Source organism: Lygodium microphyllum, chromosome 12, assembly GCF_053477565.2.
Source record: "Lygodium microphyllum isolate KBCC chromosome 12, Lygodium_microphyllum_v1.1.10, whole genome shotgun sequence".
Taxonomy (NCBI): domain Eukaryota; kingdom Viridiplantae; phylum Streptophyta; class Polypodiopsida; order Schizaeales; family Lygodiaceae; genus Lygodium; species Lygodium microphyllum.
The window spans coordinates 104,504,524-104,648,702 of NC_141146.1; the positions used below are offsets into that span (position 1 = coordinate 104,504,524).

The window sequence follows — 144,179 nt, forward strand, 5'->3', positions numbered from 1 at the left end:
CCCTCGGATCGATGATGTTATGGATAGACTGCAGGGGGCAGCAATATTCAGCCGTATAGATTTGAAAAGTGGGTATCATCAGATACACATTAGACCGGAGGATGTGCCTAAGACAGCTTTTAGGACATCTTTTGGGTTATATGAATTTCTTGTCATTCCTTTGGACTTACGAATCCTTCTGCCACTTTTAGTCGGATAATGGATCGCATCTTTCAGCCACATAAAGCATTTGTGGGTACTTTCTTTGATGACATGATTGTCTATTCAAAGAATAAGACGGAGCATAGAAAGCACTTGGATATTGTTTTCAATGAGCTACGTAAGCATAGGCTAGTTATCAATGATAAGAAGAGTGAATTCTTTTTGCATGAAATCCACTTCTTGGAACATATTGTATTGGCTAATGGTATTCGTATGGACCTTGCTAAGGTTGAAGCAATACGTTCATGGCCAGCTTTGAAGAATGTTCATGAGTTTCACAACTTCTTAGGTTTATGTTCTTACTATAGGAAGTATGTACGCGGGTTTGCTGAAATTGCATCTCCATTGCATGCTTTGCAAAAGAAAGATGTGCCATTTAGATGGACAGCAGTGGAAATTTTAGCATTTGAAAAGTTGAAGGAAAAGATAACTTCAGATCTTGTGCTTGTGTTGCCTGATCTAAGGAAGTCATTTGTGGTTTAGTGTGATGCATGTGGTAACAGCATTGGGGTTATCCTTATGCAAGATGGCCGAGTTGTGGCTTATGAGAGCCGAATTCTCCACGGTGCAGAGAGGAATTTACAGGTTTATGAGAAAGAGCTCTTGGTTGTAATTCATACATTGTCTCCATGGAAACATTATTTGTTGGGGGTTGATTTTACAGTGCAGACAGACCATCAGACTTTGAGGTACTTTCTGACGCAAACAAAGTTGTCAGAGAAGCATATGAGATGGGCAAATTTTCTCTCTATGTTTCATTTTTAGCTTTGCAATGGCCAAAGGCATGAGCATTTTATGCTAAGAGATGGATTTTTGTTGATGCATAGACAACTGTGTGTCACAAAGCAGTTGAGTCCTAGAGTGATCCTTGAAAGTCATGCCCCTCCGTATACAGGACACAGAGGTATTGATGCCACAATCAAGGCAGTGGAGCATTTCTTTTATTGGCCAGCTTTAAGGCATGATGTAGAGCAGTATGTTAGGGCATGCATCATATGTCAGAAGGTAAAGCATGATAGGCAAAAGTTGTCGGGCTTGTTGCAACCCTTGCCTATTTCAAATACGCCTTGGCAGAGCATTGCTATGGACTTTATCTTTGAGCTTCCTAGGACACCTACACGGAATGATGGGATATGGACTATTATTTGCAGGTTTAGCAAACAAGCCCATTTCATTTCGGTGAGGAAGAAGATAAAGGCCGATCATATGACACGATTATTTATACATCACATTTTCAAGTATCATGGTAAATACCTAAGTCGATCATCAGTGATCGAGACCCTCGGATGACCAGTCTATTCTGGAAGGGGTTGTTTGAGAATATGGGTACCACGCTGAAATTCTCATCCTCCTTCCATCCGCAGACAGATGATCAGTCTGAGGAAGCAAATTCCACAGTGTTGGATCTTTTGAGGTGCTATGTTTTAGACCACAAGACACAATGGGAGCAGTATTTGCCATTGGTTGAGTTTGCATACAATAATATGGTGCATAGTTCCACTAGCAAGGCTCCATTTGGGGTGGTTGAGGGTGGCAAGAAGGTTCCACCTATTTTGCACACTAAGGATAAGATCTTTGAGGCTGATCGCTTTGTGGAAAGCTTGGATGCAGCCTATGCAAAGATAAAGTATGCACTTCAGAGATCACAGGACAAGCAAAATCGGGCAACTAATCTCCATAGACGTGCTTTGCAGTTTGCAGAGAGCGATTATGTATTGCAATGTTTCGAAAAGGCAAGGCTGAAAAAGATAAAGAGAAGAGAGGTTGTATCCGAAGTTAAGCATGAGATACTATGGGCCCTTTCAAGTGTTGGAAAATGTCAGCGATGTTGCATATCGGCTGAAATTACCTCCACATTGGCGGATACACAATGCCTTTCATGTCAATTTATTGAGACATTTTCGTGGTGATGTACCAGCGGATGTATCTGCTGAAATTCAGCCAGAGGTTGAGGAACTAGATGAGATTTTGGTACCCGAGCAGATTTTGGCACATAAGGAAAGGAAGGTCGGAGGTGAAGTTTCCAGAAAATATTTGGTGAAGTTTCAAAATTATTCACCAATGGATGCAAAATGGATGGAAGAGGATGACTTGGCAGACCATCCTCAGTTGTTGCAACTTTATCTCGATGCCTTTCAGTTAGAGCCGAATTTGGATCAGGCTTACTCACGTTCAGCAGAGTGGCCGTCCAGAGCATTGCCTGATGCTCAAGGGGGAGGTAGCACTTCCACTCCACCGGTTTTGGACAGCTCTCGTATGTAGTGGATCTCGGATGTATTCAGCATGCATCCAAGATACTGTGCTGACAGTATGCCTGCCATGAGGTCACTACTCGGTGTACTAGTCACTGTGAGATACATGTATATGAGTATGGTTGTCACCGCGGCTCTGAGACTATACTTATGCATGAGTTTTTGAACCAGTTTGGCATGAGTTTTTTGACGAGTTTGGCATGAGTTTTTGGACCAGTTTGGCACGAGTTTTTTGACGAGTTTGGCATGAGTTTTTGCCTCAGTTTTGAGATCAATTTCTTATTAGTGTCAACTCAGTTTTTGATCAGTTTGAGAACCGTTTATGATTACTTTGGGATCAGTTTTGCATCAGCTTTTACATCAGTTTCTGATCAGGTTTTTTTTTAAACCATCAGCTTGTGATCAGTTTGAAGTCACATTTGCAGCCATTTGTGATCAGTTCTCATATCAGTCCATGATCAGTTTATGATCAGGTCATGCTCAGTTTTTAATAGTTTACAGCTGATTCCATGGACAGCCGCATGTAAACGAATGTCATTGACAATTCAGCCATAGTTTCGGCTCGGTTTATGCTTTACTATGGTTGTGTAGTCAGTACTGTTGAGAAACAAGAGTTTGGGATGCATCCGATGAGTTTCTGACAACAGTTCTGGACTATTGTTAAGCTTTATGCTATGTTTATGCTGGCTGGAAATTTTTAGCAAATGGTGGGCATATGGGATAGTTAGTCAACAGTGGCCAATGTTGTCTTGACTATGAGCCTTGTGAAAATTCCAGTGCAGTATTGTTTGCTTTGACACATTACAGTGCAATCGAGGACGATTGCAAGGATTTCAAGGAGGTAGTCTGTCACGAGGACGTGAAAATTTGATGCTTTGCTTATGTTTAATTGACATTTGATTAAAAGATTAATCAAATGTACAATTAAAAGATACACATGTGAGGTGCAAGCTACTTTCTCACAATTGAAGACCGAAGGACCCTGTGAAAAAGATAGGTGTCAAAGGCAAAAGTTGTAACAAGTTACACTTGTTAGATTCTACATGAATATTGGTGCCAGTTTGCCCCTAGGACTATTAATTGGCCATTAAGTGTCAGTGGTGGCACTAGGGACTAGGCATTAATTAATGGATCAGCAACTAATAATTGAAGATTAACAAAGGATTTCAGGAGGCAGCCCATCCTGAATTGATTTGGGGCAACATTTGGCCAGCCAAGGGTCAAATTGGAGAAGAAGTCTTGGGTGAAACAAGGGGCAAATGACCCAAAAGGCTTGTTGGACATTTATGACAGCAAGAGCAATTGGTTAGCAGGAGGAGATTGAAGAATCTCAAGTTGTACTCCTTCCAATTGAATGAAAGCTAAAGAAATACCGCAAGGGGCGCCAATTTTGGAGCCAACAGGGTGTCTACTGTCCAAGAATGCTATGGTAAAGTGTGTATTTCATTTTATGTGCATTTATTTATTGCTGTAATTAACTCTTAAATCAGGTTATCACCACCCATTCCAAGAAGGAAGGCTGGTTTCAAGAGCACTTTCACATCAGCTTGCATAGGATCCACAAACTTGGGATGTCCAAAGACACAGTCTTTTGGAAGCATCGACAGCCCAACCACTCGGATCCAAATGGTCAATAGTAGTGCCCAAATCTTCCATGCCACCAAACAAGTAAAGAACCGATGGCAAGGGGTTTCTATAGATGTCTAACAAAAGAAGCAGCAACCATCGGAAATCCTCTACTTGGAGAGACTTGGGTCTTGAGGGCAGCACCATGTTTAACTTCCTCCCATAAGCTGACTCGCTCTAATGACCTCAGCAGTTGGGTTTATCTAACTCATGGAAATTTCAGGAGCGCATTCTCTACTGTTCTTTTCATAATGATGACTAGCAATCTCCCCTCAACATTTTTGCCAGTATCATGGAGTTTCAACGTCATCACTCACCTTACATGCTCCAAGAGATGCACATTCCACAAAATTGTTAAGAAAGATGCTCAGCAGTTGATCCATACAGCTACTAAACAGAAATCATGTATTAATCATCTGTTAGGTATGTACTTGCCTCCAAGACAAAACCGTCATCAAGTCAAGACAAGCCAGACAAAATTTAATGCCGCATAGGCATCCAAGTCCAGCCTGCCATAATTTCCTACATTTGTAAGTAATAACTTCTAGACATCAGTTTGAATACTCACATTATATAAGTTGCACCTGTACAGCAATAAGGGAAGGTAAAGTAAGGCTAAGGCACCCCTCCTTTGCCATGAATCCAACTGGCATGCAATGTCTAACAATGACCACAACCAGCCCAGTTTTTGTAAAGCTGATAAGAAAATCCAATGTCTGCTCTACCACCCTGAACTTCCTTCATCATATTTGCAAAACTGGAACTTGGATCACCATCAGTTGATGCTCCAAAAGAGTTTTGAGACATTATCCTCAAGGTATGCTGCTGAAAGACCCTATTGTTTGTTGTAGTCCTGCAAAGTAAGCAGTTATCTTCAAGATAGGGGTAAATCTTAATGCCCTACACATAATTACATGCACAGAATTGGGGGTTCTTACATATATATACGAGAGAGAGAAACACGGAGAGAGAGAGAGAGAGAGAAAGAGTGTGTGTGTGTGTGTGTCTGTGAGGCAAATCCTTACGATGTGTACCTCAACGGCTTGCTGCAGATGCCAAAAGTAGTCTCCATGCTGTGTTGCCGATGGAGGTAAAAGATCAAATACATAGGTCACAGGTTTGGCTTCACCAACTTGCAGCTCACTATTTCTAATGTGTTTATACAAACCAAAGGTTGTCATATCAAATGGCACAGATTGTGTTAAAAAGAAAAAACAGTCCCGTGCAATGCGCTCCACCTACAAAAGCAACATTCCAGAGGCAGATAAACTGATTGCAGTTATGATTGGAAGAAGTCTTTGGTATGATATCATTATTTAGTAAATGGAACTGTCTTAATGTGTGCATCAGTAGAACATACAAAGTGCAAACATGCTACAGAATATATCAACACACCTGATACTTCGCATAATGATCACTGCACATAGTCACCAAGATGCTTATTTCTGCAACGTTCCTGGTAAGTAAAGAAAGAGACAAGGAAAGAAAGAAATGTAGCATACACTTTCCAGCAGCAAATTCTTCAATGTCCTCTCTTCTTATAGTCCAGAGAATACATGCTATCTCAGTCCAAGGAATAACTGATGAATTTTGCTGAAACAGGGAGCCTAATGTAATATCCCACACAATCTCCACACCCATTGATGACAGTTGTTCCAATCGTCCTTTCAGGTGAGGTTGCCCATTCAACAGTACTCTTTCTGTTGAGCTGATGGTAACAATGATTTTGTCAGGTTTGTAATGCATGCTTAGTTTTTCTGTGAAAGAAAAGTCACTTTCCTCACAAACAAGAATATAATCATGGTCAGAGCATGGTAAAAGTGTGAGGAAATCATCAGCTGAAGGAAAATGTTCTTCAAACTCAATGGGAACATCTTGTGTCGGAGCACAGTTATTAGTTCCCGCATGTCGGAATTCACATAACTCTCCATATCGGCAACCCTGCCAAGACAACATTTAGAGATTCAATAAATTCCATGAACTCGGTGCACGTATAGCCTGCCAAGCACACCAAGCAAATATTTGATTCCAAATGCACAGGAACCAGTGAATGAACATGCTCATACAAGCAGCAGCAGAGAATAGAACAATGAGTCAAAGACACTTGAAAATCAGTACATCAACTGGGACTATCATGCCACAGAAACAACATGGTCCAGAAAAGAAGAGAGGATAGGGCATTTACAGCAGGTGTCATAAAGTATTTGCAGAGAGAGCGCCTTGCCGTGAGATCATGAGCATACTCGCATTCTGACCCCTTTGTGCACACTCCTCTCTGAAAATATCTACAAAGTGTAGGAGCTTCTGAGTAGCAATCATCTTCCTCCTCTTCATCCTCATCATCCCAACTTTTTCCTTGCAGTAGATCGTTTTGGGCCTGAAGAATATAGCTATAAACAGCAACCCAAAATTTTCAAGTGGCACAGGATGCAACATTGGCAGATGCCTACCTGTCCAATCAGCCTTCGGAGATTAGATATATCATTTTGTGGGTGGAATACTTCGCATGCAACATACTCATCTCTCACACAAACCCCCCCATTGCTCTTAAGTTCATCCTCTTGCAAGATGACATTTCCCATGATATTGTCTTCATCCAGGCGAATATCACACGTATGTTCAAACTCATATGCACTGTAATATGATGGAGGACCTTGTAGATGCCCAAGGAAAACTGGCCTAAGAACGTGGAGTCTCTCCACTATTGTGGCACCTGTGGTCATGCAGAGAAAGAAAGTGCATACTCAAAATGTTGTGAATTATCAAAGAGCATACACATAAAGTGTGCAAGCCCCCAGACTTACTTATTTCTGCAGTAGCGTGCAATGCAGATGGAGACAGGAAATGTTGTGCACACCAGATTTCTTCTCCTTCTGTCCATGATTCATCAAAGTTGGGACTGATGGAGTGAGCAGCATACTTCAGCAATCTTTCCAAACGCTGTTTGTCCTGCAAAATCATGTAACCTTAGGGCAATCACACAAGACTGTCAGAATAGTGAATGGCAAAAAGAAAACTTTTTACCTTGAAGGTGCACTGCCAAAACTCAAATGCATACAAATTAGCCAGTAACACAGATACACGAGAGAAATTACTAGCTTCAGCGTGCCGAAATCCCTGCCTCTGATAGTACCTCTCCAACTGCATCTGAAACTGCACAATTCATATCACAGAGAAAATTGAGGTCAGGCATCTCTCTATGTGAAAGGGTTCACAACAATGACATAAAAATTGAAATAATGACCTGCGTTTCATGACCAAAAGGTTGCACAATAGGGAAAGGATTTGAATCCAACAAAGCAGCCAATACTGCAGTTTCTCTGAGCAGTCCTAGTTGACCACCCTTCACAACCAAGATTGCAGATGCCAGAGACAAAGGCAGGCTTGCAAGGAGCTTCCCATAAGAAGAGGGTGAAAATTTTCCTCTCTGAGATGATGGAATCACTGCTTCAATGCCTCTCAAAGTATTCAAAGCATTTTGCACTGTAAGCGGGTTTGGTGGATCCATTGCTTTGGAGAACAAGACTGTGTGATGCAAGCAAGACAGATCTTAGATGGCAGTGTTGGGAAAAGAGCAAACCTTGAGCCATTATAAGCTGTGCCAACCAATTATATTTCTTGAAGCACCACAGTGGCCATGCCTATGGCAGCTTGCCTCAGGTAGATGGAAGGACAGGCATAAATGTCATTGTGCCAAATCGTACACAGAGAATGAAGAAAGTATTACATGTAAGCTTTGCAACCAATATAAAACTGTATATTGCAAGACAGCCTGAGCAGTCCTAAAAATAAGAAAAATTTTACAACCTATACAAGAAAATTTCTTGCTTCTCCAACTAATGCTGGGCTTTGCTAAGGCCTTTGCTCAATGCAAAGCAATTACATAGAATGGTCATAGAGTTTACTTCTGGGCCTGCTGCCACTGCCACCTTCATAATGTCTCCCACATCCCTGCCTCCTGCTCGTCGCTTCCTGCACATCTGGCATCACCTTCTTCTTGGCTATTGCCTGCCTCCTGCCACTGCCACCCATGTGTCTGGTGGCTCCACATGCTCACTGCCTGCACCACTGGGCACAGCTCTGTGATTCGGTTCACTCTACCCTTCACATCAGCACGTCACACATAGCTAAGGCCATGCTGATGAGGCAGGGTATCTTCACAGTTTGTCTTACCTCCACAGATGCAGCGCAAGAGCTACTTGATAGCTCATCCGTGGTACCACAAATTTAGATGGTTCCTTGGTATAGTGGCTCCAGTCTCCAGCTTTGGTTTGTATCACAGGTACCCTCGTACCCGGTTACTCCCCTCTTCCCAAGCCTTGCAGTGGAGTATCACCACCCACTGGAGAATTTCAAGAGCCTTTTTCAGCACTGTGTTCCCTGCATCTTTTGCAAACGCGAAGATAGGGGCAAGCATACTGAAAGTACGTGCTGCAGTTGCCGATTTAAAGAAAATACACAGAGTTGGAGATTGTGGCTAGTTAACTCGTCAATTAGTTGAAAAATCATCATCACAAGAGAGCCATGAGTCTAGCCGCTGTCTTAGATGCCATGCTTTTGGACATCAAGCCACAGAGTGCACCTGATTTGAGAAGAACCCCACTCAGCAAGATACCACCTGCTAAATGGAGGCCCAGCCTACTGTGGATGACAGACAGATTCACTAGAGTCCAGCATCATTGCCATAAGGGCTATGGCAGCCCCTTAATAGCCCTAGCCAGGATTGGGATCTTTTGGACAGGCAACATCTCACTGGTGCAGTCCCCCTGCAACAACAGCGGGCCCCCCACATCAGGAGCATCACTATCCTCCCCTTCCCCTCAGCACTTGGTTAGCTCCCTCTTCCCAGGTCTTGAGATGGAGTATCACCAGCTAGTGGAGGATTTCAAGAGCCTTCTTTGGCACCATGCTTCTTGCATCTTCTGCAAATGCAAACATAGGGGCAGGGGTACTGAAGGTACATACTGCAGTTGCCAATGTAAAGAAAAAACCCAAAGAATTGGATATTGTGGCTGGTTTCCTCCTGTAGCCGACAAATAATTGCAGGTCTAAGCTTGGCCAATGTCTTAGATGCCATGCTTTCAGACATTGATCACGAAGTGCACTTGATTTGAGAGGCTGCTCAACAAGAGACCACCCACCAATACCCACCCTACTGTGGATGATGACGGATTCGCTAGAGTCCAATGTCATTGCCATAAGGGCCAAATAGCCCCTTAATAGCTCCAGCCAAGAGTGGAACCAGTATGCCCCCCTCATCAATAGCATCACCATCCTCTGCTTCCCCTTGGTACCCAGTTACTCCCTGCTTCTCAGGCCTTGTAACTTAGTATCGCCAGCTAGTGGAAAATTCACAAGTCTTTTTTGGCACCATGCTCCTTGCAACTTCCACAAATGCAACGATAGGACCAGTGGTACAAAAGCTACATGCCGCAGTTGCCAATGTAAAGGAAATACCTAAAGGGTTGTAGATTCTGGTTACTAACTCCTTGATTAGTCAACAAATCATTGATGGGACAGCCATGAGCCTAGCCAGCATTGCTGGCCCCAGAGGCTGCATTTATTGCTGTAGAGAACTGGCAGATTGCTGATGTCATCAGCTGTGCAATCGCAAAGCCCCATTGAGGTAGCAGGAGGCTGCATTTTGCTATTTCTGCAGCTGTCTGCATCATCTGCTTCATCTTCACCCTGGTGCCCTTAGTTTATGAGCTGCTACCATGGTGTTTTAGCTCCTATGCAGACTGCCCTGCTGCCATTGCCTCCCATCAGCCTGATCTAGACATCCAAATCTACGTTTGCAGCTGCTGATTGCTTCCAGAGGCTGCCTGCTGCCATTCGGGATCCATTCCAAGTACAAGACACTCATTAAATGATAGAACACAAGTTTAAAGTGGAAATAGTCATTTCATTACAAAATAAGATGAATACATGAGGGTGGCCCTCGCATGCGTTGTGCGCAACATGCGATACACCATACAACTAGAGTCTAAAGACTAGTACATACATGGATAATGGATCATAGTGGCATGTGGATACAATGACAATAGATACAAAAAAGAGAGAGACCTATGAATCTATAGACTATGATGAAGCATCACTATCATCATCATCATCATCAAAACGATTGTGCTCATCAAGAGTCTAAAGATGACTCATCGGCGTCAGATTATGAGACACTCTCATTTTTATCCTCACTGATGAGATTACCATCATCATCAAATGATGGCTCCCTAGGTGCCGGCTGTGTAGGCAAGTGGGGGATGCCATCATGAGACACGGAATGGGAGCTACTAGAGCCTCACCTTACATATGTTTGCAACCCACTCGAACCAACCCTCCTCGATGTCAGAGGGCGCCAAATGACCATGCCCCTGCTACCACCTATTCCAACTCCTCACCCACGAGGACGTTGACTACGAGTGTCACAAGTATCTGCTACTATAAGCTCTCTATAGAGCTCCGCAAAGATCGTCTCCTCCTTCTCATACATCTCCTGATGTACACTCGAAAGAGTGTCGCCCATTAACTTGAATGTATCAACATTTACCTACACAATGTACGTAAGATTGTAAATGCTAAAGTCTAATTGTAAAGTATAAACTTTAATGTTTAAAACAACAAATTTTAAATTTTATGCATAGTTGCACTCATATGTAGTACGAACTGGTTCGTACTATACGGTTCGTACCGTACCGTACGAATTCGTACAAAAAACAAGCAACTTCTTTTTTTTTTTTTGTGTGTGTGTGTGTGGGGGGGGGGGGGGGGGGCGTGGTGGTTGTTGGTGGTAGTTTGGGTTGTTGACTGTTGTTGTGGTGGTGGTGGTGGTGATTTTGTAGCCTTGATCGATCAACCAAGAAAGGGGGTGGAAGCTTGATTAGACTCCTCATACATGTTTTGTTATGATTTATCTTAGAGCCAAAGGCCATACATAAGGTATTCAAGCAGTTCCAAATGTTTCTAATTGATGTCCCGTCATTTTTCACAATATGTTAGTATCATCAATAAATAAATTCAGCACCATTTGAGAATCATCAAGTAGCTTAATCCTATTGATTTTACCTTTGCTCACAGCTCATTTTGCACCACCCAACCCACACGAATTAGTGAATGTACCATCGGTAGCTACTTTAGCCTTAGCAATGCCAAACAAAGCCATAACAAAATTCATAAATCTTTTACCAAAAACTTTGGTGGTTTGTTTGGTAACTGTTGGTCTCACAGGTCATTTTGGCCTCTTGTAGACATTAATAAAGCATCTCATATCATTTCATCTCTCTCTCTCTCTCTCTCTCTCTCTCTCTCTCAAGCATACATGCCTCTTATTTGTATGATCATTCATGTATGATGTATCCACTCCTATGTATGTACTTGTAAGTTGTAGCGTATGTTGCGCATGCAGCATATGCCATAGAGATTTTGGCGTGTTACCCTCAAGTATTCATCTTATATACTCCAATAGCATTGCTATTTAGACTTAAAACATCTGTTCTATCATCTATAGTTCAAGGTAATGAAGTTTTTTTTTTCGTACTAATATCGTACCGTACCTTATAAAATCTTAAGGTACCATTTAGTACCATATTTTATGGTACCGTACCGTACCGTACTTTTCGTACCTGACAACTATGATTTTATGGTTAAGTGTTTACTTGCTTTGGACTACCCATGCTCATCATAGCCCTTATCATGTGTAAATTAGTGCAGCAATAGACTAGCCACTCTAACTGTCATGTGCTAAGCTGATTGCGAATGTTCCTATGCATGAGAGAATAGGCACTCCAATTTCTCTCACATGCACCCAAAGAGCAATCCTCAGTAAGGACTCTCTTGGCTAAGGGCTACAAGGTGTCTTCAATGTGTACCCAAAATTTTGTCACCAAAATAGAGACTCCACAAGTGACTCTCTCCTCCGAAAAGTGGAAAAAGCAAAAGCCACATGCCCTCTCTAATCTGCATAGCATCCTAGCTCCTCCAACAATGCATTGTGGTCCTTCCCAAGGACCACATGAATCCAATAAGCAAGCTAGTTTGAATGTAGTTCTCTATCATCCATGACCACCGATGACTTGTAGGCCATTGATGTAGCAATGTAGCAAAACCATGGATGGGCTTATACATTCATACCCATCTCCTCTCTGCTATCTCTAAAACATGTGCACGCTATCTCTATAATCATCGTGCAACCACGTGCCTCCACCAATTCTACTCTAAAGAAGTAAACAAAAAGGCCCATGGTGGACCCCTTAAAAACACTCATATGTAACACCCTATAAAAAGGAGTCACGACAATGACAAGGGCACGAACTTTCTCCCAAAACTGCTCATTAAGGGGCAAGCACTACATGGCTTTGGTCTCCTCTATCTCATGCTCATCCCACTCATTCCATAGAGTAGATAACATTGTCAATGGACCATACCTCATAAAGACGCTCAAGCAACATGTAAGCAAACCGAGTCGAAGAACGCTTCTTCAATAAGAGTGTGCTATACTCACAATATATCGCAAGCCCCTTTATCTTTACCATGAAGAAGGTGACAACTGATATAGCTTTGTAGAACATCCTCTTCACCCACTTGAGCTTTCCAATGTCCTCCATAAGTAAGTCTGAACAATGACTTGCACATGGAGTCCATACAATCGTGGGAAACTTGGCCTCAAGCAAATGACCCATGCACCGACCATTCGATGCATTATTGATAACAACTTGTACCACATTCGAGGGGCCCACCTATAACCACAAATTACAAGTAACAATACTTGAAGATTAGAGAGAGAGAGAGAGCGAGAGAGAGAGAGAGAGTATATTAACGTCTCTAAAAGGCCAATGTGGCCTATGAGACCAAAGCAGTACATACAATGATGGTGTGTTTCTCATCTAGAACGAGAAAAAAGATGAAAAGATGAAAAGATGAAAAACATGCCTATAAGACTGAAAAGGAAATGAAATAGTGTCCCATAAAAGGGAAACATGTCAGTGATCTGAAAGTGAGAGTAGAGAAAGGAAAACTCTCCATCAATGATATGTCTGTTCTCTAGGGAGGTGTATCTCTGCATAGCTGAGGCGTCTTGGCATCTGTCTCCTGTGGCGCTCAATGATGGCTTTAATTTGTCTGTGGTGTGGATGTCTAGGCCTTCGTCCGGGTGGACGTGGGCGCCTAGACCGGCTAAGTGCCACTACTCTATCCAAAGGGACACCTACAGAAGATGAGGTCCAATGATGATGTACTCCTGTAGGCTGTGTGGCAGTAGTAGTGGTATTTGCCATACTCTGTCGTGTATCCATGAAAAAGTCAGTGACTGCTCCTGTCTATGTGAGCCGAGCTGTAGTGGTATCGAAAAAAAAACAGAGAGAGAGAGAGAGAGAGTTGAGTCTTTCAAGACTCGAGAGTGGAGAGATAGAGGTTTGGGGGGAAAAGAGAATCAAGATAGATATTAGAGAGAATAGCGAGATAGATAGTTATGCATAAATTATAATAAAAGAAAGTGAAACAAATTTAAAAGGCAATGTATACCTCAATGATAGCTTGCTGAATGTGGTGGTAGATGAATGCGCCCGTCATTTTCCTCCCCCTCTTGCCGATGCCTACGGCCCGCAAAAAGTACGTGCCAAGTGAACACGAGATAAGTATGTTGATCATACCTCATTTCTTACAATCGCTCCATCCCTCGATGAGAATGGAGCAACCATATTTTATCCATACAGCCCGAATAGGATCAAGAACTCTATCAATCCTCTTCTCTTCATCAATCTTTTTCATCCTCATGTCGTTATGTGTGACACTGGCCTATCCTTCACATATATCCACATTGGCAATGGCTTTTACCATCTACTTCCATTGCTCTTGCTTCAGGACATTGAATGCAAGACTGCATTCAATCACCATGCATGCAGTTTCAATGTTCGCAAGTCGTCGTTTTTCTTTAAGAAAGACAACCGATCCACGCACATCACCAGGAGAGCTTGAGAGAGACGAGATTATCTCTCCAGTGCCACATGAGCCTCCACTCTTTGTCTTTTGTTCGAGCCCAGATGCAGATGTGGAGTCCCCCACCGCCAATTGTCGGAGCTCGGATTTACCACTTTCTCCTCTTGTGGATCCCCCTCTCATCTTGGTGAGAATCTTATCCACGATGTTTTGAGAGATTCCCTTGCATGGAGCAACTTGCCCCTCCATCTTGGAAAGATGTTGGAGAAGCTAGGTTGCACTACTTGTATAGCGCTTCTTGCAATACTTGCACGTCCAATGGTGGGAGTTGGACTTCTTTGTGTCCCTCTCCACATGGATGGCGTGTAAATTGAAGGCCTCATGCTTCTCATGAGTCATGGTTCTGATGTCGAATGGAGAGGCCCAAGGGGGAGAGAGAGAGAGAGAGAGAGAGAGAGAGAGAGAGAGAGAAGGGGAGAGTGAGATGCTTGAATCTTGACTCTTGAAAGTTGAAAGAGAGGGAGAGGGTTGGAGTAAAGTTAAAAGGGCAAGAGTGAGAGAGAGGGGATGGGAGAGGCTTGAGCCTTGTGCCTTGATAGGGTGTGAAAAAGAGGACAAAGTGAGAGACCAGAGCTTCACGAATTACAAATCAATTCAACATTCAAGAGAGGGAGATGAGAATGGTAAATACTTGCTGAATTGGTGTGGAAGTATGGAGGAGTAGAGCACCTTTTGTAGATGAGAGAAGGGTCAAATAGTCAAACAGGTCTGCCAACTGGATGGAATCCAAGGGGGGCTAGGGGAGGAGTGCATAGCTAGAAAAGGGGGTGGGTTGAAGTATCCAAGGCTTCCCACCCCCTAAAGTGTTACACAGGATGACATGGACCCATGACACGTTGACTTGCTAGTATCAACAATCCATGTAGGACTTAGGGATCCTTCCACTGAATTCCATCCTAAAGGGACCTAGAAAATCTAGAGGCAAGCAACTACTACATCATTTGTGTCTATCTTTATGACAAATTACATAGTGTGCTCTGAGCGAAACAATTCACAAGAGACTCTAAAGAATCCCCAGTGGTGATAGACCATGGAAAAGAAGCTTGAGACACAAAACCTTAACTTTAGTGGATCGTCAAGGCCACAAGGTCAATGGGATAAAGTGGACTTTTAGAACCAAATTGAAAGCTAGTGGAACCTCGAGCAAGTACACACACACACACATACGTACTCACAATGAACAAGTGAACAGCAGCAAGAGAGAGAGGAGTGTTGAGCGGTCACATCCACTATGTGAGAATGAATATGAAAGTACAATCCCTAAGATACTAAGTACCACATCCACTAACGAGTGTCTACACAAGGGAAAAATCTTCTCCAGCTAGAAGGTAAAAAATGTTCGTGGATAAGAGAGCGTTTACACCAGAACTTAGAAGGAACATGAGAAGTGTAACGAAACCCCCTAGAGTAAATGATATGAACATATACAAGGAATAGGCAGATTAATCCCCAAATGGTATAAAGCCAAGAGCCTTGCAAAAGGCTTCAAACTTCTCTGTACAGAGAGCTTTCGTAAACACATTTCCCAGGTTGTCATATGTAGAGACATAAACCAAGTTAATCTCCCCAGCATTGAGCCTTTCTCTGACATAATGATAATGCACCTCAATGTGCTTAGTACGAGCATAAAAAATTGGATTCCTCGCAACTATCATGGCACTTTGACTATTAGTATAGATAGGAGTGGGTGATTGCTTGCTATCCCACACTAAGAACGACCAAAGGCGCCTGAGCCATATTGCAGATGTTGCCCCGTATTCAACTTCACAACTAGATGTGGCCATTGTAGGCTGCTCCTTGCTCAGCCAAGAAATACATGAATCACCAAGCATGAAACAATTGCCACTACTGGACACCCTCCAATCAAAACAACTAGCCTAATCATTGTCTGTGAATGCACACAAGCAAAGACTAGCGCCTTTAGGATAAAAAAGGCCCAATGTCTGAGTGCCTTTAAGATAACGAAAGACACGTTTAGCTACTTGCCAATGTGTAGTACTAGGGTTATGCATAAAGCGAGCTCACCGAGAGACCCCAAACTGAATATCCGGCCATGTATTACACAAATACAATAAACAGCCAACAGCTTGCTGATAAAGAGAATTATCAAAAGGGTTTCCTACATCCTCAAGTGTAAACCTATGGTGTCTCTCAAAAGGAGTAGAGGTAGGCTTGTAGTCTTGCATTTGAAAATGCTCAAGAAGCTGCCCAATGTACTTAGACTGCTGCAAAATAATACCCCCCTCAACTACAGTAAACCATATGCCAAGATAGTAGTGCAAGTGGCCAAGACCTCTCCCATCAAAAGCATGCTGCAATTCAGCTTTTAAGGCTAAAATAAGTATCTCATAAGGTTCAGTCAAGAGCATGGCATCCAGTTAAATCCAACCATTCCTTCTTTCCCCCCATGGGTACAAATGCTTTAAGGAAAACACAATCTTTTTTATTTAAAAAGGAAAGAAAAAAAATCAAAAAAATTCATCACCTTTACAGATCCCTGTAGGCCATTGGGCAGCCAACAAGCACTCTTTCTCTGATGCTTTGGTCTTCCAAAGGTGACCCCTTGGGCTTCTAAGTTAAGATAACCATTGCCTCTATAGTTTCAGTAGGTTCTTGGGCAGTCAATGTGCAATTCTAGACGGATGCCCTGACTATTTTGCAGTAGAGCAACTTGGGGTATTGTGGGTTCAGCTATACTTTGCAATCCCTCCCAGCTTTCAGTTTTGGGTCTAAGAGGGATGTTATGCTAAAAAGGTGCATTATTAACTTAAAACCTTAATTAACTCTTTAAAACAATCCCAAAACACAAAATTACCAAACTTTACTAGAGATTACCAAAGTGCCTATATCCCATAAGCCAAACCCAAACTTTGGAGGATCCACATCTATAAATAGAAAGCTTCCTAGCCACTTCAGTCCATCCTTGTTTTCCAAATCCTACTACAACTGCCACCATTTCCCACTATTGTATACAACCCTCCTTGGTAGATACTTCAATTCATGGTGCAGCCAAGCCTCCATCACATCCGATGATCACTCAACTCAGCCTAAACTTTACTAGAGATTACCAAAGTGCCTATATCCCATAAGCCAAACCCAAACTTTGGAGGATCCACATCTATAAATAGAAAGCTTCCTAGTCACTACAGCTCATCCTTGTTTTCCAAATCCTACTACAACGGACACCATTTCCCACTATTGTATACAACCCTCCTTGGTAGATACTTCAATTCATGGTGCAGCCAGCCCTCCATCACATCCGGGTGATCACTCAACTCAGCCTAACTGCTGCATTTGCTGCAAGCGCCTTCTTTGCTGCCTGTCTATGCATCCAGCCTGCAATTGCCAGGCCCAAAGGCTGCATTTAATGCTACACAAACCTGGCAGATTTCTGACATCACTATTGTGCAGTCGTATCCCCCGGTTCATTCAGGCAGCAAGAGGCTGCATTTTGCTGATTCTACAGCCGCCTGCATCGTCTGCTTCATCTTCAGCCTGCTTTCCCCAGTATGATGTATCAGAGCTGCTGCCCTGGCATTTCTGCTCCCGCGCATGCAGCCCTGCTGCTTCTACCTCCAATCAGCCAAATCCAAACATTCAAATCTGTGTTTGCAGCTGCTGATTGCTTCCAGAGGCTGCCTGCTGCAATTCAAGATTCGTTCTAGTAGGACGCACTCCATAGCTCATCTCTACCTTGGTCCATTCTCAGACATGGGAGTTCGAGGTCTTGTATTCACTCTTGCATAGTATGTTTACTGAATTGAGCATCGATTCATTCTTCATTATCTCTGAGTTACATTTCTCATCTGAGTTGTATTGTTATCAGTGATCGCTTTTGTGTTTTGTCATACACTTGTGTTTATCTTTTTGAGCTCTGGTATTTTTTTTACACCCCCTCTTGTTCATTTTCGACCTTCCAAACAAGAATCTGTTCCCCAAACCTTTCCCTATGAGCATACATCTAGCAACTTGGAATGTGAATAGCCTTCACTTCAATGGAGAACAAGATCCCTAGTAGATGCAAATTTATCATACGAACAATCCCCAAATGAATTGTTTCATCACGTTACAATTTTCTAGAGCTTTGGTAGGACAATCCGCTCAAAGTTCCATCATTGTCTTTGCCACTTTCATCCTCTTCAATGCCTTCATCATCGCCATCGTTGTCATCCTCTTCTAGCCATCACCAGCCCTCAGCTTGTCACCATCACATGCACAGCTGTGTTGTGCTTTTTCCATGCCATCGTCTCCATTCAGTTGCTTTCGCCAGGCCATAATTGCTGCGTTTGCTTTTTCCAGCCCCCTGAGTGGTTTGTTTTGCTTCCAACCTTCGGTCTTGCTGCTGCCAAGCTACCAAACACACCTTGTTGCAGTCAGACAGGCTCCACACTATTGCATTTGGACTCAGCTTCCCTCTCCGCATCTGGAACTGCTGCAATTTGGGCCTCCTCCTGTCCTCCTAGCTGTCTGCCACCTTGTTGATATTATCCAGCATCGATGAGCTTTGGTAGTTTCCTGCATTCCGAGTCCTTTGCAAAGGACACCACTCTCTGACACACTCTCAGCCCACTCCCACAAGAGAATTTGAGAATTGCTGTTGGACAGACCTCCACTCCTTGAGCATCCACTCTATCTCACTTAGGGAAGTTAAATATGGAGTATAGTAATACGATAAGTGCTCCAATTTCTTGGAAAATCACAAGTCAAAATGAGAACTGATAAGGCGTTCCGAAACAGACAGCATTAAATAAGACATTGATTGACACAACAAGCTCATCCTTCTTTTAGTATGCAGTGACCAGAATCTCACCCACAGGTTCATTGATTGCTTTTGATTCTGCACAGATGAGCATCAGAACTTGTTCTCGCAAGGAAAGAAGCTGAATAGCAGGCTTTTCAAATTGTGCAAGCTCATGATACATGGCCCTTGAAACCATACGGAACACTTCTCCATCACAAGTTCGGCCCGTCCTCCCTTTCCGCTGGTCTGCCTGATGTATTAACTTTGTGAGTGAGCATAGTCTAAATCTGGAATTCAGTTAATTTTCTAGGATAAGTTTTTTCTTGTAAAAACATCAAAGGACGTGGCTCATCAATACCTGAGACTTTGAGACTGATACTAATCGTGGCACACACTTCTTTGTCTCATTGTCCCAAAAGATCTCCAACGAGCAGCAGGAATCAACAACGTATGAAATACCAGGTATTGTGACGGATGATTCTGCCACATTTGTGGCAAGTATCACCTGAAAAGGTCCAAGAGATGGACATTATTATCACACAAGCATTCCAAAAGATAATCAAAATAGAAACCTGCATGGATTGAACCAGATATACTTTAAAGTTGAACAGGTCCTTCCCAATTGGAATGGAGCCATGACAGACACCTCAGCCGAAAGAATGAATGCACTAAATATAGCAGCCAAAAACAGAAGTAGCCTAACAGGACTTCACAAAGCTCTGTACAGTCAATAAACAGACGGAATCACAGCTTATTGTGGATATTGTCGGTACTATTGCTTTCTTACCTTCCTGACTGAGAGTGATACCTCCATAGCTTGTATAGATACATTCATATCAATGCTGCTGTGCAAGACAAAAATCTTAATATCAAGCCCACTTGTCTTCAGCAAAGACCATTGATGCTCAAGCGCTTTATAAGTTGGTAGAAATACAAGCACATTCTTGCTCAGATCTGCCTCATTTTGATGGAGATAAATGATCAGATCTGCTATCAAACATTGGATTTCACTTTTCAAATCATTGGCCTTGTCAAGTCTTTCAGCATATCCCAAATCTGTTGGTGTTCTTCCAAGTAGCTTCAGAACCTGTGTCAAATTAAAAAAATGCTAGAATCTGAAAAATAAGGTCTACTTGACTTTGCCCTATGCAGAAAACACGTTTCCAACTTACATCTTCTAAATAGTGCTCCTTAATTTTGAACTTCCTTGATTGCATGTCCCTGGATGTGTCCATGACAGGGATGACCTCAACCCTTTCCCCTCTGTCTAGATCCCTGAAGTACTCTTTATAAACCTCAACATCAAATGTCGCAGACATTAGCACCAACCTGCAGTTGCATGCATGGAAGAGTTTCTGCTGCAGCTTTCCAAGCAAGTCATTCGAAACTTTCAAGGAACAAATATGCCCAAACTCGACCATACATCCAAACTTCAACATAACATAAATGATTGAGGGATCTGTCTACAGTTTGCTAGAGTGTTAACATATCAACATATGCATTTGTTGACCTGAAGTGATGGTGTTACTGTGTGAATAAATCCGTAAGGACTTACCTATCCATCTTCACGTGTTGTAAACTATCACATGAGTGCATCAGAAATCTCAGACCGTTTCTTCCAACTCCAATTCTGAAGTCTGTTTCTTCCAACTCCAATGCTCGAGTCATGAAATGACAAAATGAAATATCCAAAAAAATCTAGCAAGCATCCCAAAAAAGAAATGAACTCATGCACATGTGTAATTTGTAAAGACTGGCTCAATGATGGTCATGCCACGGGCATTGTGGTTTTCTATGCTCCTGTCATAGCTCATGCATGAGAAAACTAATAGTATGCATGCCATTGATTCATGCGCTACTACACAGCTGTCTCGTGACAAATCACATAACATTGACTTTTTCAGTAAAATGTCATCATACTTTGATCTCACATGCATACAAGTCAAGATGATGGATCCCACAATAGAAACCTCTTCATACACATACATTATATTGTCTATGCACCACTACATAGAGGGTTGGGTTCCATCATGAGTAGGGCTAGGATTTCTTGTCCATGTATGACATGAAAAAAGCCATAAATGATGCATGATAAACAGTAATGCATCAATCATTTATCGCACTTTACAAATTGAAGGTTGTAAATCATACCTCACCTACCTCTTCAAGAACCAAGAAACTCTTTCAACCAAACCACCAAAAAAATTGGATGGTTCCAATTACCCTTTGTAGAAAATGAAGGATGAGGTTATCCTTCATACATACAATCCATAGGATTTCATCAACAAACTCATGCCTAGTTCCAAGCCCCTTCTTAATGATGGAGATTTGGTGGGTCATCAGCCTTGTCAAACTGGATACATGCTATAGCCAAATCACTCTTTTGCACAAATTGTACTAAGGTTGAGTTGTGGTCTATGAACTTTCCTCTTTTCAAGCACTTCTATACCTCCCCTACTTCTTTAAGAACTAACATTAGGCCATCTCATGGGCTACGCGTTGATGCCCTTTGATCCATGATATGGGCTCCCTAGGCATTTAAACTATCATTAAATGCAGTTGTTGCCCCTAGTGTCCTAGGCACTAAGTGATACTAAGTGACACTTGGATTAGGGTTTCCTATGACAATAAGCCATTAGGGTTTCGTTTTTTATTATTTAAAGACACTTCATGCCTCATTTGCATAAGTGTGGCATTATTCAATGTGATCACCTTGAGTGTTGTACTCTCTCTTAGTCATTAATACACTACTTCCCATTCGTGATGGAGTATTGTTGTGCATTGATTAATTATTTCGTTCTCATTTATTTTCCATTAAATTAATCACACAATTGTTCCATGCCTAGGCCAACAATGGTATCAAAGCAGCTTTTTTTCATCGCCCTCCCCATCGCTAGCAATCATTCACCACTAGCCATCGCCATTGAGCTCCTCCCGCTTAGTCGGTTTTCTTATGAGCCATTGCCACCACGCTGGCTCAAGCCTTCTTGGCAATTGCACTTTGTGTCACTATCATCACCTGTCTCAACCGTGCCAATAGCACATGCAATCTCTCTCTTGTCAATTGCACTTTGTGTCACTATCATCGCCTGTCTCAACCGTGCCAATAGCACACACAATCTCTCTTGCCAGGTCTGCTTGTATCACTCATAGCCCTTGTACCTCCATGGATTGAGTGCTTGCGCACCTTGGCCAGCAACACGCTGGTCTGATCAACACCAACCTACTGCAAATCTACTACAGCCTACTTGCTTGGATTCTGTCACTAGCTAAGAAGTGCTAGTTGCAAAACATCACCTGCAGGTCACTAACTTGGAATAGGTTCATTTGCTGCAATTTCCACAAGTTGCCTCGACCAGTCTCCGCCCCCAATCTGACATATCACCTGGAAGCCCTGAAGTCGCTGCCTTGTCAGCCATCACCTTGCATGCCCTTTCCCTCATGTGTTGTGTCTATTGCCCCCATCACGAGCTATTGCCAACTTGCCACCCTTCCATGACATGCTAGAATTCGACACAGCCCATCTTATCCCACTCGCTGACATGGGCACAATGACCACCTACCCATTGTTACATCAACACAGTAATCTTGCCGCCTTGGGCCCAGGTTATATTTTTTTAAAGAAAATTCCTTTACTTAATACACCACAAAAGCCCTTATTCACAAGCTTGGCCCATCTAAGCACAATTTGTGCAAAAATTGAGGGTTTTTCATAAAACCTTCCAATTTGACCCCAATTTGCATAAAAGTTTGAGGCTTCTCATCCTTACTCACCAACTCATCACCAAATTGGTGAAATTTGTCATCGTTCATCGACAAATTTGGGGCTTTCCAACAAATTGTCCAAATTTTGCTCAAAAATTTGGGGCTTTTCAAGAATTAGGGATTCTTCATCGACATTGAGGCTCAATTCATCACCATGGTGACATTCTGCACCATTTAGGTGAAATTTTCACAAAATTGTCAAATTGCTCTTCAATTCCCCAATACAATTTGGGGCTTATTGTAATTTGAGCTCAATTTCACCACAATTTCTTCAAAATTTTGGGGATTTTCTGAAATTCATCAAATTTCCCTGAAGTTGAAGCCTAATTCAGCTTGAGGAGGCACGACATCTAGTATTAATTGGGTGATAGTTTTATCCAATTTCTCTTAAATTTTTGGGTCAAAACTTGGGCCTTTTGTCTCAATTCATTTTCTTGGCCCTTGAGTCATATTATTTGGCTGCTAACCCTGTTTTTCCCCAACATTGAAGACAAATTTTATTATTTCAGCATATTGTTGGGCTAATTTTCAGTATATTCTGCTGCTGTCTGCATTATTGAAGTACTTTCAGCCATTAATCTCTGATTTCAGCATATTGCTGATTGCCACCTTAATTGGATAATATTTTATTTCTGGAAATAATTATTTTGCATATTTTTCTTTCCTCTCAACAAGAAAACAGCAATAAAATTTTTATTATTATTCAATTTCATTAAGGTGGATGGCATCTCTTCTTTTAGTGATTTATTATTATTTGGGCATTTATTCTCTCTTCACTTGGAAATTATTATTTTATTGCCGATCATTACTCATGGCCAACAATAATAATGTTTTATAGAACATGCTTGGCACTTGCGACAAGCTCGATGGAACCAATTACCTGTTGTGGACTTACATGATGTGATATGTTCTTGTCGCCAAGAATCTATGGCATATTGCGAATAGCACCAAGCAAAGGCCGGCTTCTCCAACACCAGCACAACCTCCTACCTCCACATTGCAAGGTGGCTCTCATGATGTTGAATCGTTTTCCTCCTCCACAACACCTCCCACTCAAGATCAAATTCAATGAGATGGCCATAATGCCCGAGCACATGACCTAATTGCTTTGTCCGTGAAGAGAGCCATCATTCCACACCTCAGATCATGCAAGACAACCAAGGATGCATGGCAAACTCTTACATCATTATATCAAGTGCACAATCAAGCACACGTTGCTTACCTACATAAGCAACTAGAAGAAGTTCGCATGGAAGGACATAACATGGATGCCTATCTCATCGGCCTCAAAGATCTTATTGAGCAATTATTAAATATTGATGAAGAAGTTCCCGATAATCAACTTGTTTCCATCACTCTTAATTGTCTATCAGAGTCATATCAAGGTTTTGCTACTACCTTGCAGTTGTTGGTAACTATGGGTAACCAAGTTACCTGCAGTTTTGACCAATTTGTGTCCCTTTTGTTGCAAGAAGAACAAAGCCAGCTCAACTGCAATGCTGCCATGGCGACCAAATAGGCCTTTTCCACCCACCATCATGGAAAACCCAAACTGAAGGTAAAAAACGAGGTTGTTGGTCAAAAATCAGCAAACTTTCATGCTGGTCATCCTTCTACATCCACCCCATTTCGATTGAAGACAATCTTCCATGCTTGTCCCATCCTCTTCCAATCCTTCCAAGGGTACATTCAACAAACCTAAGAGGTGCTCCAAAAGGCGCGTTGGCATCCAACGAAGGACCGCTTGCATACTAACTCTTTTCAACTGGAATTGTTGGCAGTCTCAAGATTACTTTCATGGGAAGACAAACATGAGCTCAGACCAAAATTTAACCGCATGGCCCGTTTGGGCGTGACGTCAGTTGCAGATGCCACCCTTGCCAGTCGTGATGTCTTCATATCGTTTCATGGGAAGACAAACATGAGCTGAGACCAAATTTTAACCGCATGGCCCATTTGGGCGTGACGTCCTACAGATGCCACCCTTGCCAGTCGTGATGTCTTCATATCGTTTCGTACTGCCTCTTAACTGACGTCACGCCCAAACAGGCCATGCAGTTAAATTTTGGTCTGAGCTCATGTTTGTCTGGCAGTACGAAACGATATGAAGACATCACGACTGGCAAGGGTGGCATCTGCAACTAACGTCACACCCAAACGGGCCATGCGGTTAAATTTTGGTCTGAGCTCATGTTTGTCTTCCCATGAAAGTAATCTCGAGACTACCAACAATTCCAGTTGAAAAGAGTTAGTATGCAAGCGGTCCTCCGCTGGATTTTGAAAATGTGGTGTGTGAGGTGCAAATACAATTTGTTCATTTTTAACATTTAATGATTGGAAATGAAAGTATGAAGATGATGGTGCACCATGCAATGAAGAAAAAGAAACACCAAATTCATTCTGATTTTGTGAAGTAGACTAAAAAGAAGGAAGGTTACAAGAAGAGCTACCTGGCTTTTTCTTATAATCCCCATAACATGTGTTAACATACAAGAATTGGTCCTCAAGAGGACCTTTTCCGTAGTCAACAGACTGGAGACTCTTTCTTCCACAGGATCTCTATTAGAATAATGCAAAGTAGAAGAGGTAAAAGAAGAAGAAACAAAAGACGAATCTAAAGTACCTTGTACCGGAGTGGAAGGAAGAGGATGAAAGAAAGAAACATACTCCGAGTCTTGTTCTCCAAGAGGGGGGCCCATCCCTGATGGATGTCTCGACGGCCCTGCAATATCATCAGATTTACGCGCAACATCTGAAGAGAGAAATTCATACATACCTTCATTGAGAAGCTTTTCTTGAAGGGCAATCCTTCGATCGAGTTCCTCAATCTTCTTTCGTCTATAAGCTATAATCAGTTTGTATTCTTCAAAGGTCAGCTTGCCTAGCTTTTCTTGCATATAATCAAAAGGGTCTTCCACCATGTCGAAACTTTGTGAAGCAAGCTGATTGGCCCACTCTCGCTCGGTTCTCGGCATAGTTGGTTTTGGAGACTGAATCCATGTTGTTGTATTCGAAGTCATTTAAACCTACTGTAGTTCTTACTTCTTGTGTAGAGCTTTTAGATCAAAGGCCTAGGTTTCTCAAAGAGTACTAGGCTTTGATACCATGTAAAGAAATGCCCTAACACATAAACATAAACAAAAACCGTACGACAAAGCACAGACTGATAAAAGAGCACAATCAGGGTTAGGGCAACTTAGAGACACAAAAAGTATGGGTTTATCATATTCGTAGCAAAGATGAAGTGCTTGACAAGTTCAAAAAATTCTAGGCATTGGTTGAAAATCAAACTGACAAGACACTCAAGTGTCTTCGCTCTAATAATGGTGGGGAATATGTATCCAAATGTAACGTGTCCGCCTATCGGCTGTCCAAGCACGTTTTAGCGGTTCATCGAGAAACGAATCTAAGCGTCGCCGCCCGACACTCCCATGGAATGTTCTGGGGTTTGTCGCCTAGGGTTTCCCGAGTCCGCCTCGCAACGAAACGTTCGCGGCTGAACCCACTAGGATCGACTTGAAATCTGGGTTCTTAGTTATCAAGGTCTCCTAACAGCATTCTAGAATCCTGCTTTACGCAGAGATACCCAAACTGAAGCAAATCCATACCACACTTGGTTCAAAGAGAATGGGAAACGAGAGGGATGCGCCGTTCAACCTCTCTACTCGTAGGGCATAGTTCCATTTCGGTCCCCTAAAACGGCATAAATCAGGCTTTAACTTAACAATACCTAAAGTCAACCTGGAGATAAATCCTTGTGAGAAGCCTCCCAGTTCTCTAGGACCACCCTGCCGTAGAATGGACCCGTCGGGGTGTTGTGCTAAGAAATGCACTTAGCCACTTAAACAACCCCAAAACATGCTTATTTTAGGCTTATTTTAGCCAAAACCCTAAAATAGGGAGCGGATCGAGAAAGTTAAGTGGAAGAGGATCTAGAACCCTAATTTTCTATAAATTGGCAGCCAGCCCTCCACTCTTTCACAATCTCGTTTTTGCAGGTTTCAAGTGTTACCAACTTGATGCCCACACCCCAGTCACGGAGGACATCTCAGCCCTCGCTGTCCATCATTGTTCCCTACAGTCTGGCGCCTGTTTCCAGCCCTCCACACGCTGATTGCTGCTGTTTCTGCCTAGCAACCGATTGTTGTTCATCTGCACTGCTGTCCTACAGCCTGCCACACCAGCAAACTGCTGCGTTTGCAAGCTCCAGCTGCCGCTCTGACAGTTTTCTCTCTCTTGTTTGCGCAATCGTTGCAGTATTTCTCTCCTACAGACTGTCCTACCTACGTTTCAGTCTCTCTCTCCTGCAGGCTGTCCTACCTGCATTTTCAGTCTTTCTCTCCTACAGGCTCCGTTTTTAGTCTTTCTCCTGCATGCTGTCCTGCCTGCGTTTTTCGTCTTTCTCTCTCTTGCAGGCTCCGTTTTTAGTCTTCCTCTCTCCTCACTGTTGTCTACATCAAATCCAGCTTCTCACTGCTGCGTTTGCTAGTATTCGACATCCGGAGGCTACCTTGCTACAATTCGGGATCCGTCGGAGTACGAGATACTCTCCAGCTCATTACCCCTGCCCTGATCCTAGAGATATAGGAGTTCGAGGTTCAGTATTCATTCACTGCATAGTGTGTTTGTTGCATGAGCATCATATTATTAGTAGTCATATCATTTCATTTATTCACTGCGTTCATTGTCTTTGAGTTACTCTAACCCTAACCCTGACTGTGTTCTTTTTATCAGTCTGTGCTTTGTCGTACGGTTTCTGTTTATGTTTCTCTGTTAGGGTATTTTTCTTTATATGGTGTCAGAGCTTGGTACTCTCTGAGAAACCTAGGCCTTTGATCTAAAAGCTCTTCGCAAGAAGCAAGAACAACAGTAGGTTCAAATGACTTCGAACACATCAACACCGATTCGGTCTCCAGATCAGCCTATGCCGAGAACCGAGCGAGTGGGCCGATCAGCTTGCTCCACAAAGTTCCAACATGGTGGGAGAAGCATCTGAGTACATGGAAGAAAAGATAGGCAAGCTAACCTCTGAGGAATATAAACTGATCATAGCCTATCAACAAAGGAAGATTGAGAAGCTCAACCAAAGGATTGTCCTTCAAGAAAAGCTTCTATATGAAGGTATGCATGGATTTCACTCTTCAAATGTTATGCGTTAAGTCTGATGATGTTACACGGCCGTTGAGACCTCCATCAGGGATGGACCCCCCTCTTGGAGAGCAAGATCCGGAGTATGTTCTATTTTTTCAAACTTTTTCGTCCTCTCCGGTGCAAGGTACTTTTGATTCGTCTTTTGAGCATTCTTCTTTTACCTCTTCTGTTTTGCAATATACTGATAGAGATCATGTGGAAGAAAGAGTCCACTCTGTTGACTACTGAAAAGGTCCTCTAAAGGACCAATTCTTATATGTTAACACACGTCGTGGGGATTATAAGTAAAAGCCAGGTAACTCTTCTTCTGTCCTTCCTTCTTTTCCGTCTACTTCACATAATCAAAATGAATTTGGTGTTCCTTTCACTTCATTACATGGTGTATCATCATCTTCACAGTTTCATTTTCAGTCTTTCAATGATAAAAATAAACAAAACGAATCTGCATCTCATACACCTCACTTTCAAAACCCACCCATCCTACCACATTCTTCTGTTGCTTCACCACTTCCATTTACACCATTTACATTTCCATTTCAGACACCTCATGTCGCACCGCACATCACTCAGGGCGGTTATGGAAACATAGGCATATCCTTTAGGACCTCATCCTTCCCTCAGCCGGGTGGTGTTCCACCTACCTCATACACTCTTTCGGGATCATTTCAGCCTGGATATCCCACTCAGTCTCTCCCAAGTGTGAATCAGTTGCCTCCACAGTTTGCCTCCATGGCATTGCCTAGTGGACCTTCTGGTCATAATGTTGTGTCCCAGCCTTACTTTGGACAAGGCTATTATGTCCCAATGCCTCCACCTACACCGGCACCTTATGGAAACATTCATGTTACAGTGCCTCCGTATCAATCGCACTCATTGGACACTCACAGCCTACTTCTACCTACCCACCTCTTCCCCCTCCTTCTTACTCTTATCAGACACTCGCACCTCCACCATCTTTCCCGCCATCATCTTACTCCACCCACCTGACACCTCATGGTTCTAGCTCATCTTCTACCAAGAATGCATTTAATGACAAGACTCGTTTTAACGGGTCAAACTTTATTACTTGGTTGAATTTGATGAGACATGTCCTTGATTCACAGAACTATGGGATCTAGTGTAGGGGTTGAAACCCCAACCCGAACCCACATTTGTTCCATACGAGGTCATCTGCTCATGGAAGGCTAGGAATGCCTCCACTATTGTCGAGCTGATACAGGGCTTATTGCCAGAGTTTCATTCTCAGCTTCAGCATTTTGACTTAGTGTCAGAGTAATGGGCACACTTGACTGACCACTATGCAACTCGAGATAGGACCCGTCGTACTAATCTTGACAATGAGCTTCAGCTTTTCAAAATCACTGACCGGGATGACTTGAAAGTCAAGTTGGCTAAGTATTGGCTTCTCCTCGCTGAATTCTCCACTACGGGGACTCCCAAGTGCTCTGACGATTAGGTCACATTGTTTCTAAATAAACTCCCTAAAAAATACTTCAATTTTGTGGAAGGAATAGTTTCAAAGCCTACCATGTCTACATTCTATGAATTTGAGTGTCAGTTGTTGCATTACGCACGGTTGTTCGATCAGTTTCATATGAATTCCTCTTCAGAGGGGGCTCTTCTTGCTCATTCTCAGAAAGGGCAACAAGGGAAGGGCAAACCAAACCAAACCTCCAGTGGGGATTCTCAAGGAAACTCCCAGTCACAACTCAAACCGGGTGGCAAAATGTACCTAAAAAGAATAGGTACTGTCAACATTGTCAAAAGGCTGGCCATTTTGACGACAAGTGTCGATCAAAGGCACGAGGCACAGCACCAAAACCTAAGTCTCAAACCCCTACCCCTCAGTCGGGCAACCCCCAACAAGGGAGGCACGGTGATGGCAAGGGGCAGTTTAAAGGTCAAACTCACACTGCCATCGCACAGTCATCTCAGTCGACCACGTTCTCAACTCCAGAGGACTTGTCTGACTGGTCTGCAGAGACCCATATCGTCTCCATAGAGACATCACATGCGAGTCTCATCCACATCTGTGAGTTGCCTTCCGACGAGGTTACTGCAGAAGCCCACACGTCACAGCCGAGCACTTCAGCTCCAGTTTGGATTATGGACAGTGGAGCTACACATCACATGACTCCTATAGATGACATTTCCCGTACTCGAGCCCTTGCAGCCAGGCTGGTCCGTGTAAGAAACAACTCCTCAGTCAAGATTCAGGCTCAAGGTTGCGTCAGTTTTACCACTGACAAAGGTCCGGATATGGCTTCGTTGGACAATGTATATCATGTCCCTCAACTTGGGATGAACTTGTTATCTGTTCAACAGCTTTGCCGGTTGGGGCGAGTAGTTTTCTTAACAGCAACCACAGTCGAGGTCCTTGACTCTCTGACCGGTTTAGTGGTTGCTCGCGGCGAGGCACAACCTAATGGCCTATACCACATGATACACTTTCTGACCGAGCCAACCACCGAAGGCTCTGTGTTTCATAGCTTCCAGGCCTTAGCCACATCTCGGGAGCCTACGCACAGTGAGCGTCTTTGGCATTTTCGCTTAAGGCATCTTGGTTATGACTCACTTTATGAGTTGTCACACCGTGAGCTGGTTGAGGGCCTTCTACGCCTGAAGCTAGCTCGAGATGTTTTGTAAAGCCTGTCAGCTCAAGAAGCAGCACCGTACCGCATTTCCTCAGCAGTCTACACATAGAGTTGAGGAGCCTATTAGATTGATTCACGTTGATCTTTGTGGGCCGACATCCACTGCTGCTTTGAACGGCACGCTGTACTTCTTTTTGATAGAAAAAATCATTCTCGATGCATGTGGGTGTACTTTCTCAACCATAAGTCAGATGCTTTCACATATTTTTCTGCTTGGGTGCTGCTGGTTCATAACCAGACTGGTCATCGTATTGGGTACATGAGGAGTGATAGCGGTGGTGAGTTTATCTCCCACAAGTTTTCGGAGTTTCTACAGAAGCATGGCATTTCTCGCCAGCTCACCTCTACCAACTCCCCCTCTCAGAATGGAGTCGTAGAGCGTAGGAACCGCACCATCATGGAAATGGCACGCTCTATGCTGTTCACAGCAGAGCTTCCTCAGCGCCTTTGGGTCGAGGCTGTTAACACTTCGATGTACATCCTCAACCGGTGCCCGACTGCAGCTCTTCCTCAGAAGACCCTGTATGAGGCATTTTTTGGCTCTTGGCCTGTTATTTCCCATGTCAGAGTCTTCAGGTGTCGTGTGTACACACACACGCCTGATGACAAGATAGGAAAGCTTACTCCCCGAGCTGATCTCCTTATTTTTGTGGGATATTCTTCTGAAGCGAAAGCCTATCATTTGTTCGATCCTCAAACAAACAAGGTGATCATTAGGCAGGATGACGTCTTTGATGAGAGAGATATTGTAAAGTCTTCTGCACCGAAATCCAATCCGCTTTCTTCTTCCACATCATTAGAGATCGTGCCTACTAAGCCTGATCTACTTCCCGCTCCTGACATTCCCGCAGTTTTTTCACCTCCCAGGTCCCCTTTGTGAGGCCCGTTACCTCGCTGGTACCAGGAGACCATGCGGGATTCAGGGATCCTACCACCGGATTCCATTCCAGAGGGACCTAGAAGATCTGCCCGGCTTGCTCCTCCGGCATTATTTGCATCGTTGTTTACAACTGATTACATAGCGCATTCTGGGCCGAATACCTGGCAGGAGACTCTTCAGCACCCTCAATGGCAAGAGGCCATGGAAAGGAAGCTAGAGAGTATTGACCGAAATGAAACTTGGACATTGGTGGATCGTCTGAGCCATAAGAAAGTCATTGGGACAAACTGGATTTTTTGGACAAAGCTAAAAGTTGATGGGACTTTAGACAAGTACAAGGCTTGCCTTGTAGTACAAGGATTTCGACAGAAGCACAGCATTGATTATGAAGAGACCTTTGCCCCTACTACATGGTTGACTTCCTTTCGGTTGCTACTCGCGCTCGCCACTCACCACGGCTGGCCAATACATCAGATGGATGTGAAGTGTCTTCCTGAACGGATACTTGGAGAAGAAAGTCTATGTGGAGAAGTCACCGGGCTTTCCCTCATAGAACCCTAGGGATACGGTATTCCACTTTTGCAGAAAGCTCTTTATAGGCTGAAGCAAGCGCCGCGGTCTTGAGTCCATAGAATGGATAAGTTCTTACAGACTCATGGATACCATTCTACCCCTTATGACCCGAACTTATATGTTCGTTCCACTCCAAAGGGGGTTAGCTATATCCTGCTATATGTTGATCACTTACTCATCACAGGTTCAGATTCTGCTGCCATAGTGGAAATTAAGGCTAAGCTCAAAGCTACATTTGAAATAACAGACCTTGGTTTGTTGTCTTATTTTTTGGGGATGGAGGTAGTTCGTTTTGGAGGATGTATTTTTGTGTCACAGCAGAAGTATGCACTTCAGCTTGTGAAACAGTACACTTCGGATCGGACATGCCAGTCGCTACACCTATTGATCCTACTGTCCACCTGTCGAAGGATACCCTAGGACAGCCCTTCGATGCACACACCTATCGTTCTATTGTAGAAAAACTTCTTTGGTTAATTCACACTAGGCCAGATTTAGCTTACTCAGTTAGCTTACTCAGTTAGCATACTCAGTCAGTATTTCACAGCACCTAGGATGTCACATTGGATTGCATGTCCTCATGTGTTGCGTTATTTGTGGTGTACTTTTTCTTATGGCTTGACATATAGTTCTGATTTATGTTTGCAGGGGTACACTAATTCTGATTGGACAGGAGATCCTGATACCCAACGTTCCCATGGCAGCTACCTCTTTAACTTGGGCACGGCTCCCTTTTCTTAGTCCAGCCGTAAGCAAGATATGGTGGCGGCTTCCACGGCCGAGGCCGAGTACCAGGCTCTCTTCGATGGCACCACCGAGGCCATCTATCCGAGGAGTTTACTGGCGGCGCTTCATTTTCCATGTGACTCTCCCATAGTTGTCTACTGTGACAACCAGAGTGCCATTGCCCTTGCAGGCAATCCGATCATCACACCACGGACATGGCATGTGGGAGTCCACTTACACTTTTCTAGAGAGCAGGTTGAGCTAGGCATTATTTGCCTAGAGTTTGTGCCTTAATCAGATAATTTTGCACCTATCTTGACCAAAGCGGTCAACCGGCCGGTTCCTTAGTACCTGCGACCCAGGATCGGCTTGGCTACACCTCCCCCTACTTCTTCAGCTTAATGGAGAGAGGGTGCTTCCCTCTTTCTTTCCCTTCCAGTTTGAGAGGGGGCGGCTCCTACTCTTGATCGTGACAGTGATGATGCTTACAGTTTTTTAGACATTACATTCACTTATTCTTTTGTATTGTATTATGGGCATTTGTAACTTCATCCGCACTATCAAGATGACCTAATTGTAAAAGGATACTTGGACAAGTGAACACTTCCCCTGCGAGGGCACTGTCCCAGTGGCACCGTTGCATAGCATGTTGCATGAGCATAACATCTTGCATCCCCCTTTGCATTACCCTATGCATTGGCATTCTGTTCATGTCAACATGCATATGTGCGCATTTATCCCTTTTCGGTCTTTTGGAGTGGTCGACCCTAGGATCCACCATATTCGTAGCATAACACATGGCAGTTCTCCTAAAGGCAGTTTCCCTACCCTTGCTTGCTTGCTTGCTTTGCTTGTCTTGCTAAGCCTATCGTTTTTTTTACCTCTCACATATTCAACACATGATTGACACATACACTCACTTTTATCATCGTTAGGCACTTACCCTCATCAATGTGAGGGATTGGCTTGCTAGTTTTGTGAATAACTTGGGTTTAAAACTCTCTTTATCTTTTTCTATCTGTCACTTAATGGTTGCTACCCCTATATTACTTATGTATTTTCAAAACTCTTTAAAAAAAAAAAACAAAACAAAACAAATAAGTCCATTGTTGATTCCATCCGCCTTTGTAGGCCTTGGTAGGCCCTTGGGCAGCCAACGAGCACCCTTGGTCCGATGCCCTGACCTCTCCGAGGTGATCACTTGGGCTTCCTTGGTAAGATATCCATCGCCTCTGTAGTCTTGGTAGGCCACTGGGCAGCCGACGTGCACCTTTTGTCCGATGCCCTGGCTACTTTGGGGTGTGACGCCTTGGGGTAAATCAAAATTTAGGCTGGCCTACTTTTCTTGCCCTATTTTGGACCTGAGAGGGGGTGTTGTGCTAAGAAATGCACTTAGCCACTTAAACAGCCCCAAAACATGCTTATTTTAGGCTTATTTTAGCCAAAACCCTAAAATGGGGAGCGGATTGAGAAAGTTAAGTGGGAGAGGACCTAGAACCCTAATTTTCTATAAATTGGCAGCCAGCCCTCCACTCTTTCACAATCTTGTTTTTGCAAGTTTCATGTGTTACCAGCTTGCTGCCCACACCCCGATCACGGAGGACATCTCAGCCCTCGCTGTCCATCACTGTTCCCTACAAACTGGCGCCTGTTTCCAGCCCTCCACACGCTGATTGCTGCTGTTTCTGCCTAGCAACTGACTGTTGTTCATCTGTACTATTGTCGTACAGCCTGCCACACCAGCAAACTGTTGCATTTGCAAGCTCCAACTGCCGCCCTGACAGTTTTCTCTCTCCTGTCTGCAGTCGCTGCGGTCTTTCTCTCTCCTGCAGATTGTCATGCCTGCGTTTTCAGTCTCTCTCTCTCCTGCGGGCTCCGCTTTTAGTCTTTCTCTCTCCTGCAAGCTCCATTTTTAGTCTTTCTCTCTCCTCACTGTTGTCTGCATCAGATCCAGCTTCTCACTGTTGCATTTGTTGGTGTTCGACATCCGGAGGCTGCCTTGCTGCGATTCGAGATCCGTTCGAAGTTCGACACTCTCTCCAGCTCATTACCCCTGCCCTGATCCTAGAGATACAAGAGTTCGAGATTCAGTATTCATTCACTCCATAGTCTATTTGCTGCATGAGCATCGTATTATTAGTGGTCATATCATTTCATTTATTCACTGTGTTCATTGTCTCTAAGTTACTCTAGCCCTAACCCTAATTGTGTTCTTTTTATCAGTCTTTGCTTTGTCGTATGGTTTCTATTTATGTTTCTGTGTTAGGGCATTTTTCTTTACACGGGGATTCCGTCCACCCGCTTCCCTTGATAGCTTTAGTTTTCTAATTAGGTCCTACCACATTTATGTGTAACATTTAAAATCAGCTTCATTAATTAAGCCTTTTAGGGCACAGGGTTTGTTCACGTAATTTACAACACTGACACAAAAACAAAACAAGCAATCCTTTTGACAAACAAGTTCCTTAACTTATCTTGAAGTTAATCTTTGTCTCCTGCCCATACAGGAGAATTATGTATCCCTTCTGTCCAACAAAAGTACCTGGTCCAAATCACATGGCACCAAAATTTCCATCCTTTATCTAGAATAGGATCTTCCAATGCCTCCAAACGTTGGGCTCACGGCAGTCTACAACTCCATTCCAGACTCGGCAAGGGGTGTCCAGAGCTCCACTAAACCCAAGTGACCTAGAAGCGAGACACACTTTCCGTGGTTGGCGTTTTCACCACTCGACCATCGGTCTATGAATTGAGGAGTGCCCTCTTGGGGTAATCCGCGGTGTAATCTTGGAGATGATCCACCCGTGCAAATATCCTTTCTTAAATAAATTAAGAATCGAGCATAATCAAGACAATCAGCCCTAATATCATCTTCTAGGAAAACATTCCTTTATTCCCATGGCAACTTGCCATTACAAACCCCTGCCATGCATTTTCCATCACACAAGCCTTGAAATATTTATCCAAATCACAATGCAACAATCACTTAATTGAAAGAAAAACATTTAGGGTGTTGTTCAATCAACCAACAAAACTAATTGTATTTTTCCCAAACAATACAAGAATAGACGCGATAATAATTCCATCGCATATTCGCTCTCCCCCTTAGGATCAAAGAGTGATTCTATGCAAATTTTTCTTAATACTTGTATGCACAATTCTTAATGTCATTCTTTTTACGATTATGCTATTCATAACCCTCGATCGATTGCTCTATCAAAACGGATAAGCCATACGTAACTAAGTGCAATTAACTTTCCTTAATACATGCACTTTGCAAACTCCATCTTTCAAATATGTGAGAAAAGGCTCATCCCTTCCCATGACCTATTCTCGTACATCATAGCATGGAGCCTAATGTATCTCATGCGAGAATCAAAGCAAGCATCTATCAATTTAGAAATACATTACTTACGACTAGAACCACAGTTGGATTGATAGTGATGCCTTCGCCCAAAGCTTCATTGTTGGTTGTAGGATTCCCATCCGTGCACGACATTCTTCGCTTGGAGGCCATTGTCCGCAAGTAGACTCAAGAGATTAAGAAGGTAAAATAGATTCGAGATGGGAGAGGGTAAGAGAAGATGGCTAAGTCCAGGATCGAGATAGAAGGAATTGTGCAGCCTCTCGGGATAACTCTTCTCTCTCTCTTTTTTTTCGTAATGGATGTTATACTTATAAAGTTCTAAACAACAAAAGAGTTACAAAAGTCATGGCAATGATGCAGAGGAAATTGCCATATGCCAGGGAAGTAGGTCCTCCCGAGGGAGTAAGTCAGAGTGCCGAATGAGATCTATCTGCCACTGCAAGAGACCTTTAAGCCTAGCAATATGTCCCTAAACATTAGAGGCTGAATCAAAAAGAAAAGCATTCCGAATGGTCCAATTGTGCCAACAGCCCCAGTATCGAAGAAAGTGAAACAAGATCTTCATATATGACTGTGCCGGTGTGGGATATTTGGGCCGCACAAAAACCCAATCAAAAGGGCTTTGCAAGAAACCAACCATTGCTCGCCAAACCGCTGACAAGAGTGTCCAGATTTTCTTAGCGAGAGGGTAAGAAATAAATCGATGACGGGCCGATTCCACACTGGTGGTGCAAAAGAAGTAATTTCCGTTAGAGATTCGACGCTTGGAAAGGGCTGAAACAAGAGGAAGACCACCAATCATCACCCTCCAAAGAAAAACCTTGCATTTGAAAGGTGTCTTGTTTAACCAGCCCTCCATCACTGTTACCTTCCACCATGACTGAGATTTATGCAATCCCCATTGTTGGGTATCTCACACGCCTTACTTACACCTACGCTCATATGGGAGTGTGCGGGTGATCACTAGGACACTGGGGCACTTTTTACTCTCGATAGGAGAGGTTTTTTCCCCCAGATTATGTGTACTATTTTGTATGTGCTTGTGGTGCACACTTACGGGCACTTACTGTGTTCGGGTGTGAACAGCCCCTTATAACTCTAAGGTATAAGGGTTATCATTTGTACTTTCAATACACACTCTATTGAGTACTATTGCATTGGGTGTCGTGCTCAACTCTGTCTCTCACTCTCACACTGTCTACTGCACTTCAGCTGCACCTCGATCCTCTCCCATCTGACATTTGGTATCAGAGCTGGTCAGCAGCTCTGTTCGGTTCCCGAGGACTTGCGTCAGCACTGACAGCTCGTCAGTACCTGTCTGGTACAGCACGTGCAGCCTGTACCTTCGTCAGCAGCCACGTCACTTGCAGCTCAGTCCTGCCCGTCAACAATCGTCCACATCTGCAGACGTCTTCAGTCCAGGCGCAGCCTTCTCTGCCCAGCGCGCTGGTTGCAGACGCCCCCAGCGCCACCTGCCCAGCGTGCCACCTGTCCTGCACAGCGTGCTATCTGTCCTGCACAGCGCGCCCTGCCCAAAGGCCACCTGTCCTGCACAACGTGCCGCCAGTTCTGCACAGCGCGCCATCTGCCCAGCACGCGCGCTGTTCGTCAACGCAGTCTTCGACAGTCCTGCCCGCCGTTTTTGACCACGTGAAGCCCGCCTGCCCATCGCGACTGGTCAGCCCGTCTGACGACCTGCTCCCGCCTGCCCGCCTGCCTTTGTCACGTCAGCAGCTCGCGACGTGCTGCACGCCCAGGTAAAATTTTCAAAATTATTGTCATTCCAGCCCAGAATAAAATTCTGGAAGCGGCGGTTCACACGCGGTTGGCACAGATTTACTGGAAAAGTAAATTTCATGCAAATTTCTGACTGAATGGTTAGAAATTTTGGGGCTTTTGTGTATTTGGAGGACAGATGCATTTAAACTGCTGATACAGTCACAGACCGACTGTTTTTGACAGAGATTTTGGCAAAATTTTGGGGCTTTTGATGTTTTAGTGCTGCTGAGCACTAATTGCACCTTGGGAAGCGTGCATCAGTGACAGTTTTTTTTGACAGAGTACCCTTTGCACATTAATTGCAGACTTGTGTTTGCTGCAATTTCTGGAAATTTGCAGATTTCCAGCCCGTACTGCATTGACATTGCTCTATTACCTTTTGGGAAATAATGGCAAATCAGGGAGGAGATGTATTCACCTATGTGTCCAAGGAAGACCGATTGGATGGGAACAATTATTCCCTTTGGTCTTTCATGATGAAGAATGTATTAGTAGCCAAAAATTTGTGGGATTATGTCAGTGGAGAGGAAGCACGACCGGGAGTTGTGGCTCCCGCTACTCCTCCTCCAGGAGGACGTGCAAGAGGGCAACCTCAGCCCCCTCCACCTCACCCCGCTCAGCCACTTCCCCCAAGAACTGCAGCTCAGAAAACTTGGGATACACGGGATGCACAGGCTATGTCGCTGATTGCATTGGCAGTTCAGCGTTCTATCATTCCTCATATTCGTTCAGCAGCTTCTTCACAAGAAGCTTGGTTGATATTGGAGCAGATGTTTGCAGGAAAGAATGAGACTCGCATCTCTTTCTTGAAGAAAGAGCTAGAGACTCTAAAGATGAATGAGGGTGATTCTATGCAGGATCATCTCAACAAAATTCAGGACTTGCGGGAGCAACTCATGAATGTGGATGAGTACTACTTAGATGCGCAGCTGATTTCTACGACATTGAATTCACTGCCTCCCTCTTACTTGGCTTTTCATACTGCCTTGAACCTCACTATGAGGATTTCGAAAGAGCCCATCACTTTCATTCAGCTTGTCAGTTTGCTTCTAGAGGAGGAACAAACTAGACGAAACAGTGGTGTGGATGGTATAGCCTCTGAGCAGGCTTTTATGTCAAGGCAAAAGGGTAAAAACAGCCAAGGGAAAAATGCTTCGCAGAGTTCTGGTAGTAGTAACACTTCACAGACAAGTCAGAAACAGGGGAGCACGCAAGCCAAGAAAGGAAAATGCCATTACTGCAAGAAGCCTGGCCACTACATCACTGAGTGTAGGAAGCGCATCGCCAAAGAGAAGAAGGAGTCAGGGATGTCTGTTTCTGCAGCTCCTTCCACTGCTAGTGAGTCCGCGTCCTTTGTTGCAGACAGGGACTATTGTTTTTACACTTGCAGTTATGATGTCTCTTGGGCTGATAGAGCATTTAGCTCTACAGAAGATGCTGACACTTGGTTCTTTGACAGTGGTGCTTCACGGCATATCACATCTCGTAGAGATTTGTTTGCTTCTCTTGGTGCACCTCCCGTTGGGAAGTCTGTTCAGTGTGCTAATAATGCATCATACCCTGTTCGTGGTATTGGGGAGATTCAGCTTACAGCCATTGATGGCTCTATTCTCCGCCTACAGGATGCTTTGTATGTGCCTGGCATTAAGAAGAATCTGCTTTCCATTTCTTCTATGGCACGTTGTGGTTTGCAGGTCACCTTTGATGATGACCGTTGCATGGTCCGTGACAAGGAACACATGACATTGGTCTTGACAGGTTCTCTGTGTCATGGGTTATATGAGTTGGATGCTCTTTCGGTAGATCAGTCTGCATATTTGACATCCACTCTTACTCCTGCTATGTTAGAGGCAGAGTTATGGCATGCTCGTTTGGGGCATGTAAACTATGGCAGCTTGATGCTATTACAGCGTACTCAGATGTTGGATGGATTACCTCTCTTGGAGAGACCTCCTGAGCATTTATGCGAGGGTTGCATTTTGGGGAAAATGCATCGTTTCTCTTTTCCCCGTGATGTTGCTTTTAGAGCAACAGCCAGATTGCAGCTTGTGCATTCGGATGTTTGTGGGCCCATGCAGACACAGTCATTGGGTGGTTGTTACTATTTTGTAACATTTATTGATGACTTTGCACGTTTGTGCTGGGTCTACTGCTTGAAAAAGAAGTCAGAAGTGTATGATGCATTTTTGGCTTTCAGTGCACTTGTGGAAACTCAGTCTGGTTGCAAGATTAAGACTCTCCGTTCGGACCGAGGGGGGGAATACATGTCCTCTATGCTGAATTCTTATTTGCAGCAGAAGGGCATTATCCATCAGTACACTACTGCATATACTCCACAGCAGAATGGGGTAGCAGAGAGGAAAAATCGGTCACTCATGGAGATGGCCAGATGTATGCTGAAGGCAAAGAGTTTGCCTCATAGTTTTTGGATGGAAGCCGTCATGTGCGCTTGCCACATTTTGAACAGATGCCCTACCAAGGCCTTGAAAACCGTCACACCTTTTGAGGCTTGGCACAGCCGCAAACCTTCTGTTGGCCACTTCCGTACTTTTGGGTGTCTTGCATATGCCCATATTCCACAGGTACTTCGAAAGAAGTTGGACAACAAGGCTGTAAAATGCATCTTTATGGGATATAGCAGCGAAAGCAAAGGCTACAAACTCTATGATCCCGTGACCAAGAAGGTTTTTGTCAGCAGGGATGTTGTATTTGATGAAAAATCAGAATTATCCTTGGCTGGTTTTGATACATATCAGGCTGCCCGTGATGTCTTTGAAGGGCTGCTGCCCATCACATTTGGTGACTCAGCTGGTACTTCAGCAAATGAACCTAATGTTCAGCCAGCTGCTCCTATGGAACATGCAGTAAATCAGCACATTGCTGAAACTGAAATTCAGCAGGAACTTGTACACAGTCAGGAAGCAAGACAGGTGCCTAGATGGTACACGCAGACTATGAGAGATAGTCATTTGGAAACACCCTTGGCTGGTCGTACTCGAAGGCAAACTCGACTGCATGATTCAGCACATTCCATGGAGTTGGTTATGGCAGCATGTACTCATGATAATGAGGAGCCTGAATGTTTTGAGGATGCACGACATAGTGTGCATTGGATGGCAGCCATGCAAGCTGAATTGGATTCTATTCATAAGAATCATACTTGGGATTTGGTGTCTTTGCCAGTTGGCAAGCGTGCCATTGGTACGAAATGGGTCTGCAAATTGAAAAGGAATGCAGATGGATCCATAGATAAGTACAAGGCACGGCTGGTAGCTAAAGGCTACGCACAGAAAAAGGGCATTGACTATGAGGAGACCTTTGCTCCTACCTCCCGTATGACGACCATTCGGTCTATGATTGCCTTGGCTGCACATTTTGGTTGGAAAGTGCATCAGCTGGATATAAAGACTGCATTCTTACATGGGGAACTTCAGGAAGAAGTGTATGTACAGCAGCCCATTGGTTTTGCAGTTGAAGGCTCAGAAAATTTAGTATGCAAGCTGAAAAAAGCTCTATATGGTTTGAAACAAGCTCCACGAGCTTGGTACGCAAAGATAGATGCCTTCTTGCTTAGTCAGGGGTTTGTAAACAGCCCATCTGAGTCTACCCTTTATGTACATAAAGAGAGGGGATCCATGCTGATTTTGTGTCTATATGTAGACGACCTTTTGCTCACTGGAACACGTGCTGATCAGATTTCAGCATTCAAAAATAATTTACAGCAAACTTTTGACATGTCTGACTTGGGTATTTTGCACTATTACTTGGGCATCCAGTTTGTACATGATGCTAGAGGCATTGGATTATGTCAGTCAAGGTACATTGGGCAACTTCTTGAGAAGTTTGGCTTACAGGATTGCAAGCCAGTTTGTACACCCATGGAACCTGGGCTCAAACTGTCATTACATGATGACAGTGATTTGTTTGATATCCATACTTATGCTCCAGCAGTGGGATGTCTCATCTATCTATGCCACACTCGGCCAGACATACAGTTTGCCGTTTCAGTTTTGAGCAGGTACATGCATCAGCCTCGTATGTCGCATTGGCAAGCTGTGAAGCGTGTGTTTCGTTACTTGCAGGGTACTAGAGCAAATGTCAGATGGGAGAGGATCGAGGTGCAGCTGAAGTGCAGTAGACAGTGTGAGAGTGAGAGACAGAGTTGAGCACGACACCCAATGCAATAGTACTCAATAGAGTGTGTACTGAAAGTACAAATGATAACCCTTATACCTTAGAGTTATAAGGGGCTGTTCACACCCGAACACAGTAAGTGCCCGTAAGTGTGCACCACAAGCACATACAAAATAGTACACATAATCTGGGGAAAAAAACCTCTCCTATCGAGAGTAAAAAGTGCCCCAGTGTCCTAGTGATCACCCGCACACTCCCATATGAGCGTAGGCGTAAGTAAGGCGTGTGAGATACCCAACACCCATACAGTATTAGCTTTAGTAACCAGCCATTGATGATCTTTAATCAGAAGATAATACATATGGTTAGCTGAAGCCTTTTCCAAATTCAGCCGGCCTACAAGGTCCCAGCCCTGCCAGGAACGATCCGAAGCAAGAGTAGGAAAGGGTTGTCTGCTCTGGAGCACCATCAAAAGTTATCCCCATAAATCACCGTATCCACGAGGGATCCTGAAAAGCCTCCTGGCTGTACGAAACGATATCAACACATTGCGACTGGCAAGTGTGGCATCTGCAACAGAAGTCAAGCCCAAACGTGCCATGCGGTTAAATTTTGGTATGAGCTCATGTTTGCCTTTCCAAGAAAGTAATCACGAGGCTGCCAACAATTCCAGTTGAAAAGAGTTAGTAGCTAAGCGGTCCTCCGCCAGATGCCACTAAGCCTTCTGGAGAACCAATTTCCAGGAACATACCAAATGAGCAAGCAAGGATGAAGAAGGACTAGAAAACCGAGAGTCTGCATTAAGAACATGCCACCAGAAGCTCTGAATTTGGGTATTACCATGCAGATGCCCGTGATCCTCAAGAAAATAACGGGCTATAAAGACCCACAGGTGATGATCCAAGCACATGGCACGAAAGAGAGACCAACAGAGTGCGAGCGTATGAGTTTCGGCATCCCCACCACCCATGCGTTTGAGAGTACATGCATGTAACCAAGAAATCCATGAAATGCCTGCATGCAAGGAGTCCTTCCATAACATGAAACGAATGTACTGAGTAAGAGCATTCAATGTAGTAGTAGTCCAAGGCAGCAATGGCAAAAAATATGTGAGCATTGGCAACATAATTGTCTGAGCCGCTTTGAGGCGAACATGGAAGGGCCAAGCCTGTGACTTCCAATACAGAAACTTAGCTGCCAGTTTCTGTGAAATCCACTCTAGTAGTTGCTTTGGCCGAACATCAACACCCAAAGGATACCCAAGATACCTGACAATGGAAACACGGGGAACAACCATTCCTTGCCAGTCCAATGACTGCAAATCTGACTCCGTGCAACTGAGAATGGCTGATTTCAAAGCATTGATATGAAGACCAGAAGCATGACCAAAGAGAGTCCAAACATCTAATGCTTTGCGAAGATTATCCTTGTCCGCACGCAAAATCATAAAGCTGTCATCAATCAAAGATTGACTAATGAAGTGCTGTCCAAAAGGAAGAGACAATCCAGCCAACTGAGTAGAAGCTGCCACTCTCTCTCTCTAGCTAAGAATCTACCACATGGCTTTTGGATGGAAGCAATTATGTGTGCTTGTCACGTTCTGAACAAGTGCCCTACCAAAGCATTGAAATATGTCACGCCTTTTGAGCCAAAAACCTTTAGTTGGTCACTTTCATACTTTTGGGCGTCTTGCATATGCTCATATTTCCAAAGTATTAAGAAAGAAGTTGGACAACAAGACTGTCAAGTGCATTTTTGTAGGATTTTTGTAGGGCACAACAGTGAGAGCAAGGGATACAAACTGTGTAATCCTCTTTCCAAGAAAGTCTTTCTCGATAGAGATGTGATTTTTTATGAAAAATCAGAATTATCTCTTGCTGATTTTTACACATATCAGGCTGCAAACAATGTGTTTGAAGGGCTGCCGCCCATTTCATTTGGTGATATAGTTGGACTTTCAATAAATGAACAAAATGTTCAGCCAGCTGCTCCATTAAGCAGTGCAAAAATTTAGCCTATGGCTAATCTGAATATTCAGCAAAACGTTGAATTTGAGGTTCATCAAGAGCATGTACATAATCAAGAGGCTAAGCAAATGCCTAGATGGTACTTGCACACTATAAAATATAGTCATTGGATGCTCCTATTGCTGGTCGTACTAGAAGACAAGCACACTTGCATGATCATGCTAATACAATGGAGTTTGTCATGGCAACACACACACACTTGATGATGAGGAACCTAATTGTTTTGAGGATACACAACAGAGTGTGCATTGGATGCTAGCAATGCAAGCTGAATTTGATTCTATCATGAAGAATCAAACATGGGATTTAGTGACATTGCCTATTGGAATGAACACCACTAGTAATAAATGGGTCTATAAGCTGAAAAGAAAAGCAGATGGATCCATTGATAAGTACAAAGCCAAGCTTGTAGCAAAAGGCTACACGCAAAATAAGGGCATTAATTATGAGGAGAGATTTGCTCCTACATCCCGTATGACCACCATTAGGTGTATGGTTACTTTGGTTGCCCATTATGGTTGGATTGTGCACCAGCTTGATATTAAAACTGCATTTTTACTTGGGGAACTTCAGGAAGAAGTGTATGTACAGTTGCCCATTGGTTTTACAATTGAAGGATCCGAACACTTGATATGCAAGCTGAAAAAGGCTTTATATTGTTTGAAGCAAGCTCCTTGAGCTTAGTATGCAAAAATTGATGCCTTTTAACTCAACCAAGGGTTCATTAGCAACCCATTAGAGTCTACTCTTTATGTATGCAAAAAGGGGGAATCCTTGCTGGTCATTTGTCTTTATGTTGATGATCTTTTGCTCAAAGGGACACATGTTGATTAGATTTCAGCATTCAATAAAAATTTGCAGCAAACTTTCGAAATATCAAATTTGGGACCTTTGCATTACTATTTGTTTTCAATTTATTCATGATGGTAGAGGCATTGGATTGTCACAGTCTAGATATATTGATAAACTCCTTAAGAGATTTGGCTTCCAAGATTGCAAGCTAATTAGCACATTGATTGAGACTAGACTCAAGATGTCTTTGCATTATCACAATGATTTTTTTAGCATTCATACATATGCTCCAACAATTGGATATCTCATTTATTTATGCAACACAAGGCCAAATATTCAGTTTGCAATTTCAGCCCTGAGCACACATACGCACAGCCTACACATGTCACATTGGAAAGCTATAAAACATATTTTTCGTTACTTGCAAGGTACTAGGACTCTTGGACTGCTTTATGCCAAGGGGGGACCACTGCAATTACATGCTTAGAGTGATTCAGATTGGGCTAGTGATTTTGATTCACGTCACTCTACAACTGAAAATTGTATCTTTCTTGGCTCATCTTGCATTTCTTGGCTTAGCAAGAAACAATCCACTATTGCCACATCATCTTGTGAAGTTGAATACAAGGCAGCTTTCACTACTACAGTTGAATGTGTATGGCTGAAACATTTGTTGGCTAATCTTGATGTATCTGTCTCACGGAGCCTACTCCTTTGTTTACTGATAGTCAAAGAGCCATTGCAATGGCACGGAACCCAGTGTTTCATGCGCGCACGAAACATATAGAGATCCACTATCACTTTGTTAGAGAGAGACTACATGCAGGAGATATCAACCTTGTCTATTGTCCTACCACTAGTAAATGTAGCAGACATCTTCACCAAAGCTCTTTCTCATGACAAATTTGAAGCATTCCGCAATGCTTTAAAATTGATTTCCTTTGGTGGATGATCCTCATATGCTAATCACTTCTCACTCCAAGGGGTTTTGTTGGGTTCACGCCTACATTCACAGAGGGGTGTCAGTGATCCACAATAGAACATGAGTACTTTTTACTCTCCTTACGAGAGGTTTTTCCCCCAGTTACATTATTCTCTATTTTGTGTGTTTATGTTACACAATTTGGTCACTTACCGTACTTTACACCTTTGGGGTAGGAATGCACCTTAACAACCCTAAGGTCTAAGGATTGTACTTTGTACTTTCACTTACACACTTAGGTATTGTATCATGTATCGAGCTACATCTTCACTCTCACTCTCTCTACTATCTACTGCGTGCTTTCAACTGAGAACTGCCATCTCCCTTCTCACATTTCTAAGGATTCTCATGTTCATTCACCATCTATTTTGCATCTCCTTCACAATGATATTTATAGTCCTATGTGGACCAATTCCATTGGTGGATTTCTATATTTTGTCACATTCATTGACAACAAATCCCAATTCACTTGGGTATATTGGCTGAAATCTAAGTCTGAAATCTTCTCTTGCTCAAGACTTTTATTGCCATGATGGAAAACCAAAGCGGCTTTCGCATTCAAACCCTTTGTACAAACAAGGAGGGTGACTATCTTTCCAAACAATTTTCAAAGTATCTTGCATCTTGAGGTATTCATCATCAATACATTGTTCCTTACTCCCCACAACAAAATGGAGTAGCAGAGCGAAAGAATATGTCACTCATGGAGACGGCAAGATGCATGTTGAAGAGTAAGAATTTGCCTAATTCTTTTTGGTTCGATGCTATTCTTTGTGCCGCTTATGTTTTAAACAAGTGTTTCATGAGAGCTTTATACACCATCACTTCTTATGAGGCATGGACTAGCTCCAAGACTTCTCTCTCATATGAGGATTTTTGGATCATTGATATATACTCATGTGCCTCGGCCCTTCTCAAAAAAGGCATAAGTTGGATGATAAGGTTGTTCGCTTTATATTTATTGGATATAGTGCTGAAAGTAAAAGGTACCATCTTTATCAACCCTCTACAAGCAAGGTTATTGTCAGCAGAGATGTTATCTTTGCTGAAAATACTTCTCACCCCTTGCTGGACTGTCAAAAACAGCCTAATATTGATGCTTTAGACATCTTTGACAACCTACTACAGCTTTTCTATAATCGTTCCATGGCTGATCCTTCTTCCCAGCTCTCATTCCCACCATCTATAGATACATGACAACAGCCTATTCAGCCTGATTTACAACCACAACAGCATCATGATACCGTGTCCAAAGAGCGGCCTCTATTCTTGATCACTTGGAGCATACAAGGGCTGAAATTGAGAAGCCTAAAAGAATCCCTCGCTGGCTACTAGTAGACACTCTTCAGCCTGCAATGAAGAACCTCTACGTTATAAAGATGCTTTTTCAGATAATCGTTGGGTGGAAGCAATGAAGGCAAAGATTTATTCCATCCAGCATGCAATAGGTACCAAATGGGTTTATAAAATTAAAAGAAAGTTAGATGGTTCTATTGACACGTACAAAGCCCGCCTTGTTGCCAAGGGCTATGTCCAACAACAAGGAATTGACTTTGAGGAGACTTTTGCCCCTACCTCTCGCATTACTACCATCGAGAGTACAATTGCCCTTGCTGACCGCTTTCACTGGGAGGTGCATCAACTAGACATCAAAACAGCGTTTCTCCATGGATATCTCACTAAAGAGGTATATGTTTCTCAACCTCCAAGATTTGTAGTTAAAGGCTCTGAGCACAAAGTCTATTGTCTCAAGAAGGTTTTGTATGGTTTGAAGCAAGCTCTATGGGCTTGGTATGCCCACATACATTCTCGTCTATTGCATCTTGGATTTTAGAATAGCCCTACCAAGGCTAATCTTTACATTTGACATCAAGGATCTGATTTTATTATTCTTGTGCTTTATGTTGATAGATGCTTGTCACGTGGACCAATGCTGGTCTAATTGCAGCATTTAAGGCTGATTTACAGAACATTTTCCACGATAGATCTTGGTCTACTTCATTATTATTTGGGTATCTAATTTGCCACCATTGAGGAGGCACCATTATGACACAATTCAAGTATATTCAACAGCTTTTTCAGCACTTCCAGTTTGAGGATTGCAAGCCCCTGTCTACTCTCTTGGAGCCTACTTATGGCATTGTTCAAGTATAGTGGACAGCTTCTTCAACGCTTTCAATTTTGAGGATTATAAGGCTGATTCTTCACTATCTTTGCATGGATATTTTGATAGTGATTGGGTTAGATGTTCAGATTCTCATGTCTCTCATAGTGGCAGCTGCTTCTTTTTTGGTACATCTCTTGTTTCTTGGTTCAACAAGAAACAAACTACTATTGATACTTCCAATTGTGAAGCTCAATACAGAGCAACGTTCACAGCTACACTATGTGAAGAAATGCTCTAAATGCAGAAAACACAAAACCAATCATACAACAAAGCACAAACTAATAACACAGAACATACTTAGGGTTAGGGTAACTTAGAGAGAGTGAACATAATGAATAATGAAGTAAATGACTACTGAATACACAATGCTCATACAATAAACACGATGCATTGAATACTGAACCACTAACTCTCGTATCTTTGGGATCAAGGCAAAGGTTATGAGTTGGAGAGTGTATCATACTCCAAATGGATCCCAAAGCGCAACAAGGCAACCTTCGTGTGTATCAAACAACAACAAACACAACCTTTGTGTGTGTCAAACAACAGCAAACACAACCAGAGGTTGGATCTGATGAAGACAAGTAGTGAGGAGAGAGAAAGACCAAAAATGCAAGTACCAGAGGAGAGAAAAACTAGGCAACAACTGAAAATAGTAGATGATTATGCAAGAAGTGTAGCTCACAGCTTAAGAAGAGAGAAACTCAACAACGCAAATTCTGGATGATAGATATGGTGTCTGATTGATGGTGATAAGTCCAACTGATAACGTCAACAACAAACGCAAGCTTCTAATAGTAGGCAACAACTCCAGGATACCAAGCGACAACTCCTAGATGCAGGTGATAGCTCCAGGATACAAGCAACATCTCATAGGTGGAGATGAAGGCTAGAATCAAGTGCCAAATGGAAGTAGATAACAATGGGAAGCTTTGACCATGAAATCCTCCACAAACAGGGTGTGGACAGCAAAGATACGGCTCCTACAACTTGCAAAATGAGGTTAGGAAGAGTGATAGCCTGCATGCCTATTTATAGAAAGTTTGGAGGACCCAAATTGGGGTTTTGCATGTGGGACATAGTAACTCTCTAGGATTGCATTTCTATTTAAAATAATAAGGTTTATTCATTAATTAAGTATATTTTGGGGTTGTTTAAGTCAAGCTAATGAATCTTTAGTTCAATACCCCACTCTCAAGCCTAAAACTGAGACATGAGAAATAAACCCTTGTTATTTATTTTCTTTTACCCCAAGGTGTCCCACCCCAAAGCAGCCAAGGCACCGAGTAAAGAATGCACCTCAACTACCCAATGATCTACCAAAACTACAAAGGCGATAGTTATCTTACCAAGGGAGTCCAAGTGATCACCCTAGAGAGGCCAGGGCATTGAACCAAGGGTGCTTATCAGCTACCCAAGGGCCTATCAAGTCCTACAAAGGCCTAAGGCCCTTTAATTTTAAAGGGCGTTGTTTTAGTTTATTACAAGATTTAGCATTAAGTGAGGGTTTCAAATCAGTGTTTGTTCCATCGAGTCACTAGGTCTCAAAGTACGAGAAATAAGGAAGGAGAATCCCGCTGCCTTCATAAAACAGGTAAAACAATCCCACATACGACTAGGATAAGTGTCTAGGGATTACCTAAGGGTGTGTGTGTGTGCCAATCATATGGAGAATATGTGAAGAGACAAGCAATATGACGTGTGAGCAAGCAAGTCAAGCAAAACCAGCAAGTAAACATAGGAAAAAACTCTCTCTAGAAATGGCCATATGCAATGCCACAAGTATCGTGGATCCAGATTTAACCAGTCCGACATACAGATGCATGTTTACATCAACAGAATGTCAATACAAGGCTAATGCAGAGAAATATGCAAGTTTTCATGCTCATGTAGAATGTGATACAACGATGCTACCTAGACAGTGCCCTCGCTAAAAATTTGTTCACTTGCCCAAGTGCTCTTTTACAATCATGCCATCTTGATAGTGCGGAGAAACTTACAAATGTTCATAATGTACAATACTAAATAAATAAATACCTAAGAAGAAAAAAAAAACTATAAGCATCATACTGCTTCCTCTCAAACTAAAAGGAGAAGTAAGAAAGAAGTGTCCTCTCTTCGTCAAGCCAAAAAAGTAGAAAAGGATATGCCCAAGCCGATCTGTAGTAGAAGGTACTATAAAACCGGCCTGTTGATTGCCTTGGTCAAAATATCTACAAAAATTGTTACTAAATGTCACAAACTCTAGGCAAATAGTACATAGCTCAACATACTCTCTAGTAAAGTGAAAGTGAACCGCCACGTGCCATATCCAAGGAGTGAGCATCGGATTGCCATAAGGGTAATGGCACTCTGGTTAACGCAACAGACAATTATAGACATCTCACAAGGAAACTTAAGTGCAACGAGTAAGTTGCTCGGATAGATGGCCTCGCTTGTACCATCAAAAGGAGCCTAATACTCTGCCTCAACCGTGAAAGCCGCCACCGTCTTCTGCTTACAACTGGCCCAAGAGATGGGTGCCATGTCCAAGGTGTAGAGGTAGACACCATAGGAACACCGGGTGTCAATATCTCCCGGCCCATTCAGAATCAATATACCCTTGCAAGCATAAACCATTACCATAAGTTATTCTATAAATATAGATACACCTTAAATATCTTAACACACGAAGATAAGCAATCCAATGAGACATTCTAGGTGCATTGAAATATTGACTAAGAAAATTAAATGAGTATGCAAAATTTGCATAGTATGAATCAACCAAAGGAGTTTCCCTACAACAAAACAATAGGTGTCAGCATCAAAAGGCTGACCCGAGGTATCCTTATACAAATGAACAATGGAAACAAGAGGCGTCACCACTCGCCGTGTCTGATCATCGCAATATTGTTCCACCAGCAATACAGTGTACTTGAGATAGAAAGATACTTTTCTTGGATCGAACAATCTCCATCCCTAAAAAATAAGACAATGAACCTAAGTCGCTCATCTTAAATTGTAGCACAAAGTTGTGCCTTGATTTCTGATATGGCCGTAGAATTTGAGTCAGTGAGGAGTATATCGTCAACGTACAACAAGATATAGCTAACCTCTACGCTAGTGGTGCGTACATATAGATTTGGATCATAGAGGATCGAATGGTATCCATGAGCCTATAAGAACTTGTCCATCCTATGGTAACAAGACCTTAGCGATTGCTTCAGCCCATAAAGAGCTTTCCACAAGTAAAATACTTTATCATTCCGATCAACAAAAGTAAAGCCAAGAGGCTGCTCCACATGGACTTCCTCCGCCAAATAATTTTCAAAAAAGCACTTTTGACGTCCATCTAATAGATCGGCCAACCATCGTGAGCAATGAGCGCAACCAACAAACGAAATGATATCAAGCAAGCAGTAAGTGCAAAGGTTTCGTCATAGTCAATGCCATGCCTTAGCTTGAAACCTTGCACTACAAGGCGAGCCTTGTATTTGTTCAAAGTACCATCAGTCTTTAGCTTGGTTCTAAAAATCCACTGTCTTTATGACCAACTTGTGACGAGGACAATCCACCAAGGTCCAAGTCCCATTTCGGTTGATACTATCCACTTCCTTCTCCATGGCCTTACACCACAGGCATCTTGAAGAACCTTCTACGAACTGTCCAATTCAAAATATGCAATGTAATCAACTGTAAACAACGATGCATATGAAGCCTAAGGAGCGAGCTGAGCTCACCTTCTAGGACCGTCCGAAGTGGAATCCAATGAAAGGATCCTCGAATCCCACATGGTTTGTTCATACTAGTAAGGTAATGGGTCTCGTAGAGTGACCCTAGGAGCTGAAGTATCTACAAGAAGGTTAAGAGCAAGCAATAGACCTAGCTCAGAAGGCACGATCTCATAGGATATAAGTGGAGGTAAGGACACAGAGTGCGGTGCAAAAGACTGTATGATGTCCCTCTCATCCAAGACAACATCCCTGCTGATGATCACCTTATTCATCAAAGGATCGAACATATGATAGGCTTTCGCTTCGAAAGAATAGTCCACAAAGCTCAAGAGATTTGCTCAGGTGTGAGCTTTCTTATCTTGTCATCTAGGGTGTGCGTATAAGCACGACTATTGAAGACTCTAAAGTGAGAAACAACAGGCCAACCAAAACATGCCTTTGAGTCTTTTTAGGAACCACCACAATTGGACACTGGTTTAAAAAAACAGCAAATTCACATTGCCACCGGTCAACCATCACAGTCGGTGAACTACTTAACTCTAGAGGGTTTGTCTGACTGGTTTACATAGGCCCACATTGTCTCCTTAGAGATATCGAATGCCAGTCTTGTTCACATCTGCAAGATGCCTCACGATTATGTAACTACTGTAGAGGCCCACATGTCACAACCAAGCACATCATCAATACATGTATGACTCGTGGATAGCAGAGCTACCATCATATAACTCCTATAGAGGACATTTTCACTTCTCGAGCCCTTGCAGCCGAGAGAGAGTGCATAGGAACAACTCCTCGGTTAAGATTCTGACCTAGGGTCGCAATTGTTTTTCCACTAACCAAGGTCCGGATTTAGCTTTGCTGAATGATATCTATTGTGTCCTCCAGCTTGGGGTGAACTTGTCCATTCAGTAGCTTTGCCAAGTGGGAAACCATTGCCCCTGCTAGGGGTTACTACCACCCTGCTAGAGGTTATGCGATTGGGGTGCAAGGATCTAATTCTTTGATTTTGGTTGTGTACCTCTTACCTTAGATTGATACTCATCATCATAATGGCCAATCTTTTGACAATGTTAATAATACCGATTCTTCTTAGACACGTTCTACCATCAAGGTTTGAGAGTTGATTGTGTGAATCCCGTGTGATTCACTAGCCTTGTTTTGATTTTGATTTGGATTGGAAGTTAGTTTATCCTTGCCTTATGGCCCCTTCTAAGAAGATACAACAAGAACCCCCTCTTTCGAAGACATGTTATAAAATTGATCGAACAACCGTACGTAACGCAACAGCTGACACTCAATCTCAAAATGTGAGCATCTAAGGCTGTAAAATCACCTGTTGCATTTTCTTGGCAACTTGTAAAGAAACAAGGTAACCTAATCATCAAAGAACTTAGGAGCCCCAGTGGTTGAAAACTCAGCAAGAAGACACTCATACTCAATCAACTTGACTTTCAAGTCATCCTTGTCTATGATTTTAAAATTTTGGAGCTCATGATCCAATTTGATGCAACGGGTCTCATCCCGAGTTACATAGTGGTTAGTCCATGTTGAGTTTGACTCACGCCTACGCTCACAGAGAAGTGTTAGTGATTCTCAATAGGACACTGGGGCACTTTTTACTCTCCTTACGAGAGCTTTTTTCCCCCAAATTTATTTTCTTTTATTTTATGTGTCTATGCTATAGAGTTTGGACACATATCATGTTTTATGCCCTTCGGGTGTGAACACCCTCTTACAACCCTAAGGTTTAAGGGTTGTACTTTATACTTGCACCTTACACTCTTAGATTATTGCATTGGATATCATGCTATCACACTCTGTTCACTATCAACTATACTTGCAAGCTGAGCTTGAACTTCGATCCTTGTGCATCCTCTCACCTCTCACATTTGGTATCAAAGCTACACTCTGCTTAGCTCAACTCCAAGCTGCCACCAACTAAGCCGCTAGGTTCTTGGCATTAAGCCCCAGCAACACCAATACCACCAGTCGTCAACTCCAGTTGTGTTGCCAGTCAGGGCAGTGCTTCCTATGCGTCAACTCCAATTGCGCCCTAGGTAGCGCCCTCACCAATCACCGACGCTCCCTGCCGGTTAGGTATATCTGCGCAGCGCCTTTGCCAGCGGCACTTCCGTCACTACACGTGCCACCCGACAACTCCCTGAGACTTGTCCCTGCAACCCTTTGCAACACACAGTCTACCTAACGATGCCAGCTCCTAGCGCGACCTAACAAGCAACACATTTACCTACAATGCCCCCTACCTATTGCGTTCGCTCCTCTAGTAGCACTCGCCTACTCCCTAGCTCTCATCGCCCGTCATTTCACAGGCAGTGCATCCACCTCTAGGTCCTAGTCTAGCCATCCTCAGTGCCAACCTTCAACACTTCCACCTCTGGCTCCCGGCCCTGGCCGTTTCTTGAAGAAAGAGCTTGAGCCTGTGAAGATCAATGAGGGTGATTCTATGCAGGATCATCTAAATAAAATTCAGGACTTGCGTAAGCAGCTTATGAATGTAGATGAGTACTACTCAAATTCATTGTTGATATCTACCACTTTGAATTCATTGCCGCCCTCATATTTACCCTTTCATATGGCCTTGAACCTCACTATGAGGATTTTCCCATAGCCACTTTCTTTCCTTCAATTGGTCAGTTTGCTCTTAGAAGAAGAGCAGATAAGAAAGAATAGTGGTATATAGCCTCTGAGCAAGCTTTTATGGCAAGGCAAAAGGGCAAGGGCAACCAAGCTAAAAATGCTCCACAGAGCTCTGGGACTTCAGGTACTTCACAAGGCAGCAAGAAACAAGGGGGCCATGCAAGCCAAGAAGGGCAAGTACCAGTATTACAAGAAGCCAGGACACTACATCACAGAATGTAGAAAGCACATAGCAAAGGAGAAGAAAAAGAGTCAAGGATGTCTGTTTCTGACGCACCTTCCACTGCTTACTGAGTCCGCATGCTTTGTTGCAGACACGGACTATTGTTTTTACACATGCAATTATGACTCTTCTTGGGTTGATAGAGCATTTAGCTCTACTAAGAATGGAAACACATTGTTGTTTGACAGTAGTGCTTCTAGGCACTGTTGAGAGACCCTTCACCCGCACCTTGCATTTTTGCGTTTCTACGTTTTGAGTTTAGGGTTTGCAGCCCCAAAAAGGAGCGCCATCCTAGACTGAAAATGCCTATTTATAGGCCACTCTCTCACCCATTCTTTACAGCTGATTCATTCAGTCCGTCACCTCTTCTCTCCAGCCTCTCTACTGCCCCTCACACCCCTTCAAGAGGACATTGCGGTTCGTGGTTCGTGGCTGTCTTCATCATCTTCCTTGTGCTATGGCACCCTTGTTCCCTTGTATCGCATTCCCTCCATGATTGAGAACTTCATCATTCCATTCATCAGAGTTTCTTCTCTCTTCTCTTCTCTTCTCCATGTTTGCTGAGTTCACTCTGTGTTCCTCCCCGCAAACCCTACTGTCTCGCTGGTATGTCATCTTTTGACATGGTATCAGAGCCGAAGATGCTCAGAGAGCTTCAAAGATCCTATGCATCATCAGAGAAGGCAAAGACAAGCTGCGGCTTTGGCATCTTCTTATGACTACCCCCATCTTATGCTACATTATTGGGAGATATCCTTCTCCTCTTCTCCCACCCTCCCTCCCTTTTACAGGTTGACACTCCACTGCTATGACTTCTCCACAGGCAGATGGATAGACCACTGGGTGCTCCTATTGTGGCATCACCAAACACACCACCGCTGCTTGCCGCCTTCAACCTTTGCTCCCTACCCCACCGGAGTATATGGGTCTTTCCCCAAGCACTCCTTGTATCACCTCTCCTTTCTAGGCCACAAAGATCGTTCTGCATTGGCTACCAGAGTACTATGCTCAAGGCAATAAGACGCATACGATGCACACTAAGTCCTTTCGAGCACATGGAGGATCGATTGATGCTACGACCTCTTGGAGATCGTCACAATACCAGCGGCAGTTTTCTCCCACCTATTTTCACGTACAGTGGCTCCCACGGCCCGCGGTTCTATAGTCCGCTCCATCGAGAGAGAGTAATTGTTTGATACCGTCTCCTCGTCAGTCCGCTCCTTCGAGAGACAATGATTGCTCGACTCCCTCTTCTTCGCCTTCCGGTCCACCCCTTTGAGAAGTAGCGATTGTTGCTCACTCATTGCTCAGTCTGAGCCCCACCCTTCACCCTCACCTACTCAGGTTTTCGAGAGGCCACCTCTGGGAATTCTTCACCACCCCGATACCTTCTTCGGCACACCCGACGGCACTTTCTTCAACATCAGATGATACAAAGTCTGTGATCCATGAGTTTTCGGATTCCCTATCTATCTTAGAGGGGGGTTCATCAAGGGATGATCTCTCTTCACTCTCCGAGAGGGCTCCTACTCCTACTTCTTCTTCACCTTCAAAGGGGACCCCTTTACCTCCAGCCTTAGAGGGGGCACCTACTCCTACATATAACCTGTGTAGCCTTATTGCTTAGAGAACTTCCCTCCACCTGATTTGTCAATTCTTCATGCACAAGCACAAGGTATCTCATTTTCCGGAGTCCTATAGACATAGTGACCAAATCTACTATCCATTTGTAATAAAGCGACAAAGGATAGGTTAGCTGCAACCCATCTCAATGTTTCACAACTAAGTACATTTGGCAAGTATTGCATGATTCCACAAAGTGTGCAATGTCCTTGTACATCCCGTGCCACTAATATATTTCTTTGATATTCTCAAATGTACCCCAAATACCTCTACGGCTAGCCCAAAGACTCTCATGAAACTCTTGCATTACTCACAACTGCGTAGCTCTATCACTGATGACTCACAATGGAGCCCATTTCTTCTTTTTTGCATACTTCCAAAGATATCCACCATCGAAGAACCCATATGCCTTTATTTTAATCCTTTTGTACTCCTCTTTTGACCACTCATATTTCTAGGCCTGTGTGCTGAGATACTGCCCTATTTTCAACCATTCACTTGTATATAAGTACTTCAAAAACAGCTCCATGGTTGAAACATAACACCTATAACGTTTTCTTCCTGCTGTCCAAGCTTTGTCAATTGCTGAATACACTTTATTTGCTACTCAATTCACTGTTACAGTAGCACTCCAAGTCAGTCTACTTATTGCACTTGCTGCATTTAATGCTGTCCTTGAGGCTTGTATTTATGACAGCTGCACTTGCATTTATGCCAGTTGTACCTGCAATTACAGTAGCTACCACTCCAGTTCTTACAGTAAGACATGCATTTTCAGTGGCAAAATCACCCTCCTCTTCATCTTTCATCATCCCCTCTTCATCCTCAAAATGTGCTCTTGATAACATGTCAGCAACTAAATTACTACTCCCTGCAATGTGCTGCAACTCAAGATTATGTGACTTTATGCAAGCAGTCCACCATAGCATGGCAATATCCGGATTTGTACAATTAGCAATCGTCCCAAACAACCATAAGCAATCCGTTTGTATAACCATAGGTGCACCAATAAAGCACTCTCGATCGCACTTGAGGGCTATTACAACCCCCCTAACTCTCTCTTGTGGGTACCTCCTTTTTTGCCTCCCATTCAGTACCTTCACACCAAATCTGATGGCATGCCTATTACCCTCTTCATCATCCTATCCAATCGCCCACCCAATGCTAATTGGGCTTGTGTCAACTGTAAAGATAGTAGATCTTTCTTTTCAGTAATCCGCCCTCCTCAAAGTTGATGCAGACTTCAATAACCTCTTCAACTTTTTCATAGCTTTAATGTGCTTCTTTTCCCAATGGAACTTCTGCCCTTTCCTTAATAGCTGATAGAGATCACCAGCCACGTGCAAAGTGAGGAATCCATATGAGATTAAAAAATGCATTCACCTAAAATCCTCCTGACCTCTAACACACTAGAGCAAGTATTTTGCAACCTATCAATGCCATCAATCTTTGCCAATGAGGTCTCCCTGCCATAGGGTCCACACATGTGACCTACAATCAACACCTCCTCAACCCCAAATACAGACTTTTGACCCAATGGAGTTAAATGTACTTCCTCTAACCAAGCCAAAATCTTTTCGCATACAACAATATACCTAGCAACAAACAACCTATAGCCATTTTCATCCTACTCCTCATTCTTTTCATCCACAGCACAACCCTTAACCGGCACATCATCAAGAAATGGCATAGTAAGATGCGATATGTAATCTCTCAAAAGTTAATTCATTGCATTCATCATGTGAGCTACAGAGTTTATCACCCCTGTGGGAGGATACACATCCAAACTAATTCCAATGGCGTCTTCATGGTACTGATATCTCTACTTTTCACTGTCGATTGAAACTGATCATAACCTAAGTACAAATCCCCCAATGAATGAATAGCCCTTCCAACAAATGCCTCTACAAACTCATCTACTACACACCCTACACCAACATTCCTTATTGTTACTTTGTTAATCAGCTTCATATCTTGAATAAACCACAATTGTTAATCTCAATTCGAGATGGCGGAAATATGAAGCAAAGAGCGGAAAAATGACAGAAAAAAAGTAAAGACGCAAAGGCGGCCCCTAAAGCTAAGCTAAGGCAAAAAGCGTAATTTTAAATGGAAAGCACCTCAAAAAACTCTAAAAAATCTTGTAAAAGAGCGCCAGGCTACCTCGTATGCCATTTGTAAAAGAATAGACGAGTGTAAGCTTAAGGCATGAGGCAAGAAGAGAGAAATAGGAAAAATGACCTTGCCACAATGGCAAATCATGTAAAAAGGGATGGGTGCCCGTGGGATTTTAGGGCTTGTATATGAAGTTCAAAAAGTGAATGGAAGCTCATTCTTTGGTGTGTGGCTAACAAGAGTCCTCTCTTCTTCTCTTCACCTTGCTTGTGTGTGTGCTCTTGAGAGAGGAAATGTGCGAGTGTAAGAGAGTGAGTGTGTGGAATTGAGGGATCGAGAGGGTGAAGCTCTTCACCATCTCCTCTTCTCTTCTTCTCCTCTTCTCTTCTCTTTTCTCGCACACGTGCTGCCATGGTGGATGGAGTTCAATGCAAGAGGCTTGAGGATGCTTGAGCTAGCATCTAAGACCGTGGAACTACCGGTGTGTGCGAGGGAGGAGGCAACTCATTTCGGCATCGAGGTAAGCTCATTACACTCGTAGGTTCGAAGGCGCATCAGCTAGGTGAGAGATAGCCATTAGAGCTCGCTTAAAACGCTTGAAACAATAAGCAGTCCGTGAGTCTTGGCGGTTGAGCGTGAGCTCCCTCTACAACAATGCACCATTTTTTTTAGGCACTGTAAACCAACGATTTGAATATGGAGTTGAGGATGGCTCCAAATTTTTTATCCTAAGCCCTACACCAACATTCCTTATTACACTATATTGACTAACTACATATCTCAAATGAACCGCAATGCATCATTTTTCTTAGGCACAGTAAACCAACGATTTGAATATGGAGGTGAGAACGGCTCCAAAATTTTCATACTGATCTTCTCACTTAATAACTCCATCAATTCCGACAAATAGGCTAAGGCACAGGAATTGACCTCAAATTCCACGGAACATGCAAGACTGTAAAAATCACCATTGAGGCCACAATACTTGGGTCAACACAACCAATTTCAGCAAGCTGAAATGCGAAAGCCTTCCCATGCTTTGATAACGTCTTCATAAAATAATCCCTTTCTATTGGCAAGAGAAGCCCATCACACCCAACCTTCAATTCTTCAATGTCTTTGCAATAAGCTTATACCCAACATCCCTTAGATCTCTCTAACTTGGATGTTTTGACACTATCTCATACATCCCATCACTACCAGGGGGTAAAGGCATAGTAACCAGCTTAACTTTATCAACTATCTTATACTTCATCTCCACAACCGCTTCAACCCATTCTTGTTGAAATTTACATTCTTGGTGAGCAAACTCTTTTATGACTTCAAACATATCCAAGGTGCATATTTGTAAGACATAATTTTCAACCATAGTTTTTGCATAAATTACTGCAGCAATTTCAGCCATAGCATTTGCAAAGATCAGCCCATCAAACATCCCTGAAATGCATTCATCTTCATCCAAAACATCATGTTTTATAAGCTCTTTTTCAGCTTTCCCTATATACATCCTTTTAACCCTACACATAGTCTCAACCCCCTTGAATCTTCCCCAACTGTTTCCTGTCCATACATGAAAATCAACAATAAAAACATTTTTTTCCTTCAACAAGAGGCAAGAATATCCCCCAAGTAACACTACCATAATCTCCCATTACAGCAATGCCTTCTAAAAACCCTTAAATTCCTCGGCATTTGATGGCACTAGGTAATCCCTAAGAGTTTCTCTATTTTGTACATGATTCACACACGTCAAGAACTGTGCTACTCTTCTACCATTTCTGCTCCTAACACAAGCATATGCTAAACCATCATCAAGTACTTTAGCCTCCATTCTCACAGCTATGATGTATGGTTATCCCAATATAACCAGATAATTGCATGTATCTTAAACAAAAGAGTGTTGGCCTCCTATATATCCCCAATAATCACCCACATGTTTGGGCATGCAGCATAAAGCTCTCCAAAGGAGTTATTTGCAGCCCACATTCTCCAGCCATGGTCTACATCAACTGGCCAACCACCATTCTCACATACACTACGTGTCATGACATTTATTTCGAACCCATAATCAAGTAATGCAATGCATAGGGTCTCTTACTCCCCCATTTTCACTAGTCTTTGTAATGGCTCCAGAGTCCAGCCCAATGTGTGTGTAAATAGTGGCCTCTAGGAACGAATCTGAAAGCCTCATCATCATCAAACTATAGCTACATAACAGCGCCATGAATAGTGTTATTACCAATAACATTTCAACCAGTATATCGACTTTTACACCCTCATTTTCAGTATATCGACTTTTACACCCTCATTTTTCTTCATTTTCAGCCTCAGCATGCTTTAAAACAGCAATGGATTCATCATCAAAATCCAATTGTATCCTTTGCAAATCCATCCCCTCTTCAACTTGCATCAGTGCTTGAGTGGTCTCTTCCAAAAACTGCCTCTTTTTCATAACAATAACTGTGATTTCATCATGAAATTTGCACTTGGCAATCCCTAACAGCTCACCAAGCATAAACTCCACCCTACAATTAAGGATCCACTCAAGCACTTTCTTGATATCAATTATAGTCTCTATGTACGACTGCAATTTATACCCAAGCTTCTCACCCTTTTTTCTTTTCTTCCTGTTTCTTACCCCGCACTACATCTTCTATTATATATTTACAAGTGACCTTCTCAGCTACCTTTTGCTATTCTGCTTTACCCCTATCATCCTCTTTGAGGTACCTGCCTCATTCTCATCTCTCTTCCTCTTTTCTTTCACAATTACATCGGTATTTTGAGCTTTTTCCAAGTATACATAGGCTGAAAAAGAGTCCACCGGAGCATCCCAACCTATCATACCCCATTTACTCTAACTAGTACCTATCAGATCAAGCCTAGAAAACCTTCCCTTTCTCTGCAAAATCAAGGCACGTGTCCAAGTTTCAACCTTAATGACATCCATACATTTGCCAGGAGATTTCTCAATTTGTAAACCATAGGTGGCAGCATCTACAGCTGCAAATGCATTTCTTGCTATCATTTTATCAAGAAGCTTCTACATGCTGCCTTTGCTCAAGAGGGAAACCTGTTTCTTTTGAATGGATCTTACCATCCTTCCAAAAGATTAAACCTATGGTCAATACATCACCATAGAAAGCACAAACACGTCTCTCATGCTAAGGACTGTTACACCATATACACCTATACACCTACACACAAACCCCTCTTGGGTAGGTCTCGAGGCTGCTGCCCTCCCTCTTTCTTCCACCTTTTCATCCAACTTTGTAACCTTCAACTGTAGGTCACGCATTCCCTTCACTATCTCATTCAAAGCATCTTCTTTCACTATTGGAACAACAAGTACAGACAGGTACAAGTGGTTTCCTTGCAGATTCTTCGCTAGAGGCAGCAACCATGGCCCCTACATGCAATCTCCATTTCATTCTTTCCCTCTTAGCAATCCTATTAGCAGCATTAACTACATGTGACCAATCTGTTTTCAACCCCGTCTCTATTGCCAATCCCCCTACCTTTCTTGCAAGGAAAAATCTACGGCCTTCAAAAACAATTCAGCCTTCTGACCTTCTAGAGCATGCTGCTTAACAGCATCCAACTCTACATACTTGCTCTCAAATTCTTGCATCAATGCAATAGTTGCAAGACCTTTGTTAGGTTTCTCTATCCAATCCATAAATGTCATGCATGTAACCAAACCAATATCTTCCAGAAAAGACTCCTCTCTCAAAGCCTTTTAAACTCTGCCCAATCTGAATCTTGCCTATACAAGGCTAAAATTTACTCTTAGATTTCTTGCCCAACAAGCCGCGACTCCATGTATACTATGAAATCCCAAAAAATCCATTTTTGATGCATACAACTACAAGTAAGCCGATACATTATACCCATTAAACTACAATGATTTATGCTCAACTACCTGCAAACCATTTATAGCCACAAACTCAAGCTTATTTGAGTCTTTCCACCATTGTTCTTGTTGGTACTGCTGTCGTAGTAGCAATAACACCTGCCTCATATCATCACTAGACCTTGTAAAAGAACTAGAACCCATTGCATCACCCATGCCAGCAATCCATCTAACAGCTTTCACATCCAGTTCACGGAAGATAAGCGACAAGCCGTAAATGACAGAGGTTCAAAAGAAATAGACAAGACAGGAGCAAGAGCAATAGACAGCAAAAAGACTCTATGTTTTATCAAGTAGAAGCTCTTACATTGCAACAAGACTCTTTGGATTTAAACACTCTATTCAAGGTGATGGCTTGAGCAATACTCTGACAAGACTATATGGCTTGCCCACTCTATGTATCTTGAGAAACCTCACTATAGCAAAAAAACTTTGTATTACAATGCCCCATAGATCACCCGGAAGCAATTTAGACTTCTAGGTATTAGCCCAATCCAAAGCTCTCTCTCAATTCCCTATCAAGTTCCAATTTACAGCAATCCCGATCTCTTACTTTCCACCTACAATAGTAGGTCTCCCAAACATGTAATCTGTATTCCTATTTAGAACTCCCGAGCGAGCCTTTCTAAGCTAAAGACACCCAAGATATTGTACTTTTACTTCAATCCTATCCGGTTGTCATGAGGGCATGCATTTTTTAAACCTCACTTAACATATGGATTAATTTTTAATCACATGATTGAGTAAATGTTGCACATCTGAGGTGCAACTTAGGTTAAAGTAAATATATAAGCCCGAGACCTGAAGAATTCATGCGATGTCAAAGGCAAAAGTTGATACAAGTTATACCGCACAGGTATTTGGTGATATCTAGTGCTAGTTGTTGGCCTAGGTCATTCATCTGGCCATAAGTGTCAATTGGTGACACTAGAGAAGTGGCGTTTAATGGTACCTAATGCCAATCTGATGGTCAAAGATGGCGTAGAGACACTCCGAAATGAAAGTTGCCTAGCCAATTTAATTATTGGCCAGTCAAATTATTTTTCAGGGCACCGATATAATTATTAGATTCAGTATTTAAAGACTGAAAATTAATATTTAATTATGGATAGTGCTGGAAAAACCATTTGGGAAGGCTCTCACTTGTCTAAAATGTCCATGCAAGATTGAAAAACGTCTTTCGAGGCTGGAGAGAGGCATTTTTAGTATATTTAGTCTAAAAGAGAGAGGGAGGAGATGTTGCTGGTCTGATTTACAACCATTGGAGGACCTTCTGAGGCACCCAAGGGCAGAAGAAGACCAATCAACAACAAGTGACAACATCTGCAAGCTGTTGAGACAGGGCAGCCACAGTAAATGACTGATTTTCTTCAATACTTTGCATCTACATGCTGTTATGGTAGGGCAACAGCTGCATTTGACTGATTTTCAGTCATTCTTCGAGACAAAACTCTGAATTTTCTCTCTCTACAGCTTTCCCTCTCATCTCCCAGCCATTTCACTACCTTGCTTCGAAGATCTCAGCATTTGGACCCTTGGAGGTTGAGAAATTTCAGATTTCTCTACTGTAAACCCTAATCTGCAACAGAAATTAGGGGTTAGCAACAGCCTTGAGAATCATGCCAAAAATTGAAAGCTCCAAGACTTGGATTCAACAAGGCTGAAGCTATTTTTAGCCTATTCAAGTGGAGGGACCATAAAATAATTGAATTTGGGGCATTTTCCATCTCCATCAAAGCGGGTGAAGGCCAATTGATTGCCCGAATCAAGGGGCAAATCAGATTAAAGACTTGCGGGTGATTTTGAACGGCAAGGGGAGTTGGAATACCGAAAGGGATTGGGAGAATCCCATTGTAAATCAACTTCTTCTTCAATAAAGCTAAAGAAATACCGAAAGGGACGCCAATTTTGGGGTCAATCGGGTGTGCATTGTCTAAGATCAATAGGTAAATTTGTATTTTTAGATTTGCATTAATTGTTTGCTGCTGTAATTAAGTTGTAATCAGGGATTTACCACCCATCCACAGAAGGAAGGCTGGTTTCACCAGTACACCAGAAGCTTGATTGTCAAATTGTGCAGGATCCTCTAAGTCATAAAGATCCCTCTTTTATAACAGTAAATTCAGTTCACCCCTGATCTTCATGCTTTAGATCCTCCTGATTTCCCATTTAGCCTTCCAAGACCCAAGCTTTTTGTTTGCTTTCCAATGGCCTTGCTGTTCATTGCATCAATGTCCCTAATTTGATCTCCCAGACCTGTCCAGATCTATCCCAAATTAGTGGACTGCATAACCTGTTCTAATTCAGCCCTGTTTAGTTGAAGGAGAAGCCTGCCCTTCCTCGCTTTGTAGCTTGTCTACCCTTTCTAGATCCTACTCCTCATCATGCAGTTCTTGCAAGTAGCCTGGCAGCTCTGATCTTGGGGTCAACATCCTTGGAGGTGCAGAATTTACGGGCTCCCACACAGCATTCCTCTTCTTCACGCTTCTTTTTTCCCTAAAGCCTTTGAGCTTTACCCCATGATTCTCTTGCTTTTTGCCTTAGGCACTCCCCCTTTTTACCATGGCATGGGCACTATCAGTTACTGTCCATCAAAGCTGTCATGAAAGAATGTCCTTCCGAATAGTCCATCCTTGATCCACATTATATATACGGATATGACGCTCCTATTAGTTGACCACAAAGGAAAGTAACTACGTGCATACTTCTTTGATAAAGCATTGTAAAGTGATGTCGTTTTGGGAGAATATAAGATTTTTATAGGGCACCTGAAATCCACCAACAAAAAGAGAGCCATCTGCAGAAAACTTTCCAACATAGACTCTACTACTCACCTCCCTAGTTGGATAGACTTGCATTTGTTTGAGCCATGGAGAGGTGCAAGTATGTGTCAAACTCCATAGAAAGATAGGTTCTTCCTGCCTCAATCAGGCCACCATGATTGTTGAGATCCGTAATGTTTTGGAAGGGAGGTTTTGAAAGATTGGATTTGATAAGATAGCAAATAACTTGCACCTCTTTGGCCTCCACTTAATCCACTAACTTCCAGCCCTGTTCATACTGAAGCTTGTCTTCAATCCTGATCTCCTACTTTTGACTTTGCTAGGCATTCATTGGACACTATCAATTACACAAGCTTGACATCCAGTCACATACACGGAATCTTTTGGCATCATCTTTGGATACAAGCACTTACAAGAATGGAAGAATGGCAAAACAAAAGGTTAACATGGCATTGACTAAGAGCATTGAAATCCTATGAAACGGTAATCCTCACGAGTTTTTCGTGAGTGTATGCACCGCACCACAACACCGGTAACACTTGACAGATAGGAGGAAAGTCAAGAGCTGTTAGTACTTGTTGTTTCTTTTGTTTATTTCCTAATAGATGAGCAATGAACCAGGTTTCTATATCATTTGGTCTCCTGGGTCATTTTGGCCTTCATTAGGCATTAGTATGTCTCTCTCCTGTCCCTCCCTCCCTTTCTCCCTTGCCACTCCCTCAAACTTTGTTACTACTATTAATGCTAGTCTGTATAATTGGATAAATGGAAGCAATACCATGAGAGGTCAGAGCTCTGTGGAATCATTCCACAAGAGGATGCAAAAAATAAATGGTAAGATCCTATGTATGGGGTACAAGGGAAACTTCATTGACTTATTTGAAGAGGTTTTTATTCCTGGTAGAATGCCATGGAAAGACAATTTCTCAACCCAATTTGTGTTCTCTAAAGCAATGTAGAAAACAAGTCTGGTTGTACATAACTCTACATCTCAGTAAGAATAAATTAAATGGAACTTTTCAAACTTGAAATATTTATACATCACTTTAAGCTGAACTAACACTTTATGAAAACGAAAATGCTTATTTTCAACGCATACTCAAGCTAGCAGAGTCTCATCACTAAAAATTACCTTATATTGGCATTTTTCTGCATGAACAGTTTGATACATGTAAGCGCCAAATCTGACTCAATGGACCTTTCATGGACTTCATCCAAAATTATCACTTTGAAACGAGAGAGAATCTTGACACCTTCGCATCTCAATTCCTCCAAAAGAACACCTGATGTTTCGAACACAATTTTGGACCTGTATAGCAAAGTATAATAAGCTTAAAGTAAAATAAACCTTCAAGTAACAAAAAAGCCAAACAGTTAAAGGTCAATAAACTCTGGAACTGTCCCATTTGCAAATGTAAGCACACTTTTGTTCTACTATATGACAAATACATCAACACAAAGGGCTGAAATTTTTTTTCTTTATAGGGCATGTTGGGTCTCTTATGCAGGACAACACTGTCTAATCAAGGCCGTTGCTTTTTCCGAATTTTTTATGAGGGCAACAGTTGAAGATTTTACCGTTCTGAACTTCTGTTATGATTGTTTGACGATCCATCACTCATTTTTGAATTTGATACTGTTGTGTCATTAAGGCACATACTGCCTATATGCATGTTATGTACATTGACAATCTTTCCGTTCTTTACAAGTCAACATAAAGAACAAAACTGGTGAAGCCTTTTCAAATATTAACAAAGGTTTACAAAGTTTAAGAAGTCAAGACAACTTCCATTACTTATGTGAACCACAACAGGCAATATTCAGTGTGCCTTAAATGGTGAATAACTCATGTCAATTGGTAGACTTATGTAGCGCATGTTTGGTATTAGGTGAATGTTTCAGGTGACTTATGAAGTTCTGTGATATAGCAAGAATTAAAGATGACTTTTGGCTTCACAATTTGAGGTATTTCCACCCCTCTTAATCAATTTGTGTATTTGTATTCACAAGTTCGGGACTTTTGAGAAACCACTTGGAGCAGCCTGAGAGAAGAAGCCTTAAAGAGTTAAAGCAGCCACAGAGGAGCAGGAAGAAGTTGCAACATGTCAGAAGTGGTGCAGCAATGGAAGCGTAAACATAAGCTGTAATAAACTGTTGAAACACAAGACAAAAGAGAAAGGGAGAGAGAACACAGTACAGATGAGAACTCAGATGTATGCTCGGGAAATGGAATCCATATACCAAGACATGAGACAGTATGGAAGCAATGTGAGTCACCGGCTGTGGAGGCACTAGCACATGCTCCCTCTCTCCAAAAACTGTCAGGTGATGAATGAATGTGGAGGAGGGAGTCTGAGAATATATAGGCCAAATCAATGCCAAAAATATGACTGGTCGGCCAGCATTCAATGCTGGCCAATTGGCTGCAAATAATGCCAAAACACAATAAATGATGGCAAATAAAATGCCTAAAATATCTATGTGCCCAGCCTGTTGTTGTACCACATGTACAGACTCAACCATGAACTGGCTAACACCCTCTCTCAGATCATGGGTGATCTGATACAATACAATATACAATGATAATGTTGCATCATAGTGCATACAACAATGTCCATCATAGTAGAACCATGGATACCCAAGTAGTGGGTGCGCAAGCCACCACTAAGGTGCCTCGGAGAGAACTTGATGTCGATGTCGATCATACCAGCTCCTGACGATAAAGAAGATCATAGCAGCTCTCAATGTCTGTCAACAATGCCTATGATATAGCACACGTGACCAACCTGTCACCAATGTCGCAGCACATAAATAACCATGGATTCCCCTTCTTTTGCCAGACTGCCAAAGTGTCCCCTCATGTGAGCTCCAAACAAAAGCCACCCGCTCTGTGTCACGTAACCAGCCCATCATGAACCTGGATGTCAATCCCAGCTCCAGGCTTTGTACCTGCCAGACTTCGGTCAATGCGTCAGGGATGTCACTCTCTGGATCCTGTGCATCTGTATAGAAATATAGACGAGGCACAGCTGCCCCATCTCAACACCCTCTCACACTCCCACTCTGGCACTGGAGAATCGTGAGGGATGACCTCATCACCACCACTAGAAAGCAACTGAGGAAGGGGCCACCAAGCCCTTCCCACAATCTGAAGAAGAGGATCCCTTCTGCGCCTTGGGCTTCGCCTTGGCCAAAGGATTTGAGTCGAAATCTGAGGCAAATGGTGACTCATCGAAGGAGTCCGCATCCCGCTTCGTCTTCTGCTTCTTTGTCTTCCTAGAAGCCACTAACTCTTTACAATCCTTTCGCAAGTGGCCCTTCTTGCCACAGTGATAACACTGGGCCTTCGACTTCTTCATCTTCAAACCCCTCTTGGAAGCTACAAGAGCCTCACCTGAACCTTCATAATGTGACGGAAGTTGCCCTGTAGTCGCAAAGTCGCCTCATGCTCAAGTAGCATCGAGGACATATGAAGAAAACTAATAGGAGTTGTAGATGTCTGCGCCCGTAAAGCATTCGCCACTCCATCAAACTCTCGAGGAAGCTTGTAGAGTATTGTACCAACAAGATGTGCCTCTGATAGGGCAAACTGCATAGTGCGAAGCTGGTCTTGGAGTTGGGTAACTTAAAGTAGGAATGATTGGATCGTATCTTTGGGCTCAAACTTCAGTTGCTGGAGCTAGCCATAGAGAGTAACGGCCCTCACGGTGGAAGAAGCCTCGTACATCAACAGCAACTTTGACCATACGTCTGAAGCTATCCTGTAGGAGGTGACCGCTGAGAGGACTTCTTTGGAAATACACCGAAGTGAGGCCGAATAAGCAAGGGCATCATCTGAATCCCATGTAAGCGCTGCCTCCTCATGGTTGTCTTCATCAAAATCAAATGAAACAAGAGAAGGCTATTGAGGACATGGCATAGCTCCACCAACCACCTATCATAACCGCTTCTGGATAAACCACGCCTTCATCACTGCACTCCACGTGTAATAATCAGATCCATGGAGCTTGTCATCAGTGGATGTGCATGGAGGAGCCATTTGCAGAGAAGTGAGAAGAGAAGTAGAGAAAAGAAGGTATTTGGAGAGGAGACACACCAAAACACGAGCACAGATTGCAAAAAGCAAGAGTTTACATATAGAATAACCCAAAATCTGATCAAAATAAGACAAAAGCTGCTGTAAAAAGTCAAGAAATCAATCAAAAACTGCCAAAACAGCAAAAACAGCCTGATAATGCAAGCGCCCAGCCAAGAGGAGATGCAGAGACACAAAACGCTAGCTGAAACAAACACACAGGCTGTACGGATGCTGACGTCAACAAAAAACGCGGGTAATGTCAGAGTGCAGCAATGCAGAAGCGTGGGAACAAGACTGAGAGAGAGAGTGAACACAGAGAGAAGAGAGAGAGAAAGAGACAGTGGACGATGAAGATCTGCTGTATAAGGTGTGCTGTATACAAAGATATGCAGATATATACACAGGCGCTAGCTGAAACAGACACGCAAGCTGTACGGATGCTGACGTCAACAAAAAACACGGGTAATGTCAGAGTGCAGCGATGCAGAAGCATGGGACCAAGACTGAGAGAGAGAGTGAACACAAAGAGAAGAGAGAGAGAAAGAGAGTGGAAGATGAAGATCTGCTATATAAGGTGTGCTGTATACAAAGATATGCAGATATATACACAGGCGCAGTGTGCGGGACTGCGTGTCTCCACCTCGATGATGCAACCTGCTGTCCACCTCGAAGTACGCTGCAGTCTGCACGAATCTCCAGCCTAAAATCTGCAAACAGAAGTGTCGAAGAATGTGCAGAACGTCGACTATAAATAGACAAAAAGAATGCGATCAAAAAGGCAGGTCGGCTGCAACAGTCCGACTGTACTACCACGTGGCTGGCCGACTGGTACAGTCCGACCAAACTGCCACATGGCGGCTGCTTGCACGGCCAGGGACTGATCATAGCTAACACCCCCTCTCAGAGCCTGGACGGGGCAAAAGCCTGAGGGATTGGGCATGTCTTCGAAGTAGAGCCTGGGGAAGCGCCTTCGTAAACAAATCTGCAAGATTGTCCTCCGTCTTGCAGTACTTCACAGCTATGGTCTCATCTAGAAGCTTCTCCTTGATGAAGTGGTACTGGATCTCTATGTGCTTTGTCCGGGCATGGAAAACAGGATTCTGTGCCAAGGCAATGCAACTCTCATTGTCGCATCGCAGAAAAGTAGGACGAGTCTAGGGGCAGCCAAGCTCCTCCAACAATCTCCGAAGCCACACAGCCTCACATGTGGTGGAAGACGCAGCCCGATACTCCGCCTCAGTAGACGAAAGGGCTACCGTGGGCTGCTTCTTGCTACTCCATGAGATAACACCTGCACCCAAGGTAAAACAGTAGCCTGTAGCCTGTAGTAGACCGCTTGTGGTCCACATCACCAGCCCAATCCAAGTCGCTCCAACTTGCAAGTACAAGATCTGAACCACCTGTGCCTCTTGGATAATGAATCCCTAAGTCAGAGGTCCCCCTCAAATACCGAAGTATCCTCTGAGCAGCTTGCCAATGCACCGTCTAAGGTTCACTCATGAACCCCGCCAAGAGACCTACAGCAAAACAAAGATCAACACGAGTGTTGAGGAGCCAAATCAATGATCCAATCAACTGACAGTAGCAGGAAGCATCCGCCAAGGGAGAATCTGAATGTGAAGTGGCCTTCCAACTCGGATCCATAGGAGTAGAAATGGTCCCCGACAATCCTCCATCGCAAAAGAAACCAAGAGCTCCTGTACATATCTCTGCTGAGAGATGAAAATCCCCCTTTGAGACTGATAAATCTCATGGCCCAAGAAGGAGTGGAGTAGACCCAAGTCCATCATCTCGAACGCCTGATGTAAAGCTGCCTTCGTCTCTTTGACCTTCTGAGCATGATCACCTGTGACAATCAAATCGTCAACATACAACACAAAAAGCACACAATCAGCCTCGGAAGTGTGTACATAAAGCTGCGGATCAGCCTTGGAACGCCGATATCCCAACTCTAACTGAAGGAACGAGTCAATCTTCTCGTTCCATGCACGCTGAGCCTGCTTAAGGCCATACAAGGCCTTCTTTAACCTGTAGACTTGCCCATCTGAAGATCCAAAGCTAGGAGGCTGCTCTACATAGATCTCCTCCTTCAAATCACCATTGAGGAAGGCCGACTTCACATCCAATTGGTAGACAAGCCATCTTCTATGGCCAGCCAAGGCAAGAATAGCTCGAATAGTCGCCATACGAGCAGTGGGGGCAAAAGTATCATGATAGTCAATTCCTAGGCGCTATGCAAAACCTTTAGCAACAAGGCGAGCCTTGTGCTTGTCCAAAGAACCATCACTAAGGTACTTGGTCTTGAAGACCCATTTGATGCCAATCACCTTCTTATGAGAGGGGCGAGGCACGAGGTACCAAGTGTCATTCCTCTCAATAGCCTCCAACTCGGCTTCCATAGCTTTCTTCCATGGTGCGGACTGTAAAGCCTCCTTCACAGAGGTGGGCTCTCGATCCTGCATAACACGGGTCATCAAACAATAGTTAGAGCAAACAAGCTCCGTAGAATGTGCCTGGTGCCTCCGTGACCGCCATGGACCATCCTGCGGTCCCCACTCCTCAGGGACCCCCTCGATCCCTGAATCTCAGAGTGTGTCACGGGACCCAACGAGGAGGAGGCGGGACCTCTCCTCGTCGCTCTCCATCAGCTGAAGACTCTGGGATATCCACCGGTAGTAACTCCTCAGGGGTGACCGGTGGAACAGTAGACTCTGTATCGGAAACAAAATCGGAATCAAAAGGCGCTGGCTCCAAAGGAACTGTCTCGGGAGCCCAGCTCTCCCCTAGATCTCCAAGAACGGGATGCTCCTCACCCGATGCTATGGCCGAAACCTCCACGAACCACACATCTCGATTGGTGTACACATCCCGCTTTATGGGATCATACAAGCGATAGCCTTGGGATTGAGAGCTGTAGCCAACGAACACCTATCTTCGAGAAGCCGCTTCAAATTTATCACGATGAGTCTTGGGAATGTGAACATAGGCATCACACCCAAAAACCCTAAAATAAGAAACATCGGGCTTAGTCCCAAAGTAAGCCTCAAAAGGTGTCATCCCATCAACGGCCGAACTGGGGGATCGGTTAAGGATATGGACTGCAGTAGCCACAGCCTTGGCCCATAGAAACTGACGTGTCTGTCGGTGCTCCATCATGGTGCGCGCCATCTCGATCACACTTCGGTTCTTCCGTTCAAGAATGCCATTTTCTTGAGGAGTGTTGGTGTTAGCAAACTCCTGGTGAATACCTTTATCTGCACAAAAACGAGCAAAGTGATTAGAAACAAATCCACCACCCTTGTCAGATCGCAAGGTCTTCAATCGCCGGCCCGATCGGTTCTCCTCAAAGAGAAGCCAATCCTTGAAGTGGGAAAAAGCCTCTGACTTCAACGCCAAGAAGTAGGCCCAAGTCATCCTGCTATAGTCATCTACGATCAACATGAAATAGAGCTCCCTTTCAAGGACTCGTTCCTCATAGGGCCACAAAGATCCGTAGATACAAGCTCCATCGGGGAAGTAGACCGCCGCGAAGCTTTGTTGGGAATCGCATCCCTATGCTGCTTCCCACGAATACAAGAGACGTATGGCTGCTGGCTCACCACTATGTCCGGCAACCCTCGAACAAGCTGTCCACGTGACGCCCTCCGAAGATGAGCATAGTTTAGGTGACCGAACCGAGCATGCCATAGCTCGGACTATGTCTGAGAGGTAAGAAGAAGAGTAGGGAGAGCGGTAGAAGACGTCAATTTGTAGATGCCGTTCTCCTCATATCCTGATGAGAGAACCTTCCTTGACCCACGATCAAGGACTCGTACCAAATCACTGTCAAACTCCACCAAAAGTCCAAGTGAACAAATCTTATCAACCAAAAGTAGATGATATCCTAGACCTGGCACATGCAAGACCTCTAAGGTATGAGTACCACCACGGCCATTTGGAATAAGTTGCATCTCACCTTGGCCTGCAATAGACACCGAAGAGCTATCTCCGATGAGAATCTGCCCACGCGGAGGTCGCAACTGGGCAACACCAACTGATGAAGGTGTCATGTGCCGGGAGGCACCACTGTCTACAATCCACTCTCGAGCCTGGGGAGCTGTCACCGCAGCATCAGAAGCCTTCGGTGTAGAGTCCTCAATGACTGCTAGATGTAGAAACGTAGCTGATGAGGGTGCAGCCACCGCTCCAGAATCCTTCGAGTCCTTGTTGGTGTCCTTATTGTCTTTGTCCGGGCAATCCTTCTTCCAATGGCCGGTCTTACCACAAATATGGCATGTGGATTCTTTGACTTCTTGTCCTCCTTCTTCTTCTTTTGGTCCTTCCCCTTCTTCTGAGAGGCTTGACCTGTCAAGGCTTCCGACTTGGAAGCATGCTCTCCCTTCAGTTGTTCCTCTTGGTCCAAGACCATAGAAACCAACTCTTCCCACCGAAGAGTAGACTCACACCCCGAAGCAATAAGGGCGGAGTAAAAAGTACCGAATCGTGGCGGCAACTGGGACAGAAGTGTAATCGCCATGTCTTCGGAGGAAATCGACTTCCCCGCATTCTGAACCTGCATCTGAAGCTGTCTAAGCTTGTTGATGTGCTCCCGCAACAAAGAAGACTTGTTCACGGACAAGATCCGCATCTGCACCTCCAAAGAAACCCTCTTCAGAAGGGTCATCTAGTTATACATCTGGTCAAGCTCCAACCATATCTCCCGAGCCACCGTCAAGTGCTCGATGTGGACTATCACGGCTGTAGTACAAGACAAAAAAAAAAAGAACAAATCCGGGCATTCAGTTTGTCCTAGTGAGACTAGGCCTTGGCCAACTCCGCACGAGTATCGGAAGAGAGTTTGGACACATCTCTCACCGAGGGCCGGTCGATCTCCTCCTGTACAAGCTCCGCCAAATCGTAAGACTCAAGGATAGCCAACATCATCACGCGCCAGATGCGGTAATTGTCGCCATCGAGCTTTTGATCTGAGGGAAGAGCCGGTAAGACAGGCACCTTCCGATCCATGATTGTCTGGAACTCCAAGTCAATCTCTGTAGACATCTTCACCTGTAATGCCTGCACAAACGCAAAAGCAGCCCCCTCTGACTGTGAAAACGCAGCCTGCTAGGGCTCTTTCTTCCACGCCCCGAACCTTCTTCACCCGCCAGAGGCGATGAAAAAGTAAAACCTGCACTTGAAAACTGAAAACATAGTCTTCCTCCTCTTCAAACAACAGCAAACAGCAGCAAATTCACCAACTGGACTCCTTTCCCGCGCGCCCACGCTCGCTTCAGCCTTGTTGCGATGCGCAGCCCTCCCGCTCGCCCTCGAACGCTGGAAACGCAGCCTTGTGTCGCAATGGAATCTCCTCTTCAGGTAGGTTCTTCACTCAATCAGCCCTTCTTCACTGCTCTGATACCATGTCAGAGTGCAATGATGCGGAAGCGTGGGACCAAGACTAAGAGAGAGAGTGAACACAGAGAGAAGAGAGAGAAAGAGACAGTGGAAGATGAAGATCCGCTGTATAAGGTGTGTTGTGTACAAAGATATGCAGATATATACACGAGCGCAGTGCGCGGGACTGCGTGTCTCCACCTCGATGATGCAACCTGCTGTCCACCTCGACGTACGCTGCAGTCTACACGAATCTCCAGCCTGAAATTTGCAAACAGAAGTGTCGAAGAATGTGCAAAACGTCGGCTATAAATAGCCAAAAAGAATGCAATCAAAAAGGCAAGTCGGCTGCATTAAATGGAGCCGACTCGTACAGTCCGACTGTACCGCCACGTGGCTGGCCGACTGGTACAGTCCGACCAGACTGCCACGTGGCGGCTGCCTGCACGGCCAGGGACTGATCATAGCTAACAGGTAAAACAAGGCATCTGGTTGGCGCAGCAGCCGCCTAATCAGCAAGGGTGAAAACAGTCCTGATACCATGTCAAAAGTGGTGCAACAATAAAAGCATAAACATAAGCTGTAATAAACTGCTGAAACACAAGACAAAAGACAAAGGGAAAGAAAGAACACAATACACATGAGAACTCAGATATATGCTCGCAAAATGGAATCCATATACCAAGACATGAGACCGTACAGAAGTAATGTGAGTCACCGGCTGTGGAGGCACTAGCACATGCTCCCTCTCTCCAAGAACTATCAGATGATGAATGAATGTGGAGGAGGGAGCCTGAGAATATATAGGCCAAATAAATGCCAAAAATATGACTGGTCGACTGCAAATAATGCCAAAACACAACAAATGCTGGCAAATAAAATGCCTAAAATATATATGTGCCCAGCCTGCTATACCACATGTACAAACTCAACCATGAGCTAACTAATTTGCTAACACAGCAGCCAAGAAATGTTGGCAACACGGCCAGAAAGAGCTACAGCAGGCAAAGGAATATGCATTTGTAAATTGTAAGGCAAGTTAAGCATGTACAAATGATGCAGCAACCCAAAGAGAGTAGCATCGGCAGCTGGACAGAGCTGCATCTCTGAGACAACTTGAGCTTGCCTATATCTTGTGGCAGTGTAAGAGGGCAGCAACATCACCAAATGAGACATATGAGGAGGTCCAGCTTCCAGGAAGATCTCAGCATTAAGGCAAGGGTGATTAAGATACTTTCTTCATGTTTAAGGCCCACATGGTTGTATGTCCATCTATATGTAGCACACAGACACTTTATGGTAGGAGTCACCAAGTAGAGGAGCCAGAGAGGCTACTTCACTAGCGACTTGTACACAGACTGATTTTCACGAGTTTGTCACTAGTTGAGGCTACTTTCATGCTTTATGCCAGATACGCCTAATACTAGTTTAGTGAATGGCGATGCTTCTCATATCTATGCATGATTACTCCAGTTCCACTGATGCAATATTGATGAATTTCTTGCCCACATTCCTAAGAATGCTTTCAGTTTTATAGAGGATGATATTCCATTTTTTATGTTTCTATAGAGCATGTTATGTTGCAGAGGCCTTTTCTTTTTTGCGGAAAAAGGTGTCTAATTATATTACTCAAAAGAAATTTACAATGAAGCACAAAAGCTAAACAGTCTAGCTGAAGCTGTCTGTAGATTAGAAACCACTCATATATACAAGCCTATAAACATGGTCTGGGGTTGGTAGGGGTTAGAAGCCATGGAGGAGGGATATAGCACCACCAAGACCAGCCATCCTGTAACATGAATACAGGCCATGGCCACCCCACACACATGCATGCAAATGAACTGCCGCCAAAGCTCCCAACAATGCCAAGAGCTAGCCTGCAGCTGCTCCTAGCAGCTTCAAAGGGAGTGGATGATGAACGACTAGAGCTCTGCCAGAGTAGCGCACACCAAGCGGCTCTCACTACTGAAGATTATATGGCAGCACACCTTCCAAATGTGCCACCCTATGAGGCTTCCAACAATCTCCCAAACCTCTAATCATGGCATCATAAGTTCCAATACCTAGTGGCTAGGAAAAGCCTCCAAGCCTAACATGGCACATAAGACTACCTAGATGATGATTGCATCATACACCTCTGCCTCATACCATAAGTTGTGGCCTTGCCTAATTGACTACCAATAGAAGGCCCCCCATGAGATGCACCCCAAGCTGGGTGCCACTCTAACACAATAGGTGGCAAGCTCCTCTCCACACCAACTGTGCGACCTCACATGAACATAGACAATACTGTAGAGTCTCCATGTGCTGCTATGGGCAGCACTTGCAAACTCCATCCTGCTGCAACTAGGCCCAATTACTAGGACCCACATGTGCTACAAGCCATAGGTAGTATGATACTCTTCTCAAGTGCCAACAATCCCAAAGGTAACACTTGAAGGTCTAATAGAAAGCATCCATGATGCTATGCTTTTCCCAATGCCTAATGCATAAGGAAGCCCAATCCATGTCAACCTACATCAATATATGCCTGCCAAATGGGATCTGAAAGAAACGAAACTCATTGACTTCTAAGCAATTGTTAAGGCCGATCAAAGCCACTCTCCTAGATCCCAATCCAACTTGTCCAAAGGCCTACCCTTCCGGATCCACAGGTGCCACTTCTAGATGTCTAACCGAGCTATATGTGGATCCAACTGCCATGTTTTCCCTTGGAAGTCTCTAACTCTAATCCTCCTCCAAAGGATGCTGAGGAAGTCAAGACCTTACTCTCCTCTATCTAGGGCTAATAGGAAACCCTGGACACCATTGACTTTGCTTGCCACTCGCACTAAGATACCCACTATCAAAAACTACGGTGCCTGTTAGCAATCATGTGTATCATGTATGGTCATCTCTTGCCGATGAACCTCAATCAGAGTTAGATGATGACATTAGGAGCTCTAATAGTATATTTATCTATTAGTTTATTTTTTTCAAACATTTTAGGTGGGGATTCTTCCTTGTCTTTCACTCCAAGTAGCCTATTATCCTCATTTCTAAGCATGCATTTATTCCCTAGGGTAGTATGCATTTTATCAACACAACTACCATGTCTTCCCTTGGAGGCCTATGACTACTACTCCTTTGAGGAATGTCAAGGAAATCAAGACCTTGCTCGCCTCTATCTAGGGTTAACTGGCCACCCTAAGCACCATTGAATTTGCCTATAACCCGCACTAGGATACCCACCAACAAAAAATGTAGTTTTTCAATCATGTGTATCGTGTATGGTCATCTCCTACCTACGAGCCTCAATCTAAGTCAAACAAGTCAATTAGGAGTTGTAACAATGCATTTGTCCATCAGCTTATTTGTTCCAAACATTCTACGTGGAGATACTTCTCTGCATTTCTTTCAAAGAAGCCTATTCCCCTCATTTCCGAACAGGCATTTATTGCCTAGGACAGGGTGCATTTTATCAACACAGACATCAATTCTTTACACATTGCATCTGGAATATTTTATGCATTTATCCTAATCCAACCAACCTAAAGTTGGCCATATTCAACATTTGCTGATATTTATAACCTGCCTTCCCCCTCCACTATTAGACATTAAGTTCATTCTTCAATTCGCGTGTGCCCTCCTCATCAAGACCAAGTACCTTAGCGATGGTTCTTTGGACACGCACAAGGCTCGCCTTGTTGCTAAAGGTTTTGCACAGCGCCCAGGGATTGATTATCATGACACTTTTGCCCCCACTACTCGTATGGCGACTATTCGAGCTGTTCTTGCCTTGGCTGGCCATAGGAGATGGCCTGTCTACCAGTTGGATGTGAAGTTGGCCTTCCTTAATGGTGATTTGAAGGAGGAGATCTATGTAGAGCAGCCTCCTGGATTTGGATCTTCAGATGGGAATGTCTACAGGTTAAAGAAGGCTTTGTATGGCCTCAAGCAGGCTCCACGTGCATGGAACGAGAAGATTGAATCGTTCCTTCAGTCACAGTTGAGATATCGGCGTTCCAAGGCCGATCCATAGCTTTATGTACACACTTCCGAGGCTGGTTGTGTGCTTTTTGTGTTGTATGTTGACAATTTGATTGTCACAAGGGATCATGCACAGAAGGTCAAAGAGACGAAGGCAGCTTTACATCAGGCGTTCGAGATGACGGACTTGGGTCTACTCCACTTTTTCTTGGGCCATGAGATTTATCAGTCTCAGAGGGGGATTTTCATCTCTCAGCAGAGATATGTACAGGAGCTCTTGGTTTCCTTTGCGATGGAGGATTGTCAGACCATTTCTACTCCTATGGATCCGAACTGGAAGGCCACACTTCACATTCAGATTCTCCCATGGCGGATGCTTCTGTGAGAGTGCGCAACGGAAGAACATGAACACAGAGGAGAGGAGAGAGAAAGCAGGGAATGAAGGAAGAAAGTCTGCACTGACTGAGATGAATGCTGAATACACTGAAATGGACAGAGCAGTCCCTGCACGCAGCCCAGGGCGTCAGTGAGGGCACCAGAACAGACTGAAATCAATGGCAGCACCAATGCCGGAGCGGGAGACGACGGAGACAGTGCTGAACCTGCAGAATACAATGCTGGGAATGACTGGGGGGCTGCTATATATAGCCCCAGGCCAGTAATCTGGCCGACCTGCCAAATCTGGCCGACCTGGCCAGATTTGGCCGACCAGCCAGATCTGGCCGATTTGGCCAGATCTGGCCAACCTACCCAGAAAACTGGGCCGACTGCACAAAAACAGCCCAGTATGGGCTGTCTCTCTCCCGAAGGCTGAAGGCTGACAAAAAACAGCCACTAATAGACTGACTGTCAGAAAACATAGGTAAAGTCCCCACGCCTCGAACAGGGACTGTAGAATTGTCACCTATGGTGACTGTACCCCCTCTGGAACGAAGATCCTGAAGCCAATCCTGGCGGAAGGTCATATGTGAAGATGCTCCACTGTCGACGAGCCAAGGCTTCTCCAGTGTGGTAGAAGCTAGGGCTGTATCCTCCTCAACAAAGACATGCACAAACGCAGATTCTGTTGTGGCTGGGGCCGCCTTCGAGTCCTTCTCCTTAGGCTTCAAATGGGGATACTTCTGCCAACACTTCTCCTTGGGATGAGTGCCCTTCCCACAATGGGGACATTTGGGCTTCTTCTCCTTCGCATCCTTCTTGTCCTCCTCCTTCTTGTTCTTGGCCTTCTCCTTCTTTTGTTTCTTCTTCTTGCCGCCACCTGTGCTGACCGTAAATGCCTTGGTGGAGCCACTGGCTCCCACCTCTTTGAGTCACTCGTCACGCTCCAAGACAAGCGGGGAAAGCTCCTCCCATAGGAGTGTCTCACGGGTCCTCGAGGTGATGAGGCTGGTATAGAAGACATCATAACGGGGTGATGGCAGCTGAGTCAACAGAATCATCACCATATCCTCAGACGATATCATACGACCAAGAGAGGCTAACTCGCCTCGCATATCCTCCATCTTCGTGATGTGCTCCTTCATGGAAGGAGAATCATCAAGACTGAGCATCCGCAACTTCTTCTCCAAGGAAATCTTGTGGGCAAACGTCTTGTGCTGGTACAAAGACGCAAGCTTCTTCCATACTTCCGCCGCGGTCTATAACCTGTGAACATGTACAAGAACGGAATCATGTAGACTCATAAAAAGAAAGGAACGGGCTCGAGAGTTGAGCCTATCCCATAAGGCTGCACGGTCCATAGAGGTGCCATCGGATGAATCCGCGGGGGGACGGTCGATGGGTGAAGAAACAAGCTCCCAAAGGTCAAATGTATAGGATGCAGGCCACCTTGGACGACCAGAGGAAGTAGTTGGAACCATCCAACTTATCTTCCTTCGGAAAGGAAGGGAGAATCGGCACCTGAATAGAGGGAATCAAGGAAGGCATCCGCACATCTGAAGCAGTATACCTTCGCGGTAGATGGAACCCTCTAAGATGCATGGACTGAAGAAGGACGAGTGCGAGGAGGTTCTTCCCGTTGTCGAACCTCGTGATAATCCCGCCTCCGCTCAGAGGAATGATGAGAAAGAAGTTCATCCTCTGAGTCATCAAAGCCTGAAAACTGGTAAGACATCTTCCAATCTGCAAACTACCAAAGAAAGTCGTGTCGATGTCAAAGTATGACCAGCAGTGTGGTCACCAACCACCAAGACGCAAGCTGAAAATGCCTACAAACACCTGGATCTACAAAACGCAAAGATAACTGATGACGATCACCAGAAAAGAGACCACCAGCACCAGGAAACAGCCAGGAAAGGAGTCGCCAGCAGGAAATGTGCCGCCTGGAGTGGTAGCGACCAGCAGAACAGCAAAACGCAGGCTGTAGATGAGTCGCCCAGCAAAAGGAGGCACAGCCTGGTGGAAAACGCAGGGTTGTTGTGTCGCTGGATGACGTGGCAGCCTCTGTAGTCAGCGTGTATAGAAAACGCAGGCTGAAAAGCCTCCAAAAGATGTCGTCTAGGCAGTTGCTGATCAGATGACAGCAGCATGAGGTATCTCTCTCCAGAGGGTATGTCCTCCGTGCTCTCAATCAGGCGATGATACCATGTGAGAGTGCACAATGGAAGAAGAACACGAACACAGAGGAGAGGAGAGAGAAAGCAGGGAATGAAGGAAGAAAGTCTGCACTGACTGAGATGAATGCTGAATACACTGAAATGGATAGAGCAGTCCCTGCACGCAGCCCGGAGCGTCAGTGAGGGCACCAGAACAGACTGAAAGCAATGGCAGCACCAATGCCGGAGCGGGAGACGACGGAGACAGTGCTGAACCTGCAGAATACAATGCTGGGAATGACTGGGGGGCTGCTATATATAGCCCCAGGCCAGTAATCTGGCCGACCTGGCCAGATTTGGCCGACCAGCCAGATCTGGCCGACTTTGGCCAGATCTGGCCGACCTGCCCAGAAAACTGGGCCGACTGCACAAAAACAGCCCAATATGGGCTGTGTGTCTCCCGAAGGCTAAAGACTGACAAAAAACAGCCACTAATAGACTAACAAAGCTCCTCTGTCTCCTGTCAGACTCTGACAGGAGCTCACAACCAGGAGATGACAGACTGAGAATGATAAAAGAGCAGGCTAACAGCTTCCCGCTACTGTCAATTGATTGGATCATTGATTTGGCTCCTCAACACTCGTGTTGATCTTTGTTTTGTTGTTGTTCTCTTGGCGGGGTTCGTGAGTGAACCTCAGACGGTGCATTGGCAAGCTGCCCAGAGGATACTTCAGTATTTGAGGGGAACATCTGACTTAGGGATTCATTATCCAGCAGGCACAGGTGGTTCAGATCTTGTACTTGCAGGTTGGAGCGACTCGGATTGGGCTGGTGATGTGGACCACATGCGGTCTACTACAGGTTATTGTTTTACCTTGGGTACAGGTGTTATCTCATGGAGTAGCAAGAAGCAGCCCACGGTAGCCCTTTCGTCTACTGAGGCGGAGTATTGGGTTGCGTCTTCCACCACATGTGAGGCTGTGTGGCTTCAGAGATTGTTGGAGGAGCTTGGCTGCCCCCAAACTCGTCCTACTTTGTTGCAATGCGACAATGAGAGTTGCATTGCCTTGGCACAAAATCCTGTTTTCCATGCCCGGACGAAGCACATAGAGATCCAGTACCACTACATCAAAGAGAAGCTTTTGGATGAGACCATCGCTGTGGAGTACTACAAGACGGAGGACAATCTTGCAGATTTGTTTACGAAGGCGCTTCCCCAAGCTCTACTTCAGAGACATGCCAGATCCCTCAGGCTTCTGGCCCGTCCAGGCTCTAAGAGGGGGTGTTAGCGATGTCTGTCAGATCCTGGCTGTACCAGTCGGACTGGTCAAACTGACCAGTCGGACGTATCAATCGGCTGCATTTAATGCAGCCGACTTGTCTATTCTGGGCGCATATTTCCTGGCTATTTATAGCCGATGTCCAGCACAGTCTCTCTCACTTCTGATCGCAAGTTTCAAGCTGGAGATTCGTACAGATTACATCTCTGTTTGCAAATTTCAGGCTGGAGATCGTGCAGACTGCAGCGGACTTCGAGGTGAACAGCAGGTTGCATCGTCGAGGTGGAGACACACAGTCCTGCGCACTGCGCCCGTGTACATATCTACATATCTTTGTATACAGCACACTTTATACAGCAGATCTTCATCTTCCGCTGTCTCTTTCTCTCTCTTCTCTCTGCGTTCTCTCTCTCCCTCAGTCTTGGTCCCACGCTTCCGCATCGCTACACTCTAACAAATGCACACCTGATTGGCCTCGAAATTGGCACCCCTTTAGTATTTCTTTAGTTTTATTGAAGAAGAAGCTGATTTACAATGGGATTTTCCCGATCCCCTTGCTATCCCAAGTGACCAACAAGTCTTCAGTCTGTTTTGCCCCTTGATTCGGGCAATTAGTTGGCCTTCACCCACTTCATAGATGATGGAAATGCCCCAAATTCAATGGCTGGCTAGTCCTCCACCTGAATTTAGCTGAAATTCACCTTCATCCCTAAGAAATCCAAGTATTGGAGCTTCCAATTTTTGGCACGCTTCCCAAGGCTTCTGCTAAACCCTAATTTTTGCTGTAAATTAGGATGTACAACAAAGAAATTTGCAATTTCTAAGCCTCCAAGGGTCCAAATACTGAGATCTTCAGAGCAAGGCTCTGAAATGGATGGGAGATGAGAGACAAAGCTGTACAGAGAGAAAATTCAGAGTTTTGTCGTGAAGAATGACTGAAAATCAGTCAAATGCGACTGCTGCCCTGCCATAACAGCATTAAATGCTGTCTCCTACAGCTAAGACATCTAAATCATCTATCACCTTGTACCTGGATGCATCGCCCAGTTGTGGAGGGTCTGAATTAAATGCCCTGTCACAACAGCATTAAATGTTGTTGCCTACAACTGAGACATCCAAATCAATTGTCACCTTGTACCTGATGCATCGCCCAACTATGAAGGGTCTGAATCTGCAATCGCCTCCTCAAAACTCACTCGTGAATGGCCACAATGGGGCTGAGGGCCATGCTAGGTTCCTGTCCTTGGACAAGATCCACAATCCTTGGAAATCCAAGACATACCACTCTAGATATGGATCCGTTTTTTAAGCACATTTAAGAGAATATCCAAGTGGCAAGACAACACCAAAAGAAAGAGGCTAACAAACATTCATGTAAGTTGATCTTCTGAGAGGGTTAATGGTGTTATCTCAAGAACCAAATGCAAGATTCGAAGCAGTTTGGGGAGTTTTCGCTCAAGCCAGCACATCGGAATAAAGGACCTTTTTGTCAAGAAACGGTAAATTTGCAAGGAGGAACAAAGAGTGTATGATAAACACTATGACAAAGAAAACTCAAAAGACACAAAAGAAGAATGATGGATGATGAAAAGTCAAAATATTATGAATAAACAATACTAATACAATGGAGAAGTAGGCTAAGGATAATAAAGGAGTGTCATTCTAACAGATTTCATATGCAACAAATTACTAAGCTTGATGTTGAATATAATGTCGTCAGTCCAACTAGTAATGATGGTAGCAAATCATAGTTACCAAGAACAGGAAATGAAAACGGAGGGAACGGCATACACACACACACACACACACACACACACACATACAAAGAGAAAGAGAGACACACACATACACACACAATCAACATGAATTAAAACACAGAAATGACTTTAGTAATTTGATCACAAAATAGTTGACCATTCATATAGCATGTATACATAATTATAAATTGACCTATTAATATCCTTTTTTGATATCAACCATAATTTGTGAAATTAGAGACATAATAATCAAATTTCAACAATAATTAAGATTCAAAACATTGTAATCAACAATGGATTGTCGCATTGTAATCAACAATGTTGCATAAGTTCAACAAGTGTGCATTGCAAAGCCACAAATATACACTAAACTTTAAAGTCTAAAGATTTAAGTTACAAAAGCTCCTAGTTCCAAGTCAATACTCTAAGTTCCAAGAGGCTAGCCACTAAGTGCTCTCATTCATGGAAGATGGCTCCGCTGCGCCTGAATGCTCATCTTGCTGAACAACATACTGGCCATCACCATCATCATCATCGTCGTCATCTTTTTCCCAACATATAAAAGAATCAATCTTTGCAACCGATGTACAACTAGCAAGCGAAGATTGGAGCTCACATAAACTAGGTCATTCGTCTTCATTGTACCAAGACGATTTCTCTTCTTTAAGTGAATCTAATTGAATGAGCTCCATAGTTGCTCTAAACCAAAAGAGCTAGTCGTTTGGCTAAGAACATTAATAGCCAAAATCTGCAATTCTAGAGCTTCTGCCTCATAGTCCTCCCACCATAAAGTAGCCTCAAAATCTGTCCTATCCTCTAGTGCATCCTTTGTACCAAACATCCCTAATGTCCGCCAATACACAGAGAGCTGATTTTTAATTTTGTGTTGCATTTCACAGCTAGGATAAAGCCTTGCAAGCAATGTGTTCCAAGCCTTGGTCACCTCAAGGTCTCTTTCTTGGATCTTCCCTTAAAACTCATGATCAAGCATATATGCTGCAGCATGCATAGAAGAGTCATACTCATTCCATTTGCTCATACATAACTCCTTGATCTGCTCATACCTGTCTGTATTTGGTTCCAAACTCTCCAACTTCTCAATCATGCGATCCATACCTTCATAGATCTTCCCAATGCATGGATCCATACCATCTACAAGCCTCAACATGTGCATGATAGATTCAACCATTTGGTCGGTGCAATTCACCTCATTCCAAAAATCTCTATCAAAGACATGCATTACATAACACAGTAGTAGCAGTGGCAGCCCCAGTCCAATTTTCATACTTAGCACTAGCAAATAGCTCCCTAATTGCACCTTTGCAATAGTGCACTTGACCAAGCATAAGAAAGTTATATGCAAATCGTGTTTCCAAGCATCTGAGAAGTTATTTGTCACTTCTCTTGCGAAACTCAGCATGGAAGTACTAATGATTACATATAAATGTGACAATCTTGTTGCCTTTCACAACAAGAGATGCAATCCATGGCAAGTCCCTAGTATCCTTCATCAAGTTATTCAAGCAATGCGCCATACATGGACTGAAGGTGATATGTGGATACATTGCCATTAAAATGTTTCCTACTGCCCTGTTTGTAGGTTCACCATCTGCCACAAACTGCACTATATTTTCTACCCCAACAACCTGCATTGCCTCGCACCACTCGAATGCCAATACATCAGCACTCTTTCCAATCTCTGAAGCATCATGACTACCAATGAAGTATACATCCCCACGAGAATATGCAACAACAGCATATATGGACTTATGGCGTATGTCACTCCATCCATCTCCTATCAATGTCACTCCATTTCTTGCCCATTCATTGCAAATATTTGTTGTTGCAATCTCTATGGCTGCTCCTTCTAAAGCAATGTACTCCTGTTAGTTTCTGATGAGGAGGCTTATATGTGGATCCATACACTGCAAACTCTATCACCATATTTAAAAAACAAGGTGACCTAGCTGATTTGAATGGAATATGGTCATGGTAGAAAAAGCGTGCCATCTATTTCCTTTTTTTCTTTGGTTCCCATGAAGTGTGCAATGAACTCTGTCTAACACCATGACCTACTCCCACTGATGGCCCACAAGAAGACTGCGTAGCCACCAAGCCTGGTAGTCTTCTGCATGAAGCACCATGCCCTACTGGCCTCAGAGTCCATGTTGTTGGATCCACTGCTATGTTTGGCATCCTCCCCCGGCATGTGAATTCCCCATAGAAGTGGCTATGCAGTCAAGTAACTCCTATCTTTTCTCAATTGATACATTGGTGCAAAAACACACCTCTTTCCCCTCCTCATATAGAAGATGGGCTCTCACTTTATCAACCCTACTAGTGCAAGCATAAGAGAAAAGTTTGCATTTCCAAGGGCGAGCCCCTCCACCTCTCAATGGCACCCTTGCATCTACCTCATCCCATCATGACCAAGTAGTGCTTCGACTTCATCCGACTGCTGACAAAGTACATGCTAAGGATCATGAAGATCCCATAGATGTCAATGCTGCCATCTATATAAAAGTGACAAATAATCAATAAAGTTCAATGAAATTTCAGAAATTTGCAGCCAAAAATTCAACATGCATTTGTTTGCTAAAAATGCCCAAACATTGGTGCTACTTCAGCATGCTTGCATTCCCTTGCTGAAAATTCCCCAAATTTTAGGGTATTTTCAGCTCCGAAATTTGGGGCAATGACTGATTCAAAATGCCCCAAATTTGGGGACATTGCAGCCAAATTTGGACCCCAATCCTTGTTGAGAAAGCCCTAAATTTTGGGCAACAAACTGATCCAAAATACCCCAAATTTGGGGGAGATTGCAGTCTGAATCATAGATGCTATAAAGTGGGGCAAACCCCTGCTGAGTCACCCCTAAATTGGGCCAAAGAATGATCTGAAACGCCCCAAATTTGAGGGCAATTTCAGATCCCTAATGCCCCAAATTTGGGGGCAATTCAGGCCTCAAGTGTAAACACTTTAAATTTGGGACAATCAAGAAATTTGGGATAATTGGAGCAATTTGGGGCAATCCTCCAATTTGTGACATTGGGAGCATTTTGGGGCAATCAATATGGGGGGACATTTCAGGTCCCAAATTGCTCCATATGCGTAAAATTTGTCCATAATGCCCCAACATTGATACAATTTATACAAATTTCTTAACATTTAAATAAAATTGAAAGTGGTGCACATAGTTAGTAGATACCTTGGAATTTAGAAAAGCTGAAATTGATTGTTGATGATGCACCAAGTCACGTGTGAACCTCCCCCCCCGCACCAGCTCGTGACAGCCCACAAGGCATGGCAATGAGATGAGAGAAAGCGAGTGCGCATGAGAGAGTCCAACAATCGACTTGCAACACACTGCACCTTCAACATTGACAAGTGGATAGACGATGGGCGGGAGATTGCAAGGGACAGACGATGGGCGGATGACAGGCAAGAGATCGCACACGAGAGATCGACGCACAAGGGAGATTGGGGCTAATGCGCAATGCCAAGGAAAAGGTACGTTTTAACCTTTTTATTTAAAGAAATATATGCCACGCTGGAATGGTTGTTCCAAACAGGGAACGGGATGGAATAGGCTGGAATGAGGCAAGGAATGGGCTAGAACGTTCCGCCAGCATTTCATAGGTTTAGTCCTCCCGGAATGCATTAATCCGTTCCTAAGTGCCGGAACAGGCATTCCCTATCTCTATGTACCAAAAATTCCAAAATATAGCAATCCCGAAGGGTTGGAATGTTATTGAGGTTGGAAAAACATGGTTAAACAACAATATTCATTCAGCAGCACTTTGATGATGGAGCACCACCAAGATATAGACAACCAACAATACGGATGCAAGAGTAACGATACGCAAGTTAGGAGGAAATCTTGGACATAGCAAGGTTGTACAACATGGAACCAGCTGAAAGTGCATACAACAAGGCTGTTGTTAGCAAACTAGATAATGCTGTCAGGCTGGAAATGGTATTGTCAGCACCACTGCAAACCATCAAGCAGCACATGACAATGGACTATGTGGGTTGGCACTAATGAGATTGGAAGACAAAATGTAGCAGCCTTTTGATGGCAAGGGTGATGGATGTTGGCAAGAAAAGTGAAGGATACAAGGGTTTTAGGATGGAATGGACGAAAAGAGTGGCCAGCCCATGGATCCCTCTATAGAACTTTTTGAGCCCATTGTTCTATCAAAACTCTCAAATCTTATCTTTTTTATCATTTGTCTAGAATTCTCTTCTGATTTGTAAGAGAGTTGGAAATTTTCCCATAATTTAAAAGCAAGTTTAGGCTAAAATTAGAGGTAGCTTAACACCCCCACTCATGCCTGCAACAGAATTCGAACATCAAAGATGAGAAGTAGGCTCTTCACTTGACCCAAATGGTCCCACCCTGAAGACACCAAGGCATCCAGCTATGGGTGTCATGGAGGACTACTTAAGGACCTACTTGTTGAGCTAAAATATGCATTACATACTGATTAGCCTCTTGAACAGCCCCCAAAAATTATTATTTAATATTAAAACCCTAGAATGGGGAGCGGTTCCAGAGAATTAAAACAGGGAGAGGTTCTAGACTATTGAGGACCCGAAACTTTCTATAAATAGGCATGCTGTGCTCCATTCAACCCAATCTTATTTTTGCAAGTTTCAAGAGATCATCAGCGGCTGCATTTGCTGGTTCTTTCTCTCCTCTCCCTATTAGACACTAATCCAACATCTCCTTTGCTGTGTTTGCTACTATCTCTTGACATCTTGGAGGCTGCCTTGCTACATTTCAGGATCCATTAGGAGCATGACACGCTGACACGCTCTCTAGCTCATTACCTTATCCTTGGTCCTCAAGACACAAGAGTTCCAGGTTCATTCCCTACACGGTTTGTTTGCTGCATGAGCATTGTATATTCAGTATTCATTCACTTTTTCATTCAGTCTGTTCATTCTCTCTGAGTTACCCTAACCCTAACTTTGTTCTATGTTGAGTTTACGCTTGTAATGCGCTTTCATTTGTGTTTCTACCTTAGGATATTTCTTTACATGGCATCAGAGTTGAGTACTTCAAAGAAACCTTGGCCTTGATCTAAAAGCTTGCAAAAGTCAGAATGACAAAAGGGAAGAAGACTTCAGACACATCTTCACCACATCATGATGCTCCCAAGCCTAGCACACCGAGATTCAAGCCAGAGTGGTTCACACAACTTGCTCCGCAAAGATCCAGCATAGCCGAAGAGTCATTGGACTACCATGGAGACCCTCGACCTTATGAGATTAGACGAGCCAAGTATGATCTTATCTTGATGCATCGTGCTCAACAACAGATTGAAAGTAAATCTGAGTTTTCCCCTTTAGATATGGTACACCAGTCTAATGATTTTGTAGGAAGGACGAAAGCTCCACAAAGGACTCGCCATCCTGACGTGGAAACTAACATGGAGTACAAACCTTTCATCTCTCTACCACCTTCATCTCCATCTCTACCTCTTTCATCTCTTCCATACACATCACTTTCATTCACTTCTATGTTAGGTATGCAAAACAACATTTCTCAATCTTTTGAATTTACTTCCTCTTTTCCGCAAGATATCAATGAGGCTCGAGATGAAGGAACTCTTCAAACCACACTTGTTCCATATGAGGTTGTCCGCTCATGGAAGGCTAGGAACGCCTCCACTAGTGTTGAGCTAATACATTTCTTACTGCATGAGTTTCATTCTTAGCTTCAACACTTTGACTTAGCATCCAAGCACTAGAAACACTTGACTGACCGCTATGCGGCTTAGGATAGGACCTATCGCATAAACTTGGACCATGAGCTTTAGAACTTCAAAATCACTACTAGGGATGACTTGAAGGTCAAGTTAGCTAAGTGTCAGTGACTACTCGTTGAATTCTCCACTATAGGGGCTCCCAAGTCCCTTAATGATCAGGTCACATTGTTCCTAAACAAGCTGCCAATTAAGTATTTCAACTTTGTGCAGCAAATAACCTCATAGCCCACTATACCCACATTTGATGAATTTGAGTGTTAGCTACTACGTTATGCTCGGTTGTTCAATCAATTTCATGGGGCATCTCTTGTAGAGGGGCTCTCGCTGCTTCTTTCCCGAAGGGGCAACAAGGGAAGGGCAAGAAAACTCAAAATTCCACTCATACACAAAATCAATCTAGTGAGACTCAAGGAAATACCCAAATATCTCTCGAGCCTAGGTGGCAGAATGTACCGAAGAGAAATCGGTATTGTCAATATTGTCAAAAGGCGTCAAAAGGCTAGCTATTTTTATGATAAGTGTTGATCAAAGGCTAGAGACACACAATCAAAACCAAAGTCCCAAATCCACGGCCCCTCAGTCAAGCAACCCCCGTAGGGGAAACAAGGTGGTGGCAAGCAATCTCAAGGGCAATGGAGAGGCCAAATTCATACTACCACCAATCAGCCATCATAGTCAACAACATTCTTGATGTCATAGGGCTTGTCTGACTAATTTGCAAAGACCCACGTCATCTCCATAGAGAGATTTGAGGATCCGAGTCTCATCCACATCTATACAAGGTGACTACAACGGCCCACTCGTCATAGTCGAGTACTTCAAATACTCCTTGGATTGTGGACAATGGAGCTACTTATCATATGACCCCCATAGAGGACATTTTCATCCCTCAAGCTCTTGTAGCTGGGAAAGTCCAAGTTGGGGACAACTCGATCAAGATTCGGGATCACGATAGCATCAGTTTTGCCACTAACCCAACTGCAGATCGCACCACGCTGGATGATGCATATTATGTCCCCCAAATTGGAGTGAACTTGTTATCCATTCTGCTAGTTGGGACAAGTGGTATTCTTTACAACGATCACAATCAAGGTCCTTGACTCTCAGACTAGTTTAATGATTGCTCGTAGTGAGACACAACCTAGTGGCCTGTACCAAATGACCTTGTTTCTTTCCAAGCCGACAGCCAAGGACTCTGAGTTCCATTGCTTCCAAGCTTTAGCCACCAGACAAGAGCCTACACACCCTCGGTGTCTCTAGCATTCTCACTTAGGGCATCTCGCCTATTATGAGCTATCATGCCGACAAATGGTGAAGGGCCTTCCACACCTGAAGCTATCACGTGATGTCTGTAAAGCTTGTCAAGTCGGGAAACAACACTATACCCCATTTCCACAACATTCCACCCATAGAGTTGAGGCTCCTCTAAGATTGATTCACGTTGACCTTTGTGGATTGAAACCCACTACCGCCTTGAATGGCACGCTTTATTTCTTTTTTATTGTAGACAATTTCTCTACATACATATGGGTGTACTTTCTTAAGCATAAATAAAATGCTTTCATATATTTTTCTTCTTGGATGCAACCAGTTCATGACTAGACTAGACATCATGTTCGTTGCATGAGGAGTGATAGCGGTGGCGAGTTTACCTCCCATAAGTTCTCCAAGTTTCTACAGGAGCATGGTATATCCCACCAACTCACCTGTACCAGCTTCCCCTCACAGAATGGGAGTCATAGAGTGTAGGAACTGGACAATCATTAACATGGCCCGCTATTCAATGCTACTAGCAAGAGAGCTTCCTGATCATCTACGCAGTTGTGCCTAAATGAACTCCCTATGAAGCATTCTTTGGCAATTGGCCTATGGTGTCCCACTTTAGAGTATTCAGATGTTGTGCCTACACATGCACTCCTAATGATCACATAGGAAAGTTCACTCCCCGAGTCGATCTCTTGATCTTCATAGATTACTTTTCCGAAGGGAAAGCCTATTGTTGATCCTCAAACGAACAAGGTGATCGGTAGGAAAGATGTAGTTTTTGACAAGAGGGATATAGTGCAATCTTCTGCACCGAACTCTGAGCAATCGACTCCTCATCCTACACCATCAGAGAGAGTGTCTATTGAACCAGGCCTTCTTCTTGCTCCTAACCCACCCATAGATTATTCAGCTCCCAAGCCCCCTCCACAAGACATGTTGCCTCACTAGTACCAATAAACCATGCAAGATTCGTGGATCCTTTCGGTGGATTATACTCTGAAGGGCTCTAAAAGAGCTACTTGACTTGCTTCTCACACCTCATTTATCAAGATGTGTGATGATGCAAAGAGAGTGGGGTTTGCAAGGAGAAACACAATGTGTACAACAAACACTAAGAGAGAAGAGAAACTCAAGAACACAAGAACACGGTGATGATATACTAAATTGTGCTATGAGAAGAAAAGTTAATATTGTGGAGCTAAAGCTCAAAAGATAACTACACTATCTTGTTTGACGACTCAGGTGGCAACACCTGTGGGAATCTCCACAATGAATGGAGCGAAACGTAATCCTCCGGGCGATGGGCTATCGAAGTAATCACTGAAAGGTGAAGGACTGGTATGGAGGGAGCGAACCGCAATCCTCTCGTGCCATCGGAGATGAGGAAAATGATCACGGCTATCAAGGGAACAAAGCGCAAACCTCGAATGCCAAGAAGATGCCATGGGCAGCAAACACAAATCCCAGAGTGTGTGGGAGCTATCAAACACAAGGAGAGCAGCCTAAGTGCTGACACCAAGCAATGGATGATGACGCCAAATGAATAGAGTGTCCCTAGGCAGCAAACGCAAATATCACGGGCTGAAGAAGATGACACTAGGAATGAGAAAGCTGACACCAAGATCAAGGAAGCTGACTTCAAGCAAAAGATGATGATGCCAAGCTAAAGAAGCCCTCCAAATTGCCAAACGCGTATATGAAGCCAAATGAGGAAGAGATGACGCCTATTGATGGAGATCCTCCTCAGACGCAAAATGCAACCAAATGTGGGAGAGAGAACGCCAAGTAGAGAGAAAGTGGAAGATGCCCACGAACTGCAATGTCCACCGATAGAGATATGGGCAACAGTGGTGTGGAGAGGAAAGAGTGTCGAAGTAACAAAAGAAGAGGAGTGAAGAATAAATGAAGAGATGGCCTATTTATAGGCCTCAACTGTCTAGGGTGGCACACCACTAAGTGGGCACCCACTAAAAAATGACTAAAATGAGAACACCATTCCTTTTTAGGGCTGTTAGTGAAAAACCTTAACTGAAGTGTAGAAAACGAAGAAGCGGTTTCTCAACACTCCCTGTCAAGCCCAAAAAGGGATGCAAAAAGAGGAGCCAAGAAAGATAGAAAGGTATAGAGGATCTTGAAGATCCAAGATTTCCGCCTAAAGGGTAACCTATAGTAAGCAATTGTAGATAGGATGGACTTTAAACCTAACTCCACTTCTGGAGAGAAGCCACTAGCTCTATAACTCAATACTGGAAGGAATTCAAAGGCCTCGTCATTAAGTCGCAGGACTGAACCTCCAAGGCCCCTATCGAGGCAGTACCTAAAGATCCTAGGTATCAATAGGAGAAATGACTACTTGAAGACAGTCATCCCCAAAGAGTAAATGGTGGGTGAAGAACGTTATGATGAGTATGTGCCCCCTCCGAGGATGAAGACACAAGGGTCTGAAATAGGAGCCCTCTATGAGGACAAAAAGAGTATAATCCCCCTCTACAAGAGAGAGGAAATCTAAAAACTCATGGATCATGGACTTCGAATTATCGGATAACGAAGGAAGTGCCACTCGTCTTGCCAAAGAATGTATCTGGGGTGTTGAAGATGTCAAAGAACTCCCAGAGGTGGCCTCTCGAACCTAAATAGTTGAGAGTGGGGAAAGGTGAGGCTCTGCTAAGCCAAGGGTGCAACAATTGGTGTCTCTCAATGGAGTGGACTGTAGAGCTAAAGTAATGGAAGGTGTCAAACAACCACTCTCTCTCGAAGGAGCGGATTGTCAAGAGGACAATAGCCAACAATCACTATCTCTCAGTGGAGCAAACTGCAGAACAAGCAACCTCCGTAGCACTGAGAAGCCCTCCAAATTGCCAAACGCAAATGCCAAGGTGATGCCACATGAGAAAGAGATGACGCCGATTGGTGGAGATGCTCCTAGGATGCAAAACACAAAATAAGAAACGATCACCGAATATGAGAGAGATGACACTACGTAGAAAGAAGGTGGAAGATGGCCATAAATTGCAATGTCCTCTGATAGGGGTGTGGGCAGCAATGGTGCGGAGAGGAAAGAGTGTTGGAGTGACAAAAGAAGAGGGGTGAAGAATGACTAAAGGGGTGAAGAATGAATGAAGAGGCAGCCTATTTATAGGCCTTATCTGTCTAGGGTGGCACACCACTAAGTGGGCGCCCACTGAAAAAATGACCAAAATGAGGACACCAACCCTTTTTGGGACTATCAGTGCAAAACCCCAACCAAGTATAGAAAATGGAGAAATGGTTTCTCATCATCATTTACACCACTATTTACAGCTGATTATATAGCACAATCTGAGCCATACACGTGGCAGGAGACTCTTCAACACATTTGCTGGTTTTCTCTCTCCTCTACCTATCCTTGACATTGACCCGGGCATCTACTTTGACGTGTTTACTGTTGTCCAACATCTTGGAAGCTGCCTTGCTGCATTTTGGAATCCACCAAGAGTAGGACACACTCTCCAACTCGTACCTGTACCTCGATCCTCAAGACACGAGTTCCAAATTCAATATGCATTCCTTGTACAATTTGTCTGCTACATGAGCATTGTATATTCAGTATTCATTCACTTTTTTCTTCAATGTGTTCATTGTCTCTGAGTTACCCTAATCCTAACTGTATTCTGTGTTGAGTTTATACTTTATCATACGCTTTTATTTGTGTTACTACGTTAGCGTGTTTCTTTATACTACTATGATTGAAGGATATCTTCTTTTAGATACTTCTTTTTTTGTTCTGTGTTTTAATGGATGGCTCATATATACATTTTTAAAGTTGTTATACTCCAACGGTGTTGGTGAAAATTTTGTGAGGTAAGAAAGAAATGTTGTAGAGTGACCATCAGCTTGTTTAGTATCTCTTTGAAGTAATATCCTCACAAGTCTTTGCTCAATGAGGTAAAAGGAGAAGCATGATAGACAATATATGGCTTTCACTTGGAAGGCTGCCCAAATGGGTTCTTCACCCTTTTAGATACCCAAAATATGAAAACACTATGCTAACACAAGGGGTGATACAAGATGAGTATAGATGCTAGCATAATAGCTACCACTGGAGCAGTTTTCTCAATCTTAAAGGGGAATTGTTCACTTGTAGTACACAAGTACAATCAAGAAAGGATGTCAATATCCAAGACAATAGAAGACAATTTGAAACATGAACTTTTCAAGAAAGGAAAACCACCCCCTCTCAAACCAATAAGTTAATGTGACAAACAAGGAATAATAGTTACCAAGAACCCGATAAAGAAATGAAAAGATATCGCAATTGGAAATCTGTAAAAAGAAACAACCTCTGGTATGCGCATCAAGTAGGTGCTCAAACCAACAACCTGCACTGCCTCGCACCACTCGAATGCCAATACATCTGCACTCTTTCCAATCTCTGAAGCATCATGACTACCAATAAAGTATACATCTCCATGAGAATATGCAACAATGCCATGTATGGACCTATGGCGTGTGTCACTCGATCCATCTGCTATCAATGTCACTCCGTTTCTTGCCCATTGATTGCGAATATTTGTTGTTGCAATCTCTATGGTTGCTTTCTCCTTCTGAAGCGATGTAGTCCTGATAGTTTCTAATGAAGGGGGCTTATATGTGGGTCCATAGTCTGCAATCTTTGTCACCATATTTAAAAAATAAGGTGACTTGGCTGATTTGAATGCAATATGGTCATGGTAAAAAAAGTGTGCCACTGTTGCATCCGTTTCCTCTTTTTTCTTTGGTTCCCATGAAGTGTGCAATGAACTCTGTCTAACGCCACGACCTGCTACCACTGATGGCCCACGAGAAGGCTGCGTAGCCACTAAACCTAGTGGTCTTCTACAGGAAGCACCATGCCCTACTGGCCTTGGAGTCCATGTTATTGGATCCACTGCTATATTTGGAGTCCTCCTGGCATGTGAATTCCCCATAGAAGTGGCTATGCGGTCAAGTAACTCCTGACTTTTCTCAATTGATACATTGGTGCAAAAATGCACCTCTTTCCCCTCCTCGTGTAGAAGATGGGCTCTCACTTTATCAGCCCCACTAGTGCGAGCATAACAACAAAGTTTGCATTTCCAAGGGCAAGCCCCTCCACCTCTCAATGGCACCCTACATCTACCTCATCCCACCATGACCAAGTAGTGCTTCAACTTCTTCCAGTTGTTGACGAAGTACCTGCTGAGGATGATGAAGATCCCATAGATGTCAATGCTGCCATCTATATAAAAGTGACAAATAATCAGTAAAGTTCAATAAAATTGCAAAAATTTGCAGCCAAAATTTCAACATGCATGTGTTAAATTTTTAGAAATGCTAAAAACGCCAGAACTTTGGTGCTACTTCAGCCTGCATTCCTTTTACTGAAAATGCCACAAATTTGGGGCATTCTAGCCTGCATTCCCTTGCTGAAAATGCCCAAAATTTGGAGTATTTTCAGCTCCCAAACTTGGGGCAATGACTGACTCAAAATGCCCCAAATTTGGGGCATTCCAGCCTGCATTCCCTTGCTGAAAATGCCCCAAAATTTGGCGCATTTTCAGCTCCCAAATTTGGAACAATGACTGATTTAAAATGCCCCAAATTTGGGGACATTGCAGCCAAATTTCAGTCCCTAATTCCAATCCTTGAGAAAGGCCCAAATTTTGGGGCAACTACCAACAATTGAAGTCCAATCCAAAATGCCCCAAATTTGGGGGAGAATCGAGATAATGATCCTCGAGACTTCACCTGATCGCGGGCAGGAGTCACGCCAGGCAAGAGAGGCAGGCCAGGTAGGCGGGAGAGGTAATGGTAAAGCTTTTGCATTTCAACCAAGTGAAATAGGCTGTGTGGATCCAAATATTGTGGTCCCTATGGTCATTTTCTATGTTTGAGTTTTGAGTTTTGCATTTAGGGTTTGAGTTTTGAGTTTTGCGTTTAGGATTTGAGTTTTGCCCTCTGTGTCTATATCTGTCTCTTTGTGTTTCTGTCGTGGTCATACACTCCGTGTGTCCTCAGTGCAAACCCTAGCAGTTTTCTTCACAGCAATTACCCTAGATTTATGTTTTGCTAATTCCTTCTATTGCCCAACTATACACACCCTTCTAGAGGCTACATTTAGAGTTTGGAGCTACCGCCTAACATTCTCTCCCCTCCCCAAGCTGTGCTTATTGTCTATGGCTGCCGCCCCGACTCTCTCTCCTCTATCTACTGCGTTTGCATCCTACAATTGTCACCAAGATTTTCTCTCCTCAAGTACCTACGTTTTTAGTCTTTCTCTCTCCTCAGTGCTTGTCTATATCAGATCCATCAACACTCAAAGACTACCTTGCTATATTTCAAGATCTGTTTGAAGTACAACACACTCTCCAACTCATAACCTCTGCCTTGATCCAAGAGATACGAGAGTTAGAGAGTCTCTATTCACTGCATAGTGTGTTTGCTACATGAGCATTGTATATTTAGTAGTCATTCACTTCATTATTCATTGTATTCACTATCTTTGAGTTACCCTAACCCTAATTGTGTTCAGTGTTTATCACTTTGCGCTTTGTTGTACGATTGATTTTGTGTTTTTTGTGTTTATAGCATTTCTTCACAATGTCTATCCCTCTTTGTTCCATGCCTATGTGAGTATCGCTTGTTTCATGTCTAGAGATAGATATGCCCATCGCTCAAGGGCGAGCACATCTATCTCTATGGTTGGGACATGAGTCTAATGTCCATCCCTCTATGTTTCATGTCTATGTGCGGGGGGTATTTCCTTGAGTTCAAGGTCTAAGGAAACTAAAGAATGAAGTATAATACCTAACTCAAGGTCCCACTCTAGAAACAAGCGAGGATTAAAACTTTGCATGTATTGCCATTATCACTTAAAAGCACACCTTTAAGCATCAAACACAACTAACAAACATGAACAAATAACCATCTAGGCAAATTTCAACAACCTTCAACTACAGAATGGTGAGTATTATATAAGTTATCTCAATCACTGCCAAAATATAATTCATAATTATAAAGGGTTCCTAGTAGTCATACTTACTTGGGTGACAAGACCTTCTTATGTCCAATATGGTATCCAACTTCCTCACCCACTAGGCAACCCCGTTCTTGGGCAACCACCTTGGAAATGGCAACAACTGCTAGCCTTCGTGGTTGAGTGCACAACAAGGGTATCAAACCCTCTTCCAAAAGCATTTGTGGAACTTGAGAGCTCTTTCCTACATTGATTTCAAATATTAAGTAACTAATCAAAACCACAAACAGATACAAATACCTACACCTAGCAAGCTTACATAGGCCAACACTCCATGCACACATCCGTGCACCAAGTGCTTGCTTGTTTGCTTGCTCTCACTCACCCACCTAACCATCCATTGACAATCACTCCTATGGCAACAACATCACAACAATAAATTCTTGAATATTAGGAGCATTCAAGTAATATACCTTATGATACAAGTGTTCTAAAGTACACAACCTAGACATTCTAGTCAAGTCATGCATTGGCTTTAGATTAAAAGCATGTGTGTGATTTCTTCAATAATAGAAAAAGTCTGCTAGTTGCTTATGTTTAAATGTTTGCAAGTGCTTGAGAGTACATACTCGAGGCATTCCTCTAGTCAGTCATGCATTGGCTTTAAATAAAAAGCATGTGTGTCGTTTCTTTGAAAGTAGAAATAGGTTCTCCTTGTTAATGTTTGCAGGTCTGTAGTTTGTCTATTTCACATCAAAGAGTGGAAAGTATATTTTAAATATCCAATCCAAGCTATAAGAAGTCTATTCCAAACATGGGATTGGATAGTTTGTGCTTCTTTCCAATGTGATTATCATGTCTGAACGATTGGATTCGCAAATGGCCCTCATTTGACATATATTATTGACATGTTTACCTTGTGAAATGTGGCATTGATAACACAATCAAGCAAAGCAATCGTATTAGAAAGTTGACTTAGGGTAAGCACTAAGAAAGCAAAATTTAAACCCTATAATGTATGGGTTGTGCAACTGTTTGTGGGAAAACCTCCCTTAATACAAAAACAAAAGCAAAGAGAAGGTCCAATTGCATGAAGCATGTCTAGCAAATTCTTTAAGGGCATGCCGTATGCCACATCCAAAATGCAGCTCTAGATCAAGAAGATGCAAAGTCATACCTCCCATTCATTGCATAGAAATGTGTGCACACAAGCATACCCACCACCCCATGCACACATGGGGGCACACACATACATAAAGTTCTATATCGCATCGTACTATATGCATATATGAGATGCTTATAGAGATGTAAAGTTTCAAGCTAGTAGTCCAACGTGGAGAATTCTCCCTGCTTTTTTTTGTTTGGTGAGGCACCAAAACACAAACTAAAGAAACAAAGCCTTAGTGCATAAAGCAGTTTTATTGCATACGATTTTGGGGCATGCCCTATATCAAGGAAGAAGCAACAAGCGGTGTCTCGCATTGGTTACACATGTAAGCACGATGCAACCAACTAAAGACAGCCGTGAGGGAAGAAGGGGCAAGGAGTGCCTCGCGTTGGAGACGTGCAGAAGCCCAAAAACAGGCGCGCGCACTCGCGTGCACACACACGTGTATGCATATATCGTTCCATCATCGTATGAAATTTCAAGGCAGCGGTAAGAAGTGGAAAATAATGCATCTCTCTCTCTCTCTCTCTCTCTCTCTCTCTCTCTCTCTGTGTCCTGTTTCACAAAGACGAAGAGAAGACAAAGGAAAGAACCTGAGCCAGTGTTGGCGACGATGAGGGTGACTCTGTTGAGCTGGATTTTGTCGATGATGCGGGCCTTCTGCTGTCGGATGGGCAAGCTCTCCGGGCACAACATCGAGTGACCCGCAGCAGCAGCAGCAGCACGAGGAGAATCCTGCTGCCTTGTTGTACTCATTGATGATGATGATGATGATGATGCCGGCGCAGCCTCTCCTGTCTCAAGAACACGAATGGTGGTTGGGTGGTGGCTTGCTTCCCCTTCAAGGACTTATGTACATGCATACAATAGTAAGAGGAAAGTAAAGCATCCAAGCCTGTCAATATTAAAAAATACACTTTCACACTTTCTAGGGGAATGTCACACTCTCTTGTCTCTGCCATTATTGTATTGCAACCCACAACGCTTCCATTTTCCTTTCCCTCTCTCACAACGCTTTGCATGTCACAAGGTTTTACTATTGATCATTTCAATCTATGTTGTTTGTTGAACATGAAGGCCTACATAGGTAAGGTTTTGTCTGTTTATAAGGCATAGCATTGGAGAGTCATGGAGACAGAAGGTCTTAAATCCTAGACTTGAAGAGTCCACGATTGTGGAAATGAAAACCAAGAACCAATGGACCTGGAGTCAAGGATTGAGAATATGAAGACCAAGAACCAATGGACCTGGAGTCAAGGATCGAGAATATGAAGGGTCATGATAATAAAAGCTGAGGGGTAGTGTCAAAGGAAGGCTAACTATCATGATAATGAAATATCACAAAAGACCTAATGCAAATGGGACTCTACAAATATTATCATTACAATGATTGAGTTTAAGATTTCTATAACAAAATGTTTAGATACAAACTTCTCATTATAGTAAAGTGAAATATACTTCTATGGATGAGTCTCCATAGAAATTATGTTTGTAACTTTGCCATGCAATGCCACTTTCTAAATGACCAAGAAGAGACTATAGAACCAAAGAATGGCAATGGTCTTGTCAATCAAATATATATAAAGGAAGTAAAGAGCTAAGAATATCTATCAAGATTATCTAGAAATAGAAACAAGAATAGATACTTAATACTATAAGTTTAAAAAAAGACAATCAACAAAAATATATTAAATGAAAAAGGAGGCGAAATGGAAGACAAAATAAAATGTATACATGTAAAATCATTAAAAGGTTGACACCATGCAAGGACAAAAATTGCAAAGTGGTTAGTTGAAAATTTGTGTAAAGAGAGAGTGTGAAAGAAGCATCACAGTAGTACTCAATAGTAGGTCTAAAGTATAGAAATGACATGAGGAGATTAAAGCAGTCCTAGAATCTCACACCTAACAAGTCAATCAAAAATTCAAAAAAGCAAAAAGAGACAATGGATTGAATTGATCCCAAAATCTCACACCTACCAAGTCAATTAAAAATTCGAAAAAGGAAGACGCGCACACGTGTGCGTGTTATGACATGAAACATACATAGAAAAGGAAAGCAAAAATTGTTCAAAGGAAACACACATAATTACAATAAGCTTTTATGCAATAATGAAATACATTAGAGTAAAAATGTGTAACCATGCTTCTATAAGAGGGGAGGTGGATGTTACCAACAAATTGAACAAGAAGAATTTTAATAAAAACTAACAATTCAACCTCATGTTGCAAGTCTCTATACTACCTCCTAGTTGTTATCCCCTTCACCTACCATACATAGGATTACCCTGTTTGTATCCATGTCAAGAAGAGAGAGTATATGCAATGGAGTTAGACTAGCCCTTGCATTCTTAAGAAAATACTTCCTTTGTGGGCTTGAAGGCAAAGTGGATATGATGGAAGTAAATGAAGAAAGAGGCAAAGGTTATCATGTGAGATCTTCTATTTATAAAGTGTGTGTAATTGCCACATAAGTGTGAATGGTGCTTACAAGCATGTGGCAACAAAGAGGATTGAAGTAGAAGAGGGTGAAGGTAGGTTCATCCTTAGATAAGAGGAGAGAGAAGACGGTGATAAGACTTGCACATAATCAATAATATAGACCCATCAAAATATATGCTCATGTTTCTTTAAGTATAGTACAACAACCTTCAAGGGTTTGGTAAGTCCAAACTAGACTTAGACTCATCAATTGGAGGGCTTGCTACACTTTATCTTGTGTATGGGTACTTGGCTTGCTACCAACATTGCTTGCACTGCTTCAAAATCTTGGGGGCTAAGTGCATCGTGCTTCATCGAGTCAATGGCATCCCCAAGAGCCAAGATTGTACCTAGTGTTGGCCTCATTACTATTGAGTTGAAGCAATTGCTACTGTTGTATACATTATGAATAGGACACCCACTATTGTTGTACATGGTATGACACCCACATGGAAGTTTATGAGTAGAAAGCCAAATCTGTCCCATATGAAAGTATCTAGATGTATAGCTTATGTGCATATTCTTGATGAGTCGCATAGTAAATGAAAGGTAGAGACCGAGTGGAAGCACACAAGCGAAAGTAAGAGCTATGGCTGATGGAGAGAGAGAGAGAGAGAGAGAGAGAGAGAGAGAGAGAGACATTGTATGTGGAAACTCCAATAGTCACAATGTGTGATCGGCCTTCCCTTATTCAAATGTCACTAAAAGAATAAAGAATGAAGCATTAGTGAAAGGCACCCGCCATATACAATGTATAGGTATGCGGGTATTGTCAGGGTAATGAATACATGGGCGGTTAGGTAGAGGCACCTTTACCCCCAACAACCTCCCACTTAAAGGCGAAGGTTTGCAACTAGATGGCCTAACCAGAGAGCCTTTTTGCAAGCCTTGTTGATAAACACAGATCTAGAGCTAGTTGGCTATGATAGACCCAAAACATAGAACTAATACATGATAGAGAGAAGAGATTGTAACTCAAGTGAATTAGGTTCCAAGATAGATTAGCTTGGACTCATAAACACAATCTTGAGTGACTCAAACTGAAAGTACCATTCCATTGAAATAAGAGCCAAGTACATGCTTATATAGCTTTTGGGTTATTCCACTCTCCTCATTGTGCTTATGGGATTTCGTCATCTCTTCCTAGAGCATACATCATATGTCTATCTTCCAGTCTCTTTTGGGCACACGTATCAAGCATCATTTGCTATTCTCAACATCTCCCCTCAAATCATGAGTTCCTACACCTGCTGGCATTTTCCCCCCCTACATGCAGACATGGACTAGGAGACTAGCTCAAGCTTGAAACTTTATATTTTTGGTAGGGTTTGTTACATCCACTATGGGAAGCAGATCCACTAAGGGAATTCAAGATCCACTATGGGAAAGATCCACTTTGGGAAAATATGATTAATGATGGAAAATTTTTGCAAAACACTTTGTTTGTAGCAGTGGAAAGTATCTTCTTCTTCGTGCTTCTTTGGTATCCTTTGGTTTTCTCAATCTTCTTGGTCTTTGTTGTTCTTGGTCTTATGCTCTTCATCTTTGACTTGACAAGCTCCCTTTGACATACATGACATAGATTTTGGGATACATGATTTGTGGGATTTATTTGGCTTGGGCTCATGGCTCTTTACATTGGTATTGATCCTTTCACTTTTGGCAACATTGCTTCTAAAGCCTTTTTCTCATAATCAGATAGTGGACCCAAAGGAAGTACTTCCTCCACACCCTTCAAGCCTAGGCACACCTTGGACGAGAAAAACAGAAGCTCAGTGATACTCGATTGGACAAAAGTACATTCTACAATGTCAAGCTCACCATTCAACCCTTTCAAGTAGGACTCTGCAAACATAGCTTTGGCATACGCCATGGATAAAGTGTAAGAACCTTTCCTTGCTTTTTCTTGAACAACCTCTATTTCACCATCTTGGGTGTGTTTTGTTAAGGCATCAAGCTCTTCATCTGTTAAACTGGCCTTAGGTGTCGCCTAGGAGAAGAGAGGGAGAATAGTAATCCCAGCATGGCCACCAACAACTGGTACATCAAAATCTTCAACAGGAAGTCCTTTAGTAGCATAGAAAGTGCAAGCCTGAACAACAACTAATGTGGTGACACCAAAGAGCTTCTTAGGATCATATGTATTGGCCTTTTTGAATACCTTGGCCACAATTGGAACAGTGGAGTTGACTGGATTACTGATCATGTTGACCACAGCCTTAGGGCAATGCTTCGAGATGGCTCTGCATAGGGACTTGAAAATGCATGCATTAATGTTGCATAAATCATCTCGAGACATTCCTGGCTTGCGAGGCACACAAACAGGAATAATGACCACATATGCTCCTTCCAATGCAGTTCCAAGGTGCTCTTCTCTTGCGTATTCCTTGACCTCGGCTCTGGTATTGACAAAGCTGACATCGGCAGCGATGCCCGGGGTGCCTGCAATATCGTAGAGGGAGAGGCTGGAAACTAGCGGGTTGACCTTCATGAGGAGGGCTAACGACTATTTTAGATTATGCAAGGCCACTCTTGTGCGCAGATCGGATGTTGTACACTCGCGTAGTGAATGCCGGAAGGTCCCCAAGAACAATAGAACTCTACTTTTTGCACAAAATTCAATGTAAAAAGCATGAACGACATGAACAAGAGACCAATTGGGTGCAATCTTCCCCCATGCCTTGTGTGAGCACTCCACAAAGCATGTATTTTATGTATTAATCATCTTTAAGCTCAAATAATAGCCCAAATTACAAAATAGCAAGCTTTTAGCTTTTGAGTTTGCTTTAACACAAAATAGGAATAAAGCTAATGGGCAGTGCCCAAAGAGTCTGGCATGCCCAATACAATGTCCAAGTACAAATAACATAATCGTGTGCCCATGCGCATACAAAATAATAATAAATATCCAATGCCTCAATAAATAGGCGTGACAAAATATAGGCGCCATGCCTAAGGTATGCGCCCATCAAAATATAATCAATAAATCGAATACTCGCTATCCTCCAATGCTTTCCTCCGCCACTGCTGCTATCTCTACACATCAACTAAAGCATTCACAATCGTTAGTAAAATAATACAATTAAACCGACAAAAGTGAATACCTAGCAGTCTTCAGCTACATAAATAAATCAAATGGTTAGAAATCAATCCTAACCTTAATTTATTACGAGTGCGCACTCTAAACTCATAAACGTTTATTAATTTAATATGCATTTTGCGGAATCACCCGCTATGGAATCACCCATGTACACACTAAATTAATGAAACGCCCGAAAAGGACAGGCGTCCCCATCAACTTCTCGCACAAAGAATCCACTTTTTGTATGAGCCCCGATCATCAAAGTTTACGGAATCCACCGTAAAACCTCACGGAATCCACCGTGAAATATGCCTCCTGGCATCATACCCCCGGGGTGGGATAGCAATTAACCTCAATTGCTATTAGCTCGATGTGGAGCTAATAGAGTGGGAAAAGCATTTAAGTCTCTAGCGTGCATCCATTGTGCTTCCTCTACAGGATGGTTCTTAAACTTGACTAAATATCTAGAATATCTTCGGCCAGTTCTAGTGGTCATAAAGTCAGTATCTATGATAGCTTCAGGTTCAAGTATTTCAGTTTGTTCCTCTAACAAAGGTGGGTTTTCATAAACAGGGTGTATAGGTAATTGGCCTCTAAAGGGTCTTAATAAACTAATGTGAAATGTGTTGTGAATTTTCCAGTGAGGTGGTAATTCTAACTTGAATGCATTGTCATTAATTTTATGAATGATCCTAAATGGTCCATAGAATCTAGGGGCTAGTTTAACAACTGGGTGTCTATCTACACTTTGTAGTCTACGTTTTTCTATTCTCAACCAAACATAATCATCAACTTTTAAATCCATTGCTTGTCTTTTCTTATTGGCTTGTTTGGTATATGATTGCTGGGCTTTGGCAATCATGCCTTTAACCTCATCAAAAATAGTATTATGCATACTAGCAATATCATCAGCACTCTGAATCTAGGGGCTAGTTTAACAACTGGGTGTCTATCTACACTTTGTAGTCTACGTTTTTCTATTCTCAACCAAACATAATCATCAACTTTTAAATCCATTGCTTGTCTTTTCTTATTGGCTTGTTTGGTATATGATTGCTGGGCTTTGGCAATCATGTCTTTAACCTCATCAAAAATAGTATTATGCATACTAGCAATATCATCAGCACTCTGAATTCTATTTGACAAAGATGCAATAGGTGTAGATAATCTATAACCATAAATCACTTCAAACGGTGCTTTCTTTGTAGATGTGTGTGGTGTATTGTTATATGCAAACTGCAATAAATGCAAATGTGTGTCCCATATCTGAGGTTTAGAAATAGTATAAGCACGTAAAAGATTTAGAATAGTGCTATTAGTGGCTTCTGTTTGTCCATTAGTTTCAGGATGAAATGCAGATGAGAAATCAATTTTTGTGCCAAGGTTAGCAAACAGAGTAATCCAAAAGTTGTACAAAATCTAGAATCACGATAAAAAATAATAACTTTTGGTAATCCATGGTTAGTGAAAACAATTTTAAAAAATAATTGTACTGCCTGTGATGCTGTTAAAGTCTTCTTACATGGAATGAAATATGCTTATTTACTAAACCTATCTACTACTGTCCAAATCATATCATGGTTAGATTTAGAGTTAGGTAAACCAGTAATAAAATCCATAGAAATTTGTTCCCATGGTCTTGATGGAATAGACAAAGGCATAAGTAATCCATACTGTTTACTATGATGTCTCTTAACTCTTTGACAAATCAAACATTTAGAAACAAAGTTAGATACATCAGTGTCCATATGCGGCCAATAAAAATCTTCAGTTAATGTACGTAAAGTAGATATGATACCTCTATGACCTTGATATAGGGGACAATGAATTTCATTCAAAACAAAAGATCTGAATGGAACTGTAACACACAATCTCTTTTCATAAAACATAAATCCATCATTATAAGATAGTGAATCAATAGGAATCAAGTTATTTTGAACTAATTTATTCCAATCAGTATGAAAAGTAATGTCTTGATGATAAGTATCTTTCATAGCAATCAAAGAATCAAAAGATATAACAGAAATATTATAAACGGCAGGTCTTCTACTTAATGCATCAGCCACTACATTTTCTTTACCGGGTTGATATTGAATGATAGGATGAAAACTCTGAATAAAGGCAGCCCATTTGATATGTCAGTCAGATATTTGGGGTTGGCTAAGTAAATGTCTAATACTTTGCTAATCGATCTTAATCATAAATTCTGAACCCATTAAGTAGTGTTTCCACTGTCTTAATGCTTGTACAACAGCTAATAATTCTTTGTCATATGTGGAATATTTCAGTTCAGAGGGTTTCAGCTTACAACTAGAATAGGCTATAGGATGATTGTCTTGCATAAGTACGGCTCCTATTCCTGATTCACTAGCATCAGTTACTACTAAAAGAATGGTCTATTAAAATCAGGCAACTGTAAGACAGGGACATGGGTTAATGCATGTTTCAATAAGTCAAAGGATTTCTGTTGATTATCGGACCAATGATAAACAATTCCTTTCTTCAGAAGTTTAGTCAGTGGTAAAGCAAGTAATGAAAAATTACGCACAAACTTCCTATAGGAACTAGCAAGACCAAGGAATGATCGTAATTCATGCATATTTTTAGGTACAGGCCAGTTCAATATTGCATCTATTTTCTTAGGGTCAACTTTAATTCCATCAGATGATACAATATGACCTAAATACTCAATTTCTGTTTGTAAAGAATTCACTCTTTTTAGGATTTGCATACAGTTGATTATCTTTCAATAACTGGAAAACATGCCCAAATGACATGGCCCCCAATTTTCATGCAGAGCTCATACTTTGGGAGAGACAGGAACATGCGAAGAAATAGTCAATGCACATACGATAGGTATTATTCTTTTTCTTGACTAACAGAACAGGTGCACCAAATGGAGAACTACTAGGTCTAATCAATTCTCTATTTAGTAATTCCTCAACTTGACTCTGAATTTCTTTTTGCTCTATCTGGTTATGCCTATATGGTGCTTTGCAAGGTGGTTGTGTACCAGGAATCAAATCTATCTTATGGTCTTCTGGACGTGAAGGAGGTAAACCAGGTGGTAGATCTTCGACAAAACAGTCTTTAAAATGTGCAAGAAATTCTTTATGCCTAGGATGCATATGATTTTCTTTAACTTGCAGTTCATTCACCCAAATGAGATAAGATTTACTACTCTTGCGTAATGCACGTTTAGCTTGAGTATGCGAAAGCAGTGGAAAAGCATTAGATGCATGCATACCATACAATGTAATATGTTTTCCTTGAAATTGAATATTAATTGAATGTGTGGAATAATCTATATCTGGGTTATGCTGATGACGCCAAGGCATACCTAAAATAATGTCACTCGACTGTAATGGAACAACTAGAAAATTTCTTCTTTCAGTGTATTGACCAATTTCAATCTCTAAGTCATGCACTTCCTGTGTACCATTATACCTAGTGCCTAAGAATGCTGCTTTGATGCGATAATGCGTAGGTACAGTCTGTAACTTCAATTCTTTTACTAGCTTTGCAGAAATAAAATCATGAGTACTACTGTCATCATGCAAAATAATCTTTTCCTTTCCATGCACTGAACATTTCATAGTCAATAAAGAATGTGGAGTTGGCATATACCTGGTAAAGTATCCAAAGGAGTAGTAGTGCCGTCCTCATCTTCCGTGAAATCAGGCATATCTTCATGTTCGTCTTCTTTCATTGCTCCAAGGTAGTTGATATGGACAGGTGGCTTCTTTGAATGGCAATTTGCTGCTAGATGTCCAGGCTGGTGGCATTTATAACATACTATAGGCTTGGCTTTGGTTACATTGTTTGCAATGGCAGAAAGTCTAGGTACATTAGGATTTGGCTGTGGAATAGGCTTAGGGTTTTGATTGAGATTGGATGGTAAAGCAGGTGGTTTTGCCCAATTTTTACGGAAAGATGATGAAATGAAACGACCTTGATTAAGTCTTCTAAAATTTGAGTTGAATTGCTTAGATCCATAGTTACCATTGGCTTGGAATTGCTGTGGACGTCTGTCTCTACCTCGCAGCTTGTCTTCAGTGTCGTGAGCTAATGAAATTGCGTCTTCAAGAGTAGCAGGCTTGAACATGTTAACTTCAGCGTAGTAATGCCCAAGGAGTCCAGACATATACTTGCGCTTGTGTGTCGCTTCAGGTACGTCTTCAAGTATGCATAACTGGAGTAATGCATTCCAAAAACGCTCTGTGTACTGAGGAATAGGCTCACGATCTCGTTGCTGAAGAATATCCCATTGCTTTATAGCTTTCTCATGAAATTGGGGAGGAAGGAAATTCTGCATAAAGTTCTTCTTGAAATTCTCCCAAGTAGTGGGACAATCTATACTCTTGCGTACCACAGTCCACCAAAGAGATGCTCTATCCACTAAATGATTAGTGACACACTTGATTTTATCTTTTTCTGCATAGGTTTCCTCATGAAAGTAGTCGTCAAACTGACTAATGAATGCAAGAACAGTTTTTCCCTCTCGAGTGCCATTGAAAGTATGGAATTTGAAATTTCTTTTACTTATCTTTGATTCCTTGCGGATGGTTTGAGCTTCGAGAGTTGCGTTGATGGAACGTCGGATAAGATCTTCAGATTGAGGTTCTTCTTTGTCGGTAGACGATCTCTGTAAATTAGCCAATTGAACTTGTAATGCTTGCCTAGCTCGTCGTTCTTTATCCAATTGCATCATGATTAAATCTAGCTTTTGCTCCATCGTAGGTTCAGGTAGGTCGCCTTCAGCCATTAAATCATCCATATGTGGTTCTGTCATCCTGCAAAACTCAAAAGACCTCTCACTCTCAAAATCAAGTTAGCGGGATGAGCGTAGCTCAAGTTTGGGAATATAAGGCTTATATATTTTTGGGTGTGGCTTTCACAATCTTCGAAAAATCTGTGTTTTATCCTTCTTCTATGCTGAAAATGCTTCAGCAAACCTGCGTATGCGTAGAGTACCTTCCAATGAACAACTTTGCAGTTCGGAGTTTCTGCGCAGGAACAACCCTTCTATGAGTTTTGAACAGAAGTCAGTTTTGACTTCAGCTGACTTGCCTGACTTGCAGAGTACCAGACTTATGTGACTTGTAGAGTTTGTAGACTTGCATAACTTGGTTGCTTTATGTAACTTGTAGAACTTCGACTTGAGAGACTTGCAGAATTTGATTGGTTGTCTGTGACTTGCAGGATTGAGAGAACTAAGGTGATTGGAGCTTAGGTGATTAAGCTTTAGGCTTAATCTTACTGAAAACGGCGATTCGTGGGGGGGGGGGGGGCATTTTTTCAGCCGGCGAAAAAATCGCGAGCATATTCTTGTACCTCACGATGAATTTGAGAATCTTAAAGCTTCTTTAAGCTTTAGCTAAGCTTCTTAAGCTTTTAAACTTATGATTAGAAGACTTATCTCTCTGGTTTTTGACGACTTGGAGAAGAAGAGATAGAAGTGGTCCTCTGCCTCTACAAGCTGGTCCTTCGCAGTCTGATGATAGAAACAGAGGTTCTTGACCGCCATGAGTCTACCTGTATCGACCGTTCGCGACGAAATTGACCGTAGAGCCCGATCGTTCCAGGAGCTCCGCCTTCGCACAAGATGGGTAGCGATTGGAAGCTCTTGATCTCAGCTTCGCTCTGATACCACTGGTGCGCAGATCGGATGTTGTACGCTCGCGTAGTGAATGCCGGAAGGTCCCCAAGAACAATAGAACTCTACTTTTTGCACAAAATTCAATGTAAAAAGCATGAACGACATGAACAAGAGACCAATTTTCCACACTACCGTCAGATTTGCATTTGATCTTATAGATCCATTTACAGCCAATGGTCTTTTTTCCTTCAGGCAAAGTTACCAAATCGCATGTCTTATTTTCAACCAAAGCATGCATTTCTGTATCCATGGCTGTGCACCAGTTCTCATCTTTCATAGCTTCAGCATATGTACCTGGTTCTTTAATCTCCATTACTTTTGTCATGTAAGCATAATGCTTTGTAGAGTAGCCACTGTATGTCAACCTGTCAACAGGGTATCTGACCCCATGTGATCGTCTAAGCTGTGGTGCACTACTCGATTCCCCTCTTTCATGAGGCGGAATATACCTGCTTTGCCTTGTGTTAGGCGTATAGACAGTCGGAATACCAAGTTCGCTGTCCAGAGTATCAGCAGACTCATAGCCAGAAGTCATTCTGCCAGGTGTCATCATACCAGATGCATCCTCAGTAGCTTTTTCTTTTCCTTTGCTGTCCAAGATATCATGTCTCCCCCTCACTGACATACTGGTGTCAGTGGATGGTGAGCTCCTCAATCTCCCTGTCCATGGGGATACTGTCTGACTGCTAGGTCCTGTCATAGCAGTGCTCTGCTACAAATCAACTATAGAGACATGAGTGGAAGGCATATCGAATGGCACTGCAACTGGTGAGACATACCAAGAGCCCATCTCATCAAAGATGACATCCCTGCTCACCAAAGTCTCCCTGGTAGAGGGGTCATAGCATTTATATATATGCCTTCTTCTCCTGCGAGTACCCAATGAAAACACACTTATGCGCTTTTGGATCCAGCTTTTTCCTTTTCTCATCTGGAATATGCACATAAGCAAGACAACCAAAGACTTTCATATGACCTATATCAGGCTTGTAGCCATACAGCCTCTCAAACAGTGTCATATCATGAATACCTGCTGTGGGAGTCCTGTTCAGAATGTATACAACTGTCATAACAGCCTCTGCCCAATAATAAAGTGGCATATGTTTTTCATTCATCATGGCTCTAACAGCCTCCATCAGAACCCTATTCTTTCTTTCAGCTACTCCGTTCTACTGCGGAGTGTAGCTGCAGGTTAGCTGCCTACGAATGCCATTTTCAGCCAAGAAATCAGCAAATTCATTTAATACATACTCCCCACCACTGTCAGATCTCAAGCAAAAGATGTAGAATTCAAATTCCTTCTCAACCTGTGCTTTGAACTGCTGAAAAACAGCAAAGACCTCATCTTTTGTTTTCAATATGGAAAGCTAGGTATAGCGACTGTAGTCGTCAATGAAAGATACATAATATCTAGAACCTCCCATAGAGGCATTATGAGCTGGCCCCCAAACATCAGAGTGCACTAACTGCAAAGGACGTGTACTCTGCCTTACATGCCTGACAAATGGCAATCGAGACTGCTTACCAAACTGGCCTGCCATCATGAACCACCAGAGGCACTTTGCCTTTATGCTCAATGCTATGTTGCGTGCCATCACCTGTGCATACATAGCCATGCTTTTCAGTCACCATATCAGTGAACCAATCACCGTGAGGGGTCATGTGATTCGATGACCCTGAGTTAATGTACCACACTGTATCATCAGATGATTTTTCAGCATCCTTATCTTTGACATATTGCATGGCAAACAGTCTATCACCAGAGTCATCTGCCTGACTGGACGTAGCATAGTGTCCATGCTGTTTACCCTTCTGATTCCCCTGCTTCTTCCAGCACTCCTTTGCAATATGCCTATACTTGCCACAATAATGACAATCCTTGTCTTTGTTTGGATTGTTTGACTGACGCTGCTGCTGCCATGAGCCTCTACCACGGGAGTTAGATCTCCCCCTGCCTCGAAAATTTCCACGACCTCTTGCATTTGATGACTACTGATTTTGAGTGCCATAGGATGCATTCTGCTGACCTCCTCTGCCAGATCCATAACCCTTGCCACGGCTGCCACAGTCGCGCTGATTCGAGTAAAAAACTGCATCCTTATTCTTTGAACCGCTTGACCCTGTAGCTAAGCCAAGCTTCACTTCTTCATGAATCAATAATGCAACCAGCTCATTAAAGTCAGGCATTTCAACCCGCACAGACACTGAAGTGTCAAAAGACTTGTATTCAGGACCCAATCCATTTAAGGTCACTGCAACCATATCTTCATCTTCAACCTGTGAACCAACAGATGCCAACTGATCTGCTATGGTCTTAACCTCCGTGACATAATCCTGTATGGATCTGCTCTTCCGGTCCATGTTGTTGAATTTATGCTTCAACTGTATCTTCCTGGCACTTGTGGTTGTGCCATAGTATTTGACCAATATGTTCCATGCATCTGCTGGGCTCTTACAATTCATGATCTGCATCACCATAGTATCCGAGATACATAATGATAGCCAATGTAAAACTCTACGAGCTCTTTCCGTCCAAGCTCGATGCGCTCGTCTTTGATCAGCTGTAGGATTCCTTTCTGGAAGTTCAGGTTCAGCCTCAACACCTGTCACTAAGTCCCAGTATCCTTTCCCAATTAGGAAGTTCTCCATTTGAAACTTCCAGATGGCATAATTATTGCTATCAAGCTTCTCCCCCACAATCTGGGTTATGTTGTCCGTTCTATCAGCATTTGCCATTTTATAGACACTGCCTGACTACCTGCAAGCCAATAAGACAACTTGTCCGACTTTAGCCCGGAACTGTTTATGACAGTTTTCTGCACTAAATTGCAGAAAAAAAAACCAGGGTATTTCAGCCTACTAGCACCCCAAAACAACCCACAAACAAGTGGTCTCAACTGTAGATATCACTGTCAATACATAAGCTATGTGTTTGCTTCAGCTTGAGCTTTGGTAAACTCACTGCCAGGGTAAATACATGTAGTCTGAAAACTGTAAACTGTAAATAATTAGCAGCACTTTCAAGTCCAAAACTGAGTGGTAATCATGTCACACATGTCCCAAAACCTCCCAGATAGCTGCTAGTACACTTGGCAGTCATGACATGAGCATAGAGTCACAGAACAGTGCATAACCAGCACATACAAGTGTCAACAAATTCAGTTGCAGGTTGCAGTCAACCAAAGTTCAGCATATCAAGTTCCAATCAGTCCCAAACTGTCTTCCAATCATGTCATACATTTACTTTGTAATGACAAGGTCAATACATGAGCATCTGGGTATACATAGGCAACCTGTTTTCACTGACCAAAGCATAAAACTTCATGAACCATTTGTACTTGACCAAGACAATATGTCTGCATTTACTTCAGCTCCAGACTTCAGTTTTCAATGATGCTCATTGCATGTTTCAAGCTCCATACATCCAGCATGTATATGACAGCTCTCATAGGTGACAGAGCTCTAAAAATGACATGTATTGCATCGGTAGTATCCAATGCTTGTCACTGACAGTATATGACAGTTTTCAGTAGTGAAACAGTTCTCATATCTGAATATTTTAATGTGAAAAATCAGCTCAAGTACTTCACATCAAGTACATATGACTTCTTGACTTGTGTTGTCTGCAGTGCAATCTTCCCAGCATATTAGGGAGCTTCAAATGCTCTTCAGGATCAAAACAGTGATGTAAATCATTGTATTTAGCAGTGTACATTCAGTTTCAGACCTGTATACCTGCATAACAGTCCATGCCTCATCACCCAAGCTTCCATTGACATGTCAGACCTTCAAGGTCACACCCCAGGGTCAGCATACACTTCATAGAGCATGTATAAGATGCTTAATGCCTCGTTTTGAAGCTGGAGGACCTGAATCTGGACCTGGTGCAACAGCGCAGACTAGCAGGGGGGTAGCACAGCTCACGATCTTGTTAATCATGACAATGAAGCACTCCAAGGTGCTCAACACATCCCTCTCAAGGCTACAAACAAGCCTTTGATAATGCCTTTGATCATTGAGAGCATACAATCATACATTGCATACCTTCCATTGTTCAATGGCTTCAGCCTGTTTGAAGAAGAATGACCTTTCCTCTGACTTCAGCTCCTGCAAGTCCAATGCCACACTCCCAGGCACCCAGTCTTTGCCGATTCATGGCTCTGATACCATGTTCAAATTCATAGAGGCAGATAGATGTCAGACAGAGTGAAGCAGCATACTTCCTCTCACACACATCATTATTCATTCAACACTCTATAGTGAAAGTACAACCTAAGGTCATAAGACCATTCACACCAGTAGTGGCACCGACTTATTTAATGTACCTAACTACTATGGCTAGACTAGCTGTGTCCAGCTCATGTCGGTCAACACACATAAAATAAGCTTGATATTCTAACAAGATGGGTGGGAGTAGGTTTGATGTGTGGGCTAGATGTGGAGGGTTGGGTGTGTTAGAGAGAGAGCATGTGTATAGGTGTGAGTGTGTTTTGGGTGAGTGAATGAGGTTCTTAAGTGTGAGTATATGTGTAAAAAGAAGGTGTGTGTGTGAGTATAGTGAGTGAATGAGTGTGTGTAGTGAGTATGTGGGTAGGTGTAGGGTGTGGGGGTGTGTAAATAGATGTGTGTGAATGAAAGTGAGTAAATGTGTATGTGAATGTGGTGGGGTAATTGTGTTTGTGTGAATGTTTGTGTTTTTATGCGTGTGTCTTAGGATGTGTGAATGGGATTTTTGTGGATATGTATGCGTGTTTGTGTGTGTGTATGTTTGTGAGTGTGTGTGCGTGAAGGGGGTTTTGTGATAAGTGAAGAGCGCTAGTGTGTGTATGTGTGAATGTATGTAGGGTGAATGAGTATTAGGGAGGTTTTATGTGTGTGTGTTCATGAGGGTGTGCATATGCGTGTAATTGTGTGTGTGTGTGTCCGTGCATGTGTGTGTGTGTGTATGCGCACGTGTGTGTGTGTAGTGTGAATGAGGGTAAGGCTGATGTGAGAAGGTGGGTTTTTTTAAATTTACAAAATAAATTAAAATTGAAGAAAAGAAAACACGTGACTTACTTGCAGTCGCCATGTTGCCACCTGCCAATGCTATCTCGCTACTAGCCTGGAGAGAGAGAGAATGCCGCTGCCAAACGCCAACCCAACACCGCCAGTCATGCCACGCTGCTGCCAACCACCTATGCCAACGCAGTCATCGGTGGGCTACCACTACCACCAGTCCCAACAATGCTGATGCAGTTGCCTACATTGTCGACAAAAGGCTGCACCGCTACCAATCCTTCTATGCCCATGCAGTCGTTGGCAGGCCTGCCACCGCCACCAATCCTCCTGCACCAATGTAGGGATATATATATATATCACTCTCTCTTTTCCCTTCACAGAATTCCTCTTCCTCCTCTTCTTCTTGTCTTCTCGCATCTTCCCTCCTGTTTTTCTTCTTCTTCTCCTAGCCTTCTTTCTCTTCATCCTCCTACACTTCTTTCCTTCTTCTTTCGCTTCTCTCTTTCCTCTCCCATCTTCTTCCACTAACACTTGTTCTTCTTCTCTTCGTACTCTTCTTCCTATGCTTCTTCTCTTCTCCTCTCTTCCTCTATCTACTCCTTATTCCCTTCTACTTCTTCATTACCCTCATCTTATCCTTCTTTTGACCATCCTTCAACAATGAGAAGCTTAACAACCAAGAAGATTGCAATGCAAGCTATACATTGGGTTAGGTTGTGATCATGAATACATACAACCAATGACAAAGCAACACAAGATGAACCTTTCGCACCCTAATTACCACAAAAGATATCCAACAAGAAGGGCTTGAGTTTTTGTTTTGTGTTTTGCATTTGAATTTTGAGTTTTGTATTTTGTTTTGTGTTTTTGAGTTTGTATTTCTATGTTTTACTTCTACTCTACCCTATTCCAATCTCAATCCAACAAACCAATTCCTTTCGATTCGGCCTTCCTAACCTGGCCGCATGGATTTCAGAATGCTAGCCAACAAACACGAACGATCAGTACTCCATCAATCCCATCCACACCCATGCACAAGCCTTCTATTGTGCCACACAGTGGGAGTGTGAGAACCTTGGTGGTTGCACCGTCCTAGGTCCTGAAAATGGAACCAAAATGTTGAGCCAAACACACCAACAATCGGGACTTTGGACTGCTTGACTTCTATTGTTTCAGAAGCTGCAACTCACTTTGACGACAATCTCTCACCGTGTCTCTCACACTCCGCTCTAGCTAACCAAGAATCCTCCTCTCTAACCCAAAAAAGCAAGAACACAAGACTAGGCGAGTTGTAGTGAACTCACCTAACTTACCTTCTTGCATTTGATGACTCAAAGGCTCGAAGATGGTTCCACGACCATGATCAATATGATCCAATGCCATCGCCATCGCTTCTTCACATTTGTTGAGAGTATAGGCATATGAACCCTCCTTATGCAAGAACATATAAGGGCAAGCAAGTGTGAATGGTCCTAAGGGGAAGGGGAAACCCTAACCCTAGCCAATCACGGCTATATAAACAGCCTAGGGGTCTATATCAACTTTTGAGTGAGAGTGTCACGTGCCTACCTAACAGTTCCCTAGTAGCACGTTTTAGTGGTCCATCGGGGAACTATCCTAGATGGCTTCGCTCGGCACTCGCAAGAATGCACAGGGTCTATCGTCTAGGTCTCCCAGAGTCCACCCCATAATGGAAGGTACCGGCCGTCCCCACGAGGATCAACCTGCAAGCTCGGGGTCCTAATTTGACAACTGAGGTCTTGATGCATTAGCTAGCTCCATCAGAGGTGTCCCACAAGGGCTTCTTATCCAATTGGAGCGATCGTAGTTACCCTTGGTTCATGGAGTGCAACGCTTTTTTCCAGCAACTAGTTAGGATTCAAGGAACCTTAACGGAGTTCTGGCACAGCCGCTGCACCTTTCCCCTAAGATAATTATTGATCAAGCTTTTAAGACCCAACCCTAGGTAAGTCAATACTCGGCTCTACCTAATTTCTCCTAATTAACGTTTCATTCAATCTCTTGAAAGAAGCTCCCAGCTTACCGGGACCACCCATCCGTAGGAAGAATCCGTCAAGGATCTCGCCCACCCACTTGCCACAAATGGTTTTATTTAGTTTTCTAATTACCTATCACATTAAGTTATGACATATAAATGCAGCTTCGTTAATTAACCCGTTATCATAGGTTCCTTTGGGCAGTTTTACGACACAACACAAAGACAGAGAAAAACAATCTTTTGACAAAACATATTTATTTATTATTTCGCAAAAGTTATTTACAATGCTTTTTCCTTTTTGCCTATGCAAAAGATAAAACCTCTGTTCATCGGAAAATCCCTTTTGTCTGTGCAGAAGAAAGCAAACCCTCCAAGATTTATGTCCCTTCACTAGTAGCCGGGACTCCAAGTTCCCATCCTAATTCGGGTGAGGGTCAGGTAGTTCCTAGGAGCGATCGAGAGATTTACGGTCAGAGCCCCCTCGCGCCTCCTCCTGCCTAATGGATTCCTCACCAAGTGACCTATCGTCATCGGGGCTGGTCCAAAGCTCCTCGTGGTGGTACAAAACAATCCACCTTGGAGTAGAGTTCTGCGTCTAGCCGTGGGGGAGGCATAGCACGATCTTCCTCTTATTATCCTGATTATATATTTACAATCAGATCTAATTGTTACAAATCAATACATGCAAAAATAAAAAAAGAAACCGCAGCAAGTGTTTTAAGCATAGGAAGCAGCTCCACCTAATTCTAGGGTTTCTCTTTTAACGTCCCACCTTATTCTTAGGGTTTCGCTTCCTACTTGCAACTTTTTTTTTTCGGATTCGCAAGTTATTTCGCGAATCTGAAGTCTATTTTATCATTATGAAAACTTGATATTTTCACCCTGAAAGATAATATAGGCATTTATACCTATGGCAGGCAATTCATGCGCTGCCTTGCCCTAACCCACACTTAGCAGGATTTCAAATGCTTTTCCAAGGCTGTTTAGATATTAGAATTTGTATCGACAAATTCTTTTCAATGTCCAATAAGTCTTATAGACTTTCTATATTTATTTAATTTTCTAACACTGATAGTTTCAGGATTGTAGAGTATTTCATAGTTTTGTTTGCTTCAACCTTCTCGATATTTTAGGTAAGGTTTTCTCCTTGATTCATATGTGGGTCGACTCATGATATTGACGCTCTCGCTAATATAACCATTAATATTAACATTGTGTGTGTTTTCAGTAAGAAAATAATTTTTATTTTATTCTGCTTGTATTCTATGGTTTAATCGACGATGTTCAACCATTTGTCGAACTTTCAACATTATCTAGGAATATTAATTTTCATTTAGCTATGTCATAAATGCAATGCTAAATGTTTTTCTGAAAACTTTATTCTAAGCAATGTAAAAATCGTAAGTGTAATTTTTATTTCATCATTCAGACATCGAATTATATTACTACGCACCTAATTTATGCGCGTCTAGTATATATTTTTCTATACAATTTTCTATTGATTTAACGTATTTATTATTTCATGATATTATCTAAATAATTTTCTATAAATTATTATAAGACTCATATACGTCTGTTTATCATTAGCAAAATGAAATAGAGATAGTCACTTTCAGGGAAAAATTATAAAATACTTCCTTCCCTAACACCGTCTACCTTTTTTAAGTTATTATAATCACATGTATCATTAACGAAATAACAATAAATATCACAAAATAAACCATAAATATGATATTTTCTTCATGATAAACATATAATCATTTTTCAAGTGAAAGAGTCTTTTCATTGAATAGTTTATTATTATATTACTTAGACCATTTTCCCAAGCGGCAGTTCGTATGCATTTTCTTTAAAATGTGTTTATAATCATTTAAAGCCAAATATAGTGATAAGCTTATAAAACATTATTTTTTTCCAAACCGACGAGATGCTACCTCTATCAGGTTTGTAGTAACGGGGGTTTTGCCAATTCCTACCGCGTCATTTTCTCCATTGACTGTGTTTCTTGCTTCTTTTGCTTCAAATGGGCTTCTTGAATTTTTGCGACCTCGTGGAGCCATGGATGTCAGGTAAAATTAACATGGTAGCTCAGGGAGAGTTGGTGGTCTTCTAAAAAAGTTTCGCCAGCATTTTGCTTAGCGATATGGTTGTATGGAAAAAAGGCGTAATAGGGGGTAGAGAAAATGGAAATGAGATAGAAGAGGGGTATTTTCCTTCTTCAAGGCTCAAGCTAGAATGGAAAAGAGATGTAGAGAAAATTTTCCATCATCAAGAGGTCTTCCTTTTTGTTTTCTTTGTGAAGGAGAGGGATTGTATTTATAGCCATGAGGGGGACGCATGCCGTCACTCATTCTTTTGGCTACTTGTCAAGAGCTAAGTAAGCTTGATAAAAAATGCTTTTTGATTGTCTACCTGTTAGATGGCGGCATGGGGATGATTTTAAAATGCTCCCTCCAGGCGTAAAAAAGTCATTATTTTTTGCATATTTTTTCAAAAACGTCTTCTTTTCATCAAAATGACTTCATCTTGTAGTTTTTGGCCAAGTTACCTCATGACTTATCTAGTTTATAAAGTCATGCCATACTCTTTGATACTTAACTTACTCAATATCATGCTTGTTCTTGCACATTCTTTGTCTACCGATTAAGGCTTTTGCGATTTGTCTTACCAATCAATGCGACCTTTGATGCATTATATGGAAGCAAGAATGCTAAATCAAATATAATGGGAAAAATATTATGATTAAGCCATCGTAATATTATTTACGAGGTGTATTTGCTTTTTTGTTGGTTGGGTTCATTGAGACATCTTCTCATGTTGGATTGCAGAATTGATTTAATGAAAGATTTGATACTACATGTGGTCACTTATGTGATAACTCAACGAGTAATTTTTAAAACATTTCAAGCCTGAATTTGTTTTATGAAGTGTTATGGCGGGTATATTACATCCTCTCCTCCTTAGAGGAATCGATATGTCTTCATCTCAAAAAGAACCGGGGAAACTATTTTTCTAGAGCTATCTCTTCTATCCAAGTAGCATCCTCCTTAGGATAGTCTTTCCACTGGATAAGACACTCTCTAACGGTTCTCTTTCTAAGAGGTTTTTCTTTTACATCTAGGATCTTATTAGGTTGGAGTTCAAGGGCTCCTTGACTAGGCATTACAATTTGCTGGTCATCAAGAATATGATCTTGATTTGCCACATAAGCTTTCAGAAGACTAACGTGAAACACATTGGGACTTTCACATGATCAGGAAGTTGCAGTTTGTAAGAATTAACTCCTAGGCATTTGAGAACCTTGTATGGTCCACAATACCTTAGACTCAACTTTTTGAACTTTCCCAATGACAGAGAACTCTTCTTTGGGCGTATATGGATGAAAACCATGTCTCCCTCTTAGAAGATGCGCTCTTGCTGTCCTAGATCATCGTAAGCTTTTTGGTGATCTTTGGCAGCTTGGATGTCTTGTCTGATAGTTTTGACTTGATCATCCATGTCTTCTAGCATTTTCTTAGAAGCCTCAACCTTTAGGGTTGGATTAGATAAATTCAATGGCTTCAAACAATCTTGTCCATACAATGCTTGAAATGGAGTCATTTGAATACTCTGGTGATATAATGCATTGTAGGAAATTTCTACTAAGGGCAAATACTGTATCCACTTTGTCGGTTCTCTTGAACAGTAAGCTCTCAGTATATCTTCAATGACCTAATTAACTCGCTCTGTTTGACCATCAGTTTGGAAATGGTAAGCTATGGTAAAGAAAAGTTGGGTTCCAATTGCTTCAAGTAGGCTTTTCTAGAAATGTGACGTAAACAGAGAGTCGTGGTCGCTAATGATCCGTTTAGACAATCCATGAAGCTTAAAGATTTCTTTCACAAACCATCGTGCAATATTTGAAGCTTTGTAGTTGGTCTGACTGGGATAAGATGAGTGACCTTTGTCAGCATATCCACAATCACCATGATTGAATTATACCCTCCTTGAACAGAAGGTAAGCCAACTACGAAATCCATACTGATGAACTCCCATTTCATCTATGGAATGTCAAGTGGCTGGAGCTTACTTGGCATTTTGACATGCTTAGCTTTCACCCGCTCGCAACTTAAGCATTCAGTAACATATCTGAGTACATCATGCTTCTGTCTTTCCCAGTAGTAACTTTTCCTAACTACATTAAGGGTTTTTGCATAGCTAGGGTGTCCTGAGAACGAGGGAGTCATGGGCTTTCCATAACATCTTCTTTTTTAGCACTTGACTGAGGGGAATGTAGAGCCTTGTCCTGGAATAGACAAGTCCATCATCCACAGTGAAATTTTGGAATTTAACTTTGAGCTTAGGATCAGTTTTCTTAACTAGATTTCTCTAAGCATTAACTAATACTTAGGATCCTTGTCTGCTTCTTCTTTGGCTAGCTCAATAACTAGATTGCTAGGCATCGATATCATGGTAGCTAAAGTCTCTCCTTTAGATGGATCTTCCATGATAAGTGCATTAAAAAAAGCTTTACGACTTAATGCATCAGCAATCACATTCTCTTTCCCAGGTTTGAACTTGATTTCAAAATTAAATTCTTGCAAGACTTCAATCCATCGATGGTGCCTCATGTTGAGGTTTGGTTGAGTAAAGATCTATTTGAGACTTTTGTAGTCAGTGACCAAAGTAAACTTGCTTCCAAGCAGATAGTGTCACCACAATTTGAGAGCATGGATCACAGCTAACAGCTTGAGATTGTGGGTGGCATAATTCCTCTCATGGATTTTCAGTTTCCTTAAGGAATAAGCTATTGGATGGCCTTGCTGCATAAGCACACAACCTAGTGCAAGAGAACTTGCATCTGTTACGACTTCAAACTCTTGACTTAGGTCACATAGCTTTAAGATGGGTGCTATTACCAAACTTTTCTTGAGCTGCTCAAAACTGGTTTGCTCAATGGGCATCCACACAATAGCAGTTTGCTTTTTTAGCAAATCAGTGAGAGGTTCAACTATTAGGGCGTAATTTTTTATGAAAATTCTATACCATCCACTCAATCCTAAGAAGCTTCTCACTTCCTTAACTGTCGTTGGAGGTTGCCACTCTTGAACATCTCTAACTTTGGCTGGATCTATAGAGATTCCTTAAGTAGATACTATGAATTCGAGATATTCCATCTGTCTTTTGAAAAAGGCACACTTCTTTTTCTTTGCATAGAGCTTGTGCGTCCTCATGGTGTCCAGCACAATGCGCAATTGTAGCTCATGGAAGTCTATCCCACTATCAGATGTGTTGCTATATTGCTCAATAACTTCATCAATATCATCGACAATCACATTATTGTCTTCTTTTGCGTTTCCTTGAACATCCTTGCGAGGTTCATCTTGTACTATATCACACATATCCATTATGGTGTCATCGTGCACATCATCATTAATTGTTGGATTGTCATCTGCTATCTCCATGTCGGTAATATTACCATATATTGGTTTTGAACGATTAGATATAGGGATGACATACCACCATCGGTTATTGTTTACCATTGGATGATACACAACCTGTATTTGAAAAACAAAAGCAAAAAACTTAAGTACTTATTATATTGTGTATATGTATCACATGTATACATATAAAAAAATTAGCCTTTGCATATATACTTGCTCGCATTGTTGAGGTAGTACTAATGTATAATTCTTGTTTTGGTGAAATTTTGTAGAGTCAATGATTACAAAACCACTTGGATGATGTCTGATTGTGCAATGCTCACCATTTGTTACCACTTCTTTAAAGCACTTCACATCTAGTACATATATAAAGAATCGTCTGAAGTCAAGCTTCAGAATATCTTGGATCAAGCCACAATAACCTTCCATGGTACCATTGGCATCCTCGAAATGAGCAATGACACCACAATCTTGGGTATTTCTCTTTTCATCTATACGTTGAGTTCGAAGATGTTTACCCTCACACCAAAGTGCATTGAATAATGTACAATAATGTACCAACCCTCAGCCATGCTTCCCTCAGGCCATGCTTTTTGCCTCACAAAATCTTTCAAGGTTTTCATGAAGCGCTCAAGAAAAAACATCCACCTTACATGAACTTTCTCACAAAGTGCGATCTCATCAATCAAATGTACGAGTAAATGTAATTGAGTAGTTAAAATGGATCGAGGAAAAATTTCCTCCACCAAACAAACCACCTCAATAGATAATACTCGAGCATCTTGCAATGTGTTTGGATCAATTTCCTTCGAGCTCACGTATCTGTCAAGATGTATGATGTGCTTGTTTATTTTTGTGTAGAAATTCAAAGATATATAATGAAAAAATACAATGCGTACACACCTCACAAGCTCTCCCATCTTGTAAATGATATCACGTATATCTTTGGATACACAATGGGATATGCTAGTAGGAAGTATGAACTGAATGTAAACAATATTCATAGATTAAATGATTAATTGAGGAAAAAGTTATCATACCCCAAAGTTTACACATAGTTACTCCACTAATTACTATATTCATGGTTAGAGATACCCTTACTTGAATCATTTTGTGCCAATCGTGGGACTTCAAACCAGATAGTTGCTCCACACCTCTTTTCTTTTTCTTTATGAAGGCTCCCTTGAGACATCTCATACATCCTGTGGGTGTTCGAAAGCTATATATTTGTTTCTTCACTATTTTTTCCTCGTTCTTTGACAACATCCAAGGTACATGGGGTAGCTCAATCTTTCCTCTGGGTCCAATGCGTGGCCAGGCTCGTCTCATGCAATTGATTCAAGTCTTGAATTTTAAATATAGAGTTATATACATGTACCTGAACACTTTCTGTATCCTGGAAAGTCGTGCATGGTCCACAACAACATGGCCTTCAATGTGAAATCTCTAGAGGATGCAGATGCACCTGTATCTTGGACCTCAATACCTTCCCATAACATTTCTAACTCTTCAATCAAAGGCTCTAAGTAAATGTCCATGTTTTTTACCTTGTGCTTTCCAGGAATCAGAAGGGACAACATTATATGTCCCTTTTTAATTGCCATGGATGGAGGAATATTATAGTTCACCAATACCACTGGCCATACACTGTATGATGTGCTTTTGATGCCAAATGGATTGACTCCATCCATACCTAAACCAAATCTCAAATTTATTGGCTTCTTTGAAAACGGGCCACAAATTATCTATATGTTGCCATGCCGGTGTGTCTGCAGGGATCCTCCATTTTCCATCACTTGAATGATGACTAGCATGCCATGATATGAGCTTTCCAATAGACTTATACTTGAACATAAGTTTTATACGTGGAACAATCGAAAAATGTCGCAAAACCTTACGAGGCACATCCATTGACTTCATCTCCACTTCGTATCTTGATTCGCCACAAACAGGACACTCTCGTGCGAACTCATGAATCCCACGAAATAAGACACAATCATTGACACATGTATGGATCTTGACATAATCGAGGCCTCTGAGAGATGTTAAGTAATGTCTTGCTTGCTCTCTCTTAGTTGGCAATTTGTTTCCTTTTGGAAGCATTTGTGATAATAACCTACATATATTTTTAAAAGTGAGTTAAAAAACCACCAACGTCATATATTTCTGTCTAATTTCAAAATAAAACTGAATTGATATCTACTTCAATAACGCATCCAAACTGACATTACTCCATCCATAAATTGTTTGCGAGTTAAGTATCTCGAGGGATGCATGAAGAACGGAGTACGTACAACCTTCATACAACGGAGTAGATGATGCTACATGTAGTGGATCATCTGGCTTCGTAGAGTGACATTCTCCTTGAACCGGTTGCGAAAATAGATCGTGTATCATGTTGTCCAAAATCTCATCCTCTATGACTTGATGGGGCATTTCATGAGGGCTACTATCATGGTCGTCGCTCTCTACTCTTCTTGAAGACTCTGCCTCCTCGCATCGATGTTTTGCAGCCTCTCGATGCCCGCAAGGGAGCATCTGAGGATGTGGCACCGCATCCTGCTCAACCACAAAAGGGAGTTTCATGTACGTTGATATATAATTCCCGTAACATAGACTAGCAATCTTAGTGGTAAAAAAAAAACAATGAATACTGGTGATTTTTCTTGGTCCCATTCTCCATACAAGTTGAGGTGTGACATTGCAATTCGACATGCTCGAAAAATACACCCTCGACAATGATCACACATGCATTTAATTTTTCGTCGTAGCCATGCATCTCAATTATGAAGACGCAATGTTTCATCCTCACTTGAGGATGTGCTCATTGACTCATCACCATGCACCGCACTAGGTGATGACGACGACATGATTAAACCTAATAATTCATGGCAACATCAAATTAAAATATTTGTCATTCATATGTTTACATAAGATCTCAATTTTAAATACATAAAAATCATCATAAATACATTAAAACTTATAATAAAAATTCACTATTAAAACTTATCTTAAAAACAAAAAATTATGATAAAGCCTAAATGTGCGTCTATCTGTAACTCTATAGTACTGGCGTACAACCTCCTCTACGTGATCTACTGGTGAGGATGATCGCTCGCCACCTCCTAGACAACCCCCACACAAGCCTCGTTCTCCCCCTTGACTCTCCCTCCTCCCTCTCTGTCGACTACCCTCTGCCTCACTGGACACACGAGCTTCTGCAGATGCACGTGCTTCTGCAGATGCTTGTACTTCAGCCGATGCACGTGGAGCACGTGGAGTACCTGCATGTGGAGTTTGGGAAGTAGTGCCAGGTAAAGACGTCAGAGGCGTCCCAGACATGACACTGAACACCTCATCTATTGTGGGAGAGCGGCCAAGGTGTCTGGTCATCTCTCCCATGAAGTCTTCCCTACTAGGAAAACCTCCAAAAAATGCATTGACCCCCCTGCCAAAGGAGGCCAATGTATCATTCATGCGATCCAAATCCAGGTCATTGCTAGATGAACCAGGATACGACATCTGCAAAAAAAACACAAGAAAAGATAAATTTATTTGCATACAAAAAATCATATATTACCTACATTTTCAAAGAGCTTTCTTTAGACATTGAGCATAAAACTTAAGTGCTAATGCTTCTCATAAACAAGAAAACTAATAAACACAAACATGGGATTGGTCACATTCATCATTGCAAAAATATATTGTTTACTATCAGAACTGGGAGACTTGGTGCGTGTATCCCCGTGTCTAAATTGCAGGTTAAACGCACCCTCAGATGCGCTCCAAAGTCAACCTTCTGTCCAGCGCGTCTATCTTCACATCTAAGATGCAGCACAGATGCGCTGTCAAGCGCACATTCCAGGTCAATGTGCGTGTATAATCGCGTGTAGACTGCAGGTCAACCTTCTGTCCAGCGCGTGTATCATCGCGTGTAGACTACAGAGCACACGCGCTGTAAGATGCGCCCTCAGACGCTATGAGAGGAAATATTTTTCGTGTCTATATCTGCGTCTACACTGAAATATAGACGCGCTATTGGACGCGCTCGGTCGGCTGATTTTAGCCCGGCAACTGCCAATGATGATTTACAAAATGGAATACATAATGGAATCACAAATCCTAAATACACGGACAGAGCAGAGAGAGGAATAGAGAAACAAAGAGAGAGAGAGAGAGAGAGAGAGAGAGAGAGAGAGAGAGAGAGAGAGAGAGAGAGAGAGAGAGAGAGAGAGAGAGAGAGAGAGAGAGAGAGAGAGAGAGAGAGAGAGAGAGAGAGAGAGAGAGAGAGAGAGAGAGAGAGACCTTGGGTGTTTGGTGTGGCGGGTGGTGGCGCTTCTTCCTTCTCCTTCTTCCTCTCCTTGGTAAGTTACCCTCCCTTGATGCTTGCTTGCTTGCTTGCTGCTTCTTCTTGTTCTCCTCTCTCTTGTTCTCTCTTTCTTCCTCTCCTTGGCTTTCCTTTTTCCCTTCTTGTGTGTTTGAAATGAAAGAAGAGGTGAGTCATGAGGAGGTGAGGCATGAAGAGACTAGGTGAGGCATGAAGAGACTGCATGTCGGCTAAACTCAAGCTTCAGAACCGCAAAAAATGCAGGAAAGGAAAGGCGCAGTTTGAAAAGAAATTATTTAAGTATGGTTTGAATTTTGACATGTGCGTCTATTTTTGCGTGTATATACGCATCTATTGTTCAGATAGATGCGAGGATAGACGCTAATATAGACCGAAAATAGACGTTAATATAGACGCGAGGATAGACACGAATAGTGGCATCTTTCATGATAATGAAGGAAGGGATGTAATGGCGTACATGAGGAGCGTTGTGCATGCGACGTATAAATATTGTTTCATTGCCTTCAAAAACTAGAAAAGCGGCTTGTGGCAGGAGGTGTTGAGGGCAATCCATAGGAGGTACCCAAATCCTGAGGGTCAGCGATGCTCGAATGATTGGGGACGCACAAAAGTGAGGGATATGCTTCACAACAAAAGATCCCACCTCATGACACGGGCCAGGGACTCACTGCGGAGGTAGGAGGAGGGGCGTGGAGCCTATAGCCAACCACCTATGTGCCACCGCATAGAGTGGAAAAAAGCCAAGAAGAAAGCAGCAGAGAAAGTGAACAGTCGCCAGCACGCAGAGGCACGATGGATCCAAATGGAAACCATGGGATCATCGCATTACGGATCGGGCGGCAGAGAGTCGTAGGAGGCAGAGTTTGTAAGTATATTTTGATTTCTAGTTTTTTAAAATTTATATTTCTTTCAATTCTTTATATATTTTATTCTAATATATTGTGACTCATAATTGTTTGTATATATCTAAATATTTTGCAGACTACCATCGTTGGTAGGATACCTACTCCTAGAGAGGTAGGTTACCATCGAGGCCATAACCGCGCAGCCACATGGCTTCACTTCTATGAGGAGGGTCTCATCATTGAGGACCAATACAATCGGGCCATGAGGATTTGACAGCCAGAGGAGGTATGTTTTTCTTACTTTCCTATTAAAAGTATAGCTAATTATAACTTTTTCTCCACCTTGTCTATGTAAGCAACCCTGATCTTTTGTGTGTGTAGGCGAACCCGGATGTGGAGCATAGCGAGGAGGGGGATAGCGACGCTAGTAGCCATGGTGGTATTAGCGAAGATGTTTCCTCTTCAAATTCGTAGAGGAGCACCATACCTCCTCACGAGGCCTTCTTTTCTTGTATATATATGATCCATCTTTGAGCCTACTGCTTGCGGCCACGCTTTAGGTCGCAAGCACTCAAACTTCCCATGTAAATGCTTTTGATATATAATGAATACATGGACTTTTATTTTTAATTTTCGTGCCCGTAAGATACATTGTCTTTTTCCCAAATGCACAATCTGATGTATGGGAGGGGAAAAAAAAACCTGGTTTTTTTTTTCCAGTTTTGTTTTGCGCGTCTATCCGCGCGTCTAAATTGTAGATAATTCGCGTTTATATGCGCGTCTATAGTGCAGACTACATGCGCTTATACACGCACTTCATAATTCAAATTTAAAAAAAATTAAATATCTTAAAAAAAAGAAACTTTTTTTGTTTTGCGTTCGCGTCTACCAGTGCTTGTAAAAACGCGTCTACTAGTGTGTCTATATGCGCGTGTATATGTGCCTCTATTGCGCGTCTATTTTTGCGTGTAAATTCGTTGATACATGCGATTATAGACGCGAAATGGTAGACTCGCAAATAGACGGGCAGATAGACGCGCTCGTAAGATTTTCTCTATATTCAAAAATCGCGTCTAAATGTGCGTCTATGAGGCCTTTTTGTTGTAGTGATAGATATTTGTAATTTCAATTAGGCTCTAATACCACGTGTCATGTGCCTACCTAACAGTTTCCTAGTAGCACGTTTTAGTGGTCCATCACGAAACTATCCTAGATGGCTTCGCCCGGCACTCGTAAGAATGCACAGGGTCTATCGTCTAGGTTTCCCAGAGTCCACCCCATAATGGAAGGCACCGGCCATCCCCACAAGGATCAACCTGCAAGATCGGGGTCCTAATTTGACAACTGAGGTCTTGATGCATCAGCTAGCTCCATCACAGGTGTCCCATAAGGGCTTCTTGTCTGATTGGAGCGATCGTAGTTATCCTTGGTTCATGGAGTGCAATGCTTTTTTCCAGCAACTAGTTAGGATTCAGGGAACCTTAACGGAGTTCTGGCACAGCTGCTGCACCTTTCCCCTAAGATAACTATTGATCAAGGTTTTAAGACATGACCCTAGGTAAGTCAATACTCAGCTCTACCTAATTTCTCCTAATTAACGTTTCATTCAATCTCTTGAAAGAAGCTCCTAACTTACCGAGACCACCCATCCGTAGGACGAATCCGTCAGGGACCTCGCCCCACCTGCTTCCTTTTCTTTAGTTTTCTAATTACCTATCACATTAAGTTGTGATATATAAATGCAGCTTCGTTAATTAACCCGTTATCATAGGTTCCTTTCCATAATTTTATGACACAACACAAAGACAAAGAAAACCAATCTTTTGGCAAAACATATTTACAATGCTTTTCCCCTTCTGCCTATGCAGAAGATAAAGACTCCATTCATCGAAAAATCCCTTTTGTCTGTGCAGAAGAAAGCAAACCCTCTAAGATTTTCGTCCCTTCAGTAGTACCGGGGACTCCAGGATCCCATCCTGATTCGCATGAGGGTCACACAGTTCCTAGGAGCAATCGATAGATTTACGATCAGAGCCCCCTGGCAATCCTGCCTCCTCCTACCTAATGGATTCCTCACCGAGTGACCTCTTGCCATCGGGGCCGGGTCTAAAGCTCCTTGTGGTGGTACAAAACAACATTCCCCCTTGGAGTAGGGTTCCGTGTCTAGCCGTGGGGGAGGCATAGCATGAACTTTCCTATTATTGTCCTGATTATATATTTACAATCAGATCTAACTGTTACAATAATAATTAATCATTCTTGTGCAACCATCAATACATGCAAAAATAAAAAAAAGAAACTGCAGCAAGTGTTTTAAGCATAGGAAGTAGCCCCATCTAATTCTAGGGTTTCTCTTTTAAGGTCTCACCTTATTCTTAAGGTTTTGCTTCCTACTTGTAACTTTTCTTTTTCGGATCCGCAAGTTATTTCATGAATTTGAAGTCTATTTTATCCTTATGAAAACTTCGTATTTTCACCCTAAAAGATAATATGGGCATTTATACCTATGGCGCATAGTTCATGCATTGCCCTACCCTAACCTACACTTAGCAAGATTTCAAATGCTTTTCTAAGTTTGTTTAGACATTAGAATTTGTATCGACAAATTCTTTTCAATGTCCAATAAGTCTTATAGACTTTCGATATTTATTTAATTTTCTGATATTGATAGTTTTAGGATTGTAGAGTATTTCATAGTTGTTTTTGTTTCAACCTTCTTGATATTTTAGGTAAGGTTTTCTCATTGATTCATATGTGGGTCGACTCATGATATTGACGCTCTTGCTAATATAACCATTAATATTAACATTGTGTGTATTTTCAGCAAGAAAATATTTTTTATTTTATTCTTCTCGATTCTATGGTTGAATCGCTGATGTCCGACCATTTGTCGAACTTTCAACATTATCTAGAAAGATCAATTTTCATTTAGCTATGTCATAAATGCAATGCTAATTGTTTTTCTGAAAACTTTATTCTAAGCAATGTAAAAATCATAAGTGTAATTTTTCTTTCATCATTCAGGCATCGAATTATATTACTATGCACCTAATTTATGCGCGTCTAGTATATATTTTCCTATACAATTTTCTATTGATTTAATGTATTGATTATTTCATGATATTATCTAAATGATTTTCTATAAATTATTATAAGACTCATATGCGTCTGTTTATCATTAGCAAAATGAAATAGGGATAGTCACTTTCAGGGAAAAATTATAAAATATTTCCTTCCCTAACACTGTCTACCTTTTTTAAGTTATTATAATCACACGCATCATTAACAAAATAACAATAAATATCACAAAATAAACCATAATTACGATATTTTCCTCATGATAGGCATATAATCCCTTTTCAAGTGAAAGAGTCTTTTCATTGAATAGTTTATTATTATATTTCTTAGGCCATTTTCCTAAGCGGCAGTTCATATGCATTTTCTTTAAAATGTGTTATTAATCATTTAAAGCCAAATATAGCGGTAAGATTATAAAACATTATTTTTTTCCAAACTGTCGAGATGCTACCTCTATCAAGTTTGTAGTAACAGGGGTTTCGCCAATTCCTACCACGTCATTTTCTCCATCAACCATGTTTCTTGCTTCTTTTGCTTCAAATGGGCTTCTTGAATTTTTGCGACCTCGTGGAGCCATGGATGTCAGGCAAAATTAATGTGGTAGCTCAGGGAGAGTTGGTGGTCTTCTAGAAAAATTTCACCAGCGTTTTGCTTAATGATATGGTTGTATGGAAGAAAGGCGTAACAGGGGGTAGAGAAAATGGAAATGAGATAGAAGAGGGGTATTTTCCTTCTTCAAGGCTCAAGCTAGAATGGAAAAGAGATGTAGATAAATTTTTCCATCATTACGAGGTCTTCATTGCTTTCTTTGTGAAGGAGAGGGGTTGTATTTATAGCCATGAGGGAGATACATGCAGTCACTCATTCTTTTAGCTACTTGTCAGGAGCTACGTAAGCTTGATAGAAAACGCTTTTTGATTGCCTACCTGTTGGATGGTGGCATGGGGATGATTTTAAAATGCTTTCTCTCCCTCCAAGCGTAAAAAAGTCATGATTTTTTGTCTATTTTTTCAAAAACGTATTTTTGTCATCAAAACGACTTCATTTGGTAGTTTTTGGCCAAGTTACCTCATGACTTATCTAGTTTATAAAGTCATGGCATACTCTTTGATACTTAACTTAATATCATGCTTGTTCTTGCGCATTCTTTGTCTATGGATTAAGGCTTTTGTGATTTGTCTTGCCATTGCAAAATCAATGCGATCTTTGATGCATTAAATGTAATTGGAATGCTAAATCAAATATACTGTGGGAAATATTATGATCAAGCCATGGTAATATTATTTACGAGGCGTATTTGCTTTTTTTTTGGCTGGGTTCATTGAGGTATCTTCTCGTGTCGGATTGCAGAATTGATTTGATGCAAGATTTGATACTACATGGGGTCACTTATGTGATAACTCAATGAGTAATTTTTAAAACATTTCAAGCTTGAATTTGTTTTATGAAGTGTTATTGTGGGAATATTATAGAGAGTGACCCAAGTTGTACTTTCATGTGTAACTGAAAAAGCAAGACTTGTACTTGTACTTGTGAGCTCTTCTCTCATTCTTGTCCACTCTTCAATCCTTGCTTCCACTCTGATTTTCCACATGGTATCAGAGCCATCTCTGATCCTTCAGCTTCCCTCATCCTCTTTACATACCTAAGTGCACAAGCAGAACTCTTGCCCTCTCATTCACCTTTCTTTCCACCATAGCTAGAGCCTGACCTGCCTCTCAACTCTTGATTCCTTCTAGAGATCTTCTCCCTGGCTCAGGGCGATTTAGCCTAGCACATCAAAGTTGAAGATTAGGCAACGTGGAGGGTAGCATTGTAGCAAGATGCAAATTCGACATAGTTTCTGACAACGACCTGGTAGAGGGCACAATGGAGGCTGCTATTATGGGCTTTCATAGCCTCCCAAGGGGTTATCTATACCTAAGAGGGTTTAGAGAAATTCCCTCTCTACTGTCCACAATCAACAAAACCCTAACAATGGGTTTTTGGCAGCCATATCCAAGAAGCTTCAGGCTTCCTATTTTTCCACTATTTTCAATCAAGGAATCATTAATAGTGATTTTAATCACTAAAGCACATGGTATAAAGTGTATTCTTGATTTTTGAATAGCTTCAATACTCGGAGGACATCAAGAGCGCACCGGGAAGTGCCTTCTCTCAACACTGGTAATGAGTCAAGTATCTCACTAAACTTGACAATGTAAATACCTAAACATCTCAATCTTGAGATGAGTGCTTTTAAGCACTAAAAATGCATTTAGTGACATTAGTACTACTGCCCTATGTTGGGACATGAATATTGAAGTGATTGAGATCTCCTTGGACTCTTCAGTAAGTGTCAAAGTCATTAATCAACCTTGCTCAACCAAATGCTCGTTCACTAAATCACAAGGTGGGGAGGAGCTAGAAGTCCAGTCAAAGTTTACCTCATTGAAACCTAGGAAAATAGTAAAACTTAAATCAAGGGTTGTTTGAAGAACAGGTACACCAAAATCTTACCTTGAGATATTACATATGTATGATTTTCAACCTTTTTCATTCTTATAGCTTTAAAGTTTGGTTATCATTTGTAGGGCTTTTAATTCTGTTGTATGATTCGTATTTGGCCACCTGTAAAGGACTATACACGGTGTTAACCCTCAAACAAACAAGGTGGAAAATCTAAAAAATCTAAAGTAGAAGATAAGACCAAGGCAAAAGTGAAACAGAAGACGAAGGCGCACCAAGAAGAATCTAGAAACACAAGAAGTACAAAAAAGTCCTAAATCAAGGAAAAAGGCGCATGAGAAAAAGTGTGAGTCCATACTTTGTAAAAAAATGCAAGACACGCCATGATTTATTTCAAGAGTGCTAGGCTCTCACCCGTGCAATTTGTAGAAAAGAAGCTAGGAAGATAGGAGGACAATGGGAAGAAGGGCCTAGGCTATAGTAGGCCATGTAAAAAAGGAAATAAGGGGATGACCACCCAAAAGGGATTTAGGGTTATGTATATAAAGTTGAAAAGTGAATAAGAAGCTCATTCTTGTGTGTGGCCAAAAGTAGGTCTCCTCTTCGTCTTCTTTTTGCTTGCTTGAGCTTGTGCTTGAGAGAGGGAGTGTGAGAGTGTGAGGGAGTGAGTGTGTGAGGGTGAGGGACCATGGTGGAGAAGCTCTCCATCTTCTCCTCTCTTCTTCTATTCTATTCTATTCTCTTCTCTTGCTCGCGATGATGGAGCTTGGAGTGTGGAGCTTGAGGATGGAGCTTGCACTTGGATCGTGGAGCTATCGGAGTGCTCGGTATTGGAAGAAAGAGAGAGAGATAGAATGGAGCGGAAGATGGGCCTCAACTCGTTGTTATTCTTCTTCTATTATTCTTCCATCATACTAACTGAAAGAGACTTACACACATAGGTATGACTAACCAAGACTAACTGTGATTAAGTCATTGGCTACACTGACTTATTGAATGTCACACACGTATACAACTATATCCAACTAATGTCAATCACACACATAAAGATAGACTGATCGAAGAGTAACGGGAGCTTGATATTATAACACTCCCCCTCAAGCTCAAACCATCTGATAAACTCCGAGTAGCTGTCTGAAGTATATGAACTTTTCTTTACCAAGAGACTTGGTAAGTATATATGCTACTTGGTCTTCAGTCTTCACATGAATTAAGTCAATCTATCTTGTAAGAACCATTTCTATGATGAAATGGTAGTGAACCTCAATATGTTTGGACCTAGCATGGTAGACAGGATTGCTAGCCAACATAACACTGCTGAGGTTATCACAATGCAATCTCACTTTGCTTTCGAGTTGTATTCCCAAGTCTTTCATCAATTTCATTAATCAAACTGCTTCACAAGCCGCTAAAGTAGATCCTCTGTACTCAGCTTATGTGCTAGACAATGCAACAGAGGTTGTTTCTTACTCTGCCAATTGATCATATTGCTGCCCTATCCAAATGCATAACCATTGGTTGACCTCCTATCATAGGCACAACCAGCCCAATCAACATCAGTAAACCCCATCAAGTCAAGAGATTTTCCATATGTATCAAATAGCCCATAATCTATAGTACCCTTTACATATCTCATGATCCTCCTAACTGCATCTAAATGTGGTTTGTGAGGCTTCTGCATGAACTAACTAATAAGCCCCACTACATAACATAAGTCAAGAAGGGTAATAGTCAACTATATCAAGCTGCCCACCATCTGTCTCGATACATGGTCACATTCTCTATGTCATTCCCAACATCAATTTGCAGCTTGACATTTTGATCAAGAGGGGTCTCCATAAACTTGCATTCATCCATACCATACTTCTGTAACATGTCATGAGTATACTGCTTCTGTAGCAGCCATATACCTTGAGGCATAGAGACTACCTCAATCCCAAGAAAATAATTTAGTTCACCAAGGTCTTTGACTCTAAATTCAGCCTGTAAACATGATTTAATTTCAGCAATGCCCTCTTCATCATCTCTAGTGATGATAAGATCATCTACATAAACCACTAGAAACACATATCCATGATCTGTCTTCTTCGTGAACAGACTATGATCTGCATCACCCAATCTAAATCTATGTTGCTATAAATAACTATTGATCTGAGCATTCCATGCTCTAGGTGCCTGTTTCAGTCCATATAATACCTTTTTCAACTTACATACATGTGTAGGAAAGTCCGGGTGAACATAGCCTTCAGGCTGCTCCATATATACTTCCTCAACCAAATCACCATTCAAGAAAGTATTCTTGATGTCCATTTGCCATAATTTCTAGCCTTTGCATGCTGCCAAAGCAATGACAATTCTAACTGTTGCGATTTTAGTCACCGGATTAAAATTCTCCTCATAGTCAAGGCCATATTGCTGTGCATTCCCTTTTGCAACCAGCATAGCCTTATAGCATTCTAACGAACCATCTGACTTGCACTTAACCTTGTATACCCATTTGCAGCCAATGGGGACTTTTCCTTTAGGCAACCAATTTCCATGTCTCATTTTCAGCGAGGGCTATATACTCCTCATCCATGGCAGCACACCAATTATCATCTGTAACTACATCATCAAACTTTGTAGGTTCTTTGTAACCTATCACACTAGCCATATATGTATAATGGTGGGCTGAATGACTAGTGTATGTAAACCTGTCAACTAGTTTTCTAACTCTCTTAGATCTCTGTAACTGTGGCTCACTCTGAGCTTGCCTCTCATGAGACAGTACATAACGACTCTGCCTTGCTCTAGGCATCATAATAGACGGAATGCCCAACTCACTATCCAAACTGTCGTTGTTAGATGACTCATAGCCTGTTGTAAGTGGACCTGTCATATCCTCAAGCATCTTTTATTTTCCCTTATCCAATCTACCCCTCACTGACATATCCGTGTCAGTGGACATAGAAGTACCACTCCGTAAGCGTCCTGACCAAGGACTTACTGTAGGTGACCCATCACTTGTAGGATCACTCATAGATGTACTCACTGTAGGTGTATTTTTAGCATTACTAGTACTGACTGATCCATCAGTAGCCACTATAACCAGATTACCATACCACTATGCCAACTCATAGATGTACTCACTGTAGGTGTATTTTTAGCATTACTAGTACTAGACTGATCCATCAGTAGCCACTGTAACCGGATTACCATACCACGATGCCAACTCATCAAAAACAACATCTCTGCTAATCAATGTCTCATGTGTAAACGATACATAACACGTGTAAGCTTTCTGGTCTTATGCATAACCAAGGAACACACTCTTGATAGCTTTAGGATCCAATTTCTTCCTCTTTTCATTAGGAACATGCACATATGCAATGCTACCAAATCCCTTCAAGTGTGATATGTCATATGCACTCTTGATAGCTTTAGGATCCAATTTCTTCCTCTTTTCATTAGGAACATGCACATATGCAATGCTACCAAATACCTTCAAGCGTGAAATGTCATAGGCTTATGACTATACAATCTCTTATATGGAGTTACATCATGAATCCCTACTGTAGGGGTTCTATTCAGCACATAGACAATAGTAACTACTACTTCAACCCAATAACCATTTGGAAAACTCTTCTATTCAGCATAGCTCTTGCCGATTCCATCAGTACCCTATTTTTCATTTTTGCTACACCATTTTGCTGCATTGTATAGTTGCAAGTTAACTATCTTTTGATCCCATGTTTAGCAAGATACCTATCAAAGTAATTAGAGACATATTCTCCACCTCCATCTGATGATTCTATTCTACCATCTATCCAAAGTATCCATCTCTATTAAATCTCACCTAGAGATTTTGTTCTGCCATCTGTCCAGCTGAAAAAATATTCTTGGTTATTGTAGGTACATGTAGTACATCATGCAAGCTCTTTTTCTTGCAATCACGTGCATCAACAATAGAACAATTCCCATGTGCTGAATGTCATGTTGGGTATCATCCCCAGTACACACATAACCATGTGAACCTGGAACCATCTCATCAAAACATTCTCCATGGGGTGTCATATGATTTGAAGCCCCTGAATCAATGTACCATCTCTCATATCTGTTCTGCCTAGATGCATTCTTAGACACATGCTACATGGCAAACAATCTGTCAACCTACTCATCATGAGCACCGCTAGAAGATGCATAGTGCCCATGATGTTTGCCCTTTTCCTTCATATCTCCCTACTTCTTGTAACAATCCTTTGAAATGTGTCCATATCTGCCGCAATAATGACAGTCATTAACTTTGTTTGACTGATCATTTGACTGCCATGAACCAGATCCACCACCTCTACCATGGGGTGATCTCCCCCTACCTCTAAAGCCACCAGATCCACGCTAGCTCTGTGGATTTGCATTCTGATGATGCTTTCCATAAGCATTTTGAGTTTCTCCTCGACCTCGAAAAGAGCCACAGCCTCTGCCACCTCTGCCACGCTGGCTAGAGTAAAGAACAATGTTTTTGCTTTGAGACGTACTAGAACCTGTATTCAACCCAAGCTTAACTTCCTCATGCAACAACAAAGCAATAAGCTCATCCCAATCAGGGGATTCAGCTGTCACATAATTAGACATATCAAATGCTTTATACTCTTTGCCAAGTCATTCAATGTCACTGAAATCATATCATCTTCAGACACTGAAGATCCGATGGTGGCAATACAATCCACTATGTTCTTGATCTTTGTGGTGTAGGCCTGAATGCTTCTGCCATTCCTAGACATGTTATTGACATGTTGCTTTAGCTGAATCTTTCTTGCATGTGTTACATTTCCATAATTCTTCATGAGTATGTCCCATGCATCCTTTGGAGAACTACATTTAGTAATCTGTATAACCATAGCATCTGATATACATAAGAAAAACTAGTATAACACCTGCATGCTCTTTCAGTCCATAGCTTATGAGCCCTTTTCTAATCATTTGTCGGATTCCTTTCATGCATTTCAGGTTCAGCCTCATCACTTGTACATAAGTCTCAATAACCTCTGCCAACTAAAAATTTCTTCATACGGAACTTCCATAAAGCAAAATTTTTGTTGTCCAGCTTTTCTCCCACAATTTGAGTGATATTGTTAGTGCCTTGAGCATTTGCCATAGTTCCAGCTTAGGTATTCAGTGATGTATACAACCTATAAATATCTAACTCCTTTTCTTACAGTTCAGGACCAGTTTTTTGCTATTCAGGACAGTTTTTCAGACAACCTGCTTACTGTAAACTACATTCCAACAATGAAAAAACACAGTCAACTGAGCATAAACCAAGCTCAAATCAGTTCAAAACATTCTATGGTAGTGGCAAAACATCCCAGCAACAAACTATGTCCATACAAGCATCAATGTTTGTATTGTATGCAAGTAGCAGTACCAAATACAACCAACCCAATACTATAACTAGTAGTATTTTCTCTGTTGAAATAAGAGTATTCAGACCTTAAAATAGCTCCAAAACATCTCATTCAGTTGCCACTCTATGCAGGAGTTGATACATGTCCAATTGGTCAGAGTATATTGCAAGTATGTCAAGTGAAGATGATAGGTATCCTTCCTACAGATAATAACTAGTCAATACCCTAATATAACCAACAACAAATTAGTCCAAAATTTGGACTTTCAACACTCACAATATTCCAAAAAGCATTTACCACTCAAGTGGTATGATCCAAGCATTTGTCAATAGCAAATAAGCATCACAGATACTTCAACCCTATAGGTATATTGTTTCCAAATTCAGGACATCAACCAATTCATTGTTTCCAACCTGCAAATAAGCTCCAAAATTGAGCATTTAACACTCCAATATCATGCTCAAATGCATGATAATAAGGGCATATACATTGTTAGGATGAAAGCCACCAGTGCCCTGGAATCAGTACTGTTTATTGTAGTAAATAATCAGTTTGCACAGGTCTATACTGAATATCTCAAAATCTTTGAGGAAGTTGAAAAAACTTTATTCTGCAAAGTTGTAGACCACATTGAAATGGTCAGGATTAGAGGGCTTTTCCTCCAAAAACCATTTCAATAGCAAGATATAGCTTTTGCAAAAAAACGGACTGCAGACACAGTCTCCTTTGATGATGTTTTCTTCAAATCTAATGTCTTGATGTCAAATGGCCATTGCCAAGCCTTCAGGCTTCACACATTCATGCTCTGATACCTTATTGGAAGAGAGGGAGAGAATCAAAGTCGAGTGAAAGATGAGCCTCAACTCATTGTTGTTCTTCTTCCATTATTCTTCAATCATACTAATTGAAAGAGACTTACACACATAGGTATGACTAACCAAGACTAACTGTGGTTAAGTCACTTATTACACTAACTTATTGAATGTCACACATGTGTACAGTTGTATCCAACTAATGTCGGTCACACACATAAAGATAGACTGACTGAAGAGTAATGGGATCTTGATATTCTAACACTCGATAACTCGATCCGGCATGGAGGTAAGCTCACTACACCCGCAGAGATGGATAGCGTATCAACTATGTGAGAGGTAGCCATTAGTGCTCAGCTTGGAATGCTTGAAACAACAAGCAGTTGGTAGGTCTTGGAGGTTGATTGCCTCTACATTTTGGTTCCATTGCCGAGACCAATGGATTCAAGCCTTGAGCACTTGCGTGCTTCAAATTGAGCATTGAAGTAGGGTTTTCCCCGAACCGGTGCTTGAGATAGATAGGTAGGAAGCGAGGGAGTTTGAAGAGGTATTTGATCTCCTTAGCAAGTAGGTTTTTGGTTTTTTTGGAATTGGAAAGGTAGGTTGAAGTAGCGTAAGTACTTCTCTATGATTTTTGTTTGCATTTAGGTAGGATAGGAGCAAAACATTTGAGCATGCAGTAGGGTTTTCTATTGCTATATAACAGGCTGAAACAAGGAAAAGAAGGGCAAAAAATAAAATTTTTGGATTAAATGTTGGTAAGGGGAGCAGGACTAAGGTGAATGCAGGCTTCAGCAAAGTAATAAGAGCCCACGAGACCATAAAAGAGCTCATTTTTCACCCTAGCACAGAGAGAGAGAGAGAGAAAGAAGAAAGAAAGAAAGAAAGTTATATTAACGTCTTCTAAAGACCAAAACTGGCCTATGAGACAAACTGTGATACAACTGATGAGGTCCAGCTATCCAAAATAAAAGTGCTGAATGAAAAGCTAAAAATTGAAAACTGAAAATACGGTGCTGTGAGTGTGATAAGTGTCGTGTATGTGTATGTGCGTATGTAGCTCTGGTACTCCAGATAATGGCTACAAAAGGGGAACAAATGTCGGCTGTGATAGGGGAACAACTGTCGGCTGTGATAAAGTGGTGTGATGTGTATATGTAACAGATGCAGGGAGATATACTATCCTGGGATGTAGTAGCAGTCGTCGAAGTCGCTAATAGCAGGTGATCCCTCCTCGATGTAGGATGTGGTACATCGGCCGGTGGAGAAAGAGCAAACTGGAGATCTGAGATCCAATGTGTCGACTGTCGTCGGATCTCAGTCTGCTGTCGATGTAGATGAAGAATCCTCCGGATCTCCTGTCGGTGTGGCTGTGGGGTCCAAAACCCACGGATCCTCGTGCGGCGTCGGGTACGCTGGTCCTCAGCCTGTTGTAGTGTGAGCCTGGAGGTCTGGCTGGAGGCTGGTACAGTAGCTCTCACTCTGTCTGTCTGAAAGAACTGTGTAATAGTCGTCTGGGTGGGCCCCTCTCTGACTGGGACCCACTGTGTGCTCTGCTCTCTGATGTGCCATGCCTCTCCCAGAAAACGGCCAAATGATCTCTGATCCATATCAGTCATAGATCTCTGAAGTGAGCTGCTCAATGTGTATCTAGATCTCAACTCTGAGTATGCCGGGCATCTGAGAACAAAATGAGAGAGAGAGAGAGAGAGAGAGATCTTCCATTGGTGATTCGAATCGATCTTGCCATCGGGGAGTTCTTCACATGCGTCAAGTATATCATACCCTTGCTCCTACATCCTTGTTGTGATCTAGAAGTTTGTGTGCCTTGTGATTGCTTGGATTGTTGGATTTAATGAAATTATCCTCGACACTACCATCGTCACGTGCGACTTGGCGCATCCAAGTGGCTTGGCTTTGGGCCAAGTCCCAGGATCGGCCCTCGACCCTCTTGCATTTGGCCAATTTGGCCCATTCGAATGGACAACTCAGCCAACACCTTTAAATTCGGTCCTTAGCCCTCGTGCTTGGCCTGTTCGAATATACCATTCGGCCCTATTTGCCCTTGGCATTCGGTCCAAACCAACTTGGCCATTTTTACTCGGCCCTTTTTGACTCCGCCCATCCAAACGATCAACTTGGCCCACTAACCTAACTCAGCCCTCGGCCATGTCCATTCGGCCATCTGAGCCGCAAATTTGGCCATTGTTCCTATTCGGCTATCGGCCCATCCGAATCCACCACTCGGCCCTTGCAATTCAGATGAGCTGGATTGAGTCAAATTTTTGCAAATTATTTGGAAAATTGCAATGGACCCAGCTAGATTTCAATCGCGCAAACCTTTGTGAGCCATCCTGATGCCCAGAACTTGATTCTAGCGCAAGGAATAGGCAAATTTACAAGACACAACCATTTAGCAGCTTGATAGGTTGTTGAGAGAGTCAACGCCTAAACGGAAGCCAGTGGAGTCATAGACCCAGAAATAAACCTAAAATGAGTAAGATGATGCACCAAGAAACCTTAGAACCTCAATGGGCCAATCTAGCCAACAAAGGCCACACCACAAAAACATGTATAGGTTGCATATAGACTGCATCTAGTTAGAGCAGAACAAAAAAACATCAAGCTACAACTGCGAGGATGACTAGACATGACAATCCTAATGACAGATGTACCTTGAATGGCACTGTATAGAGGACCCAAGACATCAATGGAGAATTCACATCTGGTCGTGCAATTGGGGACTCAAAGGTATGCATTAGAAGGCTTAAATTTACAAGCCAAGACTCGAAAGATGAAGACATAGTACCGCCTGCTTATCTTAGGGTCAAACTCACTACGAAAAGAGAGCACATTGTTGATGCTCTCATTTATTAAGGAGTTGATTTTAATATATTGACCGATGACGCATGAACCCTATTAGGCCAACCAGAGCTCACACCAACTAATGTAACTCTAAGTCCTTACGGGGGACACTCACAAGCACTTATAGGGAAGTGCAATATCCTTGTAACTATTGAAATGCAAAGCTTGCCTATCCTCTTCCATGTTCCTCCAAATAGTGCTAATTGTGGAAAAGAAACCCTCCTGGGAAGACCCTTCAAAAGGGCAACAAAGTGTTAGGCTAATTACATAGCACAGAGGATACACTTGACACTACCGGGTGTGAGGATAGTCACAACCTTTAGCAAGGGTGACCTCATCGAACCTCGAGGGAAAGACAAGAAATGTGCTGACATAACAGGCAAGCCTACTAACAAGAGCAAGGACTTGTTGGAAGAGTTGATACAAGCACATGTTGAATAGAGAGAATCAGTGAGCAAGGCCATGCTTGAAAAAAAAAGGTTAGCAGACAATGCCAAAGATAGGCTTTGGGCCTACAAATATCATAGAAGACCACAAAAGAAGCCCAAGCCTTATAGATGAAGGCATCAATGGAGAGCCAACACAATGCTGCAATGGATATCCAAAGCGTTGCTACTTGCTCAAGGGTATTACGCATGTAAATGATGGATTTGGGTGCCAAAACCCCTACTAAACCACCTCTGATAGCTAAAGGCCAGGATGTATCAAGAGCGAAGAAGCACAAGAGGAAGTCTAAATGAAAAAAAAAATCTCGAGTCAAAAACATTGGAGAGACAACACAATGATGCAATAGATGAAGGCCACAGTTATGTCCCATGAGGACACACTAGAGGAACAGAATGCTGATGCCCAACCAAGCATATCAACGACTGACCTAGTTCAAGGTCCTGAGTCTTCAAGGGATACACCTTAATTTCCAAAGAAAAAGAGGAGGAAACAATGAAAACAACAATGGCAATTGCAAGTGTCGGCAGACGCCAAGAAGATCGAGACCAAGAGCACTGAAGAGCCAAGGAATAAAACATCAAGTCCATCCACCAATGAACCCATTGCCATCTCTCCTAGCAATGGTGAAACCTCAAACACATCCATATGTTCTGAGAAGTAAAAGCAACCATTACCATCAACGGTTGCTTGCAACACTCAATCCACTGACAACAAAACTCGCATTGCCAATCAAGAGTGGATATAACACTCTCACAACAAGGTGACAAGACTGTACCGGTCGCATCCAAGGAGAACCATAACACAATAGCAACAAGGCCTTGGGAGAAACATGGAAACCCCAAGGACATAGGCAATCCTAGCATTGACCAATCTTGCTCATCTAGGCTTGAGCCCCCAGCTATGCTAAGCCTAGGGAAACTCCTAGAGCCTTGCACAAGGTAGCAACCGAGCAAGCCCTCATTGAACATAAAAGTGTCACAGAATGCTCAACTAAGTTGGATTACTAAACTAAAATTATTCACACATGTCTACGTCCTTGCAGAAATGGGTGCATTCCCTAAGGAGCAACTTGAGGAATACTTGCCATTTCCTCTATCATGGGAAGAGCAAGAATATCTTGATGAGCACTATGACAAGCTCCTACATAAGCGCATGCAACTCATCTCTGATGAGGAAGCCGACGACTTACCCTTAACTATGACATTCAAAAATGTGCTTTGCCAACCAAATCTCTTAGAGATAGAGCAACTAAAGCGACAATCAGAGGGTCAAAGTCAAATTAAAAAAAGTTGGTTTGAAAA

At 42.5% G+C, this 144,179-nt stretch overlaps 1 protein-coding gene and 1 pseudogene across 5 annotated transcripts; both read right to left on the minus strand.

Moving 5' to 3' along the window:
• Positions 1-4,459: 4,459 nt before the first annotated feature.
• Positions 4,460-100,002, minus strand: LOC148028127 (zinc finger (CCCH type) helicase family protein). Of its 5 annotated transcripts, XM_087689805.1 has the most exons (16): positions 99,601-99,735; positions 98,159-98,252; positions 97,906-98,083; positions 65,968-66,144; positions 19,983-20,139; positions 19,598-19,918; positions 19,169-19,315; positions 18,880-19,060; positions 7,324-7,604; positions 7,104-7,232; positions 6,884-7,028; positions 6,530-6,792; positions 6,265-6,456; positions 5,475-6,020; positions 5,114-5,317; positions 4,461-4,932 (listed from the first exon to the last, which is right to left on the minus strand). In XM_087689805.1, exons 3-16 carry the CDS (start codon positions 98,058-98,060, stop codon positions 4,915-4,917), a joined length of 2,916 nt encoding a protein of 971 aa, XP_087545931.1. In that variant the 5' UTR covers positions 98,061-98,083; positions 98,159-98,252; positions 99,601-99,735; the 3' UTR covers positions 4,461-4,914. The 5 variants fall into 5 exon arrangements, with proteins under 5 accessions (XP_087545933.1, XP_087545931.1, XP_087545929.1 ...); XM_087689803.1 differs by lacking the exon at positions 98,159-98,252 and having other exon boundaries at positions 99,601-99,995; XM_087689804.1 differs by lacking the exon at positions 98,159-98,252 and having other exon boundaries at positions 4,462-4,932; positions 19,598-19,897; positions 99,601-99,992.
• Positions 100,003-103,120: 3,118 nt separating this feature from the next.
• LOC148028128 (malate dehydrogenase, mitochondrial pseudogene) lies at positions 103,121-110,505 on the minus strand (annotated as a pseudogene).
• Between the last annotated feature and the right edge of the window lie 33,674 nt (positions 110,506-144,179).

Excerpts from the sequence above, each read along its gene's own strand:
- LOC148028127 (XM_087689803.1), bottom strand. The coding sequence starts at position 99,763 with ATGAGTACAACAAGGCAGCAGGATTCTCCTCGTGCTGCTGCTGCTGCT. Across the intron at positions 19,316-19,597 it reads TATCACTCTCAGTCAGGAAG|GTGATACTTGCCACAAATGT; the intron begins GTAAGAAAGCAA and ends GGACCTTTTCAG. Across the intron at positions 7,233-7,323 it reads CTTTTGGTCATGAAACGCAG|TTTCAGATGCAGTTGGAGAG; the intron begins GTCATTATTTCA and ends TGAATTGTGCAG.